The sequence below is a fragment of the Equus quagga genome, chromosome 8 (assembly GCF_021613505.1).
Source record: "Equus quagga isolate Etosha38 chromosome 8, UCLA_HA_Equagga_1.0, whole genome shotgun sequence".
NCBI lineage: Eukaryota > Metazoa > Chordata > Mammalia > Perissodactyla > Equidae > Equus > Equus quagga.
The window spans coordinates 120,730,636-120,872,787 of record NC_060274.1 but is presented as its reverse complement, the minus strand read 5'-3'; the positions used below and the strand labels follow the sequence as shown (position 1 = coordinate 120,872,787).

The 142,152-nt window shown below is 46.6% G+C and overlaps 6 protein-coding genes across 8 annotated transcripts; 2 read left to right on the top strand and 4 right to left on the bottom strand.

Annotated features, from left to right (window-relative positions):
• Positions 1–3,837: 3,837 nt before the first annotated feature.
• Positions 3,838–4,818, bottom strand: LOC124243394 (taste receptor type 2 member 143-like). The gene has a single exon (XM_046668969.1). It carries the CDS (start codon positions 4,792–4,794, stop codon positions 3,838–3,840), a length of 957 nt encoding a protein of 318 aa, XP_046524925.1. The 5' UTR covers positions 4,795–4,818.
• Positions 4,819–29,673: 24,855 nt separating this feature from the next.
• On the bottom strand, positions 29,674–32,283 carry LOC124244005 (taste receptor type 2 member 143-like). Of its 2 annotated transcripts, none has more exons than XM_046670182.1 (2): positions 32,051–32,283; positions 29,674–31,646 (listed from the first exon to the last, which is right to left on the bottom strand). In XM_046670182.1, exon 2 carries the CDS (start codon positions 31,549–31,551, stop codon positions 30,619–30,621), a length of 933 nt encoding a protein of 310 aa, XP_046526138.1. In that variant the 5' UTR covers positions 31,552–31,646; positions 32,051–32,283; the 3' UTR covers positions 29,674–30,618. The 2 variants fall into 2 exon arrangements, with proteins under 2 accessions (XP_046526138.1, XP_046526137.1); XM_046670181.1 differs by having other exon boundaries at positions 29,674–31,597.
• A 23,060-nt stretch (positions 32,284–55,343) lies between these two features.
• Positions 55,344–70,243, top strand: EPHA1 (EPH receptor A1). The gene is made up of 18 exons (XM_046669880.1): positions 55,344–55,489; positions 56,489–56,556; positions 60,610–60,891; positions 61,858–62,260; positions 62,494–62,649; positions 62,970–63,314; positions 63,470–63,597; positions 63,847–63,997; positions 64,474–64,570; positions 64,800–64,858; positions 65,693–65,818; positions 66,694–66,879; positions 67,019–67,080; positions 67,202–67,408; positions 67,598–67,747; positions 68,024–68,217; positions 69,657–69,812; positions 69,893–70,243. The coding sequence occupies exons 1-18, from the start codon at positions 55,408–55,410 to the stop codon at positions 69,969–69,971; spliced, it is 2,931 nt and encodes a 976-aa protein (XP_046525836.1). The 5' UTR covers positions 55,344–55,407; the 3' UTR covers positions 69,972–70,243.
• Positions 70,244–70,314: 71 nt separating this feature from the next.
• Positions 70,315–79,889, bottom strand: ZYX (zyxin). 2 transcript variants are annotated; one of them, XM_046670228.1, is made up of 10 exons: positions 79,866–79,889; positions 79,097–79,316; positions 78,433–78,632; positions 78,187–78,279; positions 77,550–78,068; positions 73,100–73,220; positions 72,780–72,949; positions 72,479–72,657; positions 71,453–71,573; positions 70,315–70,868 (listed from the first exon to the last, which is right to left on the bottom strand). In XM_046670228.1, the coding sequence occupies exons 2-10, from the start codon at positions 79,302–79,304 to the stop codon at positions 70,764–70,766; spliced, it is 1,716 nt and encodes a 571-aa protein (XP_046526184.1). In that variant the 5' UTR covers positions 79,305–79,316; positions 79,866–79,889; the 3' UTR covers positions 70,315–70,763. The 2 variants fall into 2 exon arrangements, with proteins under 2 accessions (XP_046526184.1, XP_046526183.1); XM_046670227.1 differs by lacking the exon at positions 79,866–79,889 and adding an exon at positions 79,442–79,851.
• An 18,227-nt stretch (positions 79,890–98,116) lies between these two features.
• On the top strand, positions 98,117–107,159 carry FAM131B (family with sequence similarity 131 member B). The gene is made up of 7 exons (XM_046668827.1): positions 98,117–98,313; positions 100,893–101,002; positions 101,344–101,379; positions 101,690–101,783; positions 102,073–102,270; positions 103,766–103,909; positions 104,095–107,159. The coding sequence occupies exons 1-7, from the start codon at positions 98,286–98,288 to the stop codon at positions 104,565–104,567; spliced, it is 1,083 nt and encodes a 360-aa protein (XP_046524783.1). The 5' UTR covers positions 98,117–98,285; the 3' UTR covers positions 104,568–107,159.
• Positions 107,160–107,351: 192 nt separating this feature from the next.
• Positions 107,352–137,896, bottom strand: CLCN1 (chloride voltage-gated channel 1). Its single transcript, XM_046668826.1, has 23 exons — positions 137,644–137,896; positions 134,801–134,921; positions 134,272–134,403; positions 133,565–133,693; positions 133,192–133,325; positions 131,705–131,782; positions 130,535–130,613; positions 125,666–125,791; positions 125,262–125,346; positions 124,939–125,040; positions 124,556–124,640; positions 124,160–124,309; positions 119,305–119,374; positions 119,011–119,121; positions 117,143–117,356; positions 116,763–116,896; positions 114,549–114,793; positions 114,153–114,264; positions 113,740–113,819; positions 113,448–113,486; positions 110,139–110,243; positions 109,963–110,049; positions 107,352–109,465 (listed from the first exon to the last, which is right to left on the bottom strand). The coding sequence occupies exons 1-23, from the start codon at positions 137,821–137,823 to the stop codon at positions 109,094–109,096; spliced, it is 2,970 nt and encodes a 989-aa protein (XP_046524782.1). The 5' UTR covers positions 137,824–137,896; the 3' UTR covers positions 107,352–109,093.
• Between the last annotated feature and the right edge of the window lie 4,256 nt (positions 137,897–142,152).

The following is a 142,152-nucleotide window of genomic DNA, read 5'->3' as shown; positions in this document are numbered from 1 at the left end:
TACTGCTACTCGGCCATAAGAAATGATGAAATCTGGCCATTTGTGACAACACGGATGGACCTTGAGGGCATTATGCCGAGTGAAATAAGTCAGAGGGAGAAAGTCAAATACCATATGATCTCACTCATAAGTAGAAGATAAAAACAACGACAAACACATAGCATTGTAGATTGGATTGGTGGTTACCATAGAGGGAGGGGGGTCGGGGGAGGGCAAAAGGAGTGATTAGGCTCACATGTGAGGGGATGGACTATAATTAGTTTTTGGGTGGTGAACATGATGCAATCTACACAGAATTCAAATATATTATGATGTACATCCAAAAATAACTAAATAAATAATTTTTTAAAAAAAATTCTCTCCTTCATTTTCTCTGAATTGTATGTGATTTGCCATAGACTGTATGCTCCAAACCGCAATTCTTTGCCATTCCTGAATAAACTCATTCTGTGGTAAAATAACTGGTTGCTTATTTGTTTTAGGTCAACACTATGAACTCCTTTTCTGGGAGCTAGTGGAGAATATATTCCTCCAGAGCTAGGGAGAATAATATTATGAAAGAAAACATGAGGACAGACAATAGCAGATCCAAAATGAAAGAGAGGCAAAGGATCACAAGGACCAGTGTAAAGGCAGATCTCAGGTTGAAAAGAGGGGCACTAAGCATGGCAACAAGTCAAGATTGGAGCAGGACAAGATGATCCAGGAGAGATTTTGTCAGGCAAACAAAATCTTAGAATATCAGAAGTGTCCAAAATTATCAAGAATCTTTTAGACCATTGATGAAGAGTTTGAGAGGAAAAGCAAACAAAAGAAGGAAATTATTTCTTTTTGACTACATTTTTTTTTCTTTTTTTGGTGAAGAACATTGGCCCTGAGCTTACGTCTGTGCCAACCTCCCTCTATTTTGTCTGTGGGATGCCACCACAGCATGGCTTGATGAGCAGTGTGTAGGTCCGCACACAGGATCCGAGCCCTTGGACCCCAGGCAGCCAAAGCAGAATGCTTAAACTTAAGCACTACACCGCCAGGCCAGCCCCTAAACAAGGTAATTATTAATGCAACAGAAAACAAAAATTTGTGCGAGAAAGAAAATATAAGTGTTTAATACATGAATCCATCATGAATAGTATTTACATTGTCATTATAAAAAAGAACTCGTTTCGCTACTCACAACACTTCTGACACCAAACGTGTGTGGAGTTTTCTCACACTACCCAATTCTCCAACTCTCCAGACAAGAACTGGGTGTGCTACACTTCAATTCTGACCCTCACTACTCGAAGTTAGTGCAGATCCACAGGTTAAGGGCTCAGTCCCACAAGACTGCCCCCATTTCAGATGACAGTAGCAAGTTCCAGGTTGTCACCTGTTCTTCTGACCAGCCAGCTATATATTGGAGGTTCCCACACTCCCTCCTCAGGCTCACTAACTTGCTATAACAGCTCAGAGAACTCAGGGAAACAATTTACTTAGGCTGACTGGTTTATTATGAAGGATTCAGTTGGACAGCCAGATGAAGAGGTTCATAGGGAAAGATCCAGAAGCGTTCCAATTGCCAGAGCTTCTGTCCCTGTGGAATTGGGACATGTGGATGTGTCACTAACCCAGAAGCTCTCTGAACTTGTTTAGGTTTTTATGGAGACTTCATTACGTAGGTATGATTGATAAAATCATTGACCACTGGTCTTTAACTCGGTCCCCAGCCCCTCTCCCCTCTTCAGAGGTTGGTGGTTGGGCTGAAAGTTGCAGCCTTCAAATCACGCCTGGCCTTTCTAGTGGAGTAGCCCTCATACTGAAGCTAGGGACCCCAGCCACCAGTCATCTCATTAGCATACAAAAAGACATGCTTGTCCCCAGAGATTCTAAGTACTTCAGAAACTCTTCTGTCAGGAACTGGGGTCAAACACCATATAGTAGAACAAAAAATGCTCCTTGCACCCCAATCACTCAGGAAATTACAAGCACTTTAGGAGTTCTCTTCATTTAATGCTTTAGTCATGTTCTTGCAAGTGAAAAACTCCTCACCCTGTTAGCTCATCTGTGCTCTTCTCTTCCTCACTCCTCTTACCATAGCTCAGCCTCCAGCCAGCATTGTAACACAACTTTTTAGGCCTCAGCTTCCCAGATTGTTGGATAACTTACCATAAATGCAGTTATTTATTCAATTCTATGTAATCTCTGTTTGTTCTGTTATTACTCCAATTTTGACTAGCTCAAGTGTATAAATCTCTCTTAACCATTCTGATGCTTTTCCCAATCTCTCCCAGTCTCTTGGTCTCCATACATTTTTATGGAAAAATTCATCAGTAAAAAAGATTATGAACATGCACCCAACCATATGTATATTTATTTATTTTAATTATACGTACATACTACTTTGTTAATACATTATGTACATCATAAATATACACCAAAAAATAGGAGATAAAATGATGAAATAAAAATAAATGGAAGTTGAAGTTGCCAATTTTTCTGACTACTTCCAATAGATCATTTTGCACACATTCTAGAATGTAAACATCTCAATTTGGAGACTATCATCCAAAGCATCAGCATCCAGGGTCCACTGACTGAGTAGACAAGAAGAGTAGAATTGTTAAATTTAAGAACTGTAACAAATTTCATTTGTTTTTTTCTCTGCCTTCTGTTGGCCAAAACTTAGAAGCATTTCAATATCAGATGATTCCTGTAAACTCATGAAATCATGGATAGGATCTATAAATGCATGAAACTCATATCTGCCTTCAGCTTTCTATGGGATCAAACTGAAAAAGCTCCATGCATGGTATCAGTCTTAAGCAAGGTAGAGAAGAAGGGAATGGCAAACATGGGCAGAGAAAAGAAAAAAGGAAGTTCCAAGTGAGCCAAATAACAACAGCCTGGAGGGAGGAACATGAGGGGAGATGGAAGGAAGCCTTACTAGGCCAAAGCGGAAAGAGTGAGCAGAGAGCAGAGCAGTGAGAGGAGTTGATGTCACAAAGTGGGTGGTGTGGGACAATCTATGCTACTGTTACAAAAAAACAGTTGAGATTGACCACAGAGAAAACAGACAACCATTACATATCTCTGGAAAAGGAGTACAGAGCACAATTATGCTTGAAGAATATTATTAGTGTTGCTCATATAGAGAGTAAGAGAAGCCTGTGAGGAAACACAGCCACTATCCCAGCCCAAGGTGGTTTGGATCCAGACTAGGGACTAGGAGCAGTGGAGGGAATGCTAGTGTGGAGGATCAGAATTAGCCACACCAAAATGTGTTTCTTCGGCATGAGGATTATTTCGGGCCAGTTACTTTTAAGAAACTGCAGACAGGGAAGAAGCACTGAAAAGTAGAAGTTACCCTTTGTAAGAGACATTTACATTTGTAGGGGAAGTCTCCACTTGTAAAGGGGCCTCCCTCTCTGTGCCAGGAAGAATGAGGGATGACCTTATCTCTAGAAATTCTTATCAAAGTGGAAGACAAGGACTTAAATTGTCATAATAACCTTACTCTTGTTTACTGTCCTTTTCTGGGAATCTCTCATAACTGACTCCCAGCCCCAACATGAAGATGGTATTTAAGATGATAACCTCAGCCATTCTGGGAGTTACCCAGGTTTCCTGGGTTTCTCCCATGTATACATGTTATTAAACTTGTTTGATTTTGCTCCTGTTATTCTGTCTCATGTCAATTTAATTCATAGTCAAGCCAGAAGGAACTAGAGAGGAAGGAACTCCCCTACATTTGGAAAAGAGGGGGATGGAAAAAGAATTAATGGGGAAGGGATGGAGTGAGAAAGGAGAGCAAAACAAAAGAGAGAAGAACAGCACCCAAATCTTGTGCATTCTTCACACTTAAGGGCTTGTCTGTTGATACTGATTATTGATATTGATACTTGCGATGAACCACCTTTTCTCCGGGGCTTTCCAAAGTCTCATCTTCAGGGCCTTTCTCAGCTTGGGGCTGCTTAGCACAAGAATGCTGGAGTGCAGACAGATGCCTGCATAGGTCACCACTTCCCAGGCCCAGTGCCACTGATCCTGCAGAGTTGTGATTTTCATAACAGTAATAATCAGGGACAGGAAATATGATGTGTAGAACACGAGGAAGAAGGTAAGTGACTTAAGGGCCATGGTGTGAGCCTGGGTGCTGGGATCATGTGGGCCGGGTCTATGGGCCCTCATCTGCCGCAAGTGCCGGCGCAGTGAGAACATGAGCAAGAGAGTGGACACCAGGAACAGGAGGAAGGGAATTGACATTGCAAGCACATCTTGAGGTAGAAAAAAGTGCCAAGAGAAGGTCCTTATTCTATCAGCCAGAGTGTGGTTTCCATGGGACCTCAGGGAGGCAATCATCTGCATAAGAATTATATTCCCACTGACTGATGAGATGCCTGTCACAACAGATATGATCAGGGAGCCCAGCAGCAGCCTGGGCACTGACCGAGAAAGTCTCCACTTCAGCCAGAAGAAGATGGGATGAGAGAAGGATGAGATCTTCACACAGTAGAAGGCAGCAAGCCAGGCAGTAAGCCAGAAAGTGAGACTGTTGATAAACTCCCAAAGAGCGCCCAAATAGGAAACTTGGGAACAAAAATTAAATAACGACATAAAGTTGCTTAGGAGAGCCATCCCATGCAGGCAGAACCGGGAGGCAGCCAGGCAGGACACAATCATGTCACCTGAGGGCAGTGTGCGGCATCGCACCCATTCCCTGCCTAGCACAACAACAATGAAGCCATTCTGCGACATTGCAGCCAAGGACTCTAGAAGAAAGATGACCATGAAAATCAATGTGAGTGAGGAAGGCATCTTCTCCCAGGAGGTTCTGCTCAGACTCAGCTCCTGTTCACACATGCTGGGAGAAATCCACAGATGAGACTATAAATGTAGTAAACTCTCACTCTAGATTCATGCAAAAACCTAGCTACCTAGCAAACACCTCCAGTACCCAAAATTTGAAAACAGGATTCCTGTGATCTCCCTTGCCATTCAAATCACTCCAAGCTCAATGAGACCCTGTCTCTATTTGCATAACCTGCATTTGCCTGTATTTTTATCACAGCCAGATGCAGTGGAGTTTTAACAAAACAGAGGCCCCAGGAGTGATTGAAATACCCATATTTTGCACTTTATTTCTTACTATACTACGTCTTTCACCCACCTCTAACCACGAACTTCCCTGACCCTTCATGACCTGGGTTAATACTTTATTTAATAGCATGTATACATTATTAAGACCCCCTCCCGAAAGTGTGGAGTAAGAAGTCATTCATATGGACAAGTTGTGGAAGAACTAAGCTCCCTTTTATCCTCCACTGATCTCTCACCATCCTAAAATTTCACTGTCAGACTTCATATTGATGTTCCAGGAGTCTCCAGTTAAGTATAAGTTTCCCTGATAAGGTAACCTCAAAGCTCTAAGCCATCAACACCTTAGCTTCAATGTGCTTAACAAACCAAAATTAATCCTTTCCTAAGAAAGCTCTGAAGAAATGAGAAAAGAGTTGAGAAGTCATAATGAGAAGAAGGGAAAGGCAGAGAAGGTGAAACTGGTAGATCAGATACAGAACAGACTTCACAGTAGGAGCCAAGAAAGCAAGAGTTAGTGGGATGAAAGGAGGAACTCAGAACAAAGCTCACAATGAGCACACAGGTAAGGACTGCTTTATGCAGGATGAGCCACATCCTACAACAATGCTTAAGAGAATAACAACCAACCTGTTAGAGCACCTCTCCATTTATAAAGGATTTAACACATTACATTTTGCGTCCACCAATAACCATACAACGTGACACTCCTTCAGATCAGCCACCCAGGCTCAGGGAGTCATGATGAAAGATCCAGCTAAGGTGAGTTTAAAAGCCTGGAATGCCTATGAACATGAAAAACAGAAAAGAAAAGAGAGAAAGAGGGAAGAGAGAGAAGGAGGGTAGAAAAAAGAGAGGTAAAGAAGCAGTGGATAGAGTCCACTTTTCAGATGGTGAAGATGCTAGAGTCACGGTCCTCCCCCATGACCTCTTAGGGATCAGGGCCCTGCCTCTCAACTTACCTGGTCTCACTCAAGATTCCAGGTGAGAGGACTATGTGTGAAACATTAAAGAGAAATAAAAACTAGGATTAACATTTATAGAGGAGACCACAGGAAAAAGAAAATCAGCTACCTTTCAAATATGGTATTTGCTTAAGAGCTGTCTCATTTTTCTCAGAAGCTTATCAAAGAGGATATAATGAAATCTGATCAACAGTCTTCCAACACAGCTTCAGTGACTTGGTTTAGTTCTCTGCATGTTTTCCTCTGGCTAGTTCCTGAAGACAGCAGCAATGAGTGGCTTCTGTCTGTTTCACAACATTTTGGCTCTTCTCAGAATCCTTTGGCCAAAGGCCAGCTTCATGATGCCACCAAGAAGCTCATTGAGGCAATGGTACACACACCCTGGTGCTGTCATACGTAACCAAGTATCCCTGTGTGCTCACAGGCAACTTTCATGTGACTTACACATTCATCACAGCATACACTTCCCCAGAAACAGTCTTTCCTGAGACTTTTCCTTTTCTACAATTAACAGCTCGACAAAGTCAATATTTTCTCCTCTTTCAGTACTCTTCCATAAGAAGGAAGAAAGAATATTCCTCCTGAGGCACAAGTTCATCCATCTCTCAGGGTTCCACTAGATATGTCTTATAGAAGTCTCACGTCCCATTCATAGTCTGTCTCCAAAAGAGGATGCAAGCAGGACAATGCTGTTAGGTGTGTTTCAGAGTCTTCCAATATGCACCAGCAATCAAAATACTACATGTTTCTCACAAAAGCTGCATCATGTTTCTCTTTTCTAAAGGTGTCCCATGCTTGCAAATGAAGTTGATGAATCCTTTTCTGCAGCACCATTGGCAATATATGTTTTAGATGATGCCTGGGTCCTCTGTGAAATGGTGCTAGTGTCAAACAAGTAAGAGCAGAAGGTCAGATTCCAAGTGAATGATTCTGAAGAGACCACTTCAGAGCACTTCCTTCATTTTGCTCCTCTACAGTAGCAAAGGAGTTTTTGGGTTCTGTCCACTACTTTGTTTTTTATGTTATTTTTTCTTATTACATTCAAAAATGCCTTGAGTCATCTTAGGGATGTGAAAATACACAATTTATTTGGTAGAATTTGTAAATCTTGGTTCCATTCTTCACTGAGCCTTTGAAAGATAAGCACTGTGGGGTTACCTCCATGTTCTTCCATTGTTTCATCAGGTAACTGATGGTCTGTGACAGAAAGTTGGAGGAGGAAGGAAATAACAATGTTTTTAATGGCTAGACTGCTCATAAATATTAAATTAAATCATGCAGAAATTAAATCACAATTTCACACAGAATAAGCTCTAAATATTTTCCTGACTCTACAGACCTCCTCTTATTCATATATTCAGGTAAATAATTTTGGATAAAACATTAGATCTAACAGCAATCCAACATAAAATAGAATTGAGCTTTCTGAAAGTAAATTTGGAAGTTTTAAACATCGTTAATTATCAAAATGTGCAAACACAGTTAAGTATTCTTTAATATTCAGGTAAATTTACACACTTTCCTTTCAAATGAAAAATAGCATTTTAAAGTTATTTTTACAATAATGAAGTTAGCCTGCAGGGAGGTCCAGATTGCAATTTCATACCAACTCAAAAGCCTTTTGAATAGTTCTCTTCTCTGTCTTGCACCATTCAAGCAGTTGGAAGCAATAAAATTAATCTCTTAAGGAATAAATCAATGCTGCTTGCATAAGGCCATAAACTTCATTTGAATATGTAACATCTACTGGAGAGATAAATCATGTCTAGCTTCTAACTCAGTGGATGACAAGCCATACCTTCCGGGAGGTTCTCATAGTAGGGAAGGAGCAAAAGGAGAACTGAGAAAGTAGAACCACAGGCCCACATCCTCTCTTCAAACTGAACCTCTATGTTTATATCTACTTTATAGACTGAGTTTCTAGATAAGATTTCAGTTAAACACCGGACTCCACCACAAAAAACAAAATTGAAACTGATGTCCTAGACCAAAAGTCATCAGAGAGGAAAAGATTTAATCAACGCATCTTCTTTCACTCCCTCCACAAAATTTATCTAAATTGTCTCTCAAGGAATTTTTAGAAATTATTTTCAAGGCTCCAATCCACAATGACAGAGAGAAAAGGAAAACAGAAAACATTTTGGAAGCTGGAAAGTAGATGAAAGAGTGATCAAAACATAGAATTAAGAAAATTGAATCCTATGCAAGCAGAAAGAAAAGTTGAGAACTAATCTGACTTTTACTCAGGATTTGCAGTGCCGGGTACTTCTGAAGAAAAACAGGTAAAACTTGGTTATAAATCAGTTTAAGATTCAGATTTGGAGATCATTTCTCCCCTTTGCATAACTGGGAAAACACTCCTGCCCTCCCTGGGAAAAGACTGTAATTGTATTCTCTGGAGAGAATAAAACAGGATCTCCGAGCTGGGTGTATCTCAACCACATTTGAGGCAAGGGCATCCTGAAAAGAGAAAAACTGGCTGAACAAATGCTTTTCCCTCACCTGGCTTCCCATGCCAATGGTGAACATTGGCCCCCAGGCCTTCACCCTCTAGGCAGGAGATGAGTGTATTTTTTTCTAAGAATCTAAACTTTCCAAGAGTAAGATCTAAAGACTGAATGCCTCAAATAATTTGCTCAATCTATCACTCCACAGTGAAGCTTGTGGTCAACAATTCCCATTCATGAGTTCAGAACTTCCAATCAGCCTTTCCATTCCTTACTCAAGATAAGCAAACAACAGGGAGTTTGGGACAGCAGAGAAAATGTGGAAGATAAGACCAAAACAAAGAAATCAAATAGCTACTTGGAAGAAAAAAAAATGCAAGGAGAAGAAACCTTTCCCCAAAAAAACCAATATTCTCAGGGGGTCAAGAGAATATAACAAAGCCATATAAAATAAGAGAGTGTAGTTTAAAAATACACAAAATTTTTAAAAGGGGAGTGCTTGGGATTAAAAACATGGGATCTGAAACTAATCACCCAGCAGAAGAGGTCGAAGATAAAATATATGAAATATCTTAGAAAGTAGAGAAAAAAAATTAGGTGAGAAACAAGAGAATGACAATCCAGGATATCAAATATCCAAGTAATAGGGATTCTAAAAAGAGAGAAATAATAAATGGACGGCAGAAAACCATCAACAAAATAGTTGAAGAAAAATTCTCAGAACTAAAAGACATGGGTTATCATATTAAAAGGGCCCTCCAATATCTGGTCCATGGTCATAAAATTTCAGAGTAATGAGCATAAAGAGAAGATCCTACAATCTTTTAGAGAGAGAAAGGAGAGGGGAGGATAGGAGTTCAAAATATTTTAAAAATTAAATTGGTCTCACACTTTTTAAAAGTAACTTTGGAAGCTAGAAAGCCATGAAACCATTATCTCTAACCTAGAATTCTCTATCTGAATACTCAAGTGCAAGGGAAAAATCAAGACTTGACTTGGGAACAAGCCAAGTCCAAAAAAGGTTTACTTTCTATGCACTCTTTCTCTTGGAACTACTCTTCTAAAGCTATGGAGTATGCCATGATAAAGGAAGACATGGGGTATAGACAATACAGACCACGATGAGAGAGAGGCAAAGGATCACCAGGACCATCATAAAGGCAGATCTCAGGATGAATGGAAGGACACCAAGCATGGGGACAAGTCCAGACTGGAACAGGACAAGAGGCTCCAGGAGAGACTTTCTCAGGCAAATAAAATGTTAGAATACATCATGACTCTAAAATGTTGAGAAATATTTAGAGTTTTGATGAAGAGTTTGAGAGGAAAAGCAAACACAGCAAAATAATTGTTAATACAACAGAAAACAAAAGTTTACACCAGAAAGAACATGTAATTGTTTAATACGTAGTTCCATTATGAATAGCATTTCCACTTTCAATATAGGAAAACTTTTTTCTCTACTTGCAACACTTCTGACTTCTGACAAGATATGTGTGTGGGATTTTCTCACACTAACCAATTCTCCAACTCTCCAGACAATAACTGGGTGTCCTATAATTCAGTTCTGACTCACACTACTTGAAGTTAGTGCAGACCCACAGGTTAAAGGCTCAGTCCAGCAAGATTGCCTCCCACTTCAGATGACAGTTGTCACCTGTATTTCTGACCAACCAGCTATATATTAAGGGTTCCTGCACTCCCTTCTCAGGTTCAACATTTTGCTAAAACAACTCAGAGATCTCAGGGAAACAATTTACTTACATTTACTGGCTTATTATGAAAGATTCATATGAATAGCCAGATAAGGTGAGATCTGGAAGAGTTCTGAGTGCAGGAACTTCTGTCTCCATGGAATTGGGGTTCCCCAACCTCTCATCAGGTGAATGTATCACCAACCCGGAAGCTCTCTGAACACCCATCTTTAGGGTTTTTATGGAGGCTCCATTATGTAGGTATGATTGATTAAATCATTGGCCTCTGGTAATTAACTCAATCTCCAGCCACTCTTTCCTCTTCAGAGATTGGTGGTTGGGCTGAGAGTTGCAGCCTCCTACTCATGCCTTGGTCTTTCTGGTGGACCAGCCCTCATCCTGAAGCTAGAATGCTCAACCACCAGTCATCTGATTAGCATACAAAACGTCACTCCCATCAGCAGAGATTCCAAGGGTCTTAGAAGCTATCGTGTCAAGAACTGAGGTCAAAGACCATATATTAGAACAAAAGATGCTCCCAACATGCCTATCACTCAGGAAATTACAAGAATTTTAGGAATTCTCCTCTTCTAAAGCCTTAACCATATTCTTCCAAGTGAAAACTCATGACTCTGTTAGCTCATCTGTGCTCTTCTGTTCCTCTCTCCTCTTACCATAGTTCAATCTCCAGCTAGCCTTGCAACATAACGTTTTGGGGCCTCAGCTTCCCAGATTTTTTGACAACTTACCATAAATTCAGTTATTTATTTGAAAATTCTATGTAACCTCTATTCTGTCTTGTTATTTTTATCCTATTTTGACTGGCTCAAACATATGAATCTGTATGGGAGCAGAATTTGCTACCCCAAAATATGTCTCTTTGACTTGATTGTATTTAAAAACAAAAGACTCAGGAGGAAACTTTGACCTTCCCCCAACTGCCTAAGAATTTAAGAGAGAAGGCATGTTTCAGGAAGGAGCCAATATCATAGGTAACTATATATGATGTGAACTAGGTGTAATAGACAGGGAGGAATCTAGGGAGGCCCTTTTGATCAAAGTTCTCTCCATGTCTCATCATCTTTGCAAGGCATGGCAAACATTTGTTTACCAAATTTGCTCCTCCATCTCCTTGTGAATTGCCATCTTCCCCTTTGATGTTTCAAACCACTAGCCTCAACATTCTTTTATGTCTTTAGCTGAAGATGATATTTAAGGTGGTAGCTTAAGCCATGTTGGTTAGTTACTCAGTTTTCCTGGATTTCTCCCATGTATTCATACTATTAAACTTGTTTGATTTTCTCCTGTTATTCTGTCATGTCAATTTAATTCTTAGACCAGCCAAAAGAAGCTAAATGGGTAGAGAAATATTTCTTACTTCCCTACAGGTAGTGATTAGCATGAGATAAAACTTAACTGGCTGGACATTCCTTGCTCTGCCACCACTGAAGCTGAGAAATCCTGGATCTCTGACAAGAGCTGGGAGAAAGTAAGAGTTCTTGCCACATCAGTATCCTACATCAGTCCCTGAAGGAGAGTGGAACCTACACTGGTAAGTTTTTTCCTTTTCTAAATTTGGATTAGCTAGAGAAAATATTTGTGAAGCTAGTTTTTGGATCCAGTGACTCTGGGAAATTTACTAGCATACTCTTTGGTTTATTGATCCTTCTCTTCCCAGAGATGGTCATTGTCTTTCCTTGTCTCTGTCTTTTCAATTGTTTGCCATAAAAAGAAGAAAAACTTAGGGCAGGATGTAAGCATAGGCTGACTCAGCTGATTATTTAAAAGTTAGATGAATAAAATGGGCTTTAATGGAGGTAAATAAAGGTTTTAATATTGTACTACCTAAGGATGGATAGGCCAAAGAGATCCCCTACCAGCAGCACTAACATTAAAGAGCCCTGAATGAATCCACTCTATTTATCCCAGTTTGGAGAAATTTAAAAAGCCAGAAGGAGAGATCACAATGAGAAATCTGACCAACAATCCCATGGGGCAACATTTAGGACAGTTAGTCAAGGTAAAGATAAGAAAAGGGCTAGGAACCCTTGATTCAACCTCTCACTGAGGACTCAAAGCCTTTTGCACAGAAAAATTTTAAATGACCAGAAGACAGAGAGGAGAAATTTCTAACACTTCATGATCCAGGAACCTGAGCTGTGGTAACAAAACCCATTGGTGGGACCCTGATTCAGCCTACAATTAAATTGATAAAATGAAAAAGAATGTCTTAATAGGATTATAAAAGTTAGAATGCTTGAACTAATATTATATGAAGAGGTTATGTTAACTTTTCCTGAGTGTTTTTGGGGAATGGGTGTTATGTCTGGGTGGGAATGCTTCCACTACTCAGAATTATAAGACTGAGATTTGTCGATGGGGTCCTAATGGAAGCTACAGTTAGAGGTATAAGATTTGAAGGATTTAAGGTGAAAGATGGTAGGAAAATTGGTGAATTTGAACAGGTTTTATACAGAGTTATTTCATCTCTTTTGCCTGAAAGTGTTATGGGTTGTATTATGGAGATGGACATTGTGTCTCACTGGGGACTCTTTCCCCTCCCTGATATTGTAAGACAGAGGGCATAAAAGTCTGCCCTTCAGACAATGTTAATTAAACATGCTCAAGGGAGTTGATAGGACTAATAAGAAAGACAATGGAAGCCCCTCGAGGTGCATTGGTCTAGCTTTGAATTGTGCACTGGAAAAGAGAACCTTTGTTGAATGCTTTGTGCAGACTTTTTAAAGGTATGGCACATGGTACTGAAGTTTTAGAACATAAAAATCTTTTGATTTACCTCTTAGTTAAAAATCTTCCTGATATAAAGGAGCAAATTAAAGAAAATATAGTTGGATGAGTGGATCAGCCTTTTGAGACTATTCAGGCTACAACTCCAGTATTTAAGAAATTAAAAACAGCAATCTTTATCTTGCAAAAGAGGAAAGGAAATATTTTAAAATTTGGCAAAAAAAAATCACCTTAAATGTCCTCTCCACAAATATTAGTAAAAAGATTTAGTAGATGAAGTTAACTCTGTCCAACTGCTAAAACAAAATTTGGATCCAGCTCTTCTTTTATAAACTAGTGAGCTTTATATTGCACCTGGTTCATAGCAAAACTCTAATGAAAGATATAGGGTATCTGTGTCTGTCTGTGTGTTCATGTACGTCTATATGAATATGTTGTAAATGTGAGATATTTTTCTGCCTACAGATGGTATAGCCAAAATTAAGAGCTCCATTTAATTAGCTTAAAGTAAGCACTTATATAAGTCATTTCTAAATGTAATAGAAACTAATTCAAATGTTTTTGAAATTAACTTAATACATAACAATCTTTGGTAAATAAAAGCTCATTTAAGCTTGTTGGTTTCATTGAAATAGGCACGTCCTTAGAGTTATCAGCATAGGAGATGATGCAGACATGCAGCCTGGGTTTACTAGTCAAATAAACTCATGTTATCTCTGTTGCAAATTTGTCAGAAAAAAATAACTTAGAATGATAGCTAATTTTGTCTAATGTCTCATAAACTTTTCATGGGTAATCTAAACATAACTGTCGGGAGCATATGATTTAGATAGATGCAAGTGAGATGAGTTTATAGATAAGCAATAATTATATTCTATAGCATGTGTATTTAAAATAACTTCCAAAATCTCTTTGGTGACTTGAAACTTTAAAGTTTTGCTAGGCTTGATTAAATGATGGAAAATTTATTGACTATCTAGATCATTTTCAAATAGGATAAAATAGTGAAACATTAATTGCTAAACAAGTCTAAGTTTACCTACTTTTGGCTTTTATTATAGAGAAACTAAAATATATTGGAGTCTATTAGTAAACATATGTCATGCTTTACTGAAAATTGTACTATGAAGTAGCATATGTTTCTAGAAATTATGAAAATTATTTATAAATTTGCCAAGCTGACAAATGTTAATGTAAAAGATAGTTCAAAATTGCTTACTTCTTGGTTTTCACTAAAAATTAAGGTTTCTATACATTAAGAATTCTAATTAACATATGTGATTAAAGCAATTAAAATAAGGAAAACATTTCTGGATACAAAAATAAGATGCATGTTTTCAGAAAAGAAAGTATAAGGAATGGAGATATTTTTGTTTCTTTTGTTAAGAAAATGAATTTGCCCTCAACTAAATGTGGTTATGAGAAAGAGGAAAGTAAATTTTGTCCTAAGGATATGCTAAGAAGGAGGAAAGGCAAGGGACAGACAAATTCTGAATATAAAAAGAAAGTTATAGATGGTGTGTGAAAGAGGAACCCTCAGAAAAGAGTTCTCTGCATTGTCAATTTGGCTATGACTGGACTGAGTTTAATTAGGTAAATGACTTTTAATATCAAAAGTAAGCAGGTACAAAATTAGAATTTGGTTTTCTCTCTCTCTCTTAAAAGAATAGTTTTCTTGGACTTCTCACCTGCTCCTGATAGAGAAGTTATGAAAGATTTTTCTTTATTTTTGAGTAAGTCTATATGGATGGCAAAAATTCCTATGTTGTGTCAAAATAATTTCCTATGTTCAAAAACGTAAAGACTCTCTATTAAAGGAGCTACTTTTTCTCCACCTGTTTAGCTCTCTATGTTTCCCTTTAACATCTTCTGTTGTCACTTTGGTTAAATGGATAGCTAAAAATTGTTTCACAGTGACCTGTGATCATATTTAACCAAGCATTTTAAAGCTTTTTGGTATCTTTGACAAATTTTCCCAAAATTCAAATCCTAAATAATATCTTTCCTTTGACCTGAATGTAACTTTGAGAATTTCCAGCAGAACTCTGGGACTTCTCAAAGAATTTGTTCTTTTTTCCTATAAAGAAGGCGATATTAAACTAATTAGAGTCATTTGGTATGTTAAATGGCTTGGAAAGCATTGTCAATAAGTGATGCTAAACTTCCCTTATTGATATCCTTGAATGCATATATTATTTATATAAATATTCTAGAAGTTGTATGAATTTTTTCTGGTAAGTCCTGTAATAATGTTATCAGTCTAATTACTATGTTAAAATGTGTCTTACAGGAAAAAATAAGTTTCTTTGGCAATTACATTGTAATCACATCTTTAATCATGACATTATAAGTCTTTGGTGATTTACTGACAGTTATGGTCTTACTCTGATGTTTATGCAAATATGTGTCATCTTCAGAGAGATTCATGGAACGGACTCTGACACATACTCTAGAATGCAGGTTTTTGATAAATTCTCAGATCATAAAACTGAACTGGGTAAGAAATTACAGAACTCCAATGGAGAAACTGATTGCTTCATAAAACTGAGAACAAAAGATCAAGATCAAGAATTGATTATATGGGAGTGAGTGGACTGATGAGGATGATTATAATTTATGACTTTTTGTTTAAAATATTGTTTACTTTTTTAACGTTTTGTTTTTCCAGATTTAAAGAAAGCTTTTCCTCTTTTCTCTTAAGCTAATTATGACTTATGCAATTTGGTAAATTATATCTTTTAAGCAGAAGAGAAACATTTATCTAGTCCTCCTCTGTACCTGATCCCTCCAGAATTTGTAAACTCTTCATGAGTGAGTATTCTTATTTTCATGGCAATAGAGTGATTTGCATAAGCTCAATGAAAACCTGTACTCCTTATAACAGGACACAGTTGGAAATACTGGTTAAATTACCAAGGTTTTGACTGGAATGTAATATTTGAGAGAGACATGCATAGCCTCAGATATGACCAGATAGCTTTCATGAACAAAGTTTGACTTTATGGAACAAATAAAGCCCCTTAGAATTATTAGCCTGCTACATTACTCACAGGGTTCCCAGCAACCTTACCAGGTGAGTAAAGAAGGTCACTTCCTGGTAGGTGCTAGAAACTCAAGATATTTGGGGGACCATTAGAAGACAGGAATTCACCCAAATCTATTGGTATTGAGGGCAGAGTCTGATGACAAGTCCTTGGATTGGCTGTCCTGGTCTTGAGGCACCTTTAGAAGTTCCATCTTAGATACCTTACAAAAAGTTCCAGCAAAGCAGATTTAAGAGACCTAATGATCAATCACTATTCTTGCTGTACTTTTATAAATAGTGGGCCAAGTTTATTGAAATTAAACATATTTTACAAATCAATGAGTCTTAATTTGGCTACCTTTGGTAAAAATGGGGGTTATTTTAGAGAGAAAAATTATGTTTCATTAGAACTATAATCCACATTAGTGGGTATTAGAGTCTAGTTCTGTTAATTGTCTCTGAAGCTTTGTTTTCTACCTGTAAACTGGACTGGATCCTTAATTCTAGTTTCCTTAATTACCTGGTTACAAGTATCCAAATTAACATTTTCCATTTTCTTCATCTTTTTGATTTGGAATAATTGAGAACTGAAACTCCCTTTTTCCTGAAGCCCTGCAAACTAAAGCTGAACAATTTAATATGAAATTAACATTGATCACCATGACAGCTCATATTTAGATCATCTTCATGCCTGTTGCTGTGTAAGCCATTCAGAAAGATAAATGAACACCCAATGACATCATCAGAGATGTTTCAAACTGCAAAAGATGCTTCAACCCTGACATCTACAAATCTTCTTGACTGGGTATACCCTGGGCTCAGAAACTGGTTTAAAATTTGCTTAAAGCATTAATCTTGTTTTTCTTTTTGTTTCCATAGAAATGTCTCTTATTAAATACCTGATTGTTTGCTTACACAAGATAGGCCTAACTTTGGAAATCCACCTGCATCACCACCTCCTGAAGTGAATTTAACTGGACTGACATATTGTCAGGACTAAGAGACTTGATCAATGACATGGAACAACCTGCCAACTCAGCCTCTAGAATGGGAAACTTCTTAAAGTTTCGACAGTGGAAATGTAGGGGAACATAATTAGTTACCCAAAAATGTGTCTCTTTTGCTTGATTATTTTTAAGAACAACAGCCTCAGTAAGAAACTTTGACCTTCTCCCTAAATGTCTAAAAGAATATAAGATATGGGGCTGGCCCCATGGCCGAGTGGTTAAGTTCACGCGCTCCGCTGCAGGCAGCCCAGTGTTTCGTTAGTTCGAATCCTGGGCGCGGACATGGCACTGCTCATCAGACCACGCTGAGGCGGCGTCCCACATTCCGCAACTAGAAGAACCCACAACGAAGAATACACAACTATGTACCGGGGGGGCTTTGGGGAGAAAAAGGAAAAAATAAAAAATCTTCAAAAAAAAAAAAAAGAATATAAGATATAAGGCCTGCTTCAGGAAGGAGCTAATACCGTAGACAAGTACAGTATAATATGAAATAGCTGTAGTAGACAAGGAGGACATAGCAAGGCCCATTTGATCAAAGTCCTCTCCATGTCTCATGGTATTTTCAAGGCATGGCAAACATTTGTTTACCAAATATGCTTTTCCACCTCCATGTGAATTGCCATCCTCCCCTTTGAAGTCCCAAACCACTATACCCAATATCCTCCTTTGCCTTTAGCTGGAGATGGTATGTAAGTTGGTACCTTCAGCCATTTTGGCGAGTTACTCAGTTTTCCTGGGTTTCTTCCATGTATACATGCTATTAAATTTATTTGATTTTCTCCTGTTATTCTGTACCACATTAATTTAATTCTTAGACCAGCCAGAAGAACCTAGAAGGGTAGAGAAATATTTCTTCTTCCCCAACAAATCTCTCTTAACTGTGTCTCATGCTTTTGCAAATTGCTTCTAGCCTCTTGATATCAATATATTTTTATAGTGGACACCATTGGTAAAAATATATATATAAATATGAATCCGAACATATGCATACTTATTTACTTTAATTATAGGCATGTACTACTTTAGTAATACATTATGCACATCATAAAGCATACAACAAAAATAGGAATTTAAAGGATGAGATAAAAATAAATGGAAATTGGGGCCAGCCCCATGGCCGAGGGGTTAAGTTCGCATGCTCCGCTGCAGGCTGACCAGTGTTTGATCAGCTCGAATCCTGGGCACGGACATGGCACTGCTCATCCAGCCACACCGAGGCGGCGTCCCACATGCCACAACTAGAAGGACCCACAACTAAGAATATACAACTATGTACTGGGGGGCTTTGGGGAGAAAAAGGAAAAAATAAAATCTTTAAAAAAATAAATAAATGGAAATTGAAGTTGCCACACTGTCTTTACACCTCAAATGGATCATTTTGCACACACTCTGAGGTGTAAACATCTCAATTTGGAGACTACAATCCTAGGTATCAGCATCCAGGGTCCACTCCTGGCTGAGGGCCAAGAAGAATAGGATTATCAATTTTAAGAATTGTAGTAAATTTCCATTGTATTGCTTCTCTGTCTTTGTTGGCCAAAACCTAAGAGCACTTCAACATTAGACTATTCTTTTCAATTCAACCTGGAGCAATTGCTGTAACACCTGAACAGGACATACAGTGGTACAAAACTCATATCTTCCCTCAGACTTTCACTGGATCAAACTGATAAACCTCCATGTGTGAATTTGGTCTTAAGCAGGGCAGAAAAGAAGGGAATGGCAAAGATTGGCAGATAAAGGAAAGCAAGAAGTTGCAGGTGGGCCAAACACCACTGACTGGAGGGAGGAACACAAGAGGAGATCGAAATAAGCTTTACTGGGCTGGAGTAGAGAAACTGAATGAGAACAGAGCAGTGAGAGTGGGGAAGTTGATGTCACAAAGTGGGTGAGGTGGGACAATCTATGATAACATTAAAAATAAAAACACTTTAGATTGACCACAGAAAAAACTGACAACCATTACATGTCTCTATAAAGGGAGCACAAACCGTAAAGACATTTAGAGAATCTAATTAGTGTTACTTGAATAGAGAATGAGAGAGACCTGTAAGGAAATGAGGTCAGAATGCTAGACAAGGTAGTTTTGTACCCAAACTAGGGACTAGGAGCAGTGGGGAGGGTGATAGAAACAGAGAGGGATGGAAAGAGAATTAATGGAGCATGGAAGAAGTGGGGAAAAAGAAGGAAATTAAAAGAGAGGACAGGGCCCAAATCTTGTGCATTCTTCCCACTCATGGCTTTGTCTTCGGATACTGGTTATTGACACTGATAACTTGAGATGAATCACCTTTTGTCCAGGGATTTCCAAAACATCATCTTCAGGGCCTTTCTCAGCTTGAGGCTGCTTTGTACCAGGATGCTGGAGCATAGACAGATGCCTGCATAGATCACCACATCCTAGACCTAGTTCCAGTGATTATGAAGTGTTGTGATATGCATAGAAACAATAATGAGGGACAAGAAATATTATGTGTAGAAGACGAGAGAGACAGCAAGTGACTTCGGGGCCATAGTGTGAGCCTGGGTGCTGGGATCGTGTGGGCCAGGTCTATGATCCCTCATCTGCCTCAAGGACCGGTGAAGTGAGAACATGAGCAAGAGAGTGAACACCAGGAACAGGAGGAAGGAAATCAATAACACAAGCAGTATCTTAGCCAGAAAAATGTACAAAGAGATGTGCTCTGTTATATCAGCCACAGTGCTGTTTCCATAGGAAATATGGCAGGCAACCATCTACACAAGAATGCTATGCCCAGTGGCTAATGAGATGACTGTCACACCAGACATGATCAGGAAACCCAGCAGCAGCCTTGGCAGTGACTGAGAAATCCTCCACTTCAGCAAGAAGAAGACTGGATGAGAGAAGGACGAGATCTTCACACAGTAGAAGACAGCAAGCCAGGCAGGGAGGCAGAAAGTGTGCTGATGAAGCTCCAAGGGATGTTGAAATAGTGAATTTTGGAGCAAAAATCAAAGGAGGCCAGGAGTTTATTCAGGGGAATCATCCAATGCAGGAAGAACCTGGAGGCAGCTAAGCAGGCCACAGTCATGTCATCTGTGAGCAATGTGTGGCACTGCATCCAATCCCTGCCCAGTACAGCAAACATGAAGCCATTCTGCAAATTTGCAGTCAAGGACTCCAAGAAAAAGATGACCATGAAGATCAACATGGGTGAGGAGGACATCTTCTCCAGGGAGGTTCTGCTTAGACTCAGATCCTATTCTGAAGTGCTAGGACACATCCACAGGGAAAAACAGCTTCTCTGGCCAAGCTACCCTGTTGAGACCAGAGATGTAGAAAACTCTCTCCTTGGATTCACACAAAAGCCTAGTTACCAGACTACACCCTTAGCATCCCAGGATTTGCAAACAGGATTTCTGTGATCTTCCTTGCCATCCAAATCACTCTCAGCACAATTATGCCCGATCTTTATTTGCATAACCTGTATTGGCCTGTTCTTCACAAAAGCCAGATGCAGTAAAATTTTAACAAAATAGAGGCTCTGGGGGTGACTTAAAATACGTATACTTTAACTTTATTTCTTACTGCATTATCTCTTTACTACTTTTCTTTTAAAAATGATCTTATTGTTGGGGCTGGCCCCGTGGCCCAGTGGTTAAGTTTGCATGCTCTGCTTTAGCAGCCCAGGGTTTCACCGGTTCGGATCCTGGGCACAGACATGGCACCGCTCATCAGGCCACGCTGAGGTGGCATCCCACATGGCACAACTAGGAGGACCTACAAATAAAATATACAACTATGTACCAGGGGACTTTGGGGAGAAAAAGGAAAAACAAAATCTTTAAGAGAAAAAAAAAAAACAAAGTAAAAAGCTAAAGATAAATTTTATTTAAAAAAATGACCTTGTTAATGCCATCACAGTTCTAAAAGAACAGCCTAATTCTAAAGGAGTCAGGCCAAAACCTAAACACCACAGTTAAATGGAATAGCCTAATCCTAAAGGAGTTAGGCTGAAGACTGAAAGTACAGTTCCACTAGAATAGCTTAGTTCCAAATGAGTTGGGTTGAAAGTTAAACAGCACAGTTCCAATAGAACAGCCAAATTCCTTTGGAGTCAGGCTGGAGGCTGAACGCCACAGTTCCAGTTAAACAGCCTAATTCCAGAGGAATTGGGCTAATGGCTGAACAGCCCATTCAAATAGAACAGCCTGATTCAGAAAAGTCAGGCCAAAGAGTCAACTGAGTTTTCACAGACAAAACAAGGCCTTAACCAGAAAAGGATGAAACCTTAAAATAGATCTTGAATAAAGCTTGTAGAATCTCAAATGCAATGACAGTGGAAGCTTGAATGGAAGAGAGAGACTGACCCTCAAACTCCAGGGTTGATGAGAAAAGCAGCAAGTTCGATGGGCTCTAGTGAGTACTGCACTTGTTTGCTCACCAGCCATGGAGTCGTTGGGGGTCTTCTCTGGATCCTCATATAAGCCACCAAAATGCTCACCTTAAACAAATAGATAGCCACTTATTTCTCCAGCAAAATAGATGTATTTAGGATCAGTAAAGAATTGCAAATTTGGGGTCTACAACTGTGATGACCATGTGCAAGTCTGGAGTAACAAGAGGGGAGAAATTCTTTTATAGAAGGAAGAAGAAGTTGTAAGTTTAGTACTGTAAACAGAGTCCATTGGAGGAGACTAGGAGTTTGAAATGTACTGGCTTATCATTCGCTAGGTTGTGACAGTCTCTCATTGGCTGAGCTGTTGCCGGGAAGCAAGAGTAAGACCTTCTCTTTCCTGTTGGGCTCTCATATAGACATAGGGCATGAGAGCTCCCCATTCTGGCCTCTTGACTCCAATTTAAGGAGGTTTCTGTTGATTAGTTGTCACAAGTTTGAGGGTAGGCTTTCTCCTGGATCTTGAGGTCCGCTCTCCTTGTGTTTGAAGCTCTTCAGGCTTTACTCAGAACTTGTCCTTTTGTTAATAAAGGCTTTTGCCCTTTCTTCCACTACTCCTTTGGACTTTGGTCTGATTCCTTTCAGAAAAGGAGTGTTCCTACTGGAATTATGCCATTCAACCTGTGGTCTGACTTCTTTGGAATCAGATTGTTCCTGTGGGAATGGTGCTAGACTTTAGTTTGATCCCTTTGGAATTGGACTGTTCTTACCAGAACTGTGTTGGCCTTTGGTTCAATTCCTCTTGGAACTAGGCTCTTCTATTGGAGTTGTGAAGGTATTTGTCCTGCAGGCTGTTTAGAAATTTTTCTTTTGTTTTAGAGAAAGACCTCTGAGAAGTTGGATCCCAGTCATCTAAATGTTTTTAGGGCACACCCCCCTTCAGAGATTCTGGCTGGTTTTATGTTTAAAAATCACAATCTCTGCTGATGCGCCTTTCTGAATAAAATGAGCTGACTTAACCAAAAGCAATTTAGAACACCAGTGGTCATTATGGGGAACTTTTGAACTCCCCAAACTTACTGTTCTTAAAACCAAATTGGATAACCATAGCTCTGAAATTGCCAAAATTGAATGGAATGGATATTTCAATTGGAATTTTGAGGTTTCCATATGTTACCAGGAGTCTTCAAATTGCTTCTCTGAAAAATAAAATGTTAAGATTAACTGAGGCAAATAAACAATTAAAGAAATGAAAAGTGGCTTCAAACCCTCTCTTTCTCCTCTCTCACCTCCTTTGTCTCCGGACCTGCATCAGCTTAGGCCCCAACTCCAGTGCCATATTCCTCCTTCCCTTCTATACTGCCTACACCTCTTCTACATCCTTAGTTTCCCCATTCTAATTCTCTCACCAAACTTCCTCTTTTCTCTAAGCATCTCCCTGCTCCCTCCTTCTCTGAACCTATGAGAACCTGTTAAATCTTTTGAGGATCCAAAGAAAAGTCAAATCTTGTATGTTCCCTGGATATTCAATTATGAGCCACAGTTGAAGAGTTTTCTAAAGTACCTGAGTATCCCTGTAGGTTGCTGAAGTATCTAACATAGTTATTCACTTATCAACCTGGTTTTTCAGACCTATATCAGTTAGTCCACATGCTTGTTGGTGAGGGTCAAGTCAAACATTGGATAAAATGTGCCCGATGGGAAAATCCTGAAAGGGATTTAGAAAAAATTTAGACCTAACTTTTGACTAAAGGCTATATCACTTGCTGGGAAAATCCACCAAGCAATTACAGTAGTTTTCCTAAGCCTATTGATTGGGACAAAATTCAGGCTTATGCACAAAAATCTGGTAAACCTCTTCATGACTATTATAATTGCCTTCAGATTGTCTCCAGACAAAATTCTGATCTTCCTTCAGATGTGGCATCCACATGGGTAGCTTTTAACTTTATGTGTATTAACGGACTGAACCGGGGCCTTTCCCTTTTAGTAAAAAGGACCAGGGTGGAATGGGAAACTGCGCGCTCTATAAATTTAGTTGATTTGGCAAATCAGCTCACTCACACCCTACATGAGTTGCCTAAAAGAAAGACTGCCAAAATTCTTAATCTTCAAATCTGGCAAGTGAATATCCCTACACAAAACCAAAAACCTCCTAGTTTCTGCTATTATTGCAAAGAGCCAGGACATTGGAAAAGAGATTCTTACAAACCTAGGTGCTTCAGGAACTTTCAGCCCTCTAACTAACCTTTCCAGTGTCCTTCTAAATCCCAAAGATGGAGCCCTGAGGAACTCCAGGGGCCTTACCCATTCCTCCCATTTAATTGGCTAAGAGAAACAGTTTTCCAGGTTGAGAATGAATCTCTGTCTGTCCTTACTGGCACCAGAGCCACACAATGCTCAACTCCACTACTATAAGGTGGCCCCTGCTTCACTACAACAGTTCACATAATGGGGGTTTCTAATAAACCTGAAGACGTTTCTGTCTCTGAACCTGCTCTCTTTTGTTTAGGCCCTTTCGGAAATATCCAACCTTTTTTTCCTTAGCTCCTCTGCCCCTATTCACTTATTAGATTGAAGCTTCTTAGAAAAGTATCATGCTAGTATCTCTTTCTCCCAAAAAGAAGAAATAATTCTACAATTTTGTATTAACAATCAAAATAGCCAACCAAGTAAACTAAGTGACCCTTCAACATCTTTTGTTTGTGCCATTTCTGATGGAACTAGAGCTGACTCTGGAGACACCGATCATTTTCCCCTGGTGAATCAACTACCACCCTATTTATGGGCAAAATCTCCCACAAAGAAATATGTGGATATTGGCAAAATCCACAGTGCACCTCCCATCAAGATTCAAATAGAATCCTAAAACCTTTCCCCAGAATTAATCAATACTCTATAAGTAAAAGAGCCCTTTAAGGTGAAAAGCCCATAATAGAAGATTACAAGAGTCGGGATCTCATTATCCCTTGCACCAGTCCCTGTAAAACTCTTATTTTACTTATGAGAAAACTCAAAGGCCCGTGGTGGCCATTTGTCCAGGAGCTCCAAGAAATATGCAACATTGTTATCTCTCGACACATTCTTCTTACTAATCCTCATACGCTACTAACATCCATTCCCAACTGAAAGCAAATTCCTTACTGTAAATGATTTATGCAGTGCATTTTTTAGTATTTCAGTTGACAAAGCTAGCCAATAACTTTTTGCCTTCACTTGGGAAGGAAAACAATTCACCTGGACATTAATGCCTCAGGGTTTTGCTGAGAATCCTGCTTATTTCTCACAAATCCTGAAAGCTGATCTGGATGATATAAAGTTTCCTAGGAGATTTACGTTGTTAAAATATGTAGATGATTTACTTCTTTGCTCTCCCTCCCAAGCCTCCTCACAAGAAGACAGCATCCACTTGCTAAAGCTTTCAGCTTTAAAGGGTCACAAAGTCACCACGGAAAAATTGCAGTTTCTCCAAACCCAGATCTGATATTTAGGACATGTTATATGAAAACAAGGGCTACACATATATCCAGATAGGCTTCATGGTGTCCTAAGTTTCTCCAAACCAAAAACTAAGCATCAACTGTGAGATTTTCTCAGGCTAGCTGGTTATTGCTAAAATTGGATTCCAAATTTCTCTCTTATGGACAAACCTCCGTATATTTTACTAAATTCAAAACCCTGACCCAGTCCTATGAAAAGAACAGGGCAACATAACCTTTAAAGCCTTAAAGGAGAGTAGGGGAACCACCTGCTCTTGAGTATCCCAATTCTCAGCTTCCCTATTTCTTTTTTGTATATGAAAAGGAAGCGAATAACCAAAAACATGGGGACCACCATTGACTCAGAAGGTATTATAACCCAAAAGTGGACCCTGTGATATGGGAATACCCTCTTGCATTAGAGCCATTACTGCTACTGCCGTTTTGGTTAAGGTCATCAGAAAATAGTTGTGGGATCTCCTTTAACCATTTTAGTATCTCACGCAGTAGAAGTTCTCCTGAATTCTCATCACACTCAACGTTTTTCTGCCAGCTGCCTCACCTCCTCTGAAATCCTTTTGCTAACTCCTCTTCACGTAATTCTTTCACATTATAACAACCTTAACCCTGTTACTCTTCTCAATTCAATTACTGATGAAGTCCTTTACACCTGCTTAACACTGATGGATTGCCTCCTGACTCCTCGTGATGATCTGCAGGAAACTCCTTTGAGTAACACTGACTTCTCATGGTTCACTGATGATTCTTATTTAAAAGATGACGTTGGCAAATATTGTGCTAGATTTGCAATATCAACACCTTTGATGGAATTGAAGTGGCACCTTTGCCTTTGGCTACTACAGCCCAACAAACCAAATTATACACACTCAAATGGACCTAAACCCTAGCCAATGGGAAAACTGCTAACATTTTGTTGATAGTAGATACATTTTTGAAGTGGCTTATGATTTTGGAATGCTGTGGAAGCAACATGGCTTCCTTACTTCCAGCAGAGAGAAAACTAAAAATGACTCTTACGTTCACAAATTATTGGACGCTACAATTTTATCTGCTACTTTAGCTGTTATTAAGATACCAGGGAATTCTAAACTTGACTCTCTTGATGCTAAGGGAAATCATCTTGTTGACACTTCCACAAGAAATGCTACACTTAAAGGAACCAACAGCAGCCAAATCTCTGTTGTGGTCCAAAGAGATATTTCCTCAAATGTTAACTTAGGAAAATCTAACAAGAGATGTCCAACAATTGGCCTTAAAAAAGGAAAAACAAAGTTGGCAATTCAGTAATTGTTGCTTTAATAAAAATAGAAAGCTCTGGTTTGGACCAAATAACAACTCAGTCCTACCACGGACTCTAAAATTTCCACTTTTAACCACTGTACATGCATTAAACTATCGGTCCACTGGCAAAATGATATAATTCATAAATCAATATTGATGGGGAACTATTCATAAGGCCTTATTAATACCTTATTAATACACCTTATTAATAATTCACTTGTCCCACCTCTCCAAAACACAATCCAGGGCAGCCTGTTTGCACTGCTCCTGGACATTTTAAATTGCCTAATGGGCCATTTGAGCCCCAACCAATGGATTTCTACAGTTGCACCTATCTCATGGATATAAATGTGTTTTAGTTACAGTCTATATATTTTCTCACTTGACTGAAGCCTTCCCTTTTAGACAGGCTACTGCCTCTTCTGTGGCTAAAGTTCTTTTGGAAAAGATTATGCCTACTTGGGGAACCTGTCTTGAAATTCACAGTGATCAAAGAACCCATTTTACCAGCCAAGTGCCCTGACAAATCTTTGCTGTTTGGCCATTTTTACATTTTCACTGTGCTTACCACCCCCAATCCTCTGATTAGTTGAATGCACTAACAGTGATATTAAGACTCAATTGGCAAAATTTGCAGAGACTTTCCAAATACCTTGGCCAAAAATATTTTGGTTGGTCCTTCTAAATGTCAGACCTATGCCTTTTGGAACTCATAAACTCTCACCCTTTGGGATAGTCACAGGATGTCCAATGCACCTTGCCCCTGCCTCTTTTGATCTGCAGCTGATAAAAGGAGATGTACTTCAATATTGTTAATGCCTAAGTGTTTCTATCAAAAATAACCATGTTATGGTAGATAAATCTTTTCATGGTGTGCTCCAGGAAGACAAAGACATTAAGCATCACACCTTCCAATCTAGGGATTTCATCTATTGGAAAAGATATCTTCAGAAAGACTCTCTTTAGCTTCACTGGAAATGCCCTTATCAAGTGCTGCTAACTAGTCCTAGTGCTGCCAACCTCCAAGGAATAGACCCTTGTAATTGTGTGACACATCTAAAAAAAGCACCAAATATTGACTAGACCTGCACACCCTCTGGTAACCTGAAAAGGTAAAGGTTTTCCAGAATTGGAGCAGACAACATCCAATGAGACAGCTTTCTCAAGATGGACATCCAGACCAGGCCTATCAGAAGGACACAGACTTAGATGGGAAATGCCTAAGAGATCTCCCTCCTTACCCTCCTTGCTACGCTAATGTGACCTCAACAGGTTTCCAATCTGTTCACTCCCAGTGAAGTGGGACACAACACCCAGCAAAGGTCCTTCCTGGCGTGGAGGGAAAAAAGCCCACTAAATCTGGAAAAACTTGACTCTCAGTCAGCAATGGTGTCAGAGAAAGATCTTGATCAAAATGGGAAAATGTGAAAATTAATATATGTAAACTACATTTAAAATGGAGTTGGAAGCCCAGAAGAGAGAACTCTCATCCACATACCACTCAAAAGACACTACTGACCCCAATAAGAACAAACATACCTTGCATTTCCTACAAGAAGCAATACTACTTACTACCCCAGCAGAAGGGCTTGCCCAGCAAGGGCTCAGCCAATGAGAGACTTTCATAACTTAGCCAAAGAAAAGTTGCTACACTTTGAATTCTCAGTCTCCTCCAATGGACTATTTGTTTATGACAGCCTCTCCTAACTTCACAGAACACTTGTCTCCTTTGTTTTCTCCAGACTTGTGTGTGTTTCACCATAGACTGCATCTCCCAAATTGCAATTCTTCACCATTCCTGAAAAAAACTTACACTGCTGGTAAAATAACTGGCTGTCTATTTGTTTTAGGTCAATACTATATATTGACCTTTTCTGGGAGCTACTGGAGAATAAACTCCTCCAGAGCTAGAGAGAATACCATGATAAAGGAAGACATGGGGACAGACAATACAAGATCCATGATGAGAGAGAGGCAAAGGGTCACCAGGATGGATTATAATGGTGGCTCTCAGGATGAAGGGAGATGCATCGTGCATAGGGACAAGTCCAGATTGGAGGGGAACAAGAGGTTCCAGGAGAGACTTCCTCACACAAATAAAAGTTTAGAATACTTGATGACTCCAAAATTGCTGAGAAAGATTTAGAGCATTGATGAAGAGTTTGAGAGCAAAGGCAAACAAAACAAGGCAATTATTAAGGCAACAGAAAGCAAAAATTTGTACAGAAAAGAAAATGTAACTGCTTAACACATGGTTGCATCATGAATAGCATTTACATTGTTATTACAATAAAATTTGTTTCTCTGCTCACAACACTTCTGACGCCATGTGTGTGTGGAGATTTCTCACATCAACCAATTCTCCAACACTGCAGACAACAACTTTGTGTCCTACAGTTCAATTCTGACCCTCACCACTCAAAGGTAGTGCAGACCCACAGGTTAAAGGCACAGTCCCACAAGACTGCTCCCCACTTCAGGCACCAGTGGCAAGTCCCAGGTTGTCACCTGTACTTCTGACCAACCAGCTACATATTGAGGCTTTAACTCCCTCCTCAGGTTCAACAATTTGCTAAAACAACTCAGAGAACTCCTTACATTTCAGTTATTATAAATGATTCAGATGAACAGCCAGATGAGAGATACATAGGGTGAGACCTGAAGGATTCCAAGCACAGGGGCTTCTACCTCTGTGGAGTTGGTGTTCCCCTCCTGGAATGTGGATGTGTTCACCAATGCAGAAGCTCCCTGAACACCTTTGTTTAGGATTTTTATAGAGGCTTCATTATGTAGGTATGATTGATTAAATCACTGACTACTGGTTATTGACTCAATCTCCACCCCCTTGAGATTGGAGGTGGTGTTGAAAGTTTCAACATTATAATCACGCCTTGGTCTTTCTTGTGGATCAGCTCCCATGCTGAAGCTAGGGCCCCCAGCCACCAGTCATTGTATTAGCATACAAAAAAATGCTCCTATCATTCAAGAGATTCTAAGGATTTTAGAAGATCTTGTGTCAAGAACTGAGGTCAAAGACCATATATTAGAACAAAAGATACTCCTTGCACCTCTATCATCCAGAAAATTACAAGAGTTTTAGTTCTGCCCTTTTAAAATCTTAATCATAAATTCTTCCAATCTAAAACTCCTGACCCTGTTAGCTCATCCATGCTTCTCTCTTCCTCTCTCCTCTTGCCACAATTCAGCCTCCAACTATCATTATAACATAAGGTTTTGGGGCCTCAGCTTCCCAAGGTTGTTGGGTAACTTACCATAAATGCAACACTTATCTGAAATTCTAAGTAATGTCTACTCTGTCCTGTTATTTTTACTCCTATTTAGACTAGCTCAAACACATGAATCTCTCTTAACCATGTCTGGTGCTTTTCCCAATTTCTTCTAGTCTCTTAGTTTCCATACTTATTTTATGGTGAAATCTGTCAGTTACAAAAAACCACTTATGAACATGAATCCCACAATATGTATACTTATTTATTTTAATTATATGCATCTACTACTTTACTAATACATTAGGTACTTCATAAATATATATCAAAAAATAGGAATTAAAGGGATGAGATAAAAATAAATTGAAGTTGCCACACTTTTCTTCCTACATCCAAAGGATCAGTTTGTTCACACTCTTGTATGTAAACACACCAATTTGGGGAAGATTACCCTAGGCATCAGCATCAAAGGTCCACCTCTTGGCTGAGTGGACAGAAAGAGAAAGATTGTCAAAATTAAGAACTGTAGTGAATTTCCTTTCTTTTCCTTCTCTATCTTCTGTTGGCCAAAACCTACAAGTATTATAACATCAGACAATCTTTTTAATTCAACATGCAGTAAACACACAAAATCATGGCCAGGATTTATAGTGGCAAAGACTCCTATCTGCCCTCAGCCTCCCATGGGATCAAATTGAAAAAGTTCCTTGTGGGGAATTAGCCTTAAGCAGGTCACAAAAGAAGGGCATGGCAAAGATTGGCAGAGAAAGGAAAGAAGGAAGTTTCAGGTGGTCCAAATGACCACAGGCTGGAGGGAGGAACATGAGGAGAGATGAAAAGAAGCTTTACTGGGCTGAAGCAGAGAGACTGAGCTGAGAGCAAAGCAGTGAGGGGTGGTAGTTGTCATCACAAAGTGGACAGCGTGGGAAGATCTATTCTACAATTTTTTTTAAAAAACCTTCATGTTGACCACAGAGAAAACTGACAACTGTTACACATCTCTAAAGGAGGTACAGACCACAATGGTGCTTGGAGAATATTATTAGGCTTTCTTATATAGAGAGTGAGAGAGGCCTGTGAGGAAATTAGGTCACCATCCTAGTCAAGGTGGTTTGGGACCCAGACTATGGACTAAGAGCAGTGGTGGGGATAGTAGGAATAGAGAAGGATGGAAAAAGAGTTAAAAAGGCATTGAAGGAGTGGAAAAGGAAGACGGAAATGCAAAGAAAGAAAGACGGGGCCAAAACCTTGCACATTCTTCCCACTCATGGGCTTGTCTATTGATATTTGTTATTGATAATGATAACTCAAAATAAACTGCCTTTTGTCCAGGGCTTTCCAAAGCCTCATCTTCAGGGCCTTTCTCAGCTTGGGGCTGCTTAGCACCAGGATGCTGGAGTGCAAACAGATGCCTGCATAGGTCACCACTTCCCAGGCCCAGTGCCACTGATCCTTCAGGGTTGTGATTTTCATAAAAGCAATAATCAGGGACAGGAAATATGATGTGTAGAACACGAGGAAGAAGGTAAGTGACTTCAGGGCCATGGTGTGAGCCTGGGTGCTGGGATCACGTGGGCTGGATCTGTGGGCCCTCATCTGCCGCAAGTGCCGGTGCAGTGAGAACATGAGCAAAAGGGTGGACACCAGGAACAGGAGGAAGGGAATCGACAATACCAGCACTATAATAGGCATCAAAAAGTACCTATGGAAGGTCTGTGTTCTATCAGCCAGAGTGCAGTTTCCATGGGAACTCTGGGAGGCAATCATCTGTATAAGAATTATATCTCTGGTGACTGCTGGGATGACTGTCACACCAGATATGATCAGGGAACCCAGCAGCAGCCTGGGCACTGACCGAGAAATCCTCCACTTCAGCCAGCAGAAGATGGGATGAGAGAAGGATGAGATCTTCACACAGTAGAAGACAGCAAGCCAGGCAGTAAGCCAGTAAGTGAGAGTGTTGATAAAGTTCCAAGGGATGTTGAAATAGGAAACGATGGAACGAAAATTAAAGGAGTCCAGGAGGTTGTTCAGGAGGGCCATCCCATGCAGGCAGAACCTAGAGGCAGCCAGGCAGGCCACAATCATGTCACCTGCAGGCAGTGTGCAGCATCGCATCCACTCCCTGCCCAGCACAGCAACGATGAAGCCGTTCTGCAACATTGCAGCCAAGGTCTCCAGGAAAAAGATGACCACGATGATCAGAGTGGATGAGGAGGGCATCTTCTCCAGGGAAGTTCTGCTCAGACTTGGCTCCTACTCTGAAGTTCTGTGACACAGCCACAGGGAAAAAGAGCCTCTGTGACCAAGCCACCCTGCTGAGACCAGAGATGCAGAAAGCTCTGTCCTTGGACTCATGCAAAAGCCTAGATACCAGCATACAACCCCAATCCCCCAGGATTTGAAAACAGGATTCCTGTGATCTCCCTTGCCATGCAAATCACTCCCAGCTCAATGACACCCTGTCTCTATTTGCATTACCTGTATTTGCCTGGTCTTTATCAGAGCCAGATGCAGCAAAATTTTAACAAAATAGAGGCTCCAGGAGTGACTGAAATACCCATATTTTGCACTTTGTTTCTTACTGTACTATTTCTTACCTACTTTTCCTTAAAAGATGCCTTTATCCCTTTTCCCCCTCTAACCACAAACCTTCCCTGATCCATCATGACCCGGGTTAATATTTTATTTAATAGCCAGTATACTTTATATTAAAACTCACCTCCTGAACGGGTAGAGTAAGAAATCATTCATATGCACAAGTCTTGGAAGAACAAAGAAAAGCCTTCTCTTTCTCCTCCACTGAGCTCTCATGATGCCAAAAATTTCACTGGCAGGCTCCATCTTGAAGTTCCAGGAGTCTCTAGTTAAAATGTAAATTTCCCTGAGATGTTAACATCAAAGCTCTTAGCCATTAACACCTTAGATTCAATATGCTTGACAAACCAAAATTAATCCTTTCATAAGAAGGCTCTGAAGAAATGAGAAAGAGTAGAGAAGTAATAATGAAAAGAAGAGAAAGACAGAGAAAGGCGGAAAGACCCAACTAAGGTGGATTTAAGGAGCAAGAATGCCTACGAACTTGAAAAATAGAAAAGAAAAAGGAGAAAGAGGGAAGAGAGAGAAGGAGGGATGCAGGTGGAGAAGCAGGGAAAGGAGACCTCTCTTCAGATGGCCAAGATCCTGGAGTCTCCATCCTGCCCCATGACCTCTCACAGATCATGGGCTTGCCTCCCACTTTACATGGTCTCCCTCACGAGCCAACAGGTGAGAAGTCTATGTCTGAAACATTAAAGAGAAATAAAAACTAGGATTAGCATTTATAGTGGAGACCTCAGGAAAAAGAAGTTCAACTACCTCTCAAATACAGCATTGGCTTAAGAGCTGCTGCATTTTTCTCAAAAGATTATCAAAGAGTAGATAATGCAATCTGATCAACAGTTTTGAAAGACAGCTTTAGTGATTTGGTTTAGTTCTTTGCATGCTTTCCTCTGGCTTCTTCTTGAAGAAGCAGCAATGAGTGGCTTCCACGTGTTTCACAACATTTTGGTGAAAGGCCAGCTTCATGATGTCATCAAGAAGCTGGTTGAGGCCTTGGCACACATGCCCTGTTGCAGTCACATGTAACTGAGTATCCCTGTGTGCTCACACGCAATTTCATGTGACTTCCACAGTCATCACAGCATCCACTTCTCCAGAAATACTCTTTCTCAGGACTTTTCCTTCTCTACAGTTGACGGCTCTGTGAAACCAATGTTTTCTCCTCTTTCAGTACTCTTCTGTAAGAAGGCTGAAAGAGTATCCCTCCTCAGGCACCTGTTCATCCATCTCACAGTGCTCCACTAGATATGTCTTACAGAGGTCTCATGTCCCATTCATAGCCTGCCTCCAAAAGAGGCTGCAAGCAGGACAATACTGTTAGTTGTTTTTGAGATTCCTTCCAATATGCAACAGCAGTCAAAATACTGGGTGTTTCTCACAAGACTTCTGTCATGTTTCTCTTTTCTAAAGGTGTCTCATGCCTGCAAGAGAAGCTGATGAATCCTTTTCTGTAGCACCATTGACAATATATTTTTTAGAGTGATGCCTGAGTCCCCTGTGAAATAATGCTAGTGTCAAACAAGTAACAGCAGAATGTCAGACTCCAAGTGGACAATTCTGAAAAGACCTACTTGCACTTCCTTCATTTTTGTTCTCTACAGCAGCAAAGGAGTTTTTCGGTTTCTGTTCACTAGTTTATTTTTTATGTTACATTTTCTTATTACATTAAAAGGTGCATGGGGTTACCTTAGAGACGTGAAAATACACAATTTACTTGGCAGAATTTGTAAATCTTGTTTCCATTCTTCACTGAGCCCTTAAGGGATCAGCACCGTGGGATTACTTCCACATTCTTCCACGGTTTCATCAGGTAACTGATGGTCTGTGCCAGAAAGGTGGAGGAGGAAGGAAATAACAATGTTTTTAATGGCTAGACTGCTCATAAATATTAAGTTAAATCAGGCATAAGTTAAATAATGATTTCACACAGAATAAGCTCTAAATATTTTCCTGACGCTACAGACCTTCTCTTACTCATATATTCAGGTAACTAATTTTGGATAAAACATTAGATCTAATAGCAATCCAATATAAAATAGAATTGAGCTCTCTGAAAGTAAATTTGGAAGTTTTAAACATCCTCAACTACCAAAATGTATAAGCACAGTTAATTATTGTGTAATATTCAGGTAAATTTACACACTCTCCTTTCAAATGAAAAATAACATTTTAAAGTTGTTTTTACAATTACGAGGTTAGCCTGCCAGGAGGTCCAGATTCCAATTTCATACCCACTCAAAATTCTTTCAAACAGTTCTTTTCTGTCTTGCCTCATTTGAGCAGTATGAAGCAATAAAATTAATCTCTTAAGGAACAAATCAATGCTCCTTGCATAAAGCCATAAACATCACTTGAATGTCTAACATCTATTGGAAAGATAAATCATGTTCAGCTTCTTAATCAGTGGATGACAAGCCATGCCTTCCAGGAGGTTCTCATAGTAGGGAAGGAACAGAAGGAGAACCGAGAAAGTAGTACCACAGGCCTTCATCCTCTCTTCAAAAGAGCAGATCTGTTTATATCTACTTTATAGACTGAGTTTCCATTTAAGATTTCAGTTAAACACAGGATTCCACCACAAAAAACAAAATTTAAACTGCTGTCCTAGATCAAAAGTCATCAGGAGAGAAAAGGATTAAATCAATGCATCTTCCTTCACTCCCTCCCCAAAAGTCTTCTAAGTTGACTATCAAGGAATTTTTAGAAATGATTTTTCAAGGCTTCAATCCACAATAACAGAGGGAAAGAGAAAACAAAAAACATTTCAGAAGCTAGAAAGTAGATAAAAGAGTGGTCAAAACATAGCAGATCTGAGAAAATTGAATTCTATGCAAGCAGAACGAAAAGTTAAGAACTAACCTGACTTTTACTCAGGATTTGCAGTACCAGTACTATTTTTCTGAAGAAAAATAGGTAAAAATTGGTTATAAGTCAATTTAAGATCCAGATTCCCAGATCACCTTTCTCTTTTTGCATAATTGGGCAACCACTCCTCCCCCACCCTAGGAAAAGACTGGAGCTGTATTCTTTGGAGAGGATAAAACAAGATCTCTGAGCTGGGTGTATATCAATCACATTTGAGGCAAGAGTATACTGAAATCAGGGAAAGCAGGTGAACAAATGCTTTTCCCTCCCTTGGCTTCCAGAACACTGGCACCTGGGCCTTCACCCTCCAGGCAGGATGTGAGTATTATCTTTTCTTAGAATCTAAACTTTCCAAGCAGAAGATCTAAAGACACTAATATCAGAGATGCCTCAACTAATTGGCCCAACCAATCCATCTACAGTGAAGTTTGTGCTCAACAAGTCCCATCCATGAGTTCAGAGTTTCCAGTCAACCTTTCTGTCCCTTACGCAACATAAGCAGGCAATGAGGAGTTTGGAAAACTCCTGAGAAAGGATGGAAGATAAGACCAACACAAAGAACTAAAGTAGCCACTAGGAGGAAAAAACAATGCAAGGAAAGGAAACCTTTCTCAAAAAAGCCTTAATATTCTAGAGAGTTAAGAGAATACAGCAAGCCATATAAAATAACGGGATGTTGTTAAAAAAAAAAATAGTCCAAATTTTTAAAAGGGGGGCTCTTGGGAATTAAAAATATGATACCTGAAATTAAAAACTCAGTGAAGAGCTGGAAAACAAAATTTATGAAATATATCAAAAAGTAGAGCAAAAAAATGTAAGTGAAAAACAAAAGAATGCCAATCCAGGAAATCCAATATCCAAGAAACAGGGATTCTAAAAAGAAAGAAATAATAAACGGAGGGCAGAAAACCATCCACAAGATAATTGAAGAAAAATTTCCAGAACTAAAGGACATAGGTTGTCATATTAATATGGTCCTCCAAGTACCTGGTCCATTTTCGTAAAATTTCAGAGTACTGAGCGTAAAGAGATGACCTTACAAGCTTCTAGAGAGGGAAGGAGGGAGGCGAGAATATCAAATTCAAATTATTAAAAATTAAACTGGTCTCAGACTTCTTAAAGGTAATTTTGGAAGCTAGAAGGCAATGAAATCTTGTCTCTAACCTAGAATTCTCTATCTGGATAAGTAAGTGCAAGGGCAAAATTAAGACTTTCAGACAAGCCAAGTCCAAAAAAATTTACTTTCTATGGACTCTTTCTCTGGGAACTACTCCTCCAGAGCTACAGAGTGTATCAGGATAAAGGAAGACAGGGTACAGACAATACAGATCCATGATGAGAGAGAGGCAAAGGATCACCAGGACCATTGTTAAGGCAGATCTCAGGGTGAATGGTGGGACACTGAGCATGAGGACAAGTCCAGTTTGGAGCAGGACAAGAGGCTCTAGGAGAGACTTTTCATGCAGATAAAATCTTAGAATACCAGATGTGCATTATTGAGAAATTATTCAGAAAGTTTCAGACCATTGATGAAGAGTTTGAGAGCAAAAAGCAAACAAAACAAGGCAATTATTAGTGCAACAGAAAACAAAAAAAATGTGTGCAGGAAAGAAAATGCAACTATTAACACACGGTTCCATCATGAATAGCATTTACATTGTCATTAAAAAAAACTTGCTTCTCTACTCACAACACTTCTGACACCAAATGTGTGGAAGGATTTCTCACACTAAATGTTTCTTCAGCTCTCCGGACAACAACTGGGTGTCCTACAGTTCAGTTCTGACTCACTACTCAAAGTTAGTGCTCAGTCCCACAAGACCGCCCCCACTTCAGATGACAGTAGCAAGTCCTAGGTTGCCACCAGTACTTCTGACCAACCAGCTATCTATCGGGTATTCCCACACTCACTTCTCAGTGTCAATAATTTGCTAAAACTGCTCAGAGAACTCAGGGAAACAACTTACTTATGTTTACTGGTTTATTATGAAGGATTAGATGAACAGCCAGATCAAGAGGTTCATAGGGCAAGATCTGGTAGGTTCTGAGAGCAGTAGTTTTTGCCCCCATGGAGTTAGGGTGGCCCACCCTCCTGGATGTGGGTATGTCACCAACCCAGAATACCTCTGAACCCCTTTGTTTAGGGTTTTTATGGAGGCTCCATTATGTATGTATGAGGGATTAAATCACTGACCACTGGTGATTAACTCAATCTCCAACCCCTCTCCCCTCTTCAGAGGTTGGGAGTGGAGCTACAAGTTGCAGCCTTCTAATCATACCTTGGTCTCTCTGGAGGACCAGCCCCCATGTTGAAGCTAGAGCCCCAGCCACCAGTGATCTCAATAGCATACAAAAAGACACTCCCATCACCAGAGATTCCAAGGGTCTTAGAAGCTCTTGTGTCAAAGGCCATATATTAGAACAAAAGATGCTCCTAGCACCCCTATTATGCAAAAAATTACAAGGGTTTTAGGAGCTCTCTGTCAGGAACCAGAGTCAGAGATCAAGTATATATTTCTTATCATATCACAGTCATAATATTTTGAACACTGAATATTGATTTAGCCAACATTACAATAAAACTATATTGACAAGTGGGATGGGGGCTGGCCCCATGGTGTAGTGGCTAAGTTTAGAGCACTCTGCTTTGGTGGCGTGGGCTCACGGGTTCAGATCCCAGGTGCAGACCTATGCTACTCATCAAGCTGTGTTGTTGTGGCAACCCACAAACAAAATAGGGAAAGATTGGCACAGATGTTAGCTCAGGGACAATCTTCCTCGAGCGAAAAAAGAGGAAGATTGGCAATGGATGTTAGCTCAGAGCCAATCTTCCTCACCAAAAAACAAACAAAAAGAAGAGGGATGGAAAAGGTCTCTTATGGGAATGAGGTGAGAGGGAAGAACTAAGTTTTCATATTCCAGAGCGGAAAGTATGCCCAAGACTGAAAAATGAAAAGTAGCAATACAAGCATATAATGTCAAGACAAAGACGTAAACACACACACACACACACCAGCTAAAGAGTGAAAGCAATTGCCTTGGGAAAGAAGGGGATGTAAGAGGATGGGAGCAGGAACCACTGTTGTTCAAAACCAACTGGTAGAAATACCTGGCTCTTTAAACCTGATGTATATATACCTGTGACAAAACTTAAGAAGAAATGAGAAAAGGCAGCACAGAGAGGGCTACAAGCAACAATAGCCAAATTATTCTTCCTTGGTTTTTATAACTGGCAGTGTCCCCTAGACATGGATTCATTTTCCTCTTGCAATTAAGTATTGGACTGCTGTCCTCCATAAACAGGAACTAAAATGTTCTAGTATTACTCATAATTTTACTAAAATCTTCCAAGTATGTGTTTTTCATAATCATTGGAGGAAGGAAGGGCAGAAGTCAATATATGAGTCATGTTTCTAAAATAGCTTAATCATCTTGATTAAAAAAAAATCATAATCCAAGATTTCCGCTTTTCAGATGATGACTTTTCTCCTGATTTTTTCTCTCCACCCTTCTCCACCTTGTCCCTCTTCAGATCCTGGAACAGCTCCCACCAGCATTCATCATCATACACCTTCCCAGAGACACAGGGGGTGAGGGGAGTGTTGGCAGTAGCAGATCAGGAACATTTCTTAGGATGAGGCCAAAATGTGCTCACCTGTGTACCACTATTAGTGGTTTGATGATGCTGGGAACTGGGGGATAAAATGAAGAACCTAGCACAGCATCCCTTATGTTCCCAAAACCATGTGGAAGCTCACACATTTCCTCTTAAACTCAATGGAGAAGAGAAGGAGTTTAAAAAAGCATTCTCCTCATCTAGCTCCTCCTGACATTCCCTGTGGAAAACTCCCCTCATTCTGTCTGCATGTACAGAAATGCAGGAAAAAGAGGGATTTCAGTGTGGCCGCCTCGGTAGGGTTTCTAGCTGGGGTAAACCCAGGGGAGGACTTTGCAGAATGGCGCAGGAACCTGAGTGAGTGAGGACTCAGTAGGGATGGGCACTGGGCTCCCAGTTGGGTCGGTGGATGGATTAGTTAGTTTTTCTCCATCAGATCATGGTAATAAAAGTAAGAGGAGAAAAATATTTTTTTCTAGTCACAATGTTTTAAGTAGGGAGTTCTAGGAAAGACACACAATCTCAAATTGAACTAATATTTATTGAAAAGCTAATTTGTGGCTGGCATTTTGCTAAACACATTTGCCTACATCATTTTCTCATTTAATCTTATTTAAGGTTGCCATATGCGATCCAGATTTTTCTTTTTATTATTAAATACACTGCCCATGTCTTTGCTTTTTCCATCAGGAAAATAGAGTGAAGCTGTTGCAAGTCTGCCTTTGCCCTGAATGGAAGATCACGACGCCACGGCGCTTCACAGTGTGTTCCATTGCCTGCTGGCGCCAAAGGAAACCAGCTTTATCTGCTTGCCACTTTTCAGTGACTGAATCTCAAATTTCTGAACCAAGATTGCTCTTTGGAGTAACTAACAAGTGTTTTCTCATCTCCCCGTTTCTCCTCTTCCCCATAACATTTCTTATCTACTACGAGGTGGCAAGGAGTAAATATGGCCAAGCAGGCAAACATTCGAGAGAATCTAAAAAATATATATTCTAAAGAAAGTTACAAACATAAAATGCCCATCTTAACATTCTACAAGTTTAAACTAACTTAGAGCTCGTTTGTTGAAAAGGGCACAGAACTTAGATTCAGAGGACCTGGGCTTGAGTTTTATTTCTGTCACTTTCTCAAAGTGTAACCTAAGATTAAGTCTCTCCCTCTTTTTCAACCTCTTTGTGTACAACTGTGATGATAAACACTTGGCAAGTTTACGTTTTTTGTTTGTTTGTTTTTGAGGAAGATTAGCCCTGAGCTAACTACTGCCAGTCCTCCTCTTTTTGCTGAGGAAGCCTGGCCCTGAGCTAACATCCGTGCCCATCTTCCTCTACTTTATATGTGGGACGCCTACCACAGCATGGCGTGCTAAGCGGTGCCATGTCCGCACCCGGGAATCGAACCGGCAAAGCCCGGGCTGCCGAGAAGCAGAACATGCGAACTTAACTGCTGCACCACCGGGCTGGCCCTTTGGCAAGTTTGTGAATGTTAGATGAGGCAATATACATAAAGGCTCCATTGTTGAGCCATATATAGTAGCTATTTAGTAAAACAGACACAACTCAGAAAAGATAACGTAGACAAAGCGAAGGAAACAAAACTCAAACTCCTTATCTGTCTACTGTTCTATTTTTCTGAAGGGAAACCTATTCCCACAACATTCCTGCTCCAAAGTCTTTCCTCGTTTAAAAAAAAAAAACAAAGGCCTCCTATTTCTACTAATGAACAGATCTCAAATCTTCGAACAGCTTCTTTGTAATGTTTTAGAATCCTGCTTCTCTCTCAGAACGTTCAGTGGCACCTACCTCACCTGGGGCTTCCTGAGGGGGTCTCTCTCTCGGAATGGGCATCAAAGACCTCGGACCAAATGTCCTCAGAGTTGCCTGCTAGCCTGAGAGTCCAGTTTCTGACTCTCTCTTTTCTCGTCACTGTCTGAGAACTTTTACCTCTTTCTTCTTCATCAGTCTCTCTGGGAAGAAGTCCAACTTCACCACCTCTCCAAGAAACGCCCTCAAGCTACTCGTAATTTTCAATATGCACAACTAGATACCTCATTAATCAAAGTCAATCTAATAATAATAGCTTCTGATACTTTGCTCCTATTCTGAACCTGACATTTGGTCCAGTAGTGGCCTCCCCACCAAGGGGGTGTCCCACCAGAGATTACACCTCACAGTAGAAATTGTGAGTCGGAGTGGCAGAGGAGGACCTCCTTGGAAGAGCAGGGTGAGCTCTTTGAAATCATGAATGCGCCCCTTCCCTCAGAAGGGCAGGTAAGAGGAAGGCTGCGTTCCTGGAGATGAAAGGGAGGCCATGGCTCTGGCTTTTCCGAGTGAACGGGAGCGCGCTGTGACTCAGGTCTGGGAGCCACCCGGAAAAGCGAAAAGAAGTGAAACAGAAAGAGCCATCCTCTAGAGAAGTCACACTTCACGCCCTGGCCTACGTGTGAGGAAACCTTAGTTGAAATGACTTGGCGATTCATCTTTCCCTGATGAATTTTTCTGATGTGTGCATAAAAAGATGGATGCAAGGACGCTCCTTGCTGCTTTGTCTATAGTAGGAAAAGTCTAGAGGAAAAAAAGTATAAATGCCATCATTAGATTATTGGTTCTTAATGAGGACAGTGCCATTCCTCGAAGAAATACTTAGGAAATTTATGTTGGTGTTTTTGATTGTCACCATCTTTGGGGTTATGACTGGCACTTACTGGTTGGGGGCCACGATGTATCTCACACAACGAAGAATCTGCCTCATCCAGCAAGGACTTAGGCTGTCTTCCCAGACACCTGTGTACGTGAAAAACATTTACACCAAGAATTTAACTCTGCTGTGTACAGTCATTTTTGCACAATTTTAATATACGATCATTTTTCTAAGACTGGAGCCACCAAATAAACTGAGACACACTGGAATTTTGTCTAGTGAATCTTTGCCATGAGTTGTTCATCGTCTCAGAAAAATCACGAAATGGATGGCAACATGACACCAGGACTTAAATCAAAAACGAAACACGCCTCAGTCTGCCTGCATCTGGGGCACTGAGCCTATGCATAGGCGCAAGCATTGTCTGCTTTATGATGTCATCTGCCGCAGTGTGCCCAAGCCATTTATATATCAAAACAGATTAATTTTTTATAAATTCCTTTCCTTTATATCCTTATATTATAGCTAGAAATTACATTGATTTTTAATCATATTTTAAGCAATTTTTTTTTATTTATAAATTTCATTTCTGGATAGCATGTGGGGAATTCCCCAATGTTTTTATAAAAAGGGGGCACTGGTCCACACAGAGTATTTTTAATTAAATAAAATATAACACACGATATTATGGAAGATTTTGCAACAGTTAAAAGGATTGGCTAAATATATATATACTGATATGCAAAAATCTCCAAGACAGACAGTTGAGTGAAGAAAGCTGTTTCAGAGAAATTTATACAGCTGATGCCAATCACATGAAAATACATACACAAAAAACCACACTATGTATATGAATGTATATAGAGAGAAAATGCATGGAGGAAACATCTGAAAGTTTTCAAAATGGACAAATAACAGGGAGATGGAATCAGGAATGGTTGTCCAGGTGAGTTTCTGCTTTATTTGTAGTGCTTGAACGTGTACAGAGAGAATGCCTGCAGGTGTCCATTACATAATTAAAAAGTGCTAAAATAAAAATTTTGAAAAGAATTGCAGAACAGGCACATGAAAAGATGTTCAACATCACTAATTATTAAGGAAATGTAAATGAAAACTACAATGAGAAGTCACCTCACCCCCATCAGAATGGGTATCATTAAAACGACAAAATAAGTGTTCAAGAGGATGTGAGACAAGGGAACTCTCATACACGGCTGGTGGGATTGTAAACTGGTGCAGCCACTATGGAAAACAGTATGGAGATTCCTCAAAAAATTAAAAATAGAATTACCATATAATCCAGTTATTCTACTACTGGGTATTTATCCAAAGAACACTAATTTGAAAAGGTGTTTGCACGCCATGTTCATTGCAGTATTATTCACAATAGCCAAGACTTGGAAGCAACCTGAGTGCCCATCCATGAGTGAATGGATAAACAAGATATGGTATATATACATAAAATGGAATACTATTCAGCCATAAAAAACAATGAAATCATGCCATTTGTGACAACATGGATGGACTGAGGGTACTACACTAAACAAAGTATGTCAGATAGTGAAAGACAAACACCGTACGATCTCACTCATATGTGCAAGATAAACACACAAACACACAGATACAGAAACCAGATTGGTGGTTACCAGACGGGAAGGGGGTGGGGAGAGGGCAAAAAGGGTAAAGGGGCACATGTGTACAGTGAAGGATGGCAATGAGAATTTTAGTGAGCATGATGCAGTGTATACAGAACTTGAAATGTCATGATATACACTTGAAATTTATATAATGTTATCAAGTGATGTTACCTCAATAAAAGAAAGAAAGAAAAAGCTATGTCGAGTTCCCACTCTGTGACTCCCGTGTTCCTGGCCTGAACTTCACGGTGGCCTTCTGCAGAAGCTGCCTCAGCACAGTCAGGCCACCTCCCCTAGAGCCAGCCTCTCCTACTGGAGGGACTTCACAGGTGCCGCGCAGTCCCAAGGCTCTTTGAGCCCTGCCGGCAGCGCCCTGAGGTCCCTCAACACTGGCTGGCCACGCCTGGATTCCTGCATATTTCTGCTCTGGAGACAGGAATAGAAAGCACTTTGACTTAGGGTCCCCCAGTTCAGGTGGAGCCCTCCACTGAGTGTGGCATCTGTGGGAAGAGGGCATTCCAATCAAAGGATTGCCACTCCAGGGAACAGCACAGCATTGTCACATCAGCCCTAAAGGAGGCCCTAACCCTTCACCCAGTGCAGAAGGCCAATTTCGTGCAGCCATCAAGGCAGGACTGAGCCAAACTGGGCTCCCGCCCTCTGTTCCAGACCAAGCCTATTAAGCATTTGGAGACCCGAGACACATAACAGGAAGGGGGTGGGAGCATCAGAGAATCTAGGGGGACTCCTGGGCCTTCTGCCATCACTGTAGGGTGGAGGGCTCGATGCACTCTGAAGAAGCAAGCACCTCATCCCACGATCCCGTGTGACCAAACTATAGTGATCTCACGGGTGATGGTCAGCAAAAAGTGCCTCGTCTCAGAAGCAAACTGGGCTTGCTGTCAATATTAAGCACAACAGACAACTTGCAACTTACCCTTTGGTAAGGCAGCTACAGCAGTAGAAGAGTACATTGATAGAAGCCCAATTTGGAGGAAGATGTTCTAAATATAAAAGATCCACTTGGAGGCCGGCCCTGTAGCCGAGTAGTTGGGTTCACGCACTCTGCTTAGGTGGCCCTGGGTTCACCAGTTCAGATCCTGAGCACAGACCTACGCACCACTCGTCAGGCCATGCTGTGATGGCATCCCACATAGAAGAACTAGAATGAGCTACAACTAGAATACACAACGATGGACTGGGGCTTTGGGGAGAAAAAATAAAAGGAAAAAGAGGAAGATTGGCAACAGGGCCAATCTTCCTCAAAAAGAAAAATTTTCATTTGTATGCAGTAGTAACAGTTACTTCCCCAAGACCCATTAGTCTAGGGGACTAAGGAGGCAAAATGATAGCACTAGGCTCTGTGTGCCCCGCCAGCCTGGTCTGTGGATCTCCACACCCAGCCCCCCGACGGACCTCCAGCCCCCGCACAGCTGTGCAGGGTTCTGCTCCCACAGCTGACAGCCTCCCTGTTGTTGCTGTCCATCCCAATTCATGTCATCATGTCACCACCCAAGCTCTGAGGCTCCGAGACTTAGAGGAGTGGTCTTACCTACAAGGAATATCCTGTTTCCATCAGCCTTAGAAAGTCAAGCTTTTAAGTGATCACACGGGCCTTTCTCCCATCAGGAGACACACTTGAGATAGGTAGCTCAGGACCAGGACCCCTGAGAAGTCTTCCTTAATGACAAGATCAGTGTCCCATGACAGCTCACACACCTTCACTCACTCCAGACCTGGCTTCAAGTTCCCTGCCTTCCAGGTGTCCAGTTAGGTGACAGCCTTTCTGCTCCTTTATTTTTTACACAATGTAAACCCCAGAGTCCCCAGAACCAGCCATCACTAACAAACTCTTCACATAAATAAGATTCCTGGTGTCTACACAGATAGATGAGCATAAATACAGTGATTGAGAGGCAAGTGCTGGTGTCAGATCATCTGGGTCTGAAGGCCACCTTTACCATTTCCAGCTAATAATCTTGAGCTAGTTACTCAGCTGCCCTGGATTTCAGCTCCCTCTATACAATGAACATACCACATGCAGTTTTTATAACGATTAAATGACAGTGTACACGAAGTACATAGCACAGTTCGGGCTCATACGAGAACTCCAAAAGCTACCAATATTCTGTCCCAGAGCCACCTGGAGAGCTATGCAGGTGAAGCTCCATTACAACTTTCCTATGCAGCAAAGTACATTTTAAAGACCCGTATTCTGACTTATATACTGTCTCATTTCTTTGGTATCACCTTATTAGAACGCTTCTGTGAGAGAGTAGGAAATTATGCTCAAATGACTATGACTTTGTTTCTGGAAACTTGAAGTAAATAGATTCATTGAATTGCAGCTCTTAATATTGCAACTTTAGGAGATTATGTGGTCCTGCTTCTGAATTTATTATTCCCACTCAAAGCCAAGAGAGCTCAAAAGATTTGCCGAGGGTCTCACAGCTAGTGAAGGATGGGGGATCAAAGGCTACAGGAAGTTAGAATTTACCCCAAAACATTAGGATATTTGGTCACTTCCGCGGTATGTGAGTGTCCATGGTTCTAGTGTCAAACTCTCAACTCCCTAAGGACCCAGAGAGTTTCTGTACAATAATTATGCTTACCCACTGCTGTCCCCACAGGCCAGTTACAATTAGATGCTTCCTCAAGACTTAGCAATAAAAGTAACGATAATTACGAGGATGACAAAGTAAATGCCATTTTTCTGTTATCCTATTGGTTTTCTTTTTAGTTCTGAGAATTGCAAAATGACAGCAGAGGATGTATTTCAAGCTGGAAAGGTGATAAAGGAAGAAGGAACAAAAACAAACCCTCGCCAGGAAAGAAAAGACAAGTAAAGAACTAAGTAAACCTCAGCGCCTCTTCTAGACAAATACCACCTTTTGGCAGAAGGCCAGCCCCACAGGGAGGACTGCCGAACATCCGGGTGCTGAGCCGGCGGGCTGGAGAGCAAAGCAGCAGTAGATAGTGACCTTTCTTTTCAATCCAGCTAGACTGTTGGGAGATACAAAGTAAATCCTACGTCACAGAGCAGGAGCAAAACATGGGGCTTAAAAGAGCAGACAGCAGGAATAGAACACATTAAACAGAGAAAAAGAGAGAAAAATATCCAAGTGGAGTTGAAATTTTCATTGGTTTCTTTCTCCTACCAGGTGACAAGCAGCAGAGCAAAACAAAAAGACTGACCTCGTCCTGGGGAACTGTCCTTGGCATCCTATGCTTCCAAGAAAAACCAAGAATCTGAATGCAAAAGCCCCATATAATGACTCAGTTTCTACAGAAGGCTCTATAGGGAGACAGAGATGGGGGCTACCTCACATGCTAATCTGACCTCATTGCAACTCTTCATAAATGTCCCCTTGAAATCGCTTTCCCATTTCTAACCAATGTTCTGCTCTGAAAGGTACCTGCCACATCTCGACTTATCCTCTTGTCCTCTCTCAAACTACCCTCTTCCAGGCTTCTCTGGTTCCCCACTTCTTAGTCTCCCCAGCCAGCAGGCCTCACTCAGCCAAACAAAACCCTGATTGACGATTCTGATTCCAACTATAATTCTGCACCCAATTTTGCTGTATGGATTTTTTCCCCAACACCCACCAAGCAATTCTGTGACACCAGCTGGGTGTCTGTCTACTATTCAGCTCAATTCTGACACTATCTACCTGGAGACAGCATCAGATCCCACAAGTTGAGGGCTCAGTTCCACAAGACTGCCCTCCACTTCATACGCCAATCACCAAGTCCAGGTTGTCACCCGTGCTTCTGACCCACTGCCTCTAAATCAGAGGTTCCCACGACCCCCTCCTCAGATTGGATTAATTTGCTAGAGCAGCTCACAGAACTCAGGAAAACAGTCCACTTGCTAGATTACTGTTTGTTATAAAAGGCTGTAACTCCAGAATAGCCAGATGGAAGAGATGCATATGGCAAGGCATGGGCAATGGGCGCAGAGCTTCCATACTGTCTCTGAGCCCACCATTTTCCCCAAATCTCCACATGTTCACCATTGATTACCTCATGGGCCACTGGCTACTGAATCCACCTCCAACCCCTCTCCCTTCCCCAGAGATGGGGAGTCCTAACCCTCCAATCACGTGGTTGGGTCCCCTGACAACTAGCCCCCATCCTTAAGTGACACAGGAGCTTTCCAGTAGTCGCCTTATTAACATAATAAAAGACACCTTTATCCTCTCATCTCGAGAAATTCCAATGGTTTTAGGAGCTCTGTGCTAGAAATGGGGACTAACACCAAATACATTTCTTACTATAAGTGACAATATTGCATTGATTCATCATCATTATCTCTAAAGCATTTACCAGGGGGCAGAAATTCATTTCAACACACCTACTTTCACACTGAGATATGGTTTTTTCAAATCAAAAATATGACTCTATCAGTATGCTTACTATGTGTGAGCTGGTTAAGTTCCCGCACCTCCCTGTCTAACCGGTCAACACACCCTGTTATTCTACCAGTGAAATGTTACTCATAATCCTTTCTACTCACTGCCCGTTTGAGCCCTCATTATTTCTTACCAGGACCATTGTGTCTTTGATTCTCTCCTCCCCCTGCAGTCTTTCCTCTATTGGCCACGAGGGCTCAAAACCCTGGACTGCTCATATGGTTCCCACGTTCAAAACTTTTGCTTCCTGCAGATTACGTAGAAAAGAAAATTCAAACTGTAAACTGGTCACCAAGGCCAACTCCAGCCTGCCTTCCTGAGCTGATCTCCCGTTTCTCCCTCCTCACTCCAGCCCAGCCCATCACACCATCCGCAGCCATTTCCTGGACAGACCGCCATTTTCCCGCGCTGTATCAAGCTTTTGCCTGCCTAGGCTTGAAATAACCTTTGCTGCACAACTGACTCTCACCCGACCCTGCACAGTCCACTGACACCCTTCCTGAAACCCTCTCAGCTCCCATTTAGACTAAGACTAAGCCTCCTAAGTTGTCCCTGCCCTGCGGGGACGCCTGCACCTTACCCCACCCCCACCGAATCGCTGCACACTAGCCAGAGTGACTCCCTGAAAGGTAAGTCAGAACGTCCATCTCCTTCCACTGACTTCCCTCTAAGGGTCCTCATCTCAGTGAAAGGAAAAGCCAAAGTCTTTAAAATGGCCTGGAGGGCCCCGTATGTTCCCCTCTCGACACCTCTCTCTGACCACTTCCCCTCTTGCTCACTGGACCTAAAACCCGGGCCTCCTGCCCTTCCATGAACTTCTGCACCAACCTGCCGGGCCTGGGGCAGTGTCCTGCGCTGGGGTTGCTCCCTCTCTTTCAATTCTGTGCCCCAAATTCACCTCATCTGTCTGAAATAAAGGCCCCCTCATACAATCCCTACGCCATTCCCCTGTTTTAGTTGTTCTTGCAGGATTTCTCACCATCTGGAAAACACGTTTTGTTATTTATTTGTGTACTGTCGGGCTCCTCCCTCTAGAAAATAAACTCAGTGAGGGCAGGGTTTATTTTTTTCTATTTCCTTGTTTACCTCTGTATGCCCAGCACCAAGAACAGTGCCTAGCTCATAATAGGGATCAACAAATGTTTGTTGAATGAATTGCCCTATTGACGTCGTACTGCCAGGCCTAATGCAAAGGTCACTCTTTTGTCGTATTGTTCCTGTCAAAATCAGCCTCCCGTGTTCCATGGCTGTTTGCTTCTGCCTCTGTCTCAGGGCTTCCCAGAGCTGCCTTCCACTGGGAGGCACCCGCCCCCTGCCCCCCCTCCCCCCCCCACACACAGAAGTGCTCCTAGAAGGTAAATGAACTGTTTGCATGTGAGGAAGTTGAGTCTCAGAGAAGAAAAATGCCCAAAGTCTTACATCCGGGAGGCAGGAAGCCGGAATTCAACTCAAAGTCGGTGTGAATCCAAAGGCTACTAAACATCCTTTGCACTAACCCTCGCTGCCCCTCAAAAACTTCCTATGTATCTTAAGCACCCAGGACAATGAGGACAGGTCTTAATTTTGGTCTAATAAATAGCACTTCCTAAGAATTATTTTAAAAAGAAAAAAAAAAGGAGGGAGGAAAAAAGCAAAAGAAAAGCAGCACTTCTGACACTTTTCTTAATCAGTGCTCTGCTCTGATGATAAGGCATCTTCAGCATAAGAAGGCTTAATTAGAGTGGAAGCATTGCTCTCCAGCTTGTACCTAACAGACACATTGCAAATGATGATGGCCCTTTCCTCCCAGCCAGTGCCTTCTAGACAACTTGGTTTCTGCTTTTTTTGTGTATCCAGAACTAAAGCCTGAAAGTAGGACAAGGCCCTCATCACAGCATTGCAGACTCTTTCCTCTCTTCCTTTCCCACCGGGACCTTACTTTCCCTCCTGTCAGAGGCTACCATTACTGGGATGACACGGCAAGCTAAGAAAGCTACTTTATAGCCTAAAGCCTACCCATTTTCGTAATAATGAGAATATATGAAAATATCTATCACTTTCACATCATGTTGATAAATATTACCGTGCTATTTTAAGATTTTATAAACAATAATTATCTGTTGATAGCGTACCTGGAGTTTGAAGATACAGGTGCAGTTACCTACTTGTCTCACCAGGTGGCGCTCATATTTTGGGACCCACTGCCTGGATCCCTTCCAAACTCAGGGATGTCTTTGGAGAACTGTTCATTAATTTCTTAAGAGACGTGGCTGGCATCTGTAGGTTCAGACGTGTACGTTTCTGTGTGTATACTTCTACAACACTCACTTTCTAACTAGAACTTTTTAGGAGAAATTATAGATTTCCCTATTAGAATCCTTTATAAAAAACTTTTCAAAGCAAAATTTAAAATTCTATGCCCAATTAATAGCGCCCATACTTAACAAATACTTCTTTTAGAAGACAGTGATGTAATATTACCTCTGGAGCATAGGACCAGTAACTTAACACTGTAAGAGTAGGGTTATGTCCATTTACATCCCAGCCCTCACTCCCAGCCTAGACTAGCAATACAACTGCACGTGTTCCAAATAAACTGTGTTAGCCTAATCTGGAAGACAAAACTGATGGCTTATTTCCACCCTGTCCTCTCTCATACCAGCTAAACTAAAATTGACTTTAAAACGTGGCTGGTTTACCACTTTCTCTTTTCTCTTCCTGTGGTCTAACCAGTAAACATTTTGACAAGGACCAAGCTATCGCTCTTCCTCCTGGGGGATTGTGGTGTTTAGCACTTGTCTCAACTTGTTCTTATTAAATTTCTGATGTTCCCGTGTTCTCTGAGACACATTTGTTCTCTTCCTTTCTCTCCCTCCCTCTACCTGCCCAAGCATTAAGGCAGCGTATTAACTTCTCAGGTTAGCAATACAATCTTCTCAGGCAGCCAAGCAGTCAAGTTAAGGTAGAAATGCAAAAGTTTCTCATGAGACACACACAAATATCAGTAGAATGAATTTGGAGGTCACAGCCTCCTCGTGTAACTGACCCCTCCACGATTTCACGTCACCGCTCTAGAAATCAAATGAACAAATAGGACAATTTTGAATTGGTTTTACTTTTATTTTGGAGTGAGATCAGTTCAGAACGGGGTGAGGAAGGTGTTGAGGTAAAGCTTACCTAAATGCACAGTTGGCTGTAAGGCATAGCCACAAGCGAATTCCCACTTCACCCGCTTTGTCTCTCCCATCAGTGCCAGAAACAATCCTACCCCTTCTTAGTGACTGCTACCATCCATCCTTCGACTTGAGTTTCCTCTTCTCTGTGGCTCATGCTAGAATGCAAGGCAGGCTCACAGCTTCTCCATTGCCTTCTTGCCTCTAAAACAAATGGAATGCTTTGGAGGGTTTAAATATTGCAAAGAGAGACAGGATTAAAACACAAACAAACAAAAACAGGTGCAGTAAGAATCGCTATATGTCCTGAAAGTTTAGAATGGTATTTATTCCCATAATGCCTCAAAATTGAAATGAATCAAGAGTGATTTCTCTTAGGTCTTTCTTTATTCTTCTCTTGCCTTTTCTCAAAATCTGAGTTTCGAGTAAACACCTCTTTTAATTCAGGGGCTGATGCTACTCAGTCTCCGCCTTCCTTCAGCGGACTTTTCCCTTCACTCTCCCAAGTCTGTCTTGCAAATAACCCTGAGTAGGAGGACACAGAAATGAAAAGGATGTGTCTGTGAGTTATACAGCGTTACCAGGAGCCTCTGCTTCATAGTTTATCATGTCTGTACTCGCCTTGTATACTGGGAGGTAGGTATTCAGGACGAACATCATTATCAACATTTCCACCACCTTGTAGACAGGAGGCTGAGGCTCAAGGATGCTGGATGATTTGCCCGAGATTGCACAGCTGTTAAGTGACAGTATGAGAACTTCCTAGTAGATACCTTTGCTCCTGACATTTCAGAGAAAACTTCAAATGGCTTCTATCTCAAAACAGCCCTCTTTCTGGTATGAAAACTTGCAGCTACTTAAACAATATCAGGTGTTTTTCTCTTGGCAAAGTCACAGAAGAAGGGAGGGACATGCAAAGGGGGGTTGGGAGTGGGGGATAATTGGGCCGGGAGCATTGCTCACAGACCACCTCCTCATATCTTTAATTAACTAAGGAGCCACAGGATTAGCAGAAAGGTCTCCTTTAAAAACAGAAGTACCTTCTGGGAAGATTAAGACTCTTTCAGAGACACCCAGATGAGCCAGATAAACTACGGGAGTGGCCCAGTGTAGCAATTCAAGTGTGGAACATTTAAACAACCGCAAGTCAAGAGGTCTTTAAAATAAGGAGTTCTTTATACAATGGAATACCAGACAGCAATAAGAATGAATCAGCACGCAACCACACGAGTAAATCTCACACACATGAATAAATGAACACATGTCAGATGATTCCATTTTTTGAAAACAGGTGAGCTTAATCCATGCTGTTTTACGAAGGGATACTGGTCACTCTCAGGTGGGGTAGGGGTTGGGGCAGAGGGTAGTTAGTAAAGCAAAATTTAGGCGTTCCTTACCTTCTTTGCTCCTGGAAACCCTGAGTAGGGGCCACAGTCCTCAGAGTCAGACGGACCTGGATTCAAATCCTGATTCTACAACTGAGTGACTGTGAACAAGTAACTTCAGTTCCCTGCGCCTCGGGTTTTCCCATCTATAAAATGGGACTAATAATACCTTCCTCCAAGAGTTGGTGTGAGAAGTCAATGAACTCATGGATGTGCCACGCCCCGGCAGTGTGTGTGGGTGCTGCAATAAATGTAACTGTGATTATCCCGCCCCTGCCTGATGGTAAACCAGCCTCAGAGAACAGATAGGAGAGAGCGCAGAGGAGCAGGAAGGGGAAGGACCAAACAGCCTTGTGATCAAAGAAGCGCAGAATCCACTCACATGCCATACGGAGAGGGCTGTTTCTCCCCTTCCCGCTGCCCACACAGTCTCCCAGGTCCTGCTGCTTACAAGCACAGGCCAGCCCAACACAGACAAAACAAAGCTGTTTTGGTGCCATCCACACAGGCCCCACTAGGGACCTGATACTAATCTGATAAACCCATTTGTACTGATGCTCTCGCAGTGGTTGCTGGCAGCTTTACTGGGTTACCCTCCTGGTTAAGCTGCATTTTAACCAGAGACTTATGGAACATATGAGTCTTTGCCCCAGGCCGGGTGGAATTTCACCTTATCCCAGGTCAGCAAAGAGCCAGGTGGGGTGGGTCGGGGGGGCAACATAAACAGGGTAGTGTCAAGGCCCCGGCTGCAGGAGTAAGCAGAGCCCAGGAGGTCCGAGGTGGAGGGACATGCAGGCTTTCCCTCCTGACTGAGAGTGAGAACAGGGCCGGGTGACTTGGGGTCTCTCCGCCTACGCGAGAATACAGCTGTGCCTCTGGGAAGCCCTGTCAGCTAAGAGGCCCACAGCTCCTGGGAGAGCAGAGCAGAGGAAGACTTTTTGGTCTTGATTTTTGTATTGTTAGATGAGCTCTTAGGGCATCCATACAGGGAATACTAGTCAGCAACCAGAAGGGGCAAACTGCTGACCCCCACAACATGGGTGGGCCTTGGGGGTGTCATGCTGAAGTGAAAAGCCAGACTCAGGAGACTACATGAAATAATGGACGGGGCAAAATTTATGTATACTGACAGCAAGCCTGGGGCCCAGCAGTGGGACTGACCACAAAGGGCACTGAAGGACATTTTTTGGGTGATGGAAGGATGCTGTAACTTCACTGCGCCGCTGGTTATGAGGGCGTATGCATTTGTCAGAACCCATTGAACTGTGCACTTGGAATGGGTGCAATTTATTTTATGCAAATTATCCTGCAATAAAGTTGCTTTTAAAGAAAAAAAAAAATGATGTCTTAGTCACAGAGGTTGTTCACTCTGGGAGTGACCTGGAGGCCTGTTGGAGAACCTCAGTCAGTCAGAGCCTCTGTCATTCTCCCAGCATGTTAACGCTGCTTCCCTACCTTACAGTTAGTGAAGCGCTTTCTCCTCTTTTGACCATCACACCCACTCCGTGAGGTGGGCACCATTAACCCCATTTTATAGCTAAGGAAACGGAGGCACAGAACGGCTAAAAGAGCTGACGTAAATCTCCCCGCTCTGAATACCGCCATCTTTCCTGGAAAAGGCCTCAGAGATCATGGGGATCTGAAGAAACCAAGGTCTAGAGAGTAGAAATCACTTGAGGAAAGCCACCCTGCTAGTCAGAGAGGCCACAATCAAAGCTGTACCCCTCCCACAACGAACGGAGTGAGCAATTGTTAACTCAGGGTCTTCCAGAATAGAGATGGAAGTGGGCTTTCATTCCCCTCCTGCGCAGCTTCCAGACCTGGACAGAGACGCAATCCTACACCAGGAGCAAGCCTCTTCTGCAGCCCTCTCCACTCCCCGCTCACTCAGGGCCAGCCCCACCCCAGCCCCTGGAGTCCCAGGGGTCTGGTACTAACAAACTACAGCACCGAGCACATGCATTACCTCACCACAGTCTGGCTGATTTCCTAGCAGCAATTGTCCAAAGCTTGCTCGGCTCCCCCCCCACCCCCACCCCCCTTGGTTGGCTGTGCCATTCACCCATTCCTCCCTGCTGAAATCACAAATCTCTGGCCCCAGCGAGCCTGCAGGAGCCTCTGCCTCCTCCCCAAAGTCCTTACCATTAGAAAGAGACCCCTGGTGCAGAGCAGTGTGCGTCCTATGGCCCCTCTGTGTGTGTATATTCCAAAGCATGTACATGTAGGGGAGAAACATATGATGGTGTGTACACAGGGAAAAAACCCAGGAATCACAAGAAACAGTTGATGGTGGTTAACTTTGGGGACAGGATTTGGAGGACGGGAGGAGGGAGGATTCTACTTTCCATTTTGTTTTTCTGTTCAATGTGAGTTTTCCAACCAAAGTACATGGATTACATTTATTTATGCCAGTGAGGATAGTCTAGGCCAGGAAATTATGAGCCATTTTCTTCTTACTCCTATCTGCATAAAAAAGATGAAAAATTGAGAAGTATTAACTTTTGGAAAAAAAATAAGCACCTATAATGTACCGCCTCCCTTCCTCCACAATGACTGAAACATGCAACAGCTTAAGTCATAGAAAAACCATGGATGATTCACCCAAAAGAGACGGAGCCAGGGAGGGGCGCAGGGAGGAGAAGCCCCAGGAACGGAGCCTACAGCCAGCTCCTCAGTGGTACATCACTCCCCTTTGAGCCACTGTGTCCCCCTTCATGCACCACTCTTGCCTGTCACTGGAGTCAGGTGTGCTTGCTGCACGCACTAGCCTCCAACACTCCTCAGACTAATAGTTTGTTTAGGGCAGGGACTGTCTTACTCTTGCTTGATGCTTTCAGAGCTTAATGCATGCAGAGTAGAAACTGAATAAACATTTATTAAATATAATGTAAGGCAGCCTCCGAGAGGGTGGGAGGGCCGTGGGTGGATACCACTACAGGGCTGTTGCAGGCTGGATCTGCTCCTTCTTTACCACTTGTGCTCAGAACCTCACAGATTCCTCATGTTTGCTCTGTAAAGGGCATGGTAAGGTTCAAACTCCTTAACGTGTTTATCAAGACTTTCCCTGCTCTGGCCCACATCCGCCTTTCTACCTCCCTCCCAAGACAAATCCTGTGCCCCAGCAGTCAGACGGGTCCATTCACCACTCCCAGAGCACCCCTTGAGGCTCCCCGTCCTCAGGCCCTTGCTCATGCCTTTCCCAGTCTCTGCCACTGAAAAACTAGTTCCCATGTCTTCTTGAAGACGCAGCCGATGTGCCCCGCCAGCTGGGCCTACTTCCTCTTTCAGCCTTCCAGGTGCTTCTCTAAGGGTTGTGCCCCGCCATGCATTGCCTTATGGTCATCCAAGCTTCCCCGACTGGAGCATAAACTTCTGTCTTGCCCGGAGTCTATTACAGTGCTTGGCCCTGAAGAGAGGGAGAAAGAGAAATACAAGGATGTAGTTCAAATCCGAGGTAGAATTAGGCTAAAGGCTGGCTCAAGACTGGGTTGGGTCTAGAACTGGAATGAGAACTGGGTTAGTCATTCCTAATTCCACCCACTAGGCGGCGCCCGCAGTCCCATTCCGGACAAGACGCCTCCGGTTCTTGAAGTTTACTACCTGCCTGACAAGTTTCCTTCCTGCCCTACTGTCCCTTTAAGAAGGTGATCCAGGTGAGGCCGGGGCTCCGCCCCCGGAGCTGGCCCCGCCCCCCGCCCCCGCCCGGCTCGTCCAGTCCGCGGGACCTGGCGCAGCGGAGCGGGCCGCCGTCCCAGGTCCCGGCCCGGCGCCATGGAGCGGCGCTGGCCCCTGGGGCTCGGGCTGCTGCTGCTGCTCTGCGCCACGCTGACCCCGGGGGCGCGCGCCAAGGAAGGTACCGACCCCCACCCCCGCCCCCCGGGCCCGGCAGGCCCCCTCCTTCCGGAGCCGGCATTCCTGAGGAGGCCTCTCCTCGCGCCCCGCTCCTGCGCTATTTCCCCGCCCGCCAGGAGATCGACCGCCTAGGCCAATCTTTGATCTTTAACCCCAAACAACTACCTTTCCCGGGTCAGTCACCCCTGGCCCTGCTGGCCAGCAGTTTGCGCCTGGGGGTGGGGAGTGAGCGCCTGACAGCTGCGAGGCAGCAGCGTCCAGACCCGCACCCCAGCAATCGTGGGGACCCCACATTCCCAAGCAGTCTCAGCCTTAGGTGCCCACTCCAGAGATCTGAACCCTCTGAAGTCAGAGGTTGGAAGTCGCCTTCTGCCAGCGTCTGGGGGCAAAGCTAGGGTGCAGGGGTTCCCAGTGGTAGAGGTCAAGCCTTAATGTGAAGGCTTACACAACCTCTCCAGCCCTATGACCCCCACTTCGCACACTCAGAGCCGAGCCTTGTACCCCACTGCAAACTCGTAATCACAGGCAGAGCACGAGGGAGCCTCCCCACCCAGGAACCCCCTCTAAAGTCCCCTGTCCACAGCCTACCCACTCCAGACCTCCAGAGGCTGAGCGCCTCTCGACAAAGGCACCCTTTCGGTTCTACAGCTGATGGGTCCCCCCCAGGCTGCACCAGCCCCCGCTGGGTGACAGGGTGCACGTCTTCTATGGGGCTACTCTTCTTAAGGCTTCCTGCGTTGACTTTGGTCGAAGATCCAGCCCTCACCCCTTGCCCCCCTCTGCCTTCCTCCCTTCCCACTCTGGAGGAAGACAGACTAATCCCTGGAGCTCTTCACTCCTCCTTCCGGGGCTGTTTTTCTCCCCTAAGCCTCAGGAAGGCACGGCTGTTAGGAACAGGATGTTGAGGTCTTGGGCTGGGGGCCCAGAAGGAGGAAGGTGGGTTGCACATGTGGGGCCTCCTCCCCCAGAGGTGACAGGCCCCTTTTCTCCCCACCTTCAGTCACCCTGATGGACACAAGCACGGCACAGGGAGAGTTGGGCTGGCTGCTGGATCCCCCAGAGGATGGGGTAAGTGTCAGGGGAGGGAAGGACCTAGGATGGCTCTAGTCTGAAGGCCAGTGGGAAATTGGGCGGAGAGGTGGGTGGAGGAACAGAGAAAAGAGCTGGAAAAACTGGAAGTGTCTCCTCAGGGAGGGGGAGGGGAAGTGAGTCAGAGCCTCCTGAATGGGACATGGGGGGGGTCAGTCTGCACCCCATGGGGAAGCTTCAATGCCTAGCTCCTCCCCTCCCTGCCCCAGTGAGGGAGGGCTGAATACTTGTGAGGTCCTGCCAGGGATGAGCCCACCTCCTCCTGGGAGAGAATGGACCATCCTGGGGTTGAAGGCTGAGGCCAAAACACAGGAAAAGTGTCTTCAATCCCAATAGAGTTGCACAGATAGGTTTCAGGGGGTCAGAGAACCCCATAAAAGTGTATTCAAAATTGTGTATATGTATGTGGACATTTTTTGCTGGAGAGGAGAGCCAAAGTTTTCATCAAATTCTTCAAAGGGTCTTTGACTCCCCCAAAGTGAAAAGCTGCCCCAGTAGAAGTCCCTGAGCCCTCGGCACGCCCTCCATCCTCCCCAGTCAGGCACACCATGCATTCCAGCTGTTTGAGCCTGCTCCAAGTCCCTGCCCTCCTTGGACATTCCAAATACCCAGTGAGCAGAGGTCGCATCTTGTGAGTCCCAGCGAGTACCTTTCTGAGTACCTTTCCGCTTCTCAGCAGAGCTGGCCGCAGAACCACGGGAGGCTGCCCCATTTCCCTCAGCCTCCAGGACTCTGGCCTCAGCCCTCTCTCCTCTCTGGTCCCAGACTCAGTTCTCTAGGTTTTCCCTTTCCCCTTTCCTACTCCAGTAGGAATCTGGCCTTTATTTCTGGGATTGGGGTTCCTTGCTTTCTTTCCCTCTGGGTCCTGGCTCCACTCTCGGCTCTCCCACAGAGTAGCCTGTAATTAGAATTAATAGACTGAACCATAATGTATCCTACAGGACGGGCTGCTTGGAAAATCCTGGATTAGGCCAATCCTAATAGGTGCCTCATCTCATAAACCAGCTAATCACTCCACAGCAAGGGTTGCAGGTCCATCTGCTGGCTCCCACCAGCCTTCACTGTGCCCCTGCCACCCTCACCCAAATAACTCTTCCCTAATTGGGCTGGAGTGGAAGTAAGGCCCCTTTCACAGCTCAGACTAAGCGGTACTAGGAGGGCAAGGAGACAGCAGCAGTCACACAGTCCAACTGTCTGCCTTGTCCGTTCTCCCCATCTTTTCAAAACATACACATACACACACACACACACACACACACACACACACGCATATTGGTTCAGGTTCCCCAGAATGTATCCATGTGGCAGCCAGAAACCCGACTGATAAGTGAAAGGATCCTTGTTGCTGATCCTGGGCAGCTGGTCCTCTCCCATCTGTCACTGCTGGAACTGAGAGAGGCGAGTTACAGCTGGGCACATCTGCTTCTCCTGGCTCCAGCTGCAGCTGTGGCAGTCGAGCTAATGAGCTACACATTAACCACCCACCACCCTTCCACCTGACCTCCACCCCATGCCTTCCACTCTGGCATCCCCATCACAGCTGCCTCTTAAGAACAGCCCTGGGTGCCTTCCATCATTGCAGCTTCATTGCCTCAACACCCGTTGCCCGGTCCCTGAACTCCCTAACATGATGCAAAATATGTGCTCACAGTAGCTTATATTTCTGCCCCTGCCCCACCCTACCCCAAATTCTTTGTTATTGGTGCTTTTTCTTGCCTTTTCCCAGAGCTAAGAGTAGCAATAAAAGCCTGTGCCTGATAGGGAGTAAAAGCCCTTGGGAAAGTGAACTCTCTAAGGGCCTCACAGTGACTTCTCTATAAAATCAAGGGATTGCAACCAAAATGTCAGTGGAATATTTTGTAGAATTTAAGAGCTTCTTCCTTAAATTCATCTGACAGAGAAAATACTTAAGAATGGCTGGTAAATTTTTTTGAAAAACAAGAATAATGAAATGGGAGACTTGTCCTACCAGATATCAAAACATACTATGCATCATCTACAATTAACACATGTGGCATTGCACAAGAAGCCTCAGTCAGTGGAGCAGAATAGAAAGTCCAAAAACAAACCAACGTTAGGTGAGATTTTAGTGTGTGGTAACATTAGAATTGCAAATTCATATGGAAAGTATAGCCTAGTCAATAAACTGGCAATTAGATGTCCATAGCTAAAAAAGAGAAGGTAAAGTTGCATCTCCAGTTTACACTCTACACAAAAAATTCTAGGGAGATCAAAATCTAAATCTAAAAACCAAAGCTACAAACATATTACGAGAAAATATAGGAGACCTTTATAAGGTTGTGATGGGAGAGGTTCCCAAGCAAAATACACAACCCAAAAAATAACAAAGCAAAGACTATAGATGTCATCATTTAAAAATTTTAAATCGTCATCATTGGCAAAGTTAAGTGGCATGACAGACAGGGAGAAAATATTTGAAACAGACGTTTCAAGCCAATGATTAATGTCTATAATATTAAAAAGAAAGCTCATCCAAACAAGCAATCAAAAGGTAACAATAGAATATCAAAGATTACAAACAGATAATTGCATAAAGCTACAAATAGCCAGTGAACAAGAGAAACATGCAACCTCCTCCTCAAAGAAAAGTAAGTTAAAATGGCAAGAAGCTGTGTTTTGTCCGTAAGATTGGCAAAAACTAAAAAGATCATCAATATCGAGTGTTGAGCTTTTGAGAAGATGAGCCCTCATGCATTATTGGTGGAAGTGTAAACTGATAAAGCCTTTCCGGAGGACAATTGGCACCATCTTATCAAACGTATATGTTTGCCCTTTGATATAGCAGTTCTACAGAAATCTGTACATTTTCCTTAAAATAAAAAACAAAAAAGCTAGAAGCTACCTAATTGTCCAACAATAGGTGAATGATTAAGTAGGTTATAGTATATCCATTCAATGGAATACTATTTTATGGATTGCTAAAAAGAATTATGTAGATCCATATAGACTCATGTGGGCATCTTTCAAAGGCATTTTTCAAAACAAAAAGTAGCTTACAGAATAACATTTGTTATTCTAACACTTGTTAGGAAAAAAAATTATGTTAAAAACACACACACACACAGAAAAACATTCAAACATTTCTCTAGAGGCACCGAAAATGATCTGGAAAGTTTTACTCCAAATTTGTAAGAGTGGCTCCTTCTGGGAATGGGGTGCACAGAGGGGAGAACTTTTACTTTTTATTATATGTGAGTTTTTATTCTTTGACTTTTTATAATGAGTAGATAGAAGCATAATGATTAAGAGCATAAACCGGATCCATGAGTGCCTGGGTGCACGTCCCAGCTCTGCCTCTTAATAGCTGAGTGCCTTGGGCACATCATTTGACCTCGCTGTGACTCAGTTTCCTCATGGAAAATGCTTTCAACAGTGACTGGCCCATGCTAAGCACTATATTAGTAGTGGTCTTTACTAACTAAGCTTAAAAACTTTTTTTAACATAAAAGAAATTAAGTGGCGTGGACTGGATTGTGTCTAGGAGTCCAGCCAACTCTGTCAGTTGTTGATTTTGACAGTGGCCGTAACTGGAAAGAATATTGGAGAAGGTGAAATTCCCTTATACAGACTTCTATGCTCGTTGTTGCCCTCCAGAAGTTTCAGGGCCTCAATATTAAACACAGCCTCTCTTCCCTGAACAAATTAGCAGAAAGGTTTTGTGCATGAGTTTTTGCTATGAAAGTCTGCCTCTGGGGTACCTGACAGCTCTGCTGATCAACTAGGTAAAAATGGGTGCTCCCACTCCTGCAATTCGAGCGGGCTAGTTGAAGGGACCAGGGCTGCTGGCTAGGGATGTTAAGGGGGTGATGTGCTGCCCATCCTATATCCAAATAAATTCCCTACCCTAAATATTTAACCTACTCTCCTGAGGCTGAGGGGTGGGGAGAGGGCAGGACAAGTAACATGGACCTGAGGGCCTCTGACACCCGCCTCCTCTCCGTCAGCTCTAGAAAACCTGAGTTTGGGCTGCAGGTGATGACTTGGAGCCTGACTCTGGTTTTCCTTTCACAGTGGAGTGAGGTGCAGCAGATGCTGAATGGGACACCCCTGTACATGTACCAGGACTGCCCAGTGCAAGAAGGCGGAGACACTGACCACTGGCTTCGCTCCAATTGGATCTACCGGGGGGAGGAGGCGTCACGTGTCCACGTGGAGCTGCAGTTCACCGTGCGGGATTGCAAGAGCTTCCCCGGGGGAGCCAGGCCCCTGGGCTGCAAGGAGACCTTCAACCTCCTGTACATGGAGAGTGACCAGGACGTGGGCATTCAGCTCCGACGGCCCTTGTTCCAGAAGGTGCTCCTACCCCTCAGTGCCATTTCAATCCTGACATTGATCCCTGCCTCACTCCTTTCCATGACCCCACTTAGCTAAGAAAAAGAAAAGGTGGCAGAAACAGAAAGAGAGTGTAGGTGTACAATAATGGGAAGAATGTGGGACTAGAAATCAGAAGAGCTGGATCTGAGTACCTTTTCTGCTGTGTCCTGACTTTGGGCGCATCACTTAGCCTCTCTGAGCTTTGGTTTCTTTATCTTAAAATAGTGATGATAACAGCGCCAGCCTCCTCTGTTTTAGAGGCTTCTGCATGCATCCACTGAGATAGCGGTATGCCCTGGTGGGGGCAGGGAACACGTATTTTGACTTTTTCCATCAGTGCCCACGACATTCACGTGTGACACATCCGCATGAGTATAGCTAGAGTTGTGTAGGAAGATGGTTCTGTGCAGGCTTTCTCTCTAATACCATCCCTTTATCCTATTCAAGAAAACAGACTGGAATGCAGAAGAGTAAGGAACGTGTTATTACAGGGTGTGCTCTCTTTTTTTCCAAAGAGAAGATGCTGTAAAGTTTCTTATTAGTAATAAATTAATGATGACACATTTTATAACTGATCACTCCATTGGCAGTGAGGCTGGAAACACCTTCAAATAGTGGAAATTATATGGGCTGTGGAGTCCCATGCCTGGGTTCCACTTCTAGCCCCGTCGTGAAGTTAATTGTGTGATCTCAGACAGGGTCTTTAACCTCTCTCAGCCTTGGTTCCCTCATCTGTTAAATGGGGATGGTAATCCATCCTACCTCATAGGATGATTGCATGGAGTCAACAGCACGTAAAATGCTTAGCTCAGTAGCTCACACATAATAAGCCCTCGGTTTATGGTTGTATAAATTGTAAAGTATTAAGCAAACAATCATTTCTGTTATGTGGGAATGAAACATGACTTTGCTGTTGCTCCCCTCTTCCCCCCACCTTCTTCTCAGGTAACCACGGTGGCCGCAGACCAGAGCTTCACCATCCGAGACCTTGCATCCGGCTCAGTGAAACTGAACGTGGAGCACTGCTCCTTGGGCCTCCTGACCCGCCGTGGACTCTACCTTGCTTTCCACAACCCGGGTGCCTGTGTGGCCCTGGTGTCCGTACGGGTGTTCTACCAGCGCTGTCCCGAGGCTGTGCATGGCTTGGCCCAATTTCCTGACACTCTCCCCAGACTGGGCGGGTTGGTGGAAGTGGCAGGGACCTGCTTGCCCCATGCCCAGGCCAGCCCTGGCCCCTCAGGTGCCGCCCGCATGCACTGCAGCCCCGACGGCGAGTGGTTGGTACCGGTGGGGCGGTGCCACTGTGAGCCTGGCTATGAGGAAGGTGGCGATGGCGAGGGATGCCTTGGTAAGGAGACTTGAGGAGGTGGTGAGAACCTGTAGGGACGACTCAAGGGAGGGTCTCTGGGGTGTCAAGGAAAAGAAGGAAACCAACGCTCCACCTCAGCGATTTTTAAACTGAGTGTCCCAGGGCCCCAGGGAGACACATGCAGGGGTGTTTCTGATACATGGGGTGGGGATGAGTGTGATTCTGCCTGTAAGACGCTGGATAACTACGGCTCTACTGCCTTCTCTCTCCAGCCTGCCCTGGCGGCTCCTACCGGGCTGACATGGGTGCACCCCATTGTCTCCAGTGCCCCCAGCACAGCACAGCTGAGACTGAGGGGGCCACCATCTGTACCTGTGAGGACGGCCATTACCGAGCCCCTGGGGAGGGCCCCCAGGCAGCATGTACACGTGAGTCGAGGGGGAGGGGCTAGGCCATCTGTGAGGAGGTGCAGGACCTTTTTTGAGCCTTTGTTAGCGTTGGAATTTTCCAGAGTTTATCACATATTGGGGGCCATGCAGGGTGCTAGACTCTTAAAGCCCCTCCTCTGCCCCCTGCTCTCTCTGGAAGAACGCAGAGATACGCTTAAGCTTCTTTTTCCTCAGTAGGAATCAAATCTCTCAGCAAAGCTTTCATAGGACTTCAAGAATTGTGATGAAAGAAGGCAAGATGTCAGCAGCTTGAGTGAGAACAAAGCAGGCTCCTACTGATGGCCTTTCTTCTCCCACAGGTCCCCCCTCAGCCCCCCAAAACCTGAGCTTCTCTGTTTTGGGGACCAAGCTCTCCCTGAGTTGGCAACCCCCAGCAGATACGGGGGGTCGCCAGGACGTCAGATACAGTGTGGGGTGTTCTCAGTGTCGGGGAGCAGCGCTGGATGGAGGGCCCTGCCAGCCCTGTGGGGGAAGTGTGCGCTTCTCCCCCTCGGCCGACGGGCTCGCTGCTCCTGCTGTGCGTGTTGACGGCCTTGAACCCTACGCCAACTACACCTTTAACATCGCAGCCCAAAATGGAGTGTCAGGGCTAGACACCTCCAAGCCAGCCAGCGCCTTGCTCAGCATCAGCATGGGGCATGCAGGTGAGGGACCTGGAGAGGGGCCGGCACAGGACTGGGAGGAAACCAGAAGGCCGTAAGGCCACAGGGACAAATTGATGGGCAGGATGCAATTGAACAGCTGCTTAAGTTATTTCCTGTCTCCTTCCAAATCCAACTGGAACCCTCGGTTCTCTCAGAGTCACTGTCAGGCCTGTCCCTGAGGCTGGTAAAGAAGGAACCGCGACAGCTGGAGCTGACCTGGGCGGGATCCCGGCCTCGCAGCCCTGGGGGGAACCTAAGCTATGAGCTGCACGTGCTGAACCAGGTGAGGATGCGGCTGAGAGACAGTCTCCAGTGTCTGTGCCTGGGCACACCCCAACATGCTAGCCTGGGGTGCAGGATGGGGAGAAAACTGCCCAAAGTGAACTGTGTGGCTTTCTCAGGATAAAAGTCTGCAGACAGCCTGTTCCCTTAACATTCCCCAACCCGTTTGCCCCCCCATGCTCCCGACTGCCCATCATCTCCACCAGGTCTGGCTCTGCATAGCCCAGTTAACATGAGTCCCCATCCTCAGGACGAAGAACGGCATCAGATGGTTCTAGAACCCAGGGTCTTGCTGACTGAACTGCAGCCAGACACCACGTACATCGTCAGAGTCCGAATGCTGACCCCACTGGGCCCTGGCCCTTTCTCCCCTGATCAGGAGTTTCGGACCAGCCCACCAGGTGGGTAGCTTACCCTGTGTTCTGCCCCAAACACATGTGCTTCTGTCCTCCACTGAGACTTAGACCACGTTCTAGTCGGTGGCCCTTTCTCTTCCTCTACACACACACACACACACACACACACACACACACACACACACACACGCATGCTGCCTCTTCAGGGAGAACCCCACACGGACTCACGCCAACTCCCCTCCCTGTAGTGGTCTCCTCAGACACACCTACTGGTACTGGACACTGTCAGCCAGTGTCTTATAAAATCCCTGACCCCTCGGCTTTGTGCTCTGCCGCCGGCAGCCCCCAGCTAGTGGTCCCTGTGTGAGGCACTTCCCACATGCTTTCTCTCACCCATCTCCCCGGTTAGGGGACGCACACCCGAGGCCCACTGAGGGACCTGGCCCAGGCGGTCCCTTGTAGCCTCCATCATCCCTCTGGACTCTGAGCCCCCCCAGACTTCCTCACCTTGTGTGCCACAGTTTCCAGGAGCCTGACTGGAGGCGAGATCGTGGCCGTCATCTTTGGGCTGCTGCTGGGTGTAGGTCTGCTGCTCGGGATACTTGTCTTCCGCTCAAGGTGCTGCTCTTGCCCTTCCCCACCCACCATCCTGGTCCCTTTGCCTGGTCAGAAGCCCCTGAATGCAGCCGCAACGACCCTCCCACCCCCTAGTACCAAAGCTCCAGTGTGTCCCTCCACCCACCCTGTGCCCCACCCCCTTTTGTTTCTGGGGAAAACTCAGCCAGTGCCCACTGGGCCCCTGAGGTGGTCCGGGGACCCTGAAGAAGCTGCCCCCTAACCCCCACAGGAAATCTAAGCGGCGACGGCAGCAGAGGCCGCGTGATCATGTCACCAGCGTGAACCGAGGTGAGCCAGGAGTGCCTGTGTGTGTGCGTGCACATGTGCGTATGTGTTGGGAGGTGCCGCTGGGATGGGACCAAGGGACCCACATTTGCTAGGCCAACTCTGGGAGCACAAGTGAAGTTGTTGTCTCCAGGGCTCTTGTGTTTTGCTGCCTAATTAACTTTGGTTAATTAACTGTGTCCTGAAAGCCCCCCAGAGGCTCTGTGCCATTGCCTGTTAGCTGCTGGTGCCCCTGTACCTGCACCAGGCTCTGGGCGGCCTTCCCCCTCCTAGCTGGGCAGGTCTGCGGGCTGAGGCTGGGCGGGAGAGGATTGCCAGCAGGCTCCCTAAAGTCCTCTGAGGCATGTGGGCTTCCTGCTGGTCACCTCATTAGTGCCCACAAAAGGGGGAGTCAGTGGTCCATCCAAGTAATGAGGCGGGTGTGAGGCTTGTCTTGGAATGTGAACGAGGTGTGAGTGACTGGAGGAATATGGTGAGCAGCTGTGAGGAGGAAGGGCAAGGAATTCGAAGCGTGGGTCATCGAGCCACGGGAACGTTGGGTAACTTGAGGCCGTGAACACACTTTTGGGCCTGGGTCCTGGCCCACTGCTCTGGCCCTTGGAGGTTGAGGACACCGGAGCTTTGCGTTTAGACAGGAGAAAGGACAGTGGGCTATGGACGCTTTGTTGCCAAGGATGGAGCCTTTCTCCCACTTCAGCCACAAAACAGCACTCCTCAGGGAACAGAAGAATGAGAAGTCTGGGGTCTGGAGCTGGCCCCTCTCTGCCTCCCCCACCCAATACTCCTGAGCCCCAGTGTGGGAGCTCTTGTGGCCGAGCTCTGCCGTTCTCCCCACAGAGGACAAGCTGTGGCTGAAGCCGTATGTGGACCTCCAGGCATATGAGGACCCTGCCCAGGGAGCCCTGGACTTCACCCAGGAGCTCGATCCAACCTGGCTGATTGTAGACACCGTCATAGGGGAAGGTGAGCCCTGCAGGTTCCCCCCCGTGGCAGCACAGAGCTGCTAGCCAGCCCCTTCCTTCTGGCCCTTCCCTGAGGAGGATCCCAGCTGGCCTTTCCTCTGGCACAAGAGCTCCCCCAGATGAGTTCCCTCCCTGCTCTACCCTGTATCCCCCTTGAACTGCTGTGTTCATGTTATAACCCCCTTATCAGGTGTCCTGGATACGCGCCTCCTACGAGGTCTGCTTCCGTGGTTATGGAGTTTCTGATAAAGAGTGTTAAACACATCCTCTTTGTCAGAAGAGGGATCGCTGTGCCCAGGCTCAGGTTATTCTCAGATGGTTCCCAAACGTGGGAGAAATTCAGAGCCTCCCTCGCCCTGCATTCCACCCCACGAGGGCCCAGTGTCCTTGGGCTGCCCTGATTCCTTGGGTCACCGGGGGAAATGGATCTGAGCAGAGAACAAAGCTTGGCAGTGTCCTTGCTGATTGTGCGGCCAGGTCGGCCAAGCTGTGACCAGAGGAGCTCGCGGAAGAGAGGCGGCAGTGGTCAGCCTCCCGCTCACTTATGCACTGGCCCTGGACCAGCCTGCCCTTCATGAACACACTCCAGGACCACTGCACAATGTGTATTCGCCCAGCATTTACTGATGATCTGCCGTTAGCCAAGATCTCTGCTAACCCAGGAGACAGCTGAACAGGTCACAGAGCTGCACTCCTGTCCCAGAGTCCTGTCCCCTTCCCTGGAAAGTACACCCCAAGCCCTTGCCCCAGAAAGGGCATGCTAGGTTTTGGATCCAGAAAGGAAAAGAGAACTGAAGGACTGGAGGATATCGCTGCCTATCCCCCGGGGGAGGCTGACAGTGCATCAGGCCATGGCCCTGTTTTCCTTCTACCCAGGAGAGTTTGGGGAAGTGTATCGAGGGACCCTGAGAATCCCCAGCCAGGACTGCAAGACTGTGGCCATTAAGACGTTGAAAGATACATCTCCAGATGGTCAGTGGTGGAACTTCCTTCGAGAGGCAACTATCATGGGCCAGTTCAACCACCCACACATTCTGCACCTGGAAGGCGTCATCACAAAGAGTATGAGGAGTGGTCTCCGGAAGCCTGGGAGGGATGGGACCACGGAAGCGCAGGGAAGATGTGCTGCCAGGGGCAGAAGTCTGGTTCTGGGTGGAGACAGGGTGGAGGCTGCCGTAGTGACATGTGCTTTGTGTCTCAGGAAAGCCCATCATGATCATCACAGAGTTTATGGAGAACGGAGCCCTGGATGCCTTCTTGAGGGTGAGGCAGGCCGAGGACCAGCTGGGAAAGGGGATGCGCCACGGGTCCCTGGGTATTGGCTCCTGGCCTGGGAAGAAGAGACCCTGCTCATCCCTTAACTCACCCAACTTACCTGCCGCAGGAGCGGGAGGACCAGCTGATCCCTGGACAGCTAGTGGCCATGCTGCAGGGCATTGCATCTGGTATGAACTACCTCAGTGACCACAATTATGTCCACCGGGACCTGGCCGCCAGGAACATCTTAGTGAGTCAGAACCTATGTTGCAAGGTGTCTGACTTCGGCCTGACCCGCTTCCTAGACAACTCTGATGGCACCTATGAAACCCAGGTCAGAGCCCTGTACTCGCCGCATGCATGTTCACACACAATTACATGCCACTCGTGCAGTCACACATATGAGCACGAGATGCATGCTCATTTGGACACAATAACTTCCCATCCCCTTCACACAGCTGTTTTTTCCACCCCCCTTCATGCCCTGAAACACATCAGCTTTCTGTTCCACATGCCCTATTAGGGAGGAAAGATCCCCATCCGTTGGACAGCCCCTGAAGCCATTGCCCATCGGATCTTTACCACGGCCAGCGATGTATGGAGCTTTGGGATCGTGATGTGGGAGGTGCTGAGCTTTGGGGATAAGCCCTATGGGGAGATGAGCAATCAGGAGGTAAGCCCAGGGCAATTCTCCCCACATCATCCCTCAGTCGCTTCTCATCCCTTCCCAAAATCCTCCTGCAAATACCTTTATTTCTTCTTCCTGATCCACAGTTTTTCTGTACTCCTATCTGTTCTGGTCACCTTGGCTCACACCCTCTGTACTACCCCCACCATGGTCAGGGGGCTTAGAGGCTCCATTGCCATGATCTTAGGTGAACAGAGGTTTCTCACGGGCCGCCAGGTTAGTTTCCTACCTCAGGCCTCCTTCCCCTCTCTGCTGCTACAGGTAATGAAGAGTATTGAGGATGGGTACCGGTTGCCCCCTCCCGTGGACTGCCCTGCCCCTCTCTATGAGCTCATGAAGAACTGCTGGGCCTACGACCGGGCCCGCCGGCCCCACTTCCACCAGCTGAAGGCACACCTGGATCATTTGCTTGCCAACCCCCACTCCCTGCGGACCATCGCTAACTTTGATCCCAGGTCACACTGGGGAGGGCAGATCTGGGAGAATGGAAATGGGCCACATTCCCAGTTCAGCCACATTCACCAAGTGCTGGGCCTGGGTGCCAGCATATGAGGCAAGACCACGCCTGCACCCTCAGGGAGAGTCCACCTTGATGTGAGGAGATGTGGTCTTACCCTTGATAGCTCTTGTCTGATAGAAGATAGGAAGCAAACACACTGAGATGGAAGGCACGTGGGAGCAGTGCTTACAAGCTGATAACCTGCTCCAGGGGGCTGGGTCAGCTCGATTGGGGTGGGGAAGACAGAGAACCCAGCAAGTGCCAGACAGTGGGATGCGAGTCCTGACTTGGGAGGGGCAACCTTGTGGGGTCTGGGAAGGCTCCCAGACGGCGTGGCTAGCATGGGTTGAGGAGCTGAGGGCAGGTGAATCACAATGCAAATAGTGCAGGGTGACAGCAGCGTTCAGGGACAGTGGCCAGAGTTGAAGCTGGAGAGGGGTCAGTGCAAGGAGGACCAGGTCTGCTGAGAAGTTCTGACTTTATGCTGAGCACAGGTTTTTAAATTTTTGAAAACTGTCCATGGGAGGGACATGGTCAGAATTGCATTTTACTAAAAACATTGCCAGAATGTGGAGGATGAACTGGTGGAGGGGGTAAGGTGGGGGAGATGAGCAAGGCCGGACTTCAAATGCTTTATCAGGTCAACTAGCCCTGGTGTGCTGGCCTTTGTATCAAACCACCATATATATATAACCTTGTTTCTGGGAGAAAATGTGCTCCAAGTTCCAACTTTTGAAACTATCTTTTGGAGCACAACTCCCTTGTACACTGGAGACTGCATGTGCTAATCTTTCTGGAATGTTGGATATTTTTCCCCCAGCAGATTTACTTTGCTAATGGTTTTTGGCTCTGGCTGGCTCTAGTAGAGGAACACTCATTGTATTGTGGGTGTCAGAGTGCAAGAATAACAGCAGAGGTTGGAGGTGGCAAGCAGGGGCTGCTCCCAGAACACAAGGGGCCACCCTGAAAAAAGGCAGGACCACACCCGCCTTCCAAGGCCTTGGCTTTCCTGCCTTCTGCTTCCTCTCAGCCGGGTAGTTGAGACTTTCATTTCTTAACCAGCCTCCAGTCGGTTGTCCAGAGCTGGCCACTCCAGTGGAGGTTCGCTTCTGCTCGAGACTTCTAGGGCTGCTGCTTCACCTCGGTCTGTCAGTGTAGCAGGACTGTCAGCCTGTCTGTTGCTGTGAGCACACCAGGAAACAGGCCAGGAAGTGGGTTTGCAGACAATGGCTGAGTTAATCCACAAAATCTAGATAATCTCTGTGCTCAGACACCCAACTTGAATGCTGGCTGCAGATGCTTGTAGGCTGAGCCCCGATTTCAGGAAAGCTGGGGACGGAAGGCTGAGGACAGCCTCAGCATCTCCCTGAGACTGAGGTAGCCCGTGTCCCACAGGGTGACTCTTCGCCTGCCCAGCTTGAGTGGCTCAGATGGGATCCCCTATCGAAGCGTCCCTGAGTGGCTGGAGTCCATACGAATGAAACGCTACATCCTGCACTTCCACTCAGCCGGGCTGGACACCATGGAGTGTGTGCTGGAGCTGACGGCTGAGTGAGGACCCTGGGGCCCGGGTAGGCGGACGCAGCTGGGGTTTGAGCCACACACTCACAACTGGCCTTCCTTGCCCACAGGGACCTGGTGCAGATGGGGATCACACTGCCGGGACACCAGAAGCGCATTCTTTGCAGTATTCAAGGATTCAAGGACTGAGCCCTCGCCTCAGCTGACCCTGTCCTCACGGAGCAAGGATGGGGCTGTGGTCACTCATCGTGTCCCTCCCCTCAACCTACGAGGGGCATTTGGTGCTGCTCCTGCCCACCTCTCCCTGAGGAACTTGCCTCTAGAGCCTCTTTGTTTTAAAAAGGGAGGTGGGGGTAGAAGTAAAAAGATAATTGTGGGAGGAGTCTGGGGGAGGGTTTAATATATATAAACATATACATATATATTTTTGTAAATAAACAGGAACTGAGTTTTCACCTTTACCCTGGTTTTTTATCCCTCTCTCCTCCATCCCACCAGTGAGGGCTGTAAGCACAGAAGAGTTGACTAAGAATTCTGGAAAACAAGGTTTTTATTTGTAGCTGTAGCCACAACCTGGCAGCAAGGGGGCAGGTGGGAATGTCCAGGCAGGTGAGCCCGGCCCAATCCAGCCTCCCAGAGGGTCAGGGTGTCTCCAGCCCTCAGCAAGCAGAGGACGAGGAGGCCGCTCAGGGGCCAGCCGAGGGCATCGGTGCAGCAGTGAAAGCAGCAGCGCTCAACCTGGCGCCCCCTCAGGTGGGGGAGCTGGGGGGGGGGTGGTGGTCCCTGCAGGATAGGGGAGGACTCTGCAGCCTGAGGCCACGTCAGGGCCCTACATCAGGGCACTTGGGACACTGGGGTGGGGTCTGAATGGAGGGAGGGGCTGGACATCAAAAAATAACTGAGGAGGGCGGAGCAGGTGGAGGGGTGGGATGGTCTCAGTGTGGGTGGTCCGCTGATGGGGAATGGGGTTGCAGTCCTCACTCAGGTCTGGGCTCTGGCAGTGTGGCACTTCCGGCAGAGCACGTGGCCGTCGAGGGGGAAGCAGCCGTTATCATCCGCCTCAATGGACAGCAGCTTCCCACAGTCCTGGGAGGAAGGAAGAGGAGGAGCACAGTGGCGGGAGGCCATTGTGCAACCCCCAGCCCCATCTTTAAGTTAGGAAGACAAATGCTTCCTGCTCAGCTGCTGCCCTCATCATCTGTGTCCTCCTACCACACCTGCCCCCCACTCCTACCCCTCCTTCTGCTATTACCCACTTTCACTTTTTTGTCCCTTGGCCTCTCCTGCACGAGGATGGGCAGTGGGTGGAACTGCTTCCAAGGCACCCACCCCAGTAAGGGAAATGGGAGCTCTCCCACCTGTCTCAACTCCATTCTGACCTCTTCCTTAACCTCAGAGACCCCAACCCAGACCATAACAAAACGCAATACCCTTCCCTCCCATTGGTCGGACCCCTTTCTTGGTTTATCTGCAACTCAAAGTAACCCTCCAAAACCCCCACACTCTCTTTCCTGCAGCAATGGAGGCATCTGAGCCCGTGGGCATGGGCACTGCCACTGGCCACCCTCAAAATTGCAGCACCCATTCCCACAAGGCTGGCGCCATCCACCACCTGGTTGGTGAGCAGTGTCCCACCATTCCAGCCCTGAGGGGCCGCAGGGACAGCTGACCTCACACTTGTAGCACTTCATGTGGAAGTTCTTGTCCAGGGCGACCACTCGCACAGTCTCCTCACGGCCAGGCTCGGGCATGATGGGCTCCGCGCAGACAGAGCACCGCGGGGCATACTGCCTGGAGGGCAGAGAGCAGGTGGGAGTCCAAATGGGGCAAGGCGGCTTGCGCCACCCGTGAGAGCAGAGGAAATGAGATGGCGGTTGCATGCCCACAGGGCAGACTTCTTTGCCCATCTTGCCCCACATCTCTAGGTGGAGGAAGCTCCACAGAAAGGCCTAAGACTGGCTGCCGTGACTGGCCCTTATCAAGGGGATTTCCCACCCCTCCGGTCACTCCCCCCAAAGCTTCATCTGCCTGGGAACCTCTGTCACCAGGTCCTTGCCCCTGTCACATCCACACTGCAGCTCCTGCAGAAAGAACACCCAGAGGCGCCCCTCTCCGGTCTCATCCCTGGACCCCTGACCCTGGCCTACACAGGGCTGAGGCACACAGAGGGATGTGAAGTTCTGGCAGCCCAAGCTGGAATCCCAAAAACGTACGCCTCAAACACCCTGTCGGAATGGGAGCCAGACTCTGCCGTTTTCCCACACCACCCTTTAGCTCCAATACGGGATTTTGCCGCTGGCTTGAGAAAGTAACCACCCTGTAAACATTGTTTCTAGGGGGAAACCAGAGTTCCAAACAGCTGATCTCCAAAGGAGCTTTGGGAAACCAGCCTGTGTGAAATGAAGTCACTGCCGCATACACTGCTGAACGCAAGACCACACCCAAAAAGAGCCTCACCGAGCCAAGGCCCCAGGGCAGCGAGGGGGGGTAGGGGACAGGACTTGCTACCCAGGTCCAAGGCCCCTGGACAGCTAAATCCAGATGAACCGGTCTCTGCCCTCGACAGACAGGATGTGCGGCCAGAAAGCAAGACCAGGGGTTTGGAGCTGCCTTGGGGTCAGGGGGCAGCCTGGCTCCTAGACAAACCATGGTTGGAACCCAGAGAGGAGCCTAGAAGGTGGGGGGTGGGTCCTCACTTGTGGTAGTCAGGGACGCAGTGGGGCCGGTTGTTCTGGTCCACAATGAAGGAGGTGCCCTCCAGAGGACAGGCGCAGACCACACAGGTGAAACACTGCGGGTGGTAGGCTTTGCCCGTGGCCCTCAGCATGCGGTCAGTGATAGGCTGCCCACAGGTGTTGCACTTCTCGAGGGTGTCCTGAGGAGGGAGCAGTAGAAGGTTGGCAGGGAGCTGGCACCCAACAGCCAGCTGCCAAGGCACGTCCACCCTTGGCCCCTGGCTGAGCCAGGGGTGCCCCCTCAGCCCCAACCCTGACTCACAGTATAGCAGCCCTCACAGTATGGTGCACCCTCCAGGCTGTAGAACTGCTGTCCTTGCAGCTGCTGCTCACACTGGTGGCAGGTAAAGCAGGTGATGTGGAACAGCTGCCCCAGAGCACGAACTGCGGGCTGTGCACGTGCCAGGGGCTGGTGACACCGGCCACAGAACTCTGAGAAGACCAGAGAAGACAGAAATAAATAGGAGGACAGGGGTGAGTTTGCAAGGGATCAGCTGGCTCGGAGAGGGAGTGGAGCCATAGGCACTGGCCAGCACAGTAATGGAGGGGGGAGATGTCCCAGCAGGTGGGTGGCGGGCTCACCATTGACGGCAACATTCTGCCTCTGCGGATGCTCCATGTCCTGCATCAGCTGCTGGGTCAGCTGCTCCAGCTCCTCCACCTCCTTCAGAGTCAGAGGTCCTGGGGCCCCAGGGGAGCGCACCTGAAACCCCAACACTTTCTTCATACTCTCTCAAGGGTCACCCCCTCCAAGAACCCTCCCAAGCCAGCTAACCCACTTTCTTCCAGTAAGGACTCTCTCTCCTCCCATTTCCTAGACACTCAGGTTTGACCCTGAAAGCTCCTCAGTCTCTGCCACCCCCAACCCCCAGCACCACGCAAATACAAGGAAGGAGATGACCCTTCCACCCACTTTGCCCAAACCCCCCTGGGCAGTCACAGACAGGCCAGAATGACTGAGCGGACGGAGGCCACATACACAGCAGCTCAGGTCACTGAAGCACCGAACACACTAGGCCACGCATCAACTCCACAGAGCATGCTTGGACATGGCCCCCCACAGAAGAGGCTGGCACGCGACGGCGTGCGCACCCACGCACACACACACCTACCCGTCCCGCCTGCTGCTGAGCAGCCCCTGTCAGCGTGAGGATACAACACAGGCGGGAATCACAGGTTAAACCCCCAGAGCTGTCTGCAGGTGCCCCGCCCCCAGCTCCCCATGCAGAGGTCCTGCAGTCCCTCCAGAGACAGGGGTTCCTGGACTGCCTGACCCCACTCCCTCCCTAATAGGCCTCAGAGAAGGGCCACTCCCCAGGCCCACCCACCCCTATTTAGGGGATCCTGAGAGATGTGGAGACTGGGGGTAGGGATGGGGTTAGGGGGGTACTCCCAGGAACCCCGAGAAGTCCCAAGAGGAGGTGCCCCAAGGCCTGTCTGACCTGCACCAGCATTTCCAAGAGACGCTGCAATGGGAATGCTAGGTGGTCTTCTCTATTACTAGGTTAAGTCGACCCAGGACTGTGGCCTCCATCACTAAAAGTTCTACATGCCAAAGCCTTCATTCCTGTCACTTGGAACTTCAAAGCCTCCAGCTACCTCTTCCCATGGCTTCCCCTCTGCCCTGGCTCTACCACTCTCACACCTCAGTCTGCATCCAGAGCTGCATCCGCCCAGGGAAACACAGATCCATAGATGCCCCAGCTCTTAGCCATTTTCCCTGCAGACTCCTGCCACCTCCTGCCCTTAATTGACTGCATCCCGTGAAATCCTCCTCCACAATGTAAGCTTCACCCTTTCCTCTCACAATCTTCCTTTCCTGGCATCTTGGGGACAGAGGAAACGGACTCAGCCAGCCCTTGCTCTCTGGTGCCAGTTGAAATGCCTGTTCCAATCTTTGGAAGTATGAACTACTCATAGACATCAGCTCTCGTGGATAACCATGCTCCTTCAGAACACACTCAATCCAGCCAGTTTTCCCTGTCTGCCTGCCAGCCAGCATCAATGTCACAGTTTGAACACCCATGGCACTCAGACCTCTGGCTCTTCAACTCCAGTGGCTCCAAATTTCCCTCCATCTCAGGCATCTTCCACCATGGGACACCTTGAACCTGAGATTTACTGGTTCCTTTACCTCCAGGACCTTGGGCTTGACCTCCCAACCACTCCCTTCCTCCCCCTTCCCCCATTCATACCTACAGAATGAACCTACTCAGAAAGGCTTCAGTTCCTTCACTGACTCCCAACCTCCCCAGTGAGCCTGTGCATCAAGCCCTTCTGGCTTGCCTCCTCCCAGCCTAGCCCCTTGACCATCTATTTCTACAAGGCTTTCATGGCCACTCTGCTACCCTCAGCCACCAGATAAGGCCTACTCTCAACCCTGGGTCACACCACTGCCTGCTTCCTGTTTCTGCCTCCAAGCTGCAGAAAGTAGGTGGAGAGATCACTGAACACTGCAGAGGGAGTTCCCAGAACACTGCAGCACCCTCCGTGCCCTCCAGTCTCAGCGCGGCTGTCTGGTATTTGCTCATGCGGATTCCCAGTCAAATACTGCGGATTCCCAGTTGTCTTCCCCACAGCAGCTGTTCCAAACCTTTCCATCTCCTGAGCCCCCAACTGCTTCGCCCCCTTGCTCTCCCCGATGACCTCACCTCCTACACGACTTAGAAAATGGAAGCCAGCCAGCTCAAGCTCCCTCCTCGTTCCTCCTCTCCACAGAAAACACTGTGGTGACACTGTCCTTGCTCCCTGACAATGCCTCTGGGGGGCATCACCACGCTCTGCTCCAGGATTCCAGCCCAGAAGGAGCCCAGCTCTCGGGCATCATTAACCCTCGTCCTTGGGCTTCTTCCTCCTGGTTGACACTCACACCTGAGCCCTCCTCCCCTAACTTGAAGAAATCTCTCTCTCTCTCACACACTCTCACACACACACACAAACGAACACACACACACGAACACGAACACAGAGTCCCTCCCCTAGTCATTTCATCTCCCTGCCAACCTCCAAGAGCAGGCTACGCTGGCAACTCCATTTTCTCACCACCCACTCACTCCTCAACTCCTTTCACTATGTCCCCACTACAGGGCACAAACAGGCCACTCCACGGCATCTATGACTCCTGCTTAGTCAAATCTCCGGCTTTCTCTTGGTCCTCAAACTCCCCACTGAAGAGCTCTTCAGCCATCACGTTCTCTTCTCTGAGATCCCACCCTGACTTGAGACTGTCCTCCTCCTTCCACCATTCTTCCATCCTTTTTGCGGGCTCTGCTTCCCCTTCCCACCTGGTCAACATGAGCATCACCCAAGGTTCTTCCGAGGCTCTCAGCTCCTCCTGTGTTTGCATCCTCGGGCTGCCTCGTCAGGCCCTGCTGCTTTACTATCACTGCACACAACGACCACACATACGCACATGCCCAGTCCGGGGCCCTCTCCTAAAACCCGGTCCTCCATTTCTAACTGAATTGACAGTTCCAGCTGAAATCTGGAACCTGTTGCTCAACATGTTGACAGCTGGACCCCTCTTCTTCCTGTCGAAACCATTTCCCCTTCTGAACTTCTCTATTTTGTCAGCAATATGGTCATTCTCCAACAAACCCAGGCCTTTCCAACTGCTTATCGGTTACCACGTCCTGGAGGCTCTTCCTTTGCAACAGCTCCTATCTGGGCCTTATTTTTCACTTCGACTAATGTTGTGGACGCCGAGGAGGGAACCACCACACATCACTGGCCTCCTACCTCTAATCCACACCTCTGCTGGAAAAACTTTCCCAAAAACTTCCAAAAGCATGGCTGTCACCAGCCCTTCCGTCCCGACCACACACCTACTCAGAAACCATTAACAACTCTGCAGTACCCACAGGCTCCCTTGGTGTGCTATTTCATTTCCTCCTCCCTCGAGTCCCCACCTACCTCTCCAAGTATAGCTCGATAATTTTCCCACAGGAACTTTCTACTTTCTATTCTCCAAACACCCTGGCTATACGTATGCCCTTGAATTTTGCTCATGCTATTCCCACCCGTATGCCCTTCTCTCTCCTCTCCGGATTCTTAGGTCCCACCCATCCTTCAAGGCACACCAGCGCCATGATGCCTGTCCTCACTTGCCAACCCCCATGGTGACTCCCTGTTTGGAGTTCCTGTAACACAGGATTCTGCAAAACTCATTGGCACTTGGCATCTCTTCCTACACTGTGCCTGCACACACACAGACATTCACGCTACAGTTACTCTATGGCCATCAGGGTCCCTTCAACTCGGGAGATCTCGTCTCCTCAACTGGAAGGCAGGAATGACCAGGTAGGAATGATAGATAACCTTTCTATTTTGAGCATTCACGTGCTAGATACAGATTCCAGCACTTTCTATGCATTAGCTCACTTAATCTTCACAACCATCATATAGGGTCGATGGTGTTATTTTAAAGAAGGGGAAACTGAGGCTCAAAGTTCACCTAGCTTGCCTGGGGTCTCATGAGTTGCGAGTGAGAATTCTACCCCAGGTCCACCGACTCCCTCAGGCCTAAGCTCTTTGAGAGATCTCTTCCCTCTCGAGCACAGAGCACAGTGCCTGGCACTCAGCAGAGGCTGGCTCCAGAGTTTACTAATGTGGCGACTCAGCACCAGCTAGGGCCTGGGGCATTGAGCGCCTCAGAGGAGCAGAGATATTAACTCAAGAATCCTAGAAGGGAGAAGAACCGAGGTTGGACTGGTTATGATCTCATCTCTCCCCTTTAACACTCTGGGGCAGGGTGCAAAGGAAGGGCAACCAGAGCCGTCTCCTAATTCAGTCTGTGCTGCTCTCCCCTCCCCGCCCCCAGTCTGGCCCCACCCAGCCCCAGACCCTGCAGGCCCTGCTCCAGAAGAGCTCTCTCTCTCACCGTTGTCTCACCAGTCCACCCCTAGAGGTGGAAAACTCCTATCCCACCACCCGCACACCCACCCTACTCTCCCTGTCAACCTCCTTCTCTGGCTCCTGACTTAGGCGCCCCCCCAACCCCCTGTCTCAGCCTAGTCCTCCCACTCTCCCTCACCTGGTTTTGATTTTGAGCCGGTGGGGGCACTGGGTGCTGTTTCTCCTGCACGCGGGGCTTCTCCCTCTGTTGAGCATAGGTGAAGCTGGGGGGCTGAGGGGAGCCTGGACCAGTAGAAGAGGGAACTTCAGGGGGTCCCAATTTTTGATTGGGCTGTGACCCGGGTCCACCTGGGGCTCCAGGGCTGAACTTGGAAGCCACAGGAGTAAACTTGGGAGTCACTGGAGAAAACTTAGGGGCTGGAGGTGGGGCTGGAGGCCCTCGAGGCTGGGTGTTAGCCAAAGGCACAGACTGCGGTTGGGGCTGGACATGGAGCTGGACCTGAGGCTTGGCCTGGGGCTGGGGCTGCACATGGAACTGTGTCTGGCTGGGAGACTGAGCCTGAGCCTGGGGCAGAGACTGAGAGCTAGAAGGGGACTTCCAAGGAGGCAGGGGTGCTGTGCCCCCAGTTGCAGGCTTAGTACTGGACTTGGAAATGAATGGAGTGGCGACTGCTGGGGGTGTATATCCAGATGACACCTGCAAGGGCAGGCAGAGGGGAGAGAAGGGTGGTTAGAGGAGGGTGCTGCCTTGCCTCCCTAGTTCCATCCCCAGACTTTCCTCCCAGCTCTGCCTCTCCTCCTCTGCTGTCCCTTACCCGGGCTTTGAAGGGATCATTCTTGGTCATGTCATCCAGCAGGGAGGACAGAGAGTCGATCTCCAGATCAATACTGCTCACCTTCTCCCTGGGCTAGAGGGTCAGGGGTCAGAGCACCCATTCCAGTCCTCCATTGCCCCCCCCCCACCCCATCAGGGTAGAGGTGCAGGGGAGGTCAGAAGAAAGGACCCTCCTCTCCCCCTTCGGGGGTGTCCCAGTGTAGCTGCCTCTCGGGGGCCTCCATACCTGTGGGGGGAGCGGTATGGGGGCCTCAGGCCCTCCCTCCTCCACCACCGGAGGGGGCGGCGAAGGGAAGATCTCTTCCTCCAGAGGTGCAGGGGGAAATGGTTCCTCGATCGGGGGAGGCGGCGGTGGGAAGGCACCTCCCAGGGCGCCCTCCGTGTCGTCGCCATCCCCAAGGAGGGGTGGGGGCGGTAAGGGCAAGTCTGGGGTAGGAAGGAGTGTGAGCAGTCAGCAGAGAACCCTCTACCCTTCTCCAAGTTCCCTTCCTTCTCCACTTCCAACTCCTAACCCAGAACTTTCTCGGGGGTCCCGGAGCGTTTGGGAAGGAAAGGGGGGTGCAGGACGCCCTGGGAACACGGGGTCAGGAAAGGTCGAGGGCTCGGCCAAGGAGCGGTGTTAGCTCCCGTTACACTTCGGAAAACGGACCCAGAGGGGAAGATTCGCGCCCCACATCCCCGCCTCCCACCCCCAGGCGGGGGACTTGGAACCGTCCCAGGAGCCCTGGCTCCCCGCCATGAGCTCCACGATGAGGTAAGAACATCTGCTCGGGACAGGGTGGCTGCGCCCAGCCCCCTCTGCTGCAGCCTTTCCAGACACCCCCAAATTCCCGAAACGACTGCCCCCAGCCCGGCGCCCGCCCGGGTCCCCCCCAAGCCCAGCCGCATACCTTCCGGGGGAGGCGGGGGAATCTCGCCCACCCGGCCCATCTGTGCGCGCTGAGCCCCGGCGGCCGAGGGAGCCTCGCTGTCCCCGGGCCGGAAAGGATTCACTTTGGGCTTTGGGGCCACGACCGGGCCGAACTTCTTCTGCGGGGCGTAAAAAGCTGGAGCCGAAACCGAGACGGAGATCGCGGGAGGCGGGCGCGGGGCAGCCATGGCCAGGCCGAGCTGTGGACGGTGGGGGGCCGGGTTACGCGGCGCCGAGCCGGCAGAGGACCCCCGTGCCGCCCGGCTCCCCTCGGCGCCTCCCGCCCCTCCCGGTGGCCGGCCGCGGGCGGCTCCCCGCGCCTCACCGCGGGCCGGAGCGTGCACGACGGATCTCGGTGGCCGCCTCGGCGCCGGGTCCGCGGACTCTGCGTCCCGGTCCCGAGCAGCCTCCAGCCAGCCGGGGAGGGACGCAGCGAAGAGGGAGGGCGGGAGGGGGCGGGGAGAGAGCGGCAGCGAGACCATACAAGGAGCGGCCCGGAGAGGGGGCGGGGAGAGGCGGGGAGGGTGGACGAGGCAGGAAACTCCCCCAGGAAGGGGCCCCGATCCTGCCCCGGGGCCGGAGGCTCCACCAAGGTCCTCCCGCCCCCGTCCCCAACCCCCTCCCTCCTGCCCCCGCTGCCGCCCCGGCCAGGCCCAGACCACCCCTCCCCAAGCACAGGCCTCTGATGTCATTTCCTGACTTGCCCCGCCGTCCCCGCTCGACTCGCGGGTGCCCGGGATCTGACTCACTGTCCCCGCTCCGGGCTAAGCCGCCGGAGGTCCGAAGGGTGCCCCAGAGGTACCGAAACAGACGAGTTGCGCCTCCGCTGCGGCCCACCCCCTTCCTCTGCAGGCCTGCTGTTACCCACCCTCGCCACCTCCATCCAGCTTCTCCTCCACCTCCCCACCCAAATCCCCTCCGGGTCAGCCCGGACTGGGCTCCAGGGTGGGCGGGGATGTTGAGCGGGGCGTTCGATTCTGCCCACGCCCCCCTAGGCCCTTCTGTGACCCGGGAGATGGGGGCGTGGGATGCGAGCAGGAAACTTAAGGGTCCTTGGGGGATCCTAACTTCAAATCCTGGGCAGCCTCTTAAGGCTTCTAGGAATTCGCATCACCCGCGCCACCGCCTGCGGCTCGGTTAAACCTTGCGGGAGGGAGAGACCGGGCCCGCCAGGGTGGGAGTGGAGGTGGGAGGGCGGGGCGGAGGCGAGGGCAGCCGGCGCACTTGGGGCCAGGAAGGACGGGCGTGGACGCGGGCGACACGTCTTCGACAGTTCACCAGCGCCCACCCCTCATGGAACCTTTGGGCGGCGGTGCGGCTATCGGGTGATTCGGAGAGGCACTCGGTGGAGCCCCCCACTGGTCTGACCGGATTCCACAGCGTAGGACTCTGTGCCCCAGGATATGCGAAAGGGACAGACTTACGTTCTTTTCTTTCCTTTTTTTCAATTGAACATGGAAACTTACCCAATTGCCTCCTGAATTCTTCCACCCTCACTACCTACCAACTGTGGAGTCATATGGCCTTTAAGTCCAATACACCACCCTCAGGAACTTCTTTTCTCTCCTTCTGTGCTGCCCGCCCTCACTGCCATCTAAGGCAATCCTCTCGTGCACACTCTACTCAGTATTTTCAGTCCCCAGCCCTCCAAATGGGCTACACCGCACTGTCAAAGAGCATCTGGACTATGCTCTGGAGATCGTCCAGACTCACCCCTTACATTTGCCATGCATGAGGAAACAGGCTGGGAGCTTGAGAGATGGGTCCAGGGTCAAGCCCAGTTGGCCGCAGGATCTAGGCTAGAACCCGGTGTTTTGACCTCTCTGATGTCAGAGCTCATTCCCCTACAGCCTGGCGTCAGGTGAAGCAACCCTGGATACAACAGAGCAGAGTGAGGTGAGCGTGCAGAGATTCAGCTTGAGTGCCCAAACTAATTGACAAGTCTCTTCATTCTCTCCACTTCATTTTCTCCCTATGTAAGAGTAATGATATTTAATCCACCTACCTTATTGCATTATATGGAGAAATAAATGAAATTCCGTATCTGAAAGTGCTATATAATACTCAGAATTATTTAAGTCCGAGTTCTGCCCAGAATGGAAATTGCAACGGTTAACCTAAGGCAGTTTTCCCCATATGTCCCCTTCTGGATTGCCAAGAAGATCTCTGATGGGCTTGGTGTATGCAATGCCTTCTCCTTCCTTCAACCTTATCAATACTTAATTATACCTAAGAGTACATCTTCATCTCCCCCTCAGACCCCACTGATCTTTCTTTCCTCTGGCTTCTTACTGTGTTTGTCACCAGCATTTCTCACAACCACCAGCATGTGTGGCCATGTCTGATGTAAAGCATGCAGCACAGACCTTCTTTGACACGTATGAGCTGATCCTGGGCCTGTCCCTATGCGTATCTGCTAGAAATGTGATACTGGATTTCCTGAGCATTTTGGAAATTGTGTCTCGGGCTTAACAGACCAAAAGTGTCATCACCCACTTGGAAAAAATATACCCACTTGGGGAAAAAAGCTAGGAAGATGATTTCCAGATAGTGTCACCAAAGTAAAAGCCATTTATCCTCTAAATGTCTCCTTAAGGAATGTGCATGTGCAAAATATAGTGTGTTTAATTGTTAGGCAGCTGAACCTATTTATAAATCAAGAATAGAAGAGTGCGTAGGCAGGCTTAGTGTTTCTGACAACTAAGAGCATTCGGGATGCAGAATATTAAAGCTGCGAGTTTTAAGCCAGCCATTCTAAATACAAGCAGAAACACAGAGTGTCCCAGAAGGACAGACCCACTAGGCCAGGATGTCTCAAGTGGAATTGCTGGGGCAATGCTATGAAGATGCACACAATGAACAGGAGCAGCCCTAATGATTCTTAGGTCTTTTTCTTAACTAAGCAATTCTGATTGCTCCCCTCAGGTAGCATGTGTGCAGTGTAGCAGGTAAGTAGATGTTCCCATCTAATCATTTCCAACAGCTTGGGGACAGGCAAGGGAGAGGAAGCAAGAAAATGGGCAGGGACCTTTGCAACCTAAAACATCTCTACACACCTCCAAGGATTTATATCCAGCAGGTACCAGAAAGTCTTCTTGAAGGGCACACAACATAAAGTAAAAAGTTAGAAGCAGTCAAGAAAAAAAAAAGGGAGGAAGAAGAGCTGTGGCAAAAAAGGGAATTCTGAAATGAATTCGGGTGCTATCACGAGGGTCCTTCCCGATGCTGGCTGCAGATGGACAGAGGGTAGTTATGCAAGGGGCACTCGAGCAACAGCAGGAACACAACCACCATAACAACAACAACGATAACAGCACACATTTACGTAAAGCTTAGGATATAGCACTAGGAACAATACTAAGCATTTTAAACATCTTTTTTTTGTTCGTGCCATAGAGTGAATTCCAGCTCTTAGCAATCCTGTGTGCAGCAGAGCTAAACGGGCCTGGTCTTTTTGCACTATCCTCTCACCTTCCAGCGCTATATCAGACAATGCTCTGCTGCTATCCATAAGATTTTCATGGCTAATTTTTTTGGAAGTGGGTGGCCAGGTCCTTCTTCCTAGTCTGTCTTACTCTGGAAGCTTCACTGAAACCTGACAACTGATGGTGGGGTGATGTTGTTCCCTGACCCGGAAAGGAACCTAGGCCGTGGTGTGACAGCACTGAATCTTAACCACTAGACCACCAGGATAGCTTTTAAACATATTACCCCCATTTAATCCTCACAATAAACTCATGAGGAATGTACATTATTATCCCATTTTTCAGTTAAGAAAACACCAAGGCCGGTTAGATGTTGGATTTTTCACTTCCTAATCTGCAAAAACTTTTTGCAATGTGAATATTATTTGAAGACACCTCTGCCCCCCACTTACATCCTTGCAGTCCATCCTTTCTTCCCTTCAGGTGCTTCAGCCTGGTGAATCAACAACCTCTTCGGGTCAGCCTCCAACTCCATCCCCCACTTTAAGTCCTTGAGCCACCATTTTCTTTTTCCATCACATGGGGCCATCAAATTCTATCTGGCCATTTGCATGTGTAGATATACAGACACATGTTTTGTATATGTAACTTTTATAGATATTTTTTATATTATATATATTTTATATTTAAATATATTAAATATATATGCTATATATTAAATATAATTATATTATATATAATACATATACATTATATATATATATATGCTTTTGTATAGTAGAACATTTCCAGAAGGTTTCTCAAAGAATTGTTAGCAGTGGTTGGTGTACAGTATAGAATTAGGGGAAAGCAGAAGACTTTTATAACTGTTGTCTTTTTCTCCATGAACATGTGTTACTTTATAATTTTTTAAAAAGGAACAGAAAGTAGAGAAATGATGGAAGCATCATCTCTTTTTCCATATATCAGAGTGTTTTCTTGCACCGAGTACTGCGTGCACACGGTCTGCAGCTTTCCCACTTCCTCCCAAATTTACCCCTCTCCTAGTCCCACTTGCATTTGCTTGTCACTGCAAAAGAATCTCTCGGTGGTGGGACTGCAGACACAATGGAGGAGGTGGGTGGGAATGGGAGTGGGGGCCGGTGAAGCGCTTAGAAAGACCCAGGGAATTTTGTGGCAAAACCAAGGAAGAGCAGGTTCCTACCCTGCTCTGATGCCACCCCCAACGGAAGGGATGGACTGACAACCACAAATGCCCTCTTTTTCTTCCTTTCTTCTAGGATCAGCCCAGTAGGCTGACATCAGAACATCACGCTTTGTGCACTTTTCTCTTCCATTCCCCAACCTCAGTTCAACCAATATTTACCAATATCTTCTATATTCCAGGTACTCTGGATATAAACATAAATAAACCCAATTCTTGTCTTCAAGAAACTCTCCAGCTAGAGAAAAAAACAATTAAGTAGGTATTTTAGTATAATAAGGTAAAGTCTTAATATTAGAAAAAAGTCTTCACCCACCCAATAGTGCTTGCCTGGTGTGGCTACCCTACTTACAGTAGCTGGGTGGCCTTCTCGCCATTTAAACCTCATGATTATTATCCCACCAGGTCCAAAGCAGCAGTGAGCAGAGCCTGCATTGGGCATCTAGGGAGCAGAGAGGAGCAGAAGGCAGGGGTCCATACATCCCAAGGTTTGAACCAGATGGGCACCCAAAGGCACTGCAGGTGTCAGCAAGGTAGAAATGTGTGCTGGTTGTGGGGGCAGAGCAAGGCAGATGGTCAGATGGCAAAGAGTCAGCAGCCGAGGGAGCTGGGAAGGGCAGACAGGAAAAGAGACCCAGGGCACCAACAGCAGCACAGGCAGGTTGCTGGCACCAAGGCAGCCGCTAGTGGAGCATCTGCTGCCTTCCTTCTCCCTGAACCCAGAGGAAGCCATATCTGAGAGCACTTAGCCTAGAAGCTGAGTGTTTGTCACTGCAAATAGCCAACTAAGTCACTATAGTGAGTAAACATTTTGGGCAGTGGGGGGTTAAATATAGACAGATAACCTAGCTTGCTTGAAGTGAGAGGTATTTAGGTTTCTCTAGTGACTCCTGCCACCTCCACTCCCTTTAATAAGGTGCATCTAATATGATGAAGCCCACCAGGCTAACCTGACTCAGGAAGAGGGTGATCCTGAGCAAACCCTCAGAGCTTGCTCATGCTTCCTCAGGCTGCCCTTCCTGCCACCCGGGTTGTTGTTCTTTACCTGCCATCCAGAGATACCATGAATGTGGCAAATGGACGCTCAGTCTCAGAAAGAGGGAAGGGGATCCAGCCAGAACAGGAGACGTTTTCCCACATAGACTTCTCAACATGCTTGAGCAAGCTGGGAGATAGGCCTTTGCACCCAAGTGTGAGATGCTACCAGAGGCCACTTATGCCACAGAGTAATCTGCCCAGTTCCAGCAAGTTATCAGTGTATGCTCAGCAGTAGCCTAGCATAGGAGGCCCAGCTCAGTGCCTGCCACCAAGCCACAGCCTTATATACATTTGCTGTCTGAAATTGAGTTCCAGAACCATGGAAATCTCAGATCAAGGGAGGCCCTATGTTTCGTAAAGCTTAAGGACTTTTGAATCATCTTGAATCATTCATTTGTTTATTTAACAATTATTTATTGAGCACTGACTATGGGCAGGACACTTTGTTAGGTGCTGGGGATATTATATTCAGCAAAAACAGACATGATCCCACCCCTCCTGGAGGGCCTATACCTTTGAGGAGTCTACTAGGGGAGATAAATATTAATCAAGTAATCACAAACAAATGTAAAACTGCAACTGGTACAAGGAGCTCCAGAGAAAGCTATAGGATGCATGTGATAGAGCATGTAATTCGATGGGACCTGGTCGGGGAGCTCAAGGAAAGGATGGATGTCCATGCTGAGATCTGAAACATAAGGAGGAGTTGACTAGGCAAAGTGGGAGGGGAAAGCATTCCATGCAGAGGGAGCAGCAGGCGCAAAGCCCTGCAATGGCTATGACACAGCCATGTGAGCACCGAGGGAAGGCAGGCTTGGCCCAGGTATCTGAGAGTGAGGTGCCGGCGTGGGCTGTGCAGACATGCAGACTGTGGTAAAGAGTTCCCACTTTGTCCTGAGAGCAGTGGGGAGCCACTGCAGAATTTTAGGTTGAAAAGAATGGCATGAAAAGACTCGGGAATTTTGAAAATGTCACCATCAGGGCAATGCTGAGCATAACAGGAGGGTCCAGTACGGACATGGACAGACCAGTTAGGAGGCTATTGTAGGGTTCTAGGTCCAAAGGGGGGTTTGTGGTGATGGACACAAGTGGATAGATTAGAGAGCTATTTAGGACATGAAATCATCCACAGAACCTAATGATGGACTGAATTTGAGGTGGGGATGTTGGGCGGCGGGGGAGAAAGAGACAGCGTCGACCCAGCCCAGCTTCTGGCTGCTACCTCCCAGGAGTGCTGTGCCCTCTGCAGAGAGGTGCAGGTCTGGGAGTAAGACTGTGTGTTTCGTTCTGGACATGCAGAGAAGGAGACGGTGTATGGTAAGCGGTGGGATATCCAGGTCCAGAGCAGAGCAGAGAGAACCATGCTGAAGACACACATTTATGAGGCATCTGCTTCCAAGTAGTAATTTTAAGCTGTTATTGGCTAAAAAAATCCCCTAGTGAGTATTGCATGAGAAGTTGAGAGGGCCTAGGATGGGCTTTGATGATTACAGCATTGGATGGACAGGTGAAAGAGGGAGGCGTGACTCTCCCCACCAGGAGTGAAGAAAGGACACCTCCTCCCCTGAATCCACCTGCACTCACCACCTCGCCTCCATCTGCTTTGCCTGGAGACCACCAGAACTAATTGCATTAAGTCCTTTAACCCCGATATGTCAGTCACCATAAGAAGCCCCAGATTCCCAGCTCACCCCACATCTCGCTCTCCTGCCCAACTCTTAAAACCAGTCGGGGTGGGTGGGTGGGGCGGGGCCCATGGCCGAGTGGTTAAGTTCGCACGCTCCGCTTCAGTGGCCCAGGGTTTCGCCGGTTCGGATCCTGGGTGCGGACATGGCACCGCTCATCAAGCCATATTGAGGCTGCATCCCACATGCCACAGCTAGAAGGACCCACAACTAAAAATACACAACTATGTACCCCGGGGCTTTGGGGAGAAAAAGGAAAAGTAAAATCTTAAAAAAAAAAAAAAGACAAAACAAAAAAAACAGTCAGGGGTGCCCTCTGGAGTTCATACACCTACTGCCCGTCCTTGTACAGACATCTACTGCCCTGGGTCACTCATCCTCATTTCTCGAACATTGTTATGTCCTAGCCCCATGGCACTCTCCCCAAAATGACTTTGCTATTAATATTAATGTGATTTCAATACCACATTGATGATCCTTCCCCCTGCCTCTCTGTTCCTTGAACTTCTCTCCTCCCATGACTTTATTCTACCCCAACCACTATCTCCCTGGTAACACCCTAAACCAACACTGACCAGTAGAGATATGATGTGAGCCACATATGTAACTTAAAAAGAAACTAAAAAAGAAACAAGTGACAGTAATTTTAATAATATACTTTAACCTACTGTATCCAAAATATTACCATCTCAACATGTAATCAATATTTTTTAAATTATTAATGAAATATATTCTTTTTTGGTTTTGGTACTAAGTTTTGGGAATTGGTTTGTATTTTATCCTTATAGCACATCTCTGTTCAGACTAGTCTCATTTCTGGTGCTCAGTGGTCACAGATTGCTAGCGGCTACTGCACTGGACCATCCAGCTCTAGAGAGACCTTGTGCCACTCCTTCGCAGTCTCAATTTTAGGTGACCCTCTCTCCAACCAGCTCCTTCTGTCTTTCCAGCTAACTCCTTTCTTTTACTTTAACCTTCACAATCCGTGGACCCACTGGGACCTACAATTCGTGTTGGCTTTTCTCTCTGCCTTCCCCCCCAACATGCCCTCCTTACCCAGTTTAAATGCCTTGGGCAATCATGAGAGTCGCTCCCTTGTATGTGCTCTCAGCTCCCTTCTGCCTCTCTCTCACTCTGTGCTACTCACTGGGCAAAACCCACACCTGGGTTCAGTCCAACTCTACCAACCCCACACCTGCACCCAGGCAGCTCAGGGGGCTGGAGGAAAACAGTCCTTCTGTTTGTTTCTGTCCTTCTGATCTGTTGCATTTTATAATTCATGACAAGGAGCTTCAAGTGCCAGCCAGCAATTCTACTTCCTGGTGAGCATGCCAATGCCTCCTGCCTCTTCACTCTCCCACTCTTTTGGAAGACTTCTAGACCTTTTCCTCTCTCTTCAACTTCTCCTTCCCCATCCTCACACACAGCCAATGACCTTGCTTCCTCTTGCACTGAGAAAATTGAAGAAACTGAAAACACCTTGCCTGGGTTCCCCCTACACCCACCCTCCCACCTGAGTCTGCATTCCTGCCCGCTCCCTTCCTTCCTCTTACTATAATGAACTACCCATGGTCCTATTTAAAACCATCTCCACCACTCTTGCACTAGATTCTGTTCTCACCTGCTCCAGGATGTTACTCCAGCATTTAATGCACTCTCTTGAATTTCAGTTTTTCCCTCTCTACTAGATCATTCTCGTCAGTATACAGATATGCTAGTGTTTGCCTCAACTTAAAAAGGATAATTAGAGCCAGCCCTGATGGCCTAGTGGTTAAAGTTCAGTGTGCTCCACTTTGGCAGCCTGAGCCCAGTTCCCACGTGCCAAACCACCGCACTCGTCTGTCAGTAGCCATCCTGTGGCAGCAGCTCACACAGAAGAACCAGAAGGACTTACAAGCAGAATATACAACTATGTACTGGGGCTTTCAGGAGGGGACAAACAAAGGAGAGAGAGAAAGGAAGATTGGCAACAGATGTTAGCTTAGGGTGAATCTTTCCCAGCAAAAAAAATAATAATTAACCTCGTTTTCCCCTTCAGCTACCATTCCATTTCTCTGCTCAAGTCTGCAGCAAAGCTCCTTAAGTTTTCTTTACTTGCTATCTCTAATTTCTCTTCTCCTGTTTTCTCTTAACTTGCTCCAATCATCTTTTACCCTCACTGCTTCACCAAAATAACTCCTCTCAAGATGAGCAATGACCTCCATATTGCTAAGTTCAATGGACAACTTTCAGTTCCCACTTTTCTTGACATATCAGCTGTATTTGATTCAGTTGTTTACTCTCTTCTTTGTGAAACATTTGTTACTTCACTCTCCACACATCACATTTTCCTACTTTCCCTCCAACCTCACTGGGTCATACATCTCAGTCTCTTTGTTTGGCTTCAGCTTATCTGCTCAGCCTCTAAATGTTCGGGTGCTCCAGGATTGAGTCCTTTGACCTCTTCGCCTCTGTCTATACTCTCTTCCTGATGACCATACCCAGTTTCAAGCCTTTATATGCCATCTATATGTTAATGATCCCTAAATTTATATCTCTATCTTGGACCTTTCCTCTGACCTAACAACATATATATCCAACCTCTTACTCATAATTCCCACTTGATTATCTAATAGACATTTCAAATTGAATATCTCCAAAATTTAATTCCACTCTTTCACCCCAAAACATGTTCTACCCATAATCACCTTCATGTCAACTAGTAGAAACTCCATTATTTGGCTCAGGCAAAAAATTTTGGAGTCGTCTGACATTTCTCTTTCTTTGGCACTCCAAATCCATCAAATCCTGGTGATTGTTGTCAAAACATTTCCAGAATCTCTGCCACTACCTTCTTGGTCAGAACCTCCATCATCTCTCCTGACTTACTGCAATATCCTTCCACTCTACAATCTACTCTCAATATAGCAGCCAATGTTATCCTTTCATCTTATTTCAGATCATGTTATTCTGAACAAAATTCTCCTTTCCCATTTCACTGCTAATGAAAACCAAAGTTCTGACAGCAGAGTATAAGGCTCTGCCCCAATGAGTCTCACACACTCCCTGGGTTCATCTGCTATGGCTCATTCTGCTCCATCCACACTGGCCTCCTGGCTGTCCCTCCAACGTGCAAGGCACATTCCTATCTCAGAACTTGCACTTGCTGTTTCTCTGCCTGAGGGGCTCTTCCCTAGACTTCTGCATGGATCACTCTATTGTGTCTTTCATATCTTTCCTCAAACACTGCCTTCTTAGTGAGGCCATCCCTGACCATCCTATTTAAAACTACATATACCAACACCCTTTATTTATTATCTTCTTTTCCTTCATTTTTCTTCATAGCATTTATCACTTTAAATATATTACATAATTTGGCCCTGGGTTTTGACACCAAAAAAATTATATCACTTACTTAAATTAATTATTGCTGTCTCCTCCCTACTACTTCTCACTAGACTGTAAAACTCATGAAGGCGTGAGTTTCAGCCCCTAGCACCTAGAACACACTGACATAGAGTAGGTACTCAGTAAATACTGGTAACATGGAATGAATGAATGAAATGAACTAGCAAAGAAGGTAGAGAAGGAGCAGCCAGAAAGGCAGGAGGAAAACCAGGAAAGAGTGTTCAGGAGCAAGGGAGTGGTCAACAGTGTGGAATGCTCCTGATGTGTCAGGCTAAGATTAGAAACCAACAAAACCTACTGACGTGAAGGATATGGGAGATCCCTGTGTGAGCTGTTTCAGTAAAGTGAAGATGCCAGATTGGAGTGGGATGAGGACTAAATGGAGGTGAGGAAATGAAGATGAATGTTGGCAGCTCTTTCAAGAACTTTGGCTGTGAAGGAAACTAGAGAGATACAGGGAGAGAAAGATCAAGTGGCAAATTCCAGCTCCCACCTTAGAATGCAGAAATTGCTTCCACTCCCTCCCTCAACACAATTTTCCACCATCAGTAATAGAACTCAACTATCCTACCATTAGCCACCTCATCACATGTACATGTACAAAGAAGTTTGAAAGGAAATGTGTAAAATGTTAATAGTGTAAGAAATAGGGTGATGACTGATTTTCTTCTTTTTGCTTGTCTGCATTTTTAAATTTTTCTAAAATGGGTACATATTACTTGAGAGAAACACATACCCACGACCTGGAGTTCAAAGTTTCCAGTCTCTTTTGGACTTTCCCGTCTGGGTGGGTCCACTGCCCATTGTCAGGACAATCATGACTGACTCAGTGAATGAACAGCCCTCAAGTGGACGCCCACCCTCACCACCACTCAGGAGAGTAAAATCTTTTCCCCTCTCAGCTTATCACCATGAAAAAACCTTAACCAAACAATGACCTGAACATACACTCAAGGATCACACGCCCATTCTTAAACACAAAGAACAAGAGAACAGTTAGCTCTGGAACACCCAAGTTAAGACAATATGTTCTTTTCTTTTCTGTTTAATTTTATTGCAGTAAGAACCCTTAAGATGGAATCTACCCTCTTACAACAATGTTTTCACCTCATTTTATCCAAAAGGAGTTGATCCATCTACATGAATGAAAGGAGCATGAGGACTGAGCATGTTTCAGGAGTGTTTAGTGTTGCAATAAAAATCAGAAAAGTAATCTAACCTAGATTTAGGGAGGCCTCATAGGATAGGGAAGAGATTGCTAGAAAAGACTTAGAGGATTTGAATTTTGGTCACAGTTCAGCCACTTACTAGTTGTACGACTGTAAAAATCGGAGAGACCAATGTTCCCTTGTCTTTGAAAGTACAGCAACAGACTTGATTTCTAAGGTCTCATCCAGTTGTAACCTCAAGGATCTGTACTTAATGCCCTGCATATCCACTGCTCCTTCACTGTCAGGAAAATGCCTCCGCTGTCCTCTCTGGACCTGGGCAGCTTGCTTAGAGAAGGAGGTGGCAGACTGGAAGGGGCTGAGACCTGGTGCTACACCGACCCATTATGTATTAAACATACCATTTAGAATCAGGACCAGGGGACCCACCCCATGGCCAAGTGGTTGGGTTTGCACACTGCACTTTGGTGGCCCAGGGTTTTGCTGATTCGGATCCTGGGTGTGGACCTAGCACCACTCATCAAGCCATGCTGAGGTGGCATCCCACATAGCAGAACTAGAAGGACCGACAACTAGAATATACAACTGTGTACTGGGGGGCTTTGGGGAGAATAATAATAATAATAATAATAAAAAGATTGACAACAGATGTTAGCTCAGGGCCAATCTTAAAAAAAAGAATTAGGATCAGTTGCAGGAAAGAACAAAAGGTTCCAGGCAAAAGGTTCAAAGTCAGACTTTGCAGCAAAAACAGATCCTCATTCAAGAAAGCACTTGCAGGAGGAATCCAAGCTGAGGTTGCAGGATATCCCAAAAGCTAGGGAAGGCATGGTGTTGGGGAACCCAGAATGAGGGTATATTCAGGAATCCGAGAGGTGGGCTGTCAGCTGTCAGCTGGTGACAGAGAAGTCTGGAAGTAAGGAAGCATCAGCCACCAGGGTGTGATTCAGAGGCAGGACTAGGGGATGATGCCTTGTAAGCTTACGCACAGTATCTTTCCTGGACGAGCTGGGCATAAGGGTGGGGGCTCAGGGATGCCAACAGGGGAGACAGGAAGGCTCCAGAGGCATGATTTGACACCAGCTGCTCCTCTCCCCTGAGTTCATAAATATTAGCCAGGCAGCTGTCCATGCTCAGGGACAAGCCTTCCAATTCTAGGTTCTCACTGGCCCTCCTGGTGGGAGGAGTATGACGTTGGCAGGTAGGGTCATTGAGGCTGGGAGAAGCAACTGCCCGGTGATTAATTCTTTCCTTTCCCTGTCAGTGGCTCTGAGATTTGTGAATGCCGAGGACTTGCTTGGCCTCTGAAGATTCCATCTGGTCCAGCTCCCTGGGATTGATGAACTCTATCTTTTATTGCTCACCTGGCTTCTGACTCATGGCTGCCCAGACTCCGGGCCTGCCTCCTTGGTCCCGGCATCCTGCCAGGTCTGCAGCTGCCTGTGACCTGGACATGATGATGGTACCCCAAGGCCCTGACTATGATTTGGGGCCTGACTGGGAAGCTGCAGTAAAGCACTGACATTGTTCCAGGCCCTCTGGACCAAACACTCCCCTTCTCTGAGAGGGATGTAGGATCCCATTAACCCAGAACACCTGGCCTGGTCTTTCTCATCAGAATGTTTGGATGGAACCCCCAAATCTGAAGTGATTCTCTTCTAGGCTTTGCCGCAGGGCTGCTTCTCAAAGAAAGGACAGGATAAATGCATACCCCTGATAATCTAAAGAATAAACTCTATTCGGGTCACCAGGGAAACATTTGTGTGAGCACTCTCCTCTGCTGAATGGAGCCACAGGATCCTGCTAATGTGGATTCAGTGATGCTGACCTGCATGGAGGTGGGTCTCTGGGGATTGCACCATGATGGGAGGGAGGGGCAGAGTGGGAGGGGATTGCCACCATGCTGCCAAGCTTCCTTATCTCACTACCCATTGGAATGAGCTCACCTTAGATCCCTACTATTTTGCAAAGGTTTCAAACTTCATCTAAAAGTCAAATGAGCAATGACCCATGCTAGTCTAAAAGGTTTTACCTTCCTCAGGGTCCAACAGATCAGGCATTGGTCATATGAGGCCTTTTTGTCCCCACCACCAACACTGAAACCAGAGAACTTCTGCTATGGGAAGTGTCATCATGTATAACCAGCTTCCTGGAGATGTCTTTCCTTCCTCAAGAAACTTGCCCTGCCCGGAAACACCCTGCGGAGCACAAAGGCCAGGATCCTCACTATTGATTACTCTGGAATCCACCTGGAGGCAGGGTGGGGTGGGGAAGAGAACTCCACACACCACCAGCACAGATTCCATGGCCACTTCCTACTTTGTGGAAATAAAATTTACACACTATCAACATCCCCACCCATCCATGACTTAGCTCTGAGTCTCCCCTATGTGTCAGCATCCTAACCCCCAAACCCCGTTCCTTGTCTTCCTTTTCACTGAGTATTAAGGAAATTATTCCTGTTTAAAGGAGTACAGACCTCCATCACCACTCATTCTTAGACTCTTCTGATTTCCACCCAGCCGGCCATGCTATTTCAGGTATGCCTTGCCAAACAATCTGCTCCAGCCCTTTACCAAGTTCTCCAGTATCAGCACACCCACTTCTGGGGCCTCCTGTGAGCTACTAAGAGCTGCCCCAAAGCTGATGAAACTTGGGGGAGGCCTGACTCACCTCCTTGTCTCCATGAGACACAGAGACTCTGATACAATACATAGACTTTGACAGTAGGAACTGAGATGCTCCTGTCATCAGTGCTTTGTGACAGCACCAAAGACCTATAGCAGGGCTGCTAGTCACCCTGAGGAAAGATCGTTGCTTTTCCACTTCAAAATTTTCAAATAAAATTTCCTGAACCAAGTAACTCTAATTATTTAAAAAGCAAATGAACAAACACATACATAAAACTTTTCCTACAGCATCCAGGATGAATTTCCACCTGACGGGCTGAGTTTAAGCTCCAGCTCCTTCTCTTTCCAGCTGGGTAATCGGGGAAATGAAAGTGAATTGGCCTCTACTCCTGGTTTTCTCAGCTGCAATGCAAAGATAACAACCTCCTTAGTGGGTTGTTGTAAGAAGAGACTGCAAACTCTGTCAATTTTAAAGTGATATTTGTGTATTATTTATTATTATTTTATTCTCTATCTCCCCCACTCCCAGGCTCTTAGTAGATGATCTCACCTCCTACTCCTCAGAGAAAATAGATGCCATCAGACAGGGATCCCTCGTCTTCCCGACACCAAACATGCGATATGCTGGCATCTGCCCCATCTTTCCTTCTGCTAGAATAGAGGAGCTGGGGCCTCCATTTCAGCTCCATTAATCCCTCTCCCTGAGCTTTGCTCCCATCCCTTGGGGCTGCCATAGGAATTTACACTCAGTGTCCATTGATCTTCCTCTCTCCTATACTTTGAATCTCTCCCTCTCAGTTGGATCTTTTCATAGGCCCTTAACTGTGATCTAATGTCTCCCATTAAAACAAAAGAAATACTTTAGTAAGCCCTTGTGCTTTAGGGCTGCATCTCCATTTGTTGGGGGCAGGCGTGAAGCTTTGGTGCGGCTTTTTCAGTTCTGCAGATAAAAGGGAAATATCTTTGTTCTTGGGGACTCAGGCTTCCAAATGGAATGTTAACTGTCTTGCTTGGTCATTCAAGTTGCTACTATTAACAGGATTATTAAGCTCCTGAATAATTAGAGAACTCTCCCTGACCACCAAATATGTATTTAGAGTCTAGGGGTTCTTAAACTTTTTTGTGCCCTGGACCCTTGTCAATCTGGAAAATCCATGGTTTCCCTGTCAGAATTACACTAAATGCATAAAATAAAATACATAGGATTGCAAAGGGAACTAATTATATAAAAGCACCATTATTATGAAATTGTGATATAGTAATATATCTGCTTCTTTATAAAAGCATTAAATAAGAAAATGTAGAGTCAAGTTCACTACTACTATTATTTCAAAGTGGTGATGAACATAAAGGATGCTGTAAGAAATCTACATCATCTGTTGTATAATAGAAACATCTACGATTTTTATGGGGGATAAAGACACAGCACAACTCCTCTAATACTACTGTGGTTTGCTGCCTACGTGCGTAACTGAAGTACGTGGGGAATTTCAGTTACAAGTTAGTGAACTTGAAGATGTAAGCTTTCCCATCCAAGGTTATGGACTTTGGATTCCTTCCATGGATCTTGGGACAAGAGTCCCTGTTTTAGACAGTACTGTCTCTGAACTTGGCTTGTTCCTTCCGTCCATGAGTTATCCACAGGAGAGTAGGAGCATGAAGCAGCAACCACAGAGAGGATGGAAGCATAATTTCACCTTGGGGTTGTGTCCCAAAGGGGGCCAGTTAGGAAGTGTGAGCACCATCCTGGGGCATTCCGCCAAAGTCCTATATTTTTAGACTTTGGAAATGGACTGGTTAATATTATGATTTCACTGAGGGCCAAAGTGTAACCAATGAGTGGGGTTGGACATTTGTAAAACATAGGCTTTCCTCAAGGAATCCCATAAATTACTTGGGGTGGCAAGCATGACAAAAGGCAGGAAAAGAATGTGTATGTGTGATTTTTAAACAAAAAAATGATAATCTGTAATTCTTATATTATAGCCTGCTTTTTTATAATGTCACAATATATCATGAATAATTTCCTGTCAACAAATACAGTTATAAAATATTACTGATGGCTGCATAGTATTGTATTATAAGCATATACCATAATTTATTTAATTAATCCCCAGGTTTGAACATGTGCATTGTGTACAATCTTTCATGATTATGTAAATAGTGCTCTGATGAACGCTGTAGACCAAATCTTTGTCCACATTCTATTTTTATTTCCTTAGAATATTTCTATAAATGGAATAGCTGTGTCACAATTTAGTAACAACAACAACAGCAATGCATATTTTAAAGATCTTTTGATCAGTGCTGTCAGATTGTCCTCCAGAAAGGTTGCTCCCGTTCATACCAGAACTGGAGTCTTTGACCTTGTCTCAGAAGATGGCAAAGAGACTGAGAGAATGCCTCTAACTAGTAAGAAGTAAGAGGATCCTGTATAAGAGCCAGGAAGGAAGCAGGCCAGCATTGTGCTATGATATTCTACTATTCTCAAGTGCAGGAAATACCTTGAAAAGAGAATGTGGGATGGGACTGAGTCTTCAAGACCTGGAACCCCTTGTCTTGACTTAACTCATTTGGATAAATCCAGCCTTATACAGCTGTGTCAAGGGGACCTAGGGAGAGGTTTATAGCCACATTTGGACCAGAGTAACAGTGGAAGCTGTGGAATCAGAGAGCACCCGGAGGGAAGAGCTGTTGCAGGTGGGAAGATGTGGGCAGAGCTGGCCACTCGGCCCATTTTCTCCTGACCTGGAGATTCCTGTCAATGATTTCTCTTCTCAAACGCTAGGAGTTTAGGTGGCACTGCTATAGTAATGGAGGTTGTTTCTTCTTCTCTTTTTCTTTTTTACCATCTTTCCACTTTCTTTCCTTTGCAGCCAGACAATATACTCCAGGAGGGCAGAAACCATTTGATACTTCTTTTGTATAACTAACAATTGTAGGTATGGGAAAAAAATACTTTGTAATTCTCTGCACTGTCAAAAGAAGGTATCAGATCATGCCACCAATTTATGGGGCAATTAAATTCTAAGCAGACCTACAACTGACTGTTCTCTCTTCTCTCTCATGGTTTTATAGACGTAGATTTGGTTTATTTCTTCATGCACAGAAATCAAAAATCAGTTCTCTCTCCATAATCCAATCTCCCAGATCTGCAATTAGATTATTAGCATCTTCTCCCGTTTCTCCCCTCTGGGATTCCATAGAATGTAGCATTTATCACCATAAAGTGTGGTTCCCCATTCGTAAGCTAAAGGTTAAAAAATTGCATCCATAAGATTTGGTCTGTCTCCCTGTTACATGCCCACATCAGGGCTCCCTGGACCACTGCCCTGCTCCCTGTCCAACCTCAAGAGGAACATAAAAGCAGGTGGGGAGCAAACAGACCCTGGATTAGCATTTGCTAATCTGTTCAGTGGCGTTAAGGGGTCTGCTTGCTGACACTCTGGGTCTCCTGGGTGCTGCGTGAACAAAAGTCTCCTTGAGTTTTCTCATGGGACTTTTCTGGACTCTACTTCTTGCCTGCTGTAACTATGATGCCCACTTGACCCTTGCAACTTTGATCTCTCTCTCTCACTCTTTTACCCAGGAGGCCCTTGGTACCTACCAGACACGGTCCCATTAGCCAGAGGGCAATCCTCCCCTCTCTTGACTGCTTTGTGACATCCATGCTTTCATTTGTCAGAGAAGACCAAGGCTCAGAAAAGTCAAATTGGATTTAAAACTGTGTCTTCTAGACAGCCCCCAGTTCCTGACATTTTTATTTCACCCTAGGTGGGATTAAATTCCCTTCATTCTGCTCCGCTATCCCCAATCAGGCTTGGAGTTAGATTATCTGCACCATCCCCACACCCACCCCCGAATTTCCAGGGAGCGCCGAGCACAGGGAAGTCTAATACACGATCCACTTGCAAAGACTTCGCGATCTGTTTGGTGGACAAGACAGCGCGCAGGAAGCGCAGAGCAGCCGAAGCTGCACCCAATCACGCTCCCGCTGTGTCCCAGATGCAGCCCCGGGAAGAAAACAAGTGTTTGCGGGATTTGGCGGCCAAAGCCCTTCATCCTGGCGTTCTTCTCACCCCTACCCCACTTTCTCTTTGGGCATCCCCAACCCTGACCCTCAAAATCAATCACCCAGAACCGAACGGTGGGCCCGAGGTTCTTTACCAGGCTCCTGAGACCCAAGGCGGGCATTCTCCAGGTCTCCACAGCCCCCGGGCGCGAGCCCAGCGGGGACGCGGCCAGGAGCCCCCGCGTGGGGCTGGGGATGGGCAGGAGGAGGCGAGCCGAGAGGCCCCGCCGCCAGCCCGGCCCCCGGGGGAGCGCCGCGCGGTGCTCCGGGAGCGGGGCGGCCGGATCGGGGGCAGGGGCGGGGAGGTGCCGGGCGCAGCCAATCCCCGGGCCGCCCCCTCCCCGGCCGCGAGCCGAGCCGGGGCGGGGGAGCCAGGCGGCGGCGGCGGCGGCGGCGACGGAGGCTGCCGTGGGGAGGGATGGAGAGAGGAGGGGGGAGCGGAGCCGAGCGGAGACAGCCGCGGCGCTGCAGAGCAGTTGGGGCGGCGGCGCGGCTCCTGGTGCTCCCCCCAGCGCCCGCCCCACGGCGCTAAGGGCCCGGCCCCGGAGGCCCCGGAGCCATGGGCTGCATCGGCTCCCGGACCGTGGGTGGGTACCGCGGCGGGCGGGGGCGGGCGAGGGTAGGCTCGTCCCGGTCGGGTCCTCCGACCCCCTCCCCCATCTCTCTCCGCGTCCCTCTGGGGACCTCTCTCGGCGCCCGCCCTGCCCGGCTTCGCTCCCTCACTTTCCCTCCTTGCCCTCGCGGTCCTTACATTCCTCTCTTCTCCCCGCTCTCCCCTCGCTCCTCCAGGGCTTGCATCCCTCTGGCTCGATTCGTTCTCTCCATCTCCCTCCAGCTTCCTTCCATCGCCCTCCCGCAGGCGCGGTCCCTCTCTCCATCATCTCTCCATCAACCTCCTCTTTTCTCCTCCGTCGCTCTCCTCTACTCTCCAGTCCCCTCACCCTCCGCCTCCAGGCCATCCTCCTCACTCTGCCTTCCCCAGCGCCTCCTCGCCCCCGTCCATTTCTGGAGCAGCCCCCCTTCTAAGAACCCCCAGCCTCAATCTCAGTCCCAACTATCTTTCGCATGTACCCCAATCTCCAGCCCCCACCCCCCCGCCAGGCTCCATCTGGCTTGGGTGCTTTGCCCCCATCTCTTTCCCTCTCAGTTGCCTTTTTCTGTCATTCTTGCCTCCCCCGATTTGCTTTGTTCACGTGCATTTTCCCTTCGGGGCGGGGGCGGGCTGAGCCTGGTGCCTGGGGAGGGGAACGGGTTCCACGCCCGGAGGGAATGGGGCCGGGCTGAGCTGGGGTGGAGGGGAAAAGCGGTGGAGCGGGGAGGAGGGAAGGGTTTAGAGGGACCGAGAAGGGTCGGGAACCCGCTCTCAGGAGGGTGGAGCGGCCCGGGGAAGGAACCCCAGGACCTGACTGCACCTGTCAGCGGGGGCTGGCGGGGCGGGGCCGGCTCTTTATTTACCTTTGACTGGGGAAGGGCGCAGAGGCGCCTCCTAATTCGTCTTCTCCCTTCAGCCTTGCCTTGCTACCGCCCCCTTACCCCCACCCCAAGCAGTCACTCCACTCTCACAGCTCAACAAATTAATCCAGCCCTCTCCCAAACCCCCCAATTTTTCCCATTCCAACTCCCAATTTCTCCCGCCTACACGCCCCAGTGACCTCAGGCTGAGAGAATAATTCGTATTATTATTACAAACAAACTCACTCTCCGGAAGCCTGATTTCTCTGAGACCCGATTTATTTCCATGGATACCCCCCTCCTCTTCTGCTTTCACCTCTTCTCGGGGTTGTCTCCCTCCCCCTCCCTGCCCCCCACAGCTCTGACTCAGCTGTCCCTCCTCTACAAAGGCCACGTCCCCCTCCCCTCTCACCCACTCTGCCCTCCCCATCTCTCCTCTCTTCAGAGATTGTTCTCTGGCTGCCCCATTGCCGCTGCTCTCTATGCCCAGATGTTCATCTTTCCGCTACCCGCCCAGCCACAGCCTCTGGTCTGATCCATCTCGCCACTCCCTTGTAGCCCCAAAAGAAAGCAGGCCCACTTTGGAGGGGTCCTGCCTCCCTCAGACCTGTTAACCACAATCCCTTCCTTTTGCACAAGCCAGGCTGTTGCACGCTGAATGCCTCCTCATGCCCCAGACTCCACTCAGTTCTCCCCTTCTCAAGAATGGGCCTCTAACCCTAAATTCAGAATCATAAAACTTCACGTGTAGAAAGGATCTATAAGGTCAGATGGTTCAGCAGCCATCTGATGCTTGAATCCCTCTGTAACTACCCAGCGGGTTCTTCCCCAAGCCTCCCAGTAGATACCCCCTGCCTCATCCCAGCAATCTCCCTTCACAACCAGCTCTGGCCTCGCCTTCACAGTTATCATCCTCCTTGGCCCTGCGGTTTCCCAGTCAGCCCTCAAACTTTGTCCACCCCCTCCCACTGTCTTTTGTCTTCTCTTTGACTTGAATTTCAATTCTCTTAGTTCCCATTTTAAATAGTGCCCTGCTCTCCTCCCTCTGTCCCACTCTGCTCCCCTTTAATACATCACTTGTCTCCCAGCAGTCCATCTCACTCTGCTTTCACCGCTTCTGGGAGGACACACCCAACTCCCACACCCAACTCCCGCCTCTATTCCCACCAAACATCCTTCCTGTTAGACAAATTGACCAACTCGCGTGGAGGGTCCACTAGGGAAGATGCAGTCCTTCCACCTCACACATAAGAAAGCCCGCACACAGAGAGCTCACCTGGAGAAGCTCTGCCCTGATTTGTAGTAACATAGTAAGTGAAAAGCACAGCTCCCACGTCCTTCCATGTAGAAACCCTCCGAGATTCCTCAGGACAGAATGAAGAACTGTTTTCCTCTAAAACCAACCACTGACCACCCCTCCATTCAAACAACAACAAATAAGGGAATATAACACGTTTTCTGAGTGTGCTATTCTTATTTGAGCTCAAACTGAATATTTTGGCTCAGCATTATGATTTCTCCTACCAAATATTTGGGGAGAGTAGGGATGTAAAAGGAAACGGGCAATCAGAGGACAGAGTGGTAGCTGGAGGGAAGGGAGGGTCTGGAGGGGATGCCCCAGTGTGTGGTCTCAGTGTTCTGAGACCAATGAGGGGCCTTTTGGGTGGGACATTTGGAGGTGAAGGTGGAGCGACTAACCCTGTGGCCACTTCAGGGAATGAGGTGATTGCAGTGGATTGGAAGGGCCTGAAGGATGTCGACCAAATCAACATGGACAGCACCAGCTCACTGCATGGAAGCAGCCTCCACCGGCCATCCACAGAGGTGAGGCCTCCTGCTCAGCTGCCCCCTCACCAAAGGACCTCTCAAAGACCCCAGGAACCGTCATAAACAAAGATTCCTAGCTGCCTGGTCCTTTCATGATCTTCCTAAATTCTGAGACAACATTCCAAACACTCCTTCAGACTGACACTTTTATACAACATGTCTCCACTTCCCTCAAAATACAAGCCAAATGTTCCACGCTGAGATCCTATTTCCCTATGTTAATCTCAGGAAAGCCTTCCCTACTTCACACATTTCTGGAAGTCCCTCTGAGGAAGGAGGGGTTACTTGCATTCCTGGAAGTGCCTGAGATACCCACTCCTTTTCCTCTCTCCTCACAGCAAACCCGAACTGATTTCTCCTGGGACGGCATCAACGTGAGTACAGTTGCCCCCAGACCTCCCCAAAGCACCCGAACTTCTCTTCCTTGTATTCTCCCATAGGCCATCTACAGAACACAGTGCTCCCTGACTCCAACAGGCACTGTGAGCCCACACATTCTCTGCCTCCCCCTAAACTTTCACGGGTGTTTGGGGGATATGCCTCCTTGGGACTCCTGGGTATAATGGTTTCCTTATCACCTGCCCTAGCTCTGATCCTTCCTTGTGGAAACCATGAACCCGCCACATATAAAGCACCCCATACCCTCTTCTTCCTCTGCTCCTCTTCCCACATTCCCTCTCCCAGCTCTCCATGGAGGACACCACTTCCATTCTTCCGAAGCTTAAGCGAAACTCTAACGCCTATGGCATTGGGGCCCTGGCCAAGTCATCTTTCTCAGGTGAGACTCCTGACCTGGGGATGCATCCAGACAGGGGAATGCTTATAGGCTCCTGATCTCCTTCTCCCTACTCCTTCAGGCCTGAAGATGACCTTCATCACCCTTCCCCTGACCTATTTGCTCTTTCTGTGAAACTTTTTCCAGTCTTCCCCTTGTATACAGAGTCCTAGGGGGTGCCCACCCCCCGATGGGATGGAGTCCCATGGGACTTGGGTGTGGATAATGGGAAGGATTTGGAATGGATATTGTGTGATATTCTGGAGGATGTGGGGAATGTCTGGCCCCTCAGGGATTTCGAGAAGCATGAAGGACCATGTGACAAAGCCCACAGCCATGGGGCAAGGCCGGGTGGCCCACATGATTGAGTGGCAAGGCTGGGGGAAGGCACCAGCCATTCAGCCCCAACACAGCCACGAGGCGGTGCGCAGGGATACAGATGCCTACTCCGACCTCAGCGATGGCGAGAAGGAGGCACGTTTCCTGGCAGGTACTTGTTCCCTGGACCCTTAGGAGACACATTTTCGGATGCCCAGAGACTGACCCTCCATCCTGATCCCCTATGACAGGATTGACTCTAACCATATGATGACCATAAGACTTAATTTCCCAATCAGTTCTAATTTCAAGTACTTTGACTTATTAATTCTCATAAATGCCCTCTAACATTTTTATTATCATCTGAGAAATTGAGGGGAATCACATGGGATTGTGGGTCCACATGTCCCAGATGCCCTCTCTCCTACATGGTGGGACTATCTAACCCTGGACCCCCTCAGTACAAGAAAGAAAGGCAGGGACCTTGGACTCTGAAAGGCTCTGCTTCTACTTATGTTTCTTGAGGAAAAAGAAAGGAAGGCTTTGGGAGTCTTTTTGAGCCTTTGCCCACCAGCACATTGCAGTTATGGATTCACTTACTGGACTCATTACTTGTGACAGCTTCTAGAATATGAAGGGGCCTGGGTGAGGACAGGGTGGTGTAGACAAGAGAGTCCATTCTAGGAAAGAAGTATAGGTACAAGATAGGCATATAGTGAACTTACAATGGTGGCCAAGCCCTGGTGGCAGGTCTCTATAAGATACCTAGGAAGAATGATAGATCTGGGAGAGATGGGAGGTATCTTTGTGTTGGTGATAGAAGAAATATCAGTGGGAAGAGGAGACAAATATACAGCGAGTGGGAGGGTAGTAGAGGGCAGCTAGCAATGTAAGCTTCGACTTACTCATGGCTTGGAGTAGAACGAGGACTCCCAACTCTACCCATTCCCACTATTCTATCCTCCCTCTCTTCTTCCAATCCCTTGAACTTTCAACTTGATACCACTGTGGACCTACAATCCCATGGTGCTCCCTTGGGCATTCTCTGTTGATCTTGAGCCCTTCCATCTAGATTCCTCTGTCCTCAACTACCTAATACTAACTGCCATTCCTAAAGACTTCCAAAGATAAACTTCTGGAAATCCCTAATTTCAATCCCTTAGGATATCTCACCAGAAGACCCCCAACTCTTTCCCCTAGGAAGCCTAAATCTGACCTTCTGGGAAGTCCCCCACGATTTTGCCTTGTTTCGGGGCATATACAAAGGCTGTGCTGTCCAATACAGTAGCCACTGGCCACATGTGGCTATTGAGAACTTGAAATGTGGCCAGTCCGAATGGAGATATGCTGTAAGTGTAAAATATCAACTGGGTTTAAAAGACTTCACGTGAATAAAAGAATGTAAAATATCTCATTAATAATTTTATATGGATTATATATTGAAATGATAATTTTTTCTATATATTGAGTTAAATAAGATACATTATTAAAATTAATTTCACCTGTTTCTTTTTAATTTTAATATGGCTACTAGAAAATTTAAAATTGTGTTAAGTGGCTTGCATTATATTTCTATTGAACAGCGCTGCACTGATGTACCCCTACCCCATGCATGTGTCTAAGGGTTCCTGGAAGATATTTTGTACTAACTACATTTCTTCTCCCAGGCGTCATGGAACAGTTTGCCATCTCTGAAGCAACACTCATGGCCTGGTCTTCCATGGACGGTGAGGACGTGAGTGTCAATTCCACTCAGGAGCCATTGGGCTGCAACTACAGTGACAACTACCAGGAGTTGATGGAGAGTCAGGGTGAGGGATGGTTCCAGAATCCAACCCCATCTAGGCTAACTCCATTCATCTCTGTTCACCTCAGCTTTCCTACACTCCTCCCTCCTCCATGCTTTACCCTCAATTCTCTGTACAGAATATTAAGGGCAATTGTCGCTGCCCTTGATATTCTGTGACCCGACTGACTTCCATGATTCTCTTTCCAGATGCCCTCGCTCAAGCCCCCATGGATGGATGGCCTCACTCCTATGTGTCCCAGGGCATGTACTGTCTGGGGTCATCGGATGCCTGGGAAGCAAGCGACCAGTCCCTCATCGCCTCTCCAGCTACAGGATCCTATCTTGGCCCTGCATTTGATGACTCACAGCCTAGCTTGCATGAAATGGGGCCTTCCCAACTTGCTTCAGGATACTCTGCTCAGGAGCCTCCACCTTTGCTGGGGGGAGACACTGACTGGGCTCCAGGGGTGGGCGGGGTGGACCTGGCAAGGGGCCCTGCGGAGGAGGAGAAGAGGCCATTGGCCCCCGAGGAGGAAGAGGATGCAGGATGCCGGGACCTGGAGTCACTTTCCCCACGAGAAGACCCCGAGATGTCCACTACTCTGAGCCGGAAGGTGTCTGATGTCACATCCTCAGGTGTGCAGTCCTTTGATGAGGAGGAAGGCGAGGCCAACAACTAGCTTCCTCCCACTCCACGCCCTGCCTTCCATGCCCACTTGAGGGGCATGGCTGCAACACTACCCTCCCTTCCCCCAGCGGTACGGCTGAAACCTGGGCAGAAGACCTCGAGGAACCCGGGAGCTGCCAGTCCTCGCCAGGAAACTAGAGGGCCAGGATGGGATTTTATCCAGGTTTACGCTATAGAAACTACAGGTCCAGCGACTGAGCGACTAGATGGCTGTGAACTTTGCTTGCCTGTGGGCTTCTGGGTCTGTGATGATGAAGCTCCAGTGTGTATCAGAGGACAGGAGGACAGAGCGGCCCGTGGCCATCAGCTGGATCTCAGTTTTTCACTCCCTGATTTCGTCTTCCAGGAGCCTGACTGTGGCTGTCTGAAGGCCTCCTTTCTTCATGTCACTCTTGCTTTTTCTGACTCTGTTTTCTCTGGTTGTGGCCCCAGCTCATCCCTACTAAGAGGAACAGACCTCAGGGGCTGTTGAATGTGGCTCAACGGCACAGGGGAAGCAATGTAAAGGCCATGCCTCCTTAGTGGGTGGAGTGCCTGCCTCAGTGGGTGACGTGGCTTCTGAGACCAGGAGTCACAGAGGAGGTAGGCATGGCCGCTGGGATGCACTGGGGCACAAACATGATTCTTTCTATCAAGGCCTGCCCAGAGACCGCAGAGTCACTGATGAGACCAAAACAAACATGGCCACTTGTTCTGGGACCTTGACTATCCCATGACTGAAAGGAGGATCCCAAGGATCTGGGAAGGACCCAGCGGGGCTGGCTGCTCCAGCTCTTGTGTCCCTTTTCTGCCTTCTTCCATCCTCTGCTCTGGGAGCCCTGACCCTGAGGGGGCGACACAGAATGCAGGTGTCCTGGCCAGGTGGGGAAGCATGAGGGCTGTGTCTCCCTCCATCTACCCCCCTAATTCTCTGGAGCTGTTTACACTTTTCTCTTTGCCTTTTCTACATTTTTATAACTTCTTGGGGACTCAGGGTTGAGTGGGCTGGAGGGAGGAGTTTGGTGCTGTGAGGCACCAGCCTGGGTGGGTTGTTTGCTGAGGAGCATTGTGGGCACTCGGCTCCTTTTGCCCCTTTGTCAGCTCCTCCCAGGACTCCAGGAGGGCCTCCCAGGCATCCTCCCTCCCTTTTCCTTTGCAGGCCTCTTGCAGAAGGAGAGAGGAGGATCAGAGTAGTCTTCCTTCCAGGATGGGTTTGCAGTGAGGTGTAGGCCCCTGAAACTGCTTGCCCTCTCAGACCCAGTTTCCATTGCGGTGGGGGCTTCTGCACACGTACGTGAAGCCCCAACACTTCTATAGATCCTGACGGCAGGGGACTGGTGCAGAGGGAAGAGGCAGCAGCTGTGGAGCTGGCCAGCACGCTGCCCCTCCCTGCTGCAGTGGTCCTCCATCCCTAGCCCTTGGCATAGGGAGAACCTGGGTTGGAGAAGGAAGCTGAGAGGGTCATCGTCCTACCTGCCCTCTTCCCTCATGCCCGTCTAAGGCTCCAGCTCCGAGGCCTTGTGTCCTACCCAAACTCTGTCAGGGGTCCTACTACTTTACACAATGCTGGGAAGGGAGTGCTGTCACCCTCTCCCAGACCCTGGCCACAAACTACTCCCCACCCCCAGGCCCAGACTTCTATTTCTTTGGAATGAGGAAGTTGAGGGTTGGGGTGTTTCTGTCCATCTGTTCCTGCCCTCTCCTTGAGTCCACACTTTCATATACACGTGCTCCTGAAATGCGGCCGAGGCTGGGGTCCCATATCTTCCAGGGGAGGGGGAGAATGGCTAGCCTGGGCTTGGTTCTTGGAGGAAACAGGAGTAGACATGGTGGGCACGGTGGGTGCAGAGTCACTGACCTAATCTGAAGCTCTCTGGAGAGAACACCACCTGTGTTTAATCATGTGACTCAGGAGGCACTAGGACCCCATGTCTAGGAGCTCTGGGAAGTGGCCTACCATGCCCTGGCTGGCTGCTGGCTCTGGCCCTAGACTCCTGCTTCAGGTCCTTGGGGTTCTGCATGCTCACGGTTCCCTCCTCCTACAGGGTCCCTGTTTCCGCGCCTTGTGCCACCTACTCTCTCAATGCATCATCTTTTCCTCTTGGTTTCATCCCCTTCATGTCCCTTATTCTGCCCCCAGACCACAGCAGACATCCACTCCAGTGAGTGGGTTCATTCATTACAGTTCCTTTTGCTCAGGGCCCTGTGGAGTTAGGAAAAGTAGATTAAAGTAGCATTGTCTCCTCCCTCCCTTCCCCGAGGAAGGCAACCAGTCTCTGCTGAAAGGTGGCTAAAACCATGAAGGAATCTAGCAGGGTTCATACATGAGTGGGGGCTAGGCATCCCTGGGTGCCGGCACATCACTACAGACCAGAGGTCAGGTGGGGGGTCTGCAGTTTTCAAGGAGCTCCCCTTCCGCTCTGGAGGGAGAAGACCCAAGGAGCTGGCCTGGGACCCTCTTAAGACTCTTGTAGAGGGAGGAGCTGCCTCTCTGGTGCTGGGGGCAGGGTGCATGGGGTTTGCTTACAGCCTATTTTAGGGGGAGGGGAGGGGCATGTGCAGGAAGAGGCTGGTGGGGGGTGGGGGAGGGTTGCTTTTCCTTTGGGGTTAAAGGCTGTGCAGCACGTTTTACAGCAGTCCTGGAACAGGGCTGTTTTTATATTATTGTGAATGAAAATGCTCTTGCTAAATGATTTTCTTTGGGTGGGGGGGTGCACTTTCATTCTCAATTCACTTTATTAAAGGAAAATCCAAATCTTCCATTCCTCCCCTCCAGTGCCCCACCTACCCCCCCCCCCCCCCCACACACACACCTTCCTGTCTTTGTGTTAAGGAGGGGATCTTGGTGAAAGGGTTTATTGCCTTCTCCTTGCTCCCACCTGTACATCCCATCCTCCGTCCTCCAGGTCTGGGGAATATCCATTCTTATGGCCAGTCTTAGCATGTTATCTTAATGTGACATTCCCACTCCAGGCCCAAGAGAGATTCTATGACATATATTACAGAAAGAATTATATATAAATATCTATATATAAATATTATAGATTATATACACATGGGCACAGGCTCCCTCCCCGGGCTGCAGCCTCTCTCTCTTGGCCTGGGGAGGGGGAAAGGATGTATGCTGGAGAGGGCTACAGGCTGTGTTCAATGGCACTAAACAGAATGTGGTGGCACCTTTGACTATGAGTGTCTTATTTGGGGTGATGGAGACTGGGCACAAGGAAGGGGAAGGAGGAGAATGTCCAAGAGGGGATACAACTGCAGAACGGAAGAAGGCATTAAAGGAGGGAGGAAGAAAGGCCTTGGGTGTGGAAGCGAGGATTTTGGGATGTTCAGAGCACCTGGGACCACTTTATAGGAAAGGCAGGTTAATGGCAGGCTCCCTGTTGCTGATTCGGGGAGGATAAGGATCTGAATTCCCAAGTGTGGGAAGCATCAGAGATGCCTGCCATCTTGACAGTGAACCCCCAGCTGTCCCCCCCAGAGGAGAAACATAGAGAACTCATCTAAGAAGGGCTGGTGTGTCTGAGTGACCCAGTGGCCTGGCTGCCCTGAGCCTTAGTTCTTGGCAGGAGAAGCCCCAGCCAGAGCAGCTTGAGGGCAGAGCTGACCGTGGGCAGAACAGATCAATGGCTACAGTGGGGAGGGGGAGGTATTCTCTAGGGAGTGACCTGGAAACTGGAGGATGATGTGATGTGAGATAGGACAGACTTCTGCTGGAGGGAGTTAAAATCATTGGGGCAACATGAGTGTTTGGCAACAAGGCCCTTGCCCTTTCCATATGGAGCCTTCCACAAAGAGACCTTCTCTCTTCCAGCCTGCTCCCCCTCACAGTCTCTTCATCCACATTTTGCTGCTTAAATTGGGGACAAAGGAGGGGCAAGTGGAACTGGCCTTTCAGTGCCCTAGTAACGGCCCTTGCCTGGGGACAGATAGTGGGAGCCAGGAGGGAGTCTGGAGGCAAATTTTAGGGAGTGGATATGAGCAAGTGGGAGCACAGGAGAGGAGAGGCGCTTTGAGAGGATGAGCTGTAGACAGTTTGAGAGTGTATCCTGGGGCCATCAGTCCATGAAGTGGTCCCATCTCCTCCTCCACAGGGCCACAGTCATTCCAGGCCTCCGTTGACCCAACCCCTGTGGAAACTGACAGACAGGTAGGCAAGGCCAGGAAGGCACTGGGATGAGAACTCTGGGGCATCATGGGGGAGTGAGGGGAGGCAGAGATAGGCAGGGTATCCCCTACCCACACTCCAGGAATACTCAGGAAGCCCCACAGAGTATCAGGGGCCCTTCAGTGGGGTTAGAACCACCTGCGTGTCCTGGGGATGGGAGGACATGGCCTAAATAATTGACCGAGGCTACTCTCTGCCCAAATTCTGACTCTTCTTCTCAGACTGTCACTATCACATTTTAAAATGCCCAGGAGGCACCAGGATATTGTTGTGATCTCTCCAACATCAGGACATACCCTCTCCCACACAAATCTGTCCTCTGGCCCAGGCCTCTTGACGGTCTGCATGAAGAGGTCTGGGGGTGGTCAAAGGATCAGTTCATCCTCATCTTCCTCATCTGTGGACCGAAGACTTGGGCCCTGCAAGATGTCAGCCAGCTCCTCTTCTGGCCCCGGACTCTCCACCAGCTCCAGCTCCTCCAGGTCACTCTCCACCTTGGCTGGAGCCAGGGAGAGGGGGTGCTCTTGGGAGGGGGGTGGCACAGGGGTCTCTGGGGAGGCAGGAGGCATATCCTCTGCCTCAGTGGCCCTAGTTCCATCCTCAGGCAGGCTCCACGCCTCTGTGGGAGGGGGCGGGCCCCCAGGATTCTTTCGAATTGAAGTTGTATTCCTGAAGCTGGCAAGAGGAGGGCGGAGTTGCACCCCAGACTTGGTGTGCCCCTCAATGGCCTTCTGCAGCTGGAGAGTAGAGGAAAAGGGAAAGTGGGTATGGAATTGAGAAGAGAAAGAAGATGGGGCAGTGTGAGACCTAGCTACAGGGCAGTGAATCTCAATGCCCCTTCCGGGTCCTCCTTTGGCCCCTTCCTATTGACCTTTAGGCCTCTTCACACACATCCCATTTCTTCCCTCTTCCCATGGCCCTCCCCAGAATACACCCTATGATACCCTGACTCATGCTCAGAACCCCCACCCAAACCCATGCCATCCATGGCAGACCACGGGCCACATCTGGGGTGGAGAGCTATGTCCCCTCCAGGACTGTGGCCATAATAGACTTTGCAGTCCTCTCTACCTCCCAATTGCGGCACCCGCCCCCTCTCCATTCTCTGCATGAGAAATAGAGAGGGAAATCTGGGGGACCTCCCAGATATTAAAACCATCCCCTCCCTGTCCCCATCCCCTTGTCCTGAGCCAACCCCTCCCTCCTGCAGCTCAAATGGGACACATCCTATTACCTCCTCCAGGGCCAGCACACCCCTGAGCTTCCCCATACTGGTCACATAAGCAAGGTGGAGGCCAAGGAGCGAGAACAGCGTGTGAGTCTGCACGGAAAGAGCTGCAGGTCAGCGCAGGTCTGGCCCCACACCGCCCCTGCCCTCCCAGCTGCCCTGAGCGGTCAGCAAGGACTTGCTTTGTGCAGGGACGTCTGCTCCACCAGCTGGAAGGGAGACTGGTCAATACAGCAGCAGTCAAAACAGACAGGCTGGCTCAGCTGCTCCTGCTCCCAGGCTTCAATCTGTCAGGCAGAGTAGGGGAATCACCCAATGTCAGGGAACCCCCTTCAACCTCAGATCCGCGGCTTTGGCCTCAAAAGTTGTCCCAGCCCCAGCCCAGAACCCTGAAATACACAATGAACTATCACAGATCCTGCAAATATCTAGACCTCCTCCCTTCTCCTCAGGGGACAGCACCCTCGTTTCTCCTCCCTCTTCAGGCCCCAAATCAACCTTCACCCTTGGGCACTTAGTACAGGGCTCCTTCTTGTTCCTCAATTCTCCCACCCCCTGGTGCCCCAAACACTTGTTATTTCCATCCATCTTTCCAGTCTTATTTTCCACCGCTCCAGTGAAACCAGACTGCTTTTGGTTCCTCAGATGTGCTTCCCTCTTCTGCATCTGTGGCTCTCATCACGTGGATTTCCCTTACCTGCCCCACACTGCCCCTATACTGTGTTCCTGACCCCTTGCCCTTTTTTCAGTTCCCATAGTCCTTTGCTGGCCTCTCTTCAGAACTGGCATGGCTCTTGTGTTGGCATTTGTCTCACCGCTGCCCACTAGACGTCAACTCCTTGAGAGTGTTACATGGTGGCCATTGCTACATCTAGTGAAGAAATGAGCACGTCTGCCTTTTACACAGTAGATCCTACAAATATTTGCTGGATTTGAAGGGCTGTACTGCATCACATGACACTGAGTTGACTTGAGTAAAACCATCCTTTGCGTTTGTCTTGTTTTGTCTATGATGGAAGCATTAAGGCACAAAGGCCAACTCTCTTCTTGATTTTAGATCCACACGCCAGAATCCCCAAGATTCCAAATAATCCAGTTTAGCTCTGGCTTTCATAAATGAGTCTACAATTTTCTGAAATCTCTTTTCAGCCAGTGCCCTCTGAATGCTCTACTACTTTATTTCTTTTTCTATTTGTCCAAATTTAGCAGAACCAGCTTCAGAGAACATCCCCGAAGTCCATCATCCCCGAGTTCTCATGTCATGTTTAGTCCACGGTGGTGCTCTCTCCATCTGTTCCTTCCTGACCTTTCTGGACTGCAATCACACCTCCTCTAAACTCTCACCTTCCCTGACTAAAGGTTCACACAGAGTTTGGCTGGCTCTCACAGCACAGGATGGATGATCACTTAGCAGGTATGTTGCAGAGATGATTTATTTATAGGACTGAGAGCTGGACCCTCACCCACCCTGGTTTGGTTGGTCCTGTCCTCCTGGACATTTCTATGATCATGTCCTGCCTTCTCTAGTTCCATTTTGCCTCCCCTTAAGGAACAACAATAACAACCATTTCCACCGCACACATACCAAGCACTTCCTCTGTGCCAAGCACTGTTTGATTTGCTTTGCACGTCTTCACTCATTTAATCCTCCCCAACCACAGTATCATTATCTTCAGTTTACAGATGAGGAGACAGAGGCACAGTGTGTGCAAGGCGTTTGTCCAAGATTACCCAGAGTTGGAGCTGGTCTTCTGGCCCTGACTGCTGACCGTGGTCGAGGACCCCCAGCTTCTGTCCAAGAAGAGGGAGATGTCTGCTCTGGGGTCGGATGTGTTCCGCTACCTGAAAAAGCTCAGCCCCAGTTCCAAACCAGAGCTCTACCTGTGTGTGTACTCCTAACAGAGTAGCAGAATTAAACAAGTCCTAGCAAGGACTTCTGGCGACCTATAATTGAATTCTTTCACTATCCCCAAAGGTATCATCTTGATATTGTCAAGGGTGTCATCTTGATCTAATCTGAAGACCATGTTCAGAATGTCCTGAATTTTGGCTCCTTTTGGATCTTATCCCTCCAAAACATCTCAATGGGTCACATGGGAGTTGGTAGCTGCTTAACGTCTTTCTTGGAAAGACATAAGCTAAAAATGTATGATTTGTCTTCTTTTTACCCCTGGTTGCACTTTATTTCCAAAGGTCATTAAATAGCCTCACTGATCAACTAAGTGGCTTTCTCTCTTTGGTGTATTAAAAAAAGGTATTATTATTGGTTTTCACAGCCCAGCAAGGTGCTCCGTGATTGCAGTTAGGACCCACCTGATTCCTGCTTGTAGGCAGAAGCAAGTTTTTCTTTTTCCTCTGTGCTCACCCATTTGATTTTCCCATAAGTCATTTATCAGAAGTGTGTGTTCTTTTGGTTTTTGGGTTTTTTTTTTTTTTTTTGAGGAAGATTAGCCCTGAGCTAACATCTGCTGTCAATCCTCCTCTTTTTGCTGAGGAAGACTGGCCCTGAGCTAACATCTGTGCCCATCTTCCTCTACTTTCTATGTGGGACGCCTGCCACAGCATGGTTTGCCAAGCGGTGCCATGTCCACACCCGGGATCCGAACCGGGGAAACCAGGGCCACCAAAGTAGAATGTGCAAACTTAACCAGTGCGCCACTGGGCCAGCCCCAGAAGTGTGTGTTTTGAGGGCTGGCTGGGGGAGAGAAGGAAGACTTCCTTTCTCTCTTGTCACTCCCCACCCCCTCCTCCAACCCTGGGTTGCAGTAGATTTTGTTGTTTCTCCACAACTGATCAGTACTGCTCAGCTGCCCGCTCCCAGTCACGGCTCCACATTCTGTTCATGCCTCACAACCAAGCCCACTCAGTGTGCTTGATTTTCTCTTGCCTGGACTTGATAACTACCTCTTTTGGGAAACAGGCGTTTGTCCTGACGAGGCACCACTGTCAATATTTGCCTTCAATGTGGCGCTCTTCTCAGTCTTACTTCCTGGCATTTTCCAGTTGTCCACTGTGTCAGGGCCTGGTCGATCAGCATAGTAACCGGCACCAGGCGCTGATTTCCCCATTTTAGTCTCGACGCTGTTCTTCCACATTGGTCCATGCGAGTGCTGGCCACCTGGTGCCATTTTACTGCAGGTAAAGCTCCTCCTTCCTGCATATCCTCTGCCTGGTCCAGAACATTCCTAATGTCTAAAAGATCTAAGGTTCATCTTAGCACCATGGTCCCCTCTACGCATGGAGGCTCAAAACTTTCCTTTTCTGAAATGACGGTGGTCCCCTCAGACAACACCCTCGTGTTTCCCCCACCTCTGAGCAATGTGCCCATCACTCTCTCCGTAGTCATACCTCATTTCCAATCTCTCAAAATGCTTTCCTGCCTAGACTCGCGTCTTAGTCTTAAAACAACGCAATGAAGAAGGTAGAAAAAAATGAGCAATGTCTTCATTTGACAGAACAATCCACCCCCAGTTGCTGTTTCTCTCACTTACCTCTTCAGGTGACATGTTATCCACTAAATCCGTTGAATCCTAGAGAAGAAAGACATAGGTCCAAGTTCTTTCCCTTTTCTTCCTGTGGAAGCTATGGTGCCATTAGCCATTAACCATCTACCCCTGGTCAGGGCCACAGATGCCTCCTTTCCAGTTCATCATCCCTTCCATATGGTAAAACTTCTCCTTGACAGGAACTCCTCCCTCTTGATTTAAGGACCATGGGTTTCTCACTCCTCCAAGACAAGCTCCCTTTCCCCCGCACCACCCCTTCCAACACATCTCCTCTCACCTGGGTTGTTTTCTTCTTTTTGGGGCGAGCTCTGCCCAGCAAACAGTGCAGCAGAGATTGAAAGATGGAGGGTCTTGGACCTGAGAGGATTGGTGAGCAGATGGAAATGGAAAGAAAGCCATATCTGTCCTGGAGGGAAATGACCAGGGACTCCCGAGTGGTCCTGGACACTTTGCTGCACAAGGACTCTACTTCCTAGGTGCCTCACCTCCATGGACACCCTCTCTTCTACCCTCCTAAATCAGCCCTTGCCTTCACTTCTTGGGACAGTAATATGGAGACTAAACAAATAGGAACCCCCTCCCACCATCCCCTGGCCTCACCCCTCCTTACAGTAGTAGCCCTTAGGTTGACGAGAGCCCAGAGATAACCCACAAGTCATGAGTGAGGGTGCATGATGGGAGAATCTTCACCTGCAGGCTCTGGCGCTTCTGGCTGCTGTCTGTGGCTGGGCAGGGGCCCATTGGGCTCTTCCGAGGCCAACGGAGCAGTAGGAAAGGGGTGAGGAGGAGGAAGAGGAGGCAGCTGTAAGGAATAGTAAAAATTCTCAGTCCTGGATAAGAGGCTGCCTAGTGCTTCCCTGCCTTTACCAGCTAGCGTCCTCGGAAATCTATCTAATTCTATTCTTCCTCCCCAGTTCAGAATTCCTGTAAGCTTTTCAATTCTCATCGGCACCATCATCCACAACCTTATTTCCTTCAGTCCCTGGACCCAGGGACTTGCTCAGTGATCAGCATCTCCCCTCCCTCTTCCGACTTTCTCCTTGCCCCTATCTATCCCATTCCCCCAGCCCTTCCCAGCCCCGTCACCTCGGGCTTCCCAGAGAGGTCCTCATCTTCATCCTCATCCACAAAGGCAAAGGACTCAGGTCGGCCCTGGGATGAGATGCTGCGATGCCCACCCCGGGTCTGCCGCGCCTTCCCATCGTAAGGCAGCTCCGACAGCTTCCTTGCCATGTCCTGGGCTGCCCGCAACCTCCGCTCAGGACACAGGTGGCGCTGCAGGAGGGACTGCAGTTCTGACCGCTCCACAGAGCCCAGCAGGATCATTGAATCTGGGGGAGAGCCAAGCTCAGCCTGCGGGTCTGCTCAGTCCCCACCCCTCTGGCCAACTCAGCAGGATGGAGTCAGAGACAGAAGCCCAGTGCCCCCATTTCTTTTCTCAGCTGTTATCCTCTCTTCCTAAAAACTCATTTCAAAAACCTTCCAGGATTGACCTCACTCAATCCCTTTTATTTCACCCATTTAGCACTTACAGACTCAAATGATAGTACACTAATTGGTGCTAATGTGTACTTATTTTGATTCAGCTCTCATATAGCCTGTTTGCAAATAGGTGAACTTGGTATTAAAGTAGGCTAATCAACACTGTCCCCTCAAAAAAGAAAATTAAAAGCCATTTAAATAGGCTGAGATGTGAACATACTTTGAAAGAAGTCTACAAGGACACCTGATGTTTAATCACTTAAAGAATCTGGGTCCTTTTAGGATATAAATAAAATGTCTGCTTTTTCTAGGAAGGTCTTTTATATGTTTGTCAAAATTCTGCTACTATAGTGAACATTTTCTTAAGTTTTAAGGCCATAAAATTGCAGCAGTGGTATTGAGATAAATCTAATCACCAGGGCTTGGTCATTATTATGAAAATCCTGCACTTCATTGGCTCTACCCCTGTTCCACTGAAGAGCCACTGCTTTAGAGGCCACTTGGAAGGTATTTGGGATTTGGGAAAATATTAGGACTAATCTTACTTGAGCCATTTGGATGCTCTGATTATCTGAAATCAGAACTAACAATTTTAACTGCTCCAAATGGCCCTATATGCTTCTTCTCTATTGCAATAATTCAAACATTGGGCAAGTATTCATATTTATTTAATATCTAGTAAATACCTATAAGGAGGCAGTCTGAGGGAGATAGAAGTTATAGTCTCTACCCTCAAGGAATATCCAATTTAGTGAGGAAGATAAGACATGGATATATATAAACCACAATAAGAAATAATGCAAAGCAGGATTAAGTGCCAAAGGTGGGTAGACAGATAGTGAAGGAAGTGAAATGCGAAGTCAATGCTTACTAAAACCATTCACTCCTTCATAAAACTGTCCATCTCCTCCTTAAGTTGGGCATTAAAGAACAGGTAGGCTCTTGCTGCGTAGCAGAGAAAACCACGTACAGCATTATAAGATTTACAGCTGAGTCTCATTATTCGCGAATTCCCTATTTTCGAATCCACCTATTGGCTAAAATATGTTTGTAACCCAAAATCAATAGTACTTGCGGTGCTTTCGCTGTCATTCACAGACATGCGCAGAGCAGCAAAAAAATTGAGTGGCCCCATGCACGCATTCTCAACTGAGGTTGAACAAGACAATGATCTGCCTTCTTGTTTCACCTCTGATATCGTAAACAAGTGTTCTTTTCATGGTCCATTTAATGTCATGTTTTTTGAATTTTTGTGTTTTGTGTTGGTGATTTTGCTGTTAAAATTGCCCCCAAGCAAAAAGGCTGTGATGTGCCTTATGGAGAAAATACGTGTACTAGATAAGATCGGTTCAGGCGTGAGTTATAGTGCTGTTGGCCATGAGTTCACTGTTACTGAATCAAAAATATATATTAAATAAGGTGTCTTTAATGAGAAACACAAATAAAACAAGGTTATGCAATGATTAGTTGAAGAAAATATTGTGACCAGAGGAACCTGTTTTTCCCCTAGGAGCAACAGTTCAGTACAGTATCCTTAATTCAGTATTTGTGGCAACTTTATAGAACATAACTGTGACGAATAATTAGGATTGACTGTGTTTCTTTAATTGGATTTTAACTGTCTTCTTGTGCTTGTATTATAGGTGTATTTTCCCTTCCTCAAGGATGATCACGTTCCCTAAGGAGCACAGGCTGGGGCTCCTGTAGCAGACTGGATACCCCCTAGAGATGAACCCACACCACAGTGCCTCCTCCACCTCTATGGAACTCTTGTTCAGGTCACTAGGTCAGGAGTCTGCTTCCTTCCTTCTCACTGACCTTTTGAATCAACCAGTGGTAAAGTCTTGACTGTGGTGGTCTGGAGCAGAGTTTTCAACTCCCCATATGTGCAAGAAGCTGAAACGAACTTCACATCACGTACCATGATGTCCTCAACAAAGATTGTAAATTTGCTATGGAGGAAGAAAGCATGATGGGTTAGCCCCATCATATATGCCTGTCCCTTTGCTGTCCCTTCCCTTCCTCCCATGAGGTTTGCCATGCATTTGATCACTCCAAGTATTTATTAAGTACATAGGAATATAAAAGTAAATAAAAAGCAGTTGCTTCCAAACATTGACCCTAACCTCAAACTCAGTCTCAGAACTTCCACCCTCCACCCCATCAAGTTTCAACTAATCCCAGCTGGTGCCCCTGACCTGAGCTGGTTCCAACCAAGGTCAGGCAAGTAGGGTAGCTTCTTGACCTGGATGATGCTGTCATAGAGGGAGGGCTGCAAGCTCTGAGCCACCATATTGGCCAAGATAACAGCCACCATCATGGGTAGGATGTGAGCAATCTGACCAGTTAATTCGAAGCAAATCACAGCGGTGGAGACTGTGTGGGACACTGCGCCAGTCAGCGCTGCTGCTCCTAGAATGAAACACAGGAATGTACTGGTGGGTTAGGCCTACCATTCTTGGCATGGAGGGCACGTGGGGATGTGACAGGAGTGACATTGAATGGGGAGTCATGATCCTGGTTAGTGCCAACACTCCTGAGATAACCATTCATTAAAAGTAGGGGCTAGAATCCTGAACTGTTAGAAAATCATTTTGATCTCATCTATGACCTTTGGTTAAGTCACAAAATCTTTGTGTGTGCCAAAATTTTCATTTATAAAACAAAGATAGTGATGTCCTATCTATTCCTTGCTTTTGAAAGTTTGGATCATTCTTAACTGAGCATTTGGAAATCCAGTTATGGCATTTTACTTTGGACCTTAGGTTTTGATGCCAATAATTTATGAGTGAATGGTGTGAAAACCCAAAAATAATGCTGTGTTCTTGGAGCAATGAGACCTGCATCAGATCCTGAATCTACTATTTCTCAACTTTTTGAGTTGAACTTAATTCTTTTGGAATCCCATGCTCTCATCTGTAAGGTGAAAGGGGTCATTATATGAGTTCTAAGGCCCTTGCAGATCTAAAACATTATGATTATATAAGCTCTTTGAAGATAGACTGTATCTTACTTGTTTTTGGTTATGTTTTCCCATCAGCCAAAGTAGTCCCTTGTCCATTAACTATACTTCATATTTAAATATGGGAGAGATATTCTATGAGAAAAGATGCTGGGAAGGCATACAGGAAAATTGAAGAGAAAAGGTCACAAAAGGGAAGTGTGGGAAGGGATGGTTCTACCGGATGGTGCACACAATATACCTCAGGACATAAACTATCACAGGAGATATGTATATCTCCATCAGGGAGGATGAAGGGATACCCAAGAGGCATGAAGATGGAGAATATGAGCAGACTCCTACTAAAGAAAGAAGCTCTTCTAAAGGACTATGATGGGGGAGTAAGGTCACCATATGTGCTATGAGGCTGGTTAGTGCTTCTATATCCAAGGAGGCACGGCCTTAGATGTTATGGATTTTGGTGAAGAAGGGAGGAAGGGAAGAGGCATAATAATTCTGGGGATTATGTTGGTCACTGTGTTAGACACAGTTTTTAGTCAGATGGGAAAATAGATTTAAGGCAAAAAAGATTATCATAGACTTTCAGAAAGTGAGAGCTGTAAGATATCTCAGAAGTCATTTTAGAATGGCTCAGAAAGGCAGCTAACTTGCTCCATGGTCATCCAGGTGACAAGTGGCAGGGATGAGTCCAGAGCCCATGTTTCTTAGCTCTTAGTCATGTGCTCTTAAGGCTCATCAATATTAGCACACCTGAAGGTTGGGAGTATTCAAGCCAGTCACCTGCAGTGTTGTTTCCATGATTCTTTGAAAGGAAAGAAAAAGCCCTTAACAAACATCCAGACACAATCCTAGGTGTTTTCATCCTTATTATCTCACTTAATTCCCATAATCCTTTTTCTACATGAAGAAATTAAGGCTCAAAGAAGTTCATAAGAGCTAACGAGAGTCAGAGCCCAGGGTTGATCATTTGAATAAAAGTTGAATTAAATAACATTAAATTAAAACCATACTGTGTAGGCTGGAATGAAGATGTCATGGGAGAGTCTGACTGTGGAGATTTGAGGTGCTCAATATTTGGTTACAGGAGCATAGAATGTGTCTCACCAATTACTGCATAGCCCCCAGGTAGGATCTTGTAGATGATGCCATCAAACAAGATGCCATCAGGGAATAGCATGGCCATGATCTCTCCTACCAGCCTTCCAAATGCAGCTCCTAGAGGAAAAAAAGAAGGAATTGAGAGATCCAAGTTCTTTATCCTCCATATTTTCAAAGCCAATCTCTCCTTGGGTACTAAGACCAAATACAAGTCCCCAGCATCCCCAGCCCTTCCCTTATTTTCCCAGTACCCTAGATTGCAGCTGTCAGTAAGATCCCAGGCTTCCCATAAGAACTTACCTAGCACAAACACAGGCATGAAGCCTCCGCAGGGTATGGGCATAGTGGTGGCCACAATGGACATCCAGAACTGGGGTAAAAAGAGGTATCAGGACACCTACTCAACACACACACACACACACACACACACACACACGCTCAACCTCCTTCCCACTGTTCTTGTCCTTCTTGCTTCAAGAGTCTCAGAAATCCTGGGCTAGTTAATCCTTCTGGAAGCCATATTGTCTGTCACCCTTCCTCCAGATCCAAAAACCATGGAGCTCTCAGGCTAAGAGATCACCAAAGACAACACTACAAGAAAGTTCCTCCAAAACCCTCTTACTTGGAGTCACTCTATTTGCCCTTAGGCAATCTAGAACAAGGAGAGGAGCCTAGAGGGTTCCTATGTCACTGCCCCAAAAGGGCCCTGGACCACTGTACCCTCTTCACCCAAAGAGTTCACCTCAGCAGAGCAGCCTGAAACTCTTGAAGCTGGAGGATACCTTTCCCTGGTCAAACTATGCTTCTGAAAAAGAGCCCTTGTTCTCCGTGGCAGCCATCTTAAAGTCTTAGTGACTTACTGTGACTAATTTAGCTTCAATATGGTCATTTACAAAGCCACTGTATGGCGAACCTCACAAGGGAACCCAGAGTGAAGACTGTCCTGTCTGAACCATTTCATTTGACATCAAATCACCTTAAATGAAGGACTGAAAAATCAGATCTGTCCTGGTCATATTGCAAGGGCAAACTGAGAATGCCAGATAAGTCAGCCAATGAATAGAAAGGATCTCCAAGGCCAAATTTATCAGGCAGTATACCTACAGAAATTGGGACAATTTTAGGCAAAAGCAGTATGTACATTCTGTGACAAAGAATGCAGAAGAGGGGCCAGCCCCGTGGCCGACTGGTTAAGTTTGCACCCTCTGCTTCAGCGGCTCAGTGTTTGGCTGGTTCGCATCCTGGGCGCGGACATGGCACTGCTTGTCAGACCATGCCGAGGCAGCGTCCCACATGCCACAACTAGAAGGACCCACAACTAAAAATACACAACTGTGTACCGGGGGGCTTTGGGGAGAAGGAAAAATAAAATCTTTAAAAAAAAAAAAAGAATGCAGAAGAATTAAGAAATAGAATGGAAAAAGGAGTAGTGGTTGAACTTTTGAAATGTCTGTAAAAGAAACAAAAATAGAAGACATAATATATAAATTAAGTAACATATTTACACATCACTTCCAAAATAAGTAAGCCAATCCTAGAAAAGGATCTCAAATTAATTTGGTGAAGGATGGCAGCAGCTAAAGTTCAGAACAAATTGCCAGGATCACAATATGTGCAATTAAAAAACTGTAACAATTGCATCATAAACTAATCAGAAATAAATTTCTTAATTTCCTGAGCCTTAGAAAGAATCCCTTTGAGCTAGGGCTGACCTCAAGAGGCAGTGGCAGGGGCTGTGAGAAGGCTTCATGCCAGAAGAACACATACTTCTGCATGTCAGAATATGACCGTTTAAACTGGTTGAGAACCACAAAGCTAAATGTACCAATGAAAAGAATATAGACTGAGAATTCCTCGAATGTATAACAAGAGTGTATCTTGTTATTTCTGCCTTCTCTCTGCACCAGCACAATGCCCAGTAAATGTAGGCAGGATGTAGGAAGGAAGGAAGGAAAGAAGAGAGCTTGGTCAAATAGTATTCATGCAAAGCAGAAAAAGCTTCTCAGAGCTAATATTTGCTAAAACACCTAACAGTAATGCTCACGGGGGACTCGTATAAACTGCAGATGACCAGATATAGGAGGCTACCACACCAGACTGTCTGGAGACAGAGTTCTAGGCACTTGTACTTTGAGCTTCTTAAGTGATTCTGACATACAACAGTTTGAGACCTCTTGAACTATTCTGTACCATCTCTTTGGAATAAGTACACGAAAGCCATAAGGGATTTTGTAGGCTCAGGTTAATCTGAAAGCTCTGGCAATACAGATAATAGGTGACCTCAGGTCTGATTTCAGAGGATGAACTTTAGATTATTCTCTAAGATACATGGAAGAACAGATCACGATCAGAGGGCATTCAAGTTATCCAGTCCTATAGCACAAAGAATGACACATGAGATTAGGAAATTTTTTTTTTTTTCCTGAGGAAGATTCACCCTGAGCTAACATCTGTTGCCAATCTTCCTCAATTTTGTATGTGAGATGCCACCACAGCATGGCCACTGACAGATGACTGGTGTAGGTCCACGCCTGGGAACTCAACCTGGGCCGCCGAAGTGGAGCGCCCTGAACTTAACCACCTGGCTCCTAGGGCTGGTCCTAGCAAACTTTTTGAGCTGTTAGCACACGAAAGGAAAGATCCAGAAGTAATGTAAGTGATGTGGGACACAAATAACTCCAAGATTTTAAACACCCAACTCTAGAAAACTGGGAAACTAGGGACCCATTATCACAGATTCCATTTTTGTTAGACTCTTTACCAGAAAGAAGATATGAAGATGAGGGAAAAAGAATTCTGCAGACCCTCAGGCTGTGTGGAGAACTCATTGATAGTAGGTAATGACAGACCTACTAAAAGGGAAACTGAGAAGTTGGGATTATATTCACACTCATTGTAAAAGCTCCTGACTTACAACATGATGATATTTTCCATGTCTTAAGATTGAGGAAGAAGGAAGTTCCCTTTATGAATATTATAAAAAAGCTGAACTGAGAATCTTATTTGCCTGTACTGAAACTTCCAGAAGACCACATACGCTAAATTCCAAGACAGACTGTGGAAAAATAGTTGTAGTCACTTTTATATTTTGATTTGGTTATGTGGCCTATTGCCCACACTTTGGAAATAATAAGGGTATGCTTATGTGTCCAGCAATAGGAGAGCAAAAATGCTGGAAGCAGCAATAACTAAGTAATACCATGGATTTATAGCAGTGAATGGTTGTATGTTTATAAATTTATAGGCCTGCTGCAAACTCCTGGGCTTGAACTATAGCCCAGGAAGTGGGTGAGTTCCTTTTCCTGATTTGCTTACGATGCAAACATTATCAAAGATGTAATTCAGGAAGAAATTAATAACAGTGACAAGCAGCTGAGTCCTTCTATATAACCCAGGCAGGCTTCTCAGAATAAACTTTAATCTGTGAAGTGGAACCCAGATATATACTTGAGAAGCCAGGGAGGTGAGGTGAGGTATGGGGGAAATGTTGAAAAATATACAGTGTTTTGTGTCTCCAAAAATTTTCAAAAGCTTGATATGTTAAAGCATATATGAGCTCAAAATTACCATATAGCTCAGCCTAGAGGAATATCAGAAAAACACAGTTATTATCATTGAAGAATAAATTCTGAGATGCCATCAGAACTTGGGCTCGGTTACTACAGATGGGTTTGTACACTCAACAACCAGTTACAAGCAGTTGGGATTTATGAATCAGAGAAGATCAACTCTATAATGAAAGTTCCAACAATCAAATCTCTAACAAGACAACGACAACTTCCTTATGATAAAAATATCAAATCTTTTGAAGGAAGAAATAAAAAAGGATCTAATTAACAAAGTGAGTGTGCAAAATACGGAAGCTATAGACCCAGTGAAGCCACCTGGAGTGGAATGGGAAAGAACATACAGATATACAACTTCCAGAAACCCACAGCAAATCTCGAGAATATAACTTACAGGGTTGGAACCTGGTGTGTCAAACACCTGGTATCTCTAATCCTAAGATCATTGACAAGTACATTAAATGAGTAGCAAAAAACAAAGAAGGAAATTTCACAATAATTTTTTTCAACATAAGCATACAATTAGCCAAAGATCAGCAATCAAGTATATTATATATTTGATGCATAGTAAGTGCATAATAACATTTCCTGAATAAATGAATAAATGAACCCACTTCAGCTATTACAAAATAAATATAACTTAGTGACTCATATCCTGGGGAAATACAGATTCTTACAAAGTATCATGAATAAGTTAATAGTAAGATATTCAGAAGCGTGAAAGTTCAGTGTGGACAGACTTTTAAATGAAAGCCCTAATATTCAGAGGAAAATGTTGGACTATTCAGGTGAGGCATACTATTAGTGATAAGGCAATCATCAAAAAAGAAAAAAAAAGCAATCAGTAACTGTAATAGATGTCATAACCAGGGGTGGAAGTTAAAATATCTTTGTACAAGGCAGTAATTGAGAAGTCTATAAATACACGATTCTTGACAGGCGGATATGAAAAAGAACTGACGTGAGAAAGATCAGCTTTTGTTTCCTAATTGCAGTTAGAAAAAAGTGGTTTGCGAATGGCAAAATCCTCCCAGCCTCACCACCTAAACGGAGAATAATAACATTTATAAAAATTACTTATAGTCGCTAATAAAATTGATTTAAATATTTTATCTCTTTTGCAAGTCTAGAAAAGAGATTACCCACTAGGCTGGAAAAGAAATGGATATGCAAATCATCTAAAAATGGATAATCAGATACATGGAGAAGGAAGTACCTAATTATCTAATATATGGGGGGATTTGGTTAATTTCTCGGAGGTTTTTACACAGTTATCTATATTGATAAACTCTATCTTATTCTTGTTTACTTGGCTGCTATGATGTCTCAATAATTTAGCAAATGGAACCATTAGATGGGATATAATAATTACGGCAACATCACTAAGTCGACATGAATGGAACAATTAGCCTAGATATTGGTTCATTTCTATAGAGGAGCAACTTATCTAGGCTGTGGTCTCCAAGCTATTTCTTTTTAGGTTGGATGAAGATTAGATAAAGTTACACCTTTTCCTACCCTAGGCAAACCCTGAGTTCCTGGGTTGAAAATAGATAGACGCTTAGGGGTCAAGAGTGTAGAGTAGGTACCTTCATGACAAAGAAGAGGAAGATGATGATGACAACGTTGACCCGTGGGTGGATCCACACAGCTGACTGGCCCAGGCTTTCAGGGTCACCTACATGTTTTACCCACGTATTGTTGTCAAACAGGGTACTGATGGCTTCACGAGGCATCAACTGTGAGAAGAGGAAGCGAAAGGCGGCAGTTCTCCAGGGATGTTCAGTACTTCCTTTTTATAGAGAACTGATTCCCCATCTCATTTTTCAAGGGTCCCTTTTGCTCTTTTCTGAGAGAGATTCTACCCTTGGGCAAGAGTACACTTGTTCAGAAGCCTGAAGGACAACTGTGCTGTTTCCTCTTTTCCATGTGGCCCAGTCCTGGCTCAGTGACCTGACCCACCCTCTGACTCCCTTGGAGCTGACCTCTCCAGCCATGAATTGACCCATTCCTGGTGGAAAGGTGAATGAGGCGATGACAAAGGTAACGATTCCAGGATACAGCAGGAGGCTGAAAAAGAAAAGAATTAATCCTCCCCCTAATATAGCCAAACCCCAGTGGACACCACACTGAACTCCTGCAAACTTAAGTTTCCTGTAGTCTCAGTTCTTCAAATACAGAGCATTCTGTCCACCAAAAAGCAATCTTTGAAGGGGAAACCACACCGCTCACCTCCTACATATAGTATCAGGGCTTCTATATTTTATCACAGGCTACCTAAAGGCATTCAATGCCTTCCACAAAGATTAAAAGGGAGGAACTCTTGAAAAAAGTGAATGGGTAGGGCAAAGGAAGGTCGGTGACTCACTGCTTTGCAAGAAACTGGCTGAGGGCCTTGTGCTTTCGGACACCGAGCATGACTTGGCGATGCACATACACAAATGCAGCTCCCAGGAACCCACAGCAAATCCTGAGGGTACAAGTTATAAAGAAATGAAATCCTCATCCCTTGGATCTAGCCACTGAGGGAAACAAATACCAGGCATCTACTCTCCCTCTCTACCCACCTCCCCACAACAGTTTACACTTTGTCTAGGCCCGCCACACCTTCTGCCCAGCTTGGGTCCCTTCCAAGCCAAAGCCACACCCCAGCCCCAGCTCACCACTCCCAGAGCAGGTGACCCTACTGACCCGATGATGGCAAAGGCTGGAAGTTCCTGCAGGTCAAAGGGGAAATCCATTCGGAAATTGGTTCTGAAGAGAGCAGTGATGGTGACTATAGGACGGAAAGGTCAAAGATCATGGTGGGAGCATCACAGAGACCCACAGAGAGGGAACCAGAAGTCATCAGCTTTAAGGATTAATTCCTTCCTTGCTCCAACCCCAATGTCTCCTATTTAATTTCCTTTTTCTAAGCACAACCATTACTCGTCTGCTCCACGACCTTATTTTTATCCTATACCCTTGGGCCTTGGTTCCACTTCCCAAATAATGCCATCCATTCCTTTTCTGCACTGCCCCACAGAGCTTCCCTCCATGCCCCATTATCAGCCTCCCTATTTCACACTGCCTCCAGCCCAAGGCTCCCCTGTTACCAGCATCCTTGTTCCACACCGCTAGCACGCGGAAAACAAAGGCACTGAATGTGGCTGCAAAGAAGCCTCGCCAGTAGTTCCGCACGGCAAAGTAGGTGGAGGTGACCTCGATGCTAAATAGCACTCCTATGGGGACATGGAAGACAGGTCAGGTGCAGACAGAGTGAAAGGCTCTCTCCCACACTCCCACCCTGCGGACCTCTTCCTGAAACTTGAATCGTGAGGGGAAGCAGTAGTGGGAAGCAAAGATCTCTTGGAGTCTCAAGCTCTAAACGATATACCTGCTCACGCTGGGATGCGGTTCAACAAGATACAGAGAGGATGGGAAACGAGGGACCTCAACCCACAGAACGTCAGGATCAGGCAGTTCTGCCCTCTCCACCCACGCCCCCTTAGAAAACAGGGTTGGGCAGGATTCACATCTATCGGATATGAACAGGTATTTAAAGGTCATTGAAAAATTTCTGCAGAAAAGTTCTGAGAGAGAAAGCTTCCAGAGCAGGTGCTCAACAGAGCTGCCAAGCAGAGCCCAGGATTTACAGGGACCCTCCTTAACACCCCTCCAATCTTCCCTCCCTTCTCCCATGCACCGTGTACCCTAGGGCAACTTGATGAGGAAGAAACAAGCAAAAGGAACAGGAAAGGACTTTGGATTTGTAAGGTGAAAGAGTAAAAAAAGAGCTGACACTACTCAATATTCCAAGAAAAGAAAATAGAGGATTCATCCAAACTTTTAAAAAATTACTATTAAAAATGTCACTTAAAAGGACCAAAGCAAGGGGAAAACCAAGAGACTGGAAGAAGTTAAAGACAATTATTCTTCAGAAAGGCAGGTGAGGTCGAAGGAAAGCTAATTAATTGTCCCAAGTAGCACTGTTTCTGAGAGTAGATGCTGGAGCAGAAAATGAGGAGGCAGACATCCAGAAAAACAGCAAGGGTTGGTGGGGATGCTAATGAGGGCACAGAAGAGAGTTGAGATTAGACGAAAAAATCTTTGAGCATATTTAGAGCAAGGGAGTGGACTTTGATTAGATGCAAAGTAAAAAACTGATGACAAGATTACCCAAACCTAGCTAAGCTAAAGAGAATGGGAAACCAGGGAAATACAGCCCATAATTAGATGAATGGAGAAGGGGTGCGGCCCCAAGAAAGACCAGGAACTAGTAAAGTTGGTCTTCTCCTTGCTCTGCACAGCGAACGGCTGCTGGCCTGGCGAAGAACTCCCACCTGCTTCCCTCTTCAGGTGGCAAATACTAAGCATTTTCTCTTCCCTATTCTATATTCAAAATCACATCTCTTGAATCCCTTGGGACTCCCACCCTCTCTTCCATAGGTGACAGGCAATAGTTACACTAAGTCATTTGAGTCAAGGGGAGGGTGACCTCCAGGTTACTCCCTAATGGAGTAGCTGTAGCATTTTGGCAGAGGATTCCTAGTGGTCAGCTCAAGTGTCACCATTCCTGGGAAGCCATGCCCAATCCCCCTCCTCAGATAGAAACAGTACCTCCCTCACCTTGTTCTCTCAGAATTTGGGACTATCAGAGCACTTAGCACTTTCAGCTGTAGCTATTAGTTTACATCTGAGCTCCCCCTAGGATTGAAAATTCCTTGGAACCCAACACCTAATACAGTGCCTGGTACATGATCAGCGCCCAATGCCTGTTCTAAGGATGAACAGGAGAGGAGAGGGGAGGGAAGAAAGAGAACAGAAGAGAATAGAATGGGTGGAATTTCAGAAAACGGAACGAGGGAATGGGGAATCTGGGGCAGACAGAGCTTTACCAACCACCCCTTCACCCCTGCTCCTCAAATCACATCAGGTAAGGAAGCTGCCTCCTTGCCTAAAAGGAGGATTTGACACAGTGGGGAATCAGGTAGAGCAAGTCTCTCTCCTTTTCTTTACCAGTAACAAGACCAAAGTTGGCTTTGATTTGTTAGGGTGTAAACTATCCAACTTATGAATATTTCACAACCATTTTTTGAAATCCTAGGCTAGATTTTCTTTCCCACGTTGTGGTTCTGAGACACTTTCCCTAACAGTCTGTCACTGTATACTCAGGAACGAGAACTAATTTTAATATTAGCCTGAGCCAAACAGAAAGTGTGCTGCTAAAAGGAAACAAAGCATTAAGAACACAAACAGCTTTTGGAAACCCTCTTTTCTCTCAGATTCTGTAATGTTCCTCTCCTGTCCTTCCTGAACGTTCTCATCTTCTCCTCTGGCCCCTGCCCCACCCAGGTCCCTGACCTTGGTCTCCTACTCTAGCCACTCACAGACACACTTTCTCTCTCCATTTCATTCACGCCCATGGCTTCAACTGGCTTCAACTACCACTACAAGCTACTGGTTAGCAAAGCTATGTTCTCAACTCAGTTCCTGAACTTCAGACTCACCAGCCTAGCTGCCTATCACTTGGATGTGCCACAGGAACCCCAAACTCAACATATTCAAAGTGAAAGGTATCTACTCCCCTAGACTTGTTTCACTTCCTGTATTCCCTATCTTGCTTACTAGCATCATTATCCACCCAATTTTCCTTGTTATAAACTTGGGAGTTGACCTAGATTCCTTCTTTTCTCTTATCCTTCACATCCTCATATAAAATCAGCCATTAGCTTGCATCAATTTTACTTTCTATTGCTCATATGTATCATCCTCTTTTCTATCTCTCCTGCCTCTGCCTAGTTCGGTCTCTCATCATCTAGCAGCAGGCCTATGACAATAGTCTTCTTGTGAATCTTGGATTAATCTGTTAATCCACGGGCCAGATCTATCCTGCAGACATCTGCCAAAGCTGGCCACGTCATTCCTTTGCTCAAAATTCTTCCAGAGCTCCCCTTCATCCACGACAGCATTTCCCGAAGTTAGGCCTATAGGAATGTGTGTGCAAAATGAATTCTGTGGGAAAGGCTGTATTTGAGCCACATTTTGGATATTCACAATGCATGTCAGCATATCAAACATTCTGATAACTTTTCCAGTTTAAAAAACTATCTGTTCAGCACAACATTTTCCAACTTATTTGAGCTGGAACCCTTTTTACCTTACATCTAGTAATGCCATGAAGAACAGTACTCTGTAAAACACATTTGGGCAAATTCTAGCCTAGAGAATCAAATCTACATTCTTGTACATGGCCTACGAGGTCCTTCATGATTCAGCCCCCATTTACCTGTCCAGACTCACTTCCTATCATTCCTTCCCCTGGATCCTCCAGCAGTTCTGATCTGCTGTAATTATAATCCCACAGCATGGAGGGCACATCACAGAAGCAAAAAGATGTTTGTCATTTTAGTAGAATGTTGAAGGAAACTTCTTTTATTGATGTAGGGAAATAAGAGTTGACTATCTAGTGAATAAGTTATCTTAATACTTATTTTTTCTTCCAGAATTATTCTATGTTCATTAAAACATCAAGTAATGCTACCTATCAGGACATTTATTACTTGCCACTTAATACAGACATCCTGAAAATGGCATCTTAACTTTTCCAGGGTTAATGTTTTCTTGTGTCAAGAGCCATGTTTTATTTGTAACTTGCCTATGGTCTTTCCCATACTCTACACAGGACCAAGAAAGAACCTTCCTCATTCATCCCAGAAATTCCAGCTTTATGCTGGAAATGCAGATTCTCTTCGCTTTAGACGAATCTAACTGATTAAAAACAAAAACAAAAAAATTCTACCTGTTGAAAAATATTCTTCAGACCTTCTGGATTTGTAAGGTGAAAGAGTAAATAAAGGCGAAAGTGGGTATAAATGTAAGTGTGAACATTTAATGTGTGCAGAAGTTGAAACACACTACCCTTCTCTGATGAGGACTAATGACTTTAATGACAAGAGCTGACAGCAGAAGTGCACACAGGCTGCGAGCTGACGCGTCTGCTCATCTGATCTCCACATGCTGAGGCATTGGCACAGCGTTGGTACAAGGAGCATGATACCTTTTCATGAACTCTAAACGCTCATCCATGTATCATTCCTGAGTCAGGTCGTCTTAGCTACCTGAAGACTCCTCTACGAAAGAACTGATTACACTTTCATAATTGAAAAGATACATCTAACAGCTGGTGCATTTAAGAAGCATATGTTTTTTCTGAAATTTTGTTTCTCTAATTGTCAACTTGGTGTCCTTTTTATCACCGTGAATGATCCATACAACCCCTGCTCTGTTAACCCCCTTTACTCATCAACTAATATCAATGAGTAAATAAACAGATGCAATTGCTTTCCCTGACCATGCCCATTTGTTAGTCACCCAGGACAAGGAAAATAATTGGAAAGGTCACTCTTTGCCTTACATGTGTAGAAAGAGCTGAACTCAACTTTAAATTGCTGTCCAGGAACAATGATCCTTTCACTTCCATCAGTGGTCCTTGTTTAAAACTGACCATTAATCTGAATAAGGTCCACCCAAACCCCCGTGTCCTTAATACCATACAACAAAATGTAGGTTTTCCCTTGGAGAAAAAAGTGCAGAGTCCCCTGTTAGAAGATACAAGTGGAAGGCAAAAAAACCCAACAACACAAAAAGGTTTTAATATAAGTAGGGAAACTATAGAGGCTGCCTCAGTTTTCATTCCTGGCTCTACACTTGATAACAGAATGACCTTGCTCAGGTCACTTGTCCTCTCTGTCACCAGTTTCCTTCTCTCTCTCCTCTACCATATCAGTCTCGTACAGTTTTTGGTGGGAATGAATGTAAAGTGCTTAGAACATCGCCTACACATAGTAAATGCTCACTAAACTTTAGCTATTCTCGTAATGCTCATTTTAACTGGTAATGCTTGCACTTGGGGATGCTGACAAAAACTGTTTTGGGAACAAGATCAGGCAAGTGGATTAGTGTAGGAGGGGGGAATCACTTGCCTCCAAGTGGTGTACCAAAACAACAGCCAACTCCTACAGCACAGCCCACCGTCAGCATATCAGTGTAATAGTACGGCTGCTACTAGGGGAGAGACAGACAAGGACAGAGGCGGGAGGGGTGGGGAAGGGGGCAGAGAGAGGAAAGGAGGACAAGCAAGGGTAGGAAGTAAGGCAGAAGGAGAGGCTTAAGTCCCTGGGAATCATAGTGGTCCCGTCTCCCCCAGCGATTCCCAGGCCAAGAGAAACTCAGTGAGTTTGGCAAACAGGAAGTGACCTTATAGCGCAAGTGCAAACATAGAAAACGAAATAAAAGTTAGGCAAATACATGGAAGGCAGGTAAGCCAGTAAATGGTCACCAGAGAGGGGCTGGAGATGGGGATAATCAGGGCAAGGAATGCCAACAGCAAGAGAGACAGGAAACGACTTTAGACAAATGGTACCAATAAAGCCTGCGTCAAACAGCCGCCAGCCTCGAAAGAAACACAGCCCTTTGGTAGAACAGTGTGGGTGCCTGGAGACGGGCTGCGATCCAGGGTCACTCCCTGAATGCTCACCCACCAGCTTCTTCAGCGAGCATCCCTCTCCACCCCAAAGCTGTGGCGGCCACCCAAACTCCCCTTCCAAGTCATGCTCAGGCAACCGGGGTAGGGAGGAAGTGGGACTTGCCTCCGATAGGGGCCGCAAAGCAGCATCCCACGCCCACTGCGCAGGCCGACACCAGGAGATCAAGCCGCCCAGGCACTGTCTGCAACAGAGAAGCACGCGCAACGAGGAGGGCGGGGGTGGGGCAGGGGGCAGTGCTTACGTAAGAGAGAAGGGGGGCGGGGGAGGGGTGGGAGGAGCAGGAACGACAAAAGGACAGGGGTAGCACAGGAAGGCAATGTGGAGGGGAACTGAGACAAGGGGCATATGGAAGAGCAGGGGCAGCACAGGAGCGGACCATGGTGGGTGCACAGACCAGGAAGGGCAGTGTGTCCTGGGACGGCACAGGCTAAACAGCGGCATCGTGTGGCTAGGCTAGGCGGGTGGTAGGGGTATGTGTGTGGAGGATGAGGGAGCGTGGAGCAGCGCAATGCCCCATTTCAGCATCACGGCCAGCCCCGAGCAAAGGCAGCCCTCCGACACCCTGGACACACACAGCCCTACCTCATTTTACTTTCTCAACCTTACCTCATATACCCCACAGAACACCGACATAAACTTGCTGAGGACGGCAGCGCAAATGCTGGCGATGTGGACAAAAGGGCCCTGCGAGAGAGAAAGAGGGCGAGGGGTCAGGAGTAGGGGGCCCACATGGGAGGCTTTGAGGCATTCGATGGAGGAACATTGATTGCTCCAGGCACTGTACTAGGTACCAGGAGTACAGAAGTGAGTGAGAGAGAGGTTCTGCCCTTAGGAAACTTCATCCCAGGGAGGAAGAGGTGATGCACCAGCATATTATCACTTCAGAAGATGCTAAGGGCTGTGAAGAGAGTGAGGGAGGGTAAGGGGAGAGAGAGAGTCAGGACAGACGAGGGTGGGGTGGGGGTGTGTCTAGGGAAGGTGCTCAGTGAAGGTTACAACTGTGTGGTGCCTTGAATGAAGTGAGGGAGTGAGCCATGTGGGTGTCAGGAGGAAGAATTTTCCAGGTTGAGGGAACAGCAAGTGCTGGAGCCCTGAGAGGGGGACAAGCTTGCGTGGTTGAGGGACAGGAAGAAGGCCTTGTCACCCAAAGTGACAGTGAATGAGGGGCAGCCTGGGAGGACAGAAGACTGGACAGAGAGGAGCCAGATCACCACAGGCCTTCTAGAGCCCAGGGAGAAAATTGGATTTCACTCTAAGAAGAATGGAAAGACATTAGAAGCTCTTGTCCAGAGGTCAGACATTACTGATTCCATTTTGAAAAGATGCCTCTGGCTGCTGTGTGGAGTATGGACTGCAGCAACTGTAGCGGGGCAAGAATGGGCATGAGTATAGCCTTGAACAGAGCACAGCTTCTTTCTAGGTCTCAGTTCTCCCATATTAAAACAAGGGAATTGGGCCAGCCCCGGTGGCCTAGTGGTTAAGTTCGGCACACTCCACTTGGGCAGCCTGGTTTGATTTCCGGGTGCGGACATACATCTCTTGTCTGTCAGTGGCCATGCTTTGACGGTGGCTCACATACAAAAAGAGCAAGAGTGGCAGTGGCTATTAGCTCAGGGCAAATCTTCCTTGGCAAAAAAAAACACCCAAAAAACAAAAAACAAGGGAATTGGTCGAAGGTAAGGTCCTCAGCTGGGGGAGAATTTGCCCTCCAGGGGACATTTGGCAATGTCTGGTGACACTCTGGTTGTCACAACTGGGGGTGCTACCAGCAGCTAAGTGGTAGAGGCCAGGGATGCTGCTAATCATCCTACAGTACACAGGATGGTCCCCCGTAACTAAGAATTATTCAGCCCAAAATGTCAGCAGTGGCCAGGTTGGGAGACTCTGCACTAAGGCACTCCCAGCTCTGATGTTTTTGTCATTCTGCCTCAGGATGAGGACCTTCCCAGGTATTTCCCCTCCTTAATGCCCCTTGGCCCTGGCTCTGTCCCTGTGCCTGTGGTCCACGTCTGCTCCTAGAGCTCCCTCTAGACTCGGTGCTGCCCTCTGCTGGACAGCCTGTCTAGCTCACACCTCAGTAAGGGTGCACCTACCTCCTTCCCCACAGGAATGCCACTGCCCAGCCCCGCAGTCAGGGCAACAACCTTGGCTACGAAGGCCTTGAGGGTGAGGTATTCCTTCAGGACAACCCCACGAAGAATTGTCTTCATTTCAGGGATTCCAGAGCCTAAAGGGGTTAAAAAATGATTATGTGCAAGTTCAAGTTAGAGGTTCAAAAGGAGATGAACATCCAGACAGTGGACATGAAGATGGGGGCATGAAGAGGGCTGTGGTCAGAGGACCATGACAAGGCAGGTGGAAGAGGTGTCAGGGCTGCTGAAGGAGGATGTGGGGTGGAAAGGTCTTCAGGCCAATGAGATCATGCTGATGACAGGACATGGGTAGGATACATGGGGAAGTTCTCACCAACAGCCTGGGGGGAGATGAGGTGGCAAAAGAGGGCGCTGAAGAGGATGAGAATAAGTGGGAAGGTGACCCAGGCCAGGAACTGGAGAGGCAGGCTGGGCTGCATCTGGTAGTAGGTCCACTTGTAGGCTGCAGAGACACGCACCTGAGCTCAATTCCAGTGTGGACGGAATCTCGCCACCGCCCCCACACCCATAGCACAGGACAGCGTGCAAGGAGTGTGCTCACTGTTTCACCTCACAAGATGCCACTATTCACATTTGACACGTGGGGAACCTGAGCTGCGGGAGGTGACACGCCCCGTTCAAGTTCCCATCACTTGTAGGAGGTAGAGACGGTGGCAGTGCTGCAAACCACAATCGAGTGCTGGCACTGCGGGTGGGGCGTCAAAGGCTGTGGGGTCACCAACCACCCCGGTTTGCCCAGAACCAGGGCTCCTGGGACTCAGGATGTACATTGCCAAAACTGGTAAAGTCTTGGGAGAACTGGGATGAATTGGTCAGCCTATTAGAGGTCACCCACACCATGGCTGGAAGAAAGTGGGAAAAGTAGGAGAAGTGGATCTGCTCTTGTCCTGGACCAGAGTCACACCTGACCTCTGTGCAACATCCCCCTCCCCAAACACACCTGGCTTAGCCTGCGGAGAAACTCCAGAAACAGCCGCAGCATGGAGAGAGGCTGAGGGTAAAGGGCCAGGTTAAACCTACCCTGAAGACTTTTGGCACTGACGTAATCCATGCTCCAGCTAACCAGAGCCATAAGTAGTCCCAGAAGCACCAAAAAGATCCAGTCTTCCCCTAATTTTCTTCTCACCACGAGTTCCAGGCGGTGGATACAATCTAGGAAGAGAATAGGGTAGAGAGAAGCAGCCAGCTGGGCACTACTCTGGGGAAATGACTCGGGACTGTGGGGAGGTGCTGGCCCTTAGGGCCTTGTCTACATGTCTCATTCACTGAGTTTCTCTTCACCTCTCTGTCCTTCCAAAGTCCAACTCCCCACTGGATACCCGATTCCTTTCTAAAACTCTTGTTTCTTGGTGCTGGGTGGGAGGGATCTAGGGAACAAGGCAACGTGAGAAGATGAGGGGAGAGATGCCTTTCCTCAGTACTTGGAGGAGAGCTTAGGTGTGCATGTGGAGAGGGAGGGCAGGATATACGCAAGGGGACATCTAGGTTAGTCTTCTAATCCCTGTACCTCCTTCTAGTCCAGATTCTTTTATTCCTCAGGCCCCATCACCTTGACATTTGGAAGAGTGATCCTCATCCTTGCTGTCCATGGTAGCACTGGAGTCTGTCTTCTTGGGCATCCCCATGTCCTGCTTCTTGTCCGAGAATTGCTCTTTGTGATGGCCATAAATCTGGGCAGAGGGAGAATAGGAAATGTCTGTCCTGTTGAAGATCAAAAGGAATAGACCCACAGAAAAAACAAACAGGTTTTTAAAATCCTGGAGGTTGAGGGCCTCATGGAGAGTCACTTTGTGGTCATCCCTGCCCTCCAGTGCCTGTTCTCTATCTGCTCTTTATCTCTGTCTGTCCATCCTCATCCTCTCTCTATTTGTACTCATCTTGGTCAATGACAACCTTCATCAAGGACGCCAAGTTCTATTCTGAAGTAGAGATACGAGAACTGTGCTAAGACTGGGCATCTGTGTCAATTAGATGTTTTATGTGTCACTCTGCTTATCGTATCTCAGCTTCTCTTATTTCCCCAGACCCTCTGCACTGACTTCCCTCCTAGGAATCTTGACGTGGACAGGGTGAGGACAGACCAGCAGGTGACTCTTGGTTGCACTGTGCCTTGGTGTGTCTAGCCTTAACTTGAGGCGGCTCAGATGCTCTGCGAAGCTTAGAGAAAGCCCATCCACCTCACCTCTCTGTGCTTGTATGCATACAGGAACCAGTCCTGATAAGGCAAGTCAATCTACTTCTTCCCAGAGCAAGATAATTAGATGCTCACCTAAAGGAGAAGAGGGTGGAACAGCGCCCTCAGATCTAGTAGTCCTCTACTCTCATCCTGACTTAGAGCATGTGTGTTTGTGGGGTGAGGGGGTAGTGCAAGGTCTCTAACTGCTTTTAGCCTACCCACCCCCACTGCACTGACTCTGTCCTCTGGGGCCAGGGTCAGGCCAGGCCACGTTGCTGGTTCTGGGAGAGCCTGGGTAGAAGAGATCTAATTTCACAATACGAGCAGCAGAGTTTATGCCTGAGTCCCGGACAGGCGCACACTAATACCCTGCTCACACTGTTTCATCTTCTGGGATGAGATTAGTGATGAAGGGGGGCAGTGTTTCCCTCCACACCCTACCTGGGACCCAGAGAGAAGACACTACCAATGGAGGTGAGTGCACGTCCACAGGTTGTCTCAGCTCCCTTGGGTCTAGACTGATGGACCCAAGGAAGGGGCAGGGGTGCTTCATACCAAACCTGTGCTGGGAAACACTAAAAAAGCCAAATCTGTGTTGGCTGTTGGCTAGCTGGATCAGGGCTTACCGCCACACCAGAGCAGGGCTAAGGGAGAGGAGGGAGACGTCAAAACTCACTCCAAAAGGGATGCTTTGTCTAGGATTTGTTAACAAAAACACCAGTGTGTGTAGGGATGAGGCCAGGAATGGGAAGGATAGATGAGACGATGTCAACAAATTATTGACAATTGTTGAAGCTAGCTAAGGGGTACTTGGGGATTCATTATACTATTCTCTTTATTTTTGTGCAAGTTTGAAATTTTCCACTGAAAAAAATTAAACACAGAAAAACTTACATTGAAGCTCTTCTTTGCTTTCAAGGCCCCCTGGAAACCAGCCCAATCCTACTTCCCAAATTAATTTGCCATTCCTTTCCAACATGAAACGTCACACTAGTTTGCCTGCCTTCCTCACTGTCAGTAGAATGTACCACCACTGAGCTTTTACTCAAGCTGTCCTCCCATCTAGATGTGAACATTTGTGTGGGTGAGAGTGTGCACAGGGCCACAGGGAGGGGTCTTTCTGTCCAATCCCACACAGGGCTCCAAGGCCAGGCCCTACCTTCTCAAGGAAGCCCCCTCTGACTCGAGCCCCCCCTAACTTTTGTGTCCCCACTCACCAAATGATTCCCCAAGGCTGCCTTTAACAACCAGCCCCAGGGACTGATCAGGACTGAGACATGGATCCTCTTGACCCCCAGTGCTGAGACCACGGGCACAGCCCCCCCCTCAGGTTCCCAGCTCTGCACAGATCCCCTAAACTAAAGGAAGCGCAAGCTCCCCCTCCCCCTCCGTTAGCTAAAATACTTTTCAATTCTGGTTTCCTACTTCTCCTGACAGGTTCCATCCTGTCGCACTCTGTGTGCCCTCATCATCATGCACTCACTCATCACAACCTTTGTCTGTGACAGTCTCCCAACCTTTCCTTTAGTTGTGTCCACCCCATTCCCCGCTCCTATATCCCCACTCCTGGAGGATAATTATCCCTGGACACCCCGAGTCAGTTTGCAAGCCCCTCTTGCTAGGCTCATATGTCCGTGCCTTTCCAGGTGCCTACCACTTATCAGGTTCTCACTGGAGAAATCTTCCCACCTGAACGTTTGATTGGATTTTTTCTGCTCATTTTGACGGTAGTATACCTTTGATCACTGATATGCAATTCAGTCTCTTTTCTCCACTTATCCCAACTCTCCTGCCTTCTGCACAAGTGTTTATTTGTGTGTGTTCTGCGGAGGGGAGGGGAGGGAGAAATCTGGTTGGCGCCTGCATGTGGGTGAGGGTATAAGACTCAGCTCGCACACGCAGAGGTGTGGGCTCCCACGCCAGCCACTCCATGTGGGTTATGTAAGCACGAGCTTCTCATGCATGTGCGGCTCCGCTGGTCCCCATAGGATTCTGTTAGTAAAGGTTATATAAAAGTACAAGTGTCGTCTCTCCAAGTGCACACTCAGCTGAGACCAGCCCCTTGAAGGACTTTCATATTTTGAACACATTATCATGTACTTTTTTAAGTTAGAAAAGATAACACTGCTCCCTTTTTTTGCCTAATTCCTCCTTTACCCCAATCCATCACACCTCTGTCTCCTCAAATTCACCGCCCCCTCCCCTTAGGACTTTACCTGTGTGGGGTGGGCGTTAGGATGGTGGCCTGCATCCCTCCAGAGCCTGTGCTGAAGGCCCCCATTCTCAGAGGGCAGTCCGTAGCTGGTGCAGTGTTCAAAGGGCATATACTGGTACTGGGGGGCACTACCCCACCAGCTTTGTTCGCCCCTACGCCTCTGGGACTCAGATGGCTCCATGCTCCCTCCCCTGGCCAGGCCTTGGCCTGCTTGCCCCAGTCCTCCCCACAATACAGCTCCTTAAGCCTGTCCTCTCGCCTGTCCCCAAGGCGTCTGGGGCAGCATGCCCACCCCCAGCTATTTATAGCCATCTCTCCGTCACATGACCCCCCCACTGCCACATCTGATCTGCCTGGGGTCGAAGCAGGTGTGAGAGCAGTGCGGGGGAGGGGTTGGATGAGAACCTGAGGAACAGCCCCACAGGGAACTCCCTCAGCAGGGCCAGCAGCACTGCCCCCCTCCTTAGTTACCAGGAGGCTTCCAGCCTCAAGCCACTGGTTCCTCTATAAATATTGCCCAGACCAGGATGGAAAAATGCTTAGCATGCTCTCAAACCTGTGTGCTCCTGGAGAGAGCGGAATCTGCACCCTCTGTGTCCCGCCTCTTTTCAAATCAGTCTGTGGAAAGGTGAGGGGCGGGGTGCTAGATGGAGGGGTTTGAAGGTCTGCAAGCACTGGAGAGTAACCCACCTGGGAGAGTAACCGGCGCCTCTCTGCCATCTTTCCCTGTGGGGTTGTTCCCAGCTCTGTATCTTCCCGAGGCACAGTCCTCATCAGTCAGACCAGCTCTCCCACCCCATCCAAGTTTCAGTTTTCTCCTCCAGCTCTGCTTTTTCTGTCTGCCACAGGCTGCTAATAATGCCTTGTGCCATCCCCTGACCCCACCCTTATCACTCACTGGGTGTGGGGTGCTTGTGGGAAGCAGGGGTGATAGCCTTGGGTTCTAGCATTTCTCCCACTTCCCAGGTGATATGTCAGCCACGCTAGCAACCTGGATTTACAGCGAGGGACTGCACTTCCATTTAGACTGTCGAGCACCCATCTTAGGTTCATCGGGGCCAGTCAGATAACAGGGGAGAAGGGGAAGTGGGCCAGGGGCATGGGGAGGTGGAGGGGAAAGGGAGTGAGTGTTTCCCATGATGAGCCTGACAACATGACAGATGACAGGGAAGTACTCTGCTATCCTTCCCTTTTCAGGCCAATAAATAATTTTTGGCCAAGGCCAAACTACCCTATCTTGCATCACTTTTACTTATTTATCTATTAATTTACCAATTTTCCTAGGACATTCCTTCTCCTATGAACTCCTCTCTGTAGAAGAAAAGTTATAAACAGGAGGTAATGTGTAGATTAGGATCCATCACCAAGCAGGGTCTGTTGCAGGACAGTCTGAGTTCAGGGATACAGGGTAGGGACACCAAATATCTAGTCTAAAATTAATTTTGCTCTAGGCTAAATGGAATTGTCCAAAGCAGGTGGGAAGATGGATACTAATGAAAGCACTTTTCTAACAATCCTGCATGCCCAAAGGCCTATAATCCACTCACAAAGATCACAAACCTGTGATGATGACTCGAGGGACTGAAGGCTCTGTGATATCTGCCTTCTCCACAGGCAGAAAATAAGGAAAGAGATCTAAGGGTTGGGTGTGGGATGAAAGGCATGCTTTTGTAAATAAAGAAAATAGAGTGCCAAAATGAAATTATATTCTTTGGGGGGCTTCAGAAATAGAAAAGCCTATCAAGTGCTGGTCGAGCTTGGCTCTCCTGAAGGTAGCCAGTTTCTGTGGGGACTTGATAACCCCAAGAAACAGGTATCTAATGCAATTTCTGTTTCTTCACTATTCCTGAGAAAGTCTGGTCCTGGTTATGGACTCTGAGACTTGAAGGCAGGGATCAGCATGACTGCGAAAACCCTCACACTTGACCAAGCCAAGTCGAAGCACCAGCTGCAATTCTAAAAACCAGATTCTGAAATTAGGAGGGTCAAGAAAATCTGCAGCTGCTGGTGCTGGAGGGCAAGGATTTGAGAGTAATTCTCCCATGTTTGAGATTAGAAATAGTTAAAATCTCATAGGTTTTCATCCTGCAAGAGAACAAGAAAATAAAATTAAATTATGCCCAGCCCCTCACCGCAACACTCCATGGGTACAGTGCTTAGGTTCTCATTTGCAAGGTCAAAGCTGAATTTCTAGGAGGTTCTGTGAAAAGCTCCTAAATTTGGAAACAAATTCATAAGCACCCATGTATTCTATAAAATATGCATACTGCGTAAGATATTTATTCTTCTGGGGTTTTAAATAGATTTTATTGAGGTCCGTGATACTAAAAGGTTAACAGGCTTATGGAATTGCTATTTGAAGAAAGGTTGGCAAAAATGACCATGGTGTGTGTTGGGGTACTGGTTTCCCCGGTCATCCAAAAGTTCACTTTATGCCACTTCTCTTTTATGAAAGATCTACATTATCTGTTTTTGCTAACTGAAAGAAATCCGAAGAGGATTTTCACTTTTACGAAAAAGGCAAAAAACAAAAATTGCTTTCACGGGGCCACCTGGTGGCACGGCGGTTAAGTGTGCACATTCTGCTTCAGCAGCCCGGGGTTCACCGGTTCAGATCCCAGGTGTGGACATGGCACTGCCTGGCAAGCCATGCTGTGGTAGGCGTCCCAGGTATAAAGCAGAGGAAGATGGGCACGGATGTTAGCTCAGGGCCAGTCTTCGTCAGCAAAAAGAGGAGGATTGGCAGCAGATGTTAGCTCAGGGCTAATCTTCCTCAAAGAAAAAAAAAAAAAAAAAGCATTCATTGTGCTTTGCAGCGACCAAACAGTCAAACACGCTGTCGTATTTCAAGGTTTCACATCAGCCACAGCAGACAATGAACCTCAACATCCAGGCAGGCAGACATAGGTGTAGCTGTTAGTGACCTGCCTGCCCTCACGGATTCAGTCAATGAGATGTTAATAGGTGGCTCTCTTCCTCTCTCTCCTACACCCGTCTCCTGGACCTCCCGCCACCTCAGCCTCTGATGATTCAGCCTAACCCCACCATCATCACCACTACCACCTCTCAGCTTTCCAGTGTGCCCAGGCCCCCCCATTCTGGTACATGAAACTACATTACTGTACATACATTATTTCTACTTTATATAAGCTGTGTATTTCTCACACTATTCCTGCTTTAAAATGTTTTTTTAGGTTTTATGTGGTATTTGGCATGATTTGGTAGGTTATTTTTTGGATCCAGGGAACGCTCAAAAAATTTCCCCATATAAATAAATGGTAATTGCTTCTTTGCTTTATGCCATTTCAGCTTACGAAAGGCTTCATAGGAACGCTCTGCTTTCAGATATTGGGGGAAACCTGTGTAGGTGGACGAGAGGAGCCAGTCCCTTGGCATCCCCAAATCAATTTTGAAGTATGAACTTTCTCTCTGTTACACACTTGTTTTCAGACTCCCACCGCTTGAAGTCTGGCCTCCCCAACCTGCTGGACAATACACCACTATACTCTTTAAGGAGGTCCTCAGTCACCACCGTCCCTCACTCATCCAACCTAGCTTGGAACCACGAGCACCCACCTTTCTAAAATTTCACTTACGTAACCGCAACTTCCTCCTGAAAATGCTCTCTCTTTGTACACGTACTCACTGGTAGTCATTTCTCTTCACTCCTTATTGGACCTTGCCTTCCAGATCCTTTACAAATCCTTGGTCCCGTCCTATGCCCTGCATATGAGGCCTTCCTGATAGCGCTGGACAGGTCTCTTTCTCCCTCTTCTGGTTTTTCACATATGATACATTTTTTCCCTACTCTCTACCCAACTAGGCTATGAAGGAATAAAGTCTTTGGTTTCAGGCTCATTTTCCCAGCTCAGTGGGAAGCATCTATAGCCCATAAAAGTGAGGAAGGAGATCTCATGATAGGAAAAGTCACAGAAGCAATATTGTTAGTTAAGAGTGCACACTTGGGTTGGCCCCGTGGTGTAGTGGTTAAGTTTGCGCGCTCTGCTTCAGTGGACCAGGGTTCACGAATTCAGATCCCGGGTGCAGACGCCCACTTCATCAAGCCATACTGTGGCAGCATCCCACATAAAATAGAGGAAGACTGGCAAAGATGTTAGCTCAGGGCCAATCTTCCTCACCAAAAGAAAAAAGAGTGTACACTCAAGCCGACAGATTTCGGTTCACATCCTGGCCTGTTTCTTCAGAAAGGCAGTAATCTAGAGGGTTATACAGATATAAGGATGCATGCAAAAAAGTTACATAGTGTTTGCTTCACAGTAGGCACTGAATGTTAACTTGTATTACTAAACTGAAGCTCCTTCTGTAAGATAGTTCACAATCGCTAAACATCTGTAATGTGTTAACACAGCACGATTCACCATGCATTATCACATGTAATCTCATAGGTACCTTTTAAGGTAGAAACAACTTTCCTTATTTTCAGATGAGGGAGACTGATGTTCAGTAGGGTTAGGTTCCTTAGCCCATGTATCTTAAAAGGCTGAGCCCA

What these genes read in the sequence shown, in the direction of transcription:
- CLCN1 (XM_046668826.1), bottom strand. Translation starts at nt 137,823, where the DNA reads ATGGAGCCATCTGAGTCCCAGAGGCGTAGGGGCGAACAAAGCTGGTGG. An exon ending in TCACTCTTCCAAATGTCAAG is followed by an intron (nt 134,404 to 134,800) that starts GTGATGGGGCCT and finishes TTCTCTTCCTAG; the next exon opens with ATTGTATCCACCGCCTGGAA. An exon ending in TGGGGGCTATGCAGTAATTG is followed by an intron (nt 117,357 to 119,010) that starts GTGAGACACATT and finishes GTTTCATTCTAG; the next exon opens with GAGCAGCAGCGCTGACTGGC.
- ZYX (XM_046670228.1), bottom strand. Translation starts at nt 79,304, where the DNA reads ATGGCTGCCCCGCGCCCGCCTCCCGCGATCTCCGTCTCGGTTTCGGCT. An exon ending in CCATACCGCTCCCCCCACAG is followed by an intron (nt 78,280 to 78,432) that starts GTATGGAGGCCC and finishes CTGACCCTCTAG; the next exon opens with CCCAGGGAGAAGGTGAGCAG. An exon ending in TGAAGTGCTACAAGTGTGAG is followed by an intron (nt 70,869 to 71,452) that starts GTCAGCTGTCCC and finishes CCTTCCTCCCAG; the next exon opens with GACTGTGGGAAGCTGCTGTC.
- EPHA1 (XM_046669880.1), top strand. Translation starts at nt 55,408, where the DNA reads ATGGAGCGGCGCTGGCCCCTGGGGCTCGGGCTGCTGCTGCTGCTCTGC. An exon ending in TGGATCCCCCAGAGGATGGG is followed by an intron (nt 56,557 to 60,609) that starts GTAAGTGTCAGG and finishes TTCCTTTCACAG; the next exon opens with TGGAGTGAGGTGCAGCAGAT. An exon ending in GACGGCCCTTGTTCCAGAAG is followed by an intron (nt 60,892 to 61,857) that starts GTGCTCCTACCC and finishes CCTTCTTCTCAG; the next exon opens with GTAACCACGGTGGCCGCAGA.
- FAM131B (XM_046668827.1), top strand. Translation starts at nt 98,286, where the DNA reads ATGGGCTGCATCGGCTCCCGGACCGTGG. An exon ending in TCTCCTGGGACGGCATCAAC is followed by an intron (nt 101,380 to 101,689) that starts GTGAGTACAGTT and finishes TCCCTCTCCCAG; the next exon opens with CTCTCCATGGAGGACACCAC. An exon ending in GGCCAAGTCATCTTTCTCAG is followed by an intron (nt 101,784 to 102,072) that starts GTGAGACTCCTG and finishes CTGGCCCCTCAG; the next exon opens with GGATTTCGAGAAGCATGAAG.
- LOC124244005 (XM_046670182.1), bottom strand. Translation starts at nt 31,551, where the DNA reads ATGCCCTCCTCATCCACTCTGATCATCGTGGTCATCTTTTTCCTGGAG.
- LOC124243394 (XM_046668969.1), bottom strand. Translation starts at nt 4,794, where the DNA reads ATGCCTTCCTCACTCACATTGATTTTCATGGTCATCTTTCTTCTAGAG.